Source organism: Ranitomeya imitator, chromosome 2 (assembly GCF_032444005.1).
Source record: "Ranitomeya imitator isolate aRanImi1 chromosome 2, aRanImi1.pri, whole genome shotgun sequence".
Taxonomy (NCBI): Eukaryota; Metazoa; Chordata; class Amphibia; order Anura; family Dendrobatidae; genus Ranitomeya; species Ranitomeya imitator.
Window position 1 is genome coordinate 392,699,131 of NC_091283.1, and position 107,963 is coordinate 392,807,093.

The 107,963-nt window shown below is 47.3% G+C and overlaps 2 protein-coding genes and 1 long non-coding RNA gene across 3 annotated transcripts; 1 reads left to right on the forward strand and 2 right to left on the reverse strand.

Moving 5' to 3' along the window:
- Positions 1-23,736: 23,736 nt before the first annotated feature.
- Positions 23,737-37,080, reverse strand: LOC138667025 (uncharacterized). Its single transcript, XM_069755271.1, has 7 exons — positions 37,049-37,080; positions 36,277-36,338; positions 32,118-32,174; positions 31,947-32,033; positions 31,584-31,779; positions 31,277-31,436; positions 23,737-24,832 (listed from the first exon to the last, which is right to left on the reverse strand). Exons 3-7 carry the CDS (start codon positions 32,157-32,159, stop codon positions 23,761-23,763), a joined length of 1,557 nt encoding a protein of 518 aa, XP_069611372.1. The 5' UTR covers positions 32,160-32,174; positions 36,277-36,338; positions 37,049-37,080; the 3' UTR covers positions 23,737-23,760.
- Positions 37,081-44,316: 7,236 nt separating this feature from the next.
- On the reverse strand, positions 44,317-51,624 carry LOC138667054 (uncharacterized). Its single transcript, XR_011318589.1, has 2 exons — positions 51,529-51,624; positions 44,317-45,499 (listed from the first exon to the last, which is right to left on the reverse strand). It is a non-coding gene; the product is annotated as an uncharacterized lncRNA (long non-coding RNA).
- A 92-nt stretch (positions 51,625-51,716) lies between these two features.
- LOC138666995 (zinc finger protein 568-like) lies at positions 51,717-106,132 on the forward strand. The gene is made up of 11 exons (XM_069755208.1): positions 51,717-51,834; positions 62,709-62,858; positions 62,987-63,166; positions 63,249-63,372; positions 63,456-63,553; positions 67,584-67,733; positions 67,863-68,042; positions 68,125-68,248; positions 68,332-68,429; positions 72,890-72,980; positions 101,384-106,132. Exons 2-11 carry the CDS (start codon positions 62,781-62,783, stop codon positions 102,754-102,756), a joined length of 2,496 nt encoding a protein of 831 aa, XP_069611309.1. The 5' UTR covers positions 51,717-51,834; positions 62,709-62,780; the 3' UTR covers positions 102,757-106,132.
- The last annotated feature ends 1,831 nt before the right edge of the window (positions 106,133-107,963 follow it).

Sequence of the window (107,963 nt, forward strand, 5' to 3'; positions counted from 1 at the left end):
TTTACTCAACTCGTCCAGTTTAGTCATCGAAAAAGCACAAGATTCTGTTCCCTGTACTGTCCCTCACTCCTACAGGAATATCCACCGATGCCGCAGCTTCCTGACTGGTCAGACTAACTCGCTTCAGGAGTTCCCCGCCCGCTCCCCTCTCCGAAGGTGAAGGTGAATGGCTCTTCTAATCCTTACTAGGCCGTAGGCTTTGGACGTTAAGCTGCTACCACCTTTATGCTGCCCTGATATTCCTCCGCTACTGTGTGACTGTCAGCTCTTAGGCCCTGGACCGCTGGACTCTTCTGCTTGAACATTCCCCTGGACACGACTGTCCTCTCCCTGCTCCTGCTCACACACACTAACTCCAGGAAGCTCCCCAACTACTCTTCCTAGCTTCTCCTAATCAGACAAAATCCTATTGGTTTAACTAATCCCTATTCTATTCTACTGTGCTCCCCCTACTTGTCTAAGTCCTACACTATCCCTATATCTTTACAACACATGAACATAAATACAATGCAATACACAATATGTAAACATTGCATGATATATGAAATATACCAGGGATGTATGTAAGTAGTGCAGGGCATTACACTGGCCCCCCACATCCCTTACACTGACGTAGCTGGAACAGGGCCCACACAGGAGTGGAGTATAGCTGCTATAATTTTACTTTGTGGAAACCGTCAATCAGTGATTAGGAACTGCAGTTGCTTACCTGATTCCTCAAACTAGGGGCATTCTAGTCTATCCCTGTCCCCCAGAAGGTGGAGATAACGGGGTCACGTACCTTGCTATGCTCCTATCTTAGCACATATCTGTTCCCTTCCCCACCCAAGGAGGTGTGAGGCTGAAGTGTATAGGATAACACTAACCAGACAGACAAGGTAAGACAGACAGGGATAAAAGAAAACTAATCCTACAAATACACCCCCAAAACAACAGAGTGGAACACAGGGACGAGATATGTAGGAGAAACCAAATTGGTGATGATAAAGATAAACACTCAAACCAACTTCACGCAGCAATCTTTAGAACAACTCTCTAAACACCTACTCTAAACACGAACTACTCCTCCAACACCAAACCAGGGAGAATGAACTACCACTGTCAAGGTCAGAAGCAAGGAGGAAGGTTCTTATACCCGCTGGGAGTAGTGAACTCAGAACAGCTGATATCACCCAAGACAGAGAATTCCAGGGGTCCAACTAAGAATTTTAACCCTTGCAGTGTAATGCCGCTGGGTTTATACCTTGTTTCTTCGGTGTTACTTTTGCATGTCTCTGCTTTAACCCTTGCTCCTTTCCCCCTAACTTGCAGGGATACTGTAGTCTGTTACCTGTATGGATGCGGCTCAGTTCCCTGTGCTGCTGCATAGCTGTACATGTGCTGTGATGTCTTTGCTCTGCTGCATGACCACTCGCATGTGTGGTCCCTGGCTGCCGCTGTGGAAGCTATCCGCGACTTGCAAGTGCAGCGCCCCAGAGATCTGGTCGTTGCAGTATGACACTCTGCCGCTAAGGGGAGTGATGGTACGTCTGATGGCACTGAAGGAATTCTACTGACCAGGTATCACCAGCACACATTACACTTCATAAAAATAACATAAATAGAAGGATGGTGTGCACTCAGGTCAGGGACAATGAGGTGCTGGTAAACTGACCATATGGTCAAGTCAATCACAGAAAAAATTACCGCACACTCGATACTGGTATGATGCAAAAAAGGTATGCCAATTTTATTCAATACAAAAATAGTAGTTGCCACATTGGAAAAAGTAGGCAATGAACCCGACGTTTCGACCCTCCCGGGTCTTATTCATGGGGTTACTGGAAAAGCAAAGAAACCGTATAAATAACAGTTTGTCATATATACAAACGGCATAGTTACACACATATATACAAACTACATCACCAACGGAAAAAAGAAAAAAAGGGGGGAAAAAAGATATGTACAAAGCAACACAAAAATCAACACAAAAATCACGATGGTCATACAATTAGGAACGGCGGAACATAATTGCCACTTGAAAATCATGATTGTAGACTGTACAAAGTTTACCTCTAGTCATTTGAAATCTATGCATATAGGTGGCAGTAGTAGGGGAAGAGCAAGCGATCCCTTTAGTTTAGGGCATAACCTGTCACAGTGACAAGATGGCAATGTTACTACATAAACCGAGACAAAGTGTACGATAAAGAATCTACAAAGAATCTAATATTAGGGAACGGGTGCCAGACATGTGAATCCCTGGTGGTGTAGTATGTGAGACCGAACTGGTGGTACAGGACAATAATAACTGGCATAGTGGTAGATGATATGAGGGCTATACGAATAGATGTATGTATATGGGATACAATGGGGCCTGAGTACCATAATGGTACTGAGATGGTATGGTGCTGTGCAGAGGTCTCAATGGGGCTGCCCACATAAATACAAGGTGATCACAGAAACAAGAAAACCCATATTGGTATGTAGGTACACAGGGTATATATACCTGATGGTGGGGCCAGTAAGGGCTGCTGTCCCAGGTAGAAGGAAACCTAATTTAGGAAGGGCAGTAGTGTTTCCAGTGGGCCTGCAGATAAGGTAAAGAAAATAGAGTGGTAGCCCAGTTAATACTGCCCGGAAAGGACCGGCAGGGCAGGGGAGAGGTGGCGCCGCAAGTGTACCTGTAAGTGGTCCTGTGGGGGGTCCTGTGGGGGATCAGCGGCGCATCCCGCACCTTGCTGCGCTATCCTGGAAGGAGGCTTGAGGAGTGATTGTAGGAGGGATTGTCGCCCTGAAATAGTGCCGGACCGGAAGTACCGGACCGGAAGTGACGCCTTAGGGACCCGCACATGGCTCTTCATGCAAGTGTGGGCAAAAGTCTGCCCGGGAGTGGGAGTATAGTAGCGCTAATGAGAGCGCTGGGAAAGAGACACAGGAGGGAGGTAGTTAACCCGTACGTATGTAGCTGGCTGGTGCCAGCCAGGTAAAATATAAATAGACCCTGTGGAATAAAATAAGGTGGAAATAAGGTTAGATGATGTACGGATGTAAAAGTGAGTTGGATATACACAGAGGACACTGCCGGGGGGATGTAAGAGGTATTGGAATAAAAGGCGGTGATGGGTGGAACAAAATAACCCAGTATGGTGTGGTAAACGCTATGGAAACGATAAGTGGACTGAAATGAAATGGAATATAATATGAACTGAGGGGGCAAAAAAAGGTAAACAATGAGAAATTGAAAAAACATGATAAAAACCATGATGAAAAAAACCATGAGGAAAGAAATAGAAAATAAAGCATGAATAAATGAAAAATTAAAATAAGCAAAATAAAAATAAGAATAAAAATATAATTAAATAAATAAAAGAAATGAAATAAATAGTAAAAATTGAAACAAGGGAAAATTAAAATAAAAATAGAAAAATAACGGGGGAAAAAAAGAAAATAAACGATAAATCTGAAAATTATGAAAAAATAAAATAATAAAAATGAAAAGAATGAGTAAACTATAAATGGCAAAACGGAGGACTCACCTAGTGAGAAGTGGACTCAACGTGTCTGGAAGGTAAAGAATTGAAGGGTTAGTAAAGCATTACAGTAACCAATCGATATCCCTGTTGAGACCCTTGGAGCTTAGGGTCTCTAATTTTTGGATCCAAAATGTCTCCCTCATTTTAAGTTGTCTAATGTGGTTCCCCCCTCTCCTGGGTCTAGGGACCTGTTCGATAACTTGGTATTTAAGCTGCGCCACCGTGTGCCTGTATTTGATAAAGTGCTCCGGGATGGGTAGCCACGTTGTACTACAACGAATAGTGGATTTGTGGCTAGCTATACGATCTTTCACATGCTGGGTTGTCTCACCTACGTATAAAAGGCCACATGGGCATTTTATTACGTAGACCACGAAGTTTGAATTGCATGTGTGGTAGCTACGGATCGGATAGGTTTTACCCGTCCTAGGATGTGTTACGCTGTCTGACTTAATCACATTTGAACAGGAGGCGCAATTGAGACACGGAAATGTCCCTGAGCGGTGTGGGGTCAGTGTAGTTTGACTTGTAGTGGGGCGTAGACTGAAAATGTCTGCCCGAACCAATTTGTCCCTGATGTTAGGGGCTCTCCTATTGCACATGAGAGGCGGTGCAGAGAAGCTCGTAATGTTAGGGTAGGCTTTCCTAAGGAGAGGCCAATGTTTATTGATCACTCTCTCAACTTTAGGCATAAAAGGGTGAAACGTATGGACAAATGGGACTCTGTTCTCATTGGTGTTACTCAGGGTTATAGATGGTGGTTGAAGGACCCGTGTTTTTTCTTGGTGACGTAAGCGTTGTGGGTATTGCCTCTCCCTGAATTTTTGGGACATGTCCTCTAGGCGTGTAGGAAGTATGTCTGGATCAGAGACAATTCTAGCTACTCTGGCACATTACACTTCACACTCCAGCCACTAGGGGGAGAAAAAGGCTTTATTTATTGGGCCACTCCTCACACTGGTAAAACTAGGGGTTGGATAGGAAGTTAGTCAGAAGCTGACTGGGTTGGATGCAGGCAACATCTCGTGGCAGGGAGAAGATTCAGGGGGGTGCCTGTCAGTCGTGGGAACCTGGCAGGTACCTAGCGAACAGAACAGAACGTTACGGAACCGCGCCTGCACTACCTTGCCGCAGTATCCTAAGAAAGAGACACGAAGCGAAGGATATTGTGGAACAGTGAGAAACGAGATCAAGCACAAAGGAGAGCCAGTAGGAGTCGTGCCCCGAGAACGGCAACATCCTACTGAGGCGCGTAGCCGGTGGCCGGAACACCGAGGAAGTAACTGACTATGCCTTACTTCAAACTCCGCAGGACAGTTAATTATAGGTTGGCTGTCTACCTTAAATTTCCTACGAAGACATAGGGGGCAACGCGTGGAGAGGGGCGTCTCTAGGGTCCCGGAAGAGCTCCGAGCCTTCACGTCATACGGGTGTGTCCTAGCTATAACATACCTGGGGGACGAGAAACTAGTAACATCTGGAACGAAATAGAAATAAAGAGAAAGAACTAGAAAGAACGAACGAACTAGAACAGAAGTTGTGAGGACTATACCGAATGCTCAGCAGGGTAGCACTACAACACACAGGCGCTATTGGTAGGCAACGATTTCCACCTGCAAAGGGAACTCTGGATGTGCCATCGGCCCGGCCGGTCTCAGACAGCCCTGTTAACTGTTCTCTGGATTGCGGCTCCTGAAGTCTTCAGTAAAGAGGTAAAGAGACTGCAACCTTGTGTCCTCGTTATTGTCTGCACCTCACACCATCGCTATCTACATCACTGGGAAGCCCTGGGGACATACTTCACCTGTGGGAAGGTATACTATCAAGTTGCCATTCCATCACCCCAGCGGACCCCAAGCAGCATCGGTCATCCTGACCGAACACCACAGGTGGCGTCACGAAACCTTGACAGACTCCTATCACCTTTTATTGGACGCCCCTTAGCAGGGTCATGGACCGGGTCCAGCCACCGTGACTACCCCAGAACTGAGACAGAAAGGACCGGTACCGAGTAACCTGTGGCCCTGTGTCTGAGGGCGATCCACAAGGTCCTCTGCAGCTGGTGCACGACTTCCCATGTGTGTTCCGGCTAGCAGCCACTACCAGGTGCCCTAAGCCACAGTTCCTGTGCTGTCTGTGCTGTAATGGTTTCTGTTTGTGCTTAGGATGCGCGCGGCCACACCTACCCTGCTTTTATTAGGGTTTGAGTGTGCACCTGTGTTGCTTCCTCTGCCTATTGCAGAGGGGCAGCTCCTATATAAACTTCCTCTTTCCTGTTGGGCGTTGCCAGAGCATTGCATTGTGTTTCTGTGGCTTGCTTTGTGAGTTAGGTATCCAGCTCCTGTTCTGTCTGCAGTATGTTCTGGGAGAGTTGATACCTGTCTTCCACCTGTTCTGGGGGCAGAGTACCCAGATCCGCCTATCCTGGAGGCTGCATATCCAGTACCTGACCCTGTCTGAACTGTGTCCTCTGCTATGTCCTGATGTCCTTCCGATGTCCTGATGCCCTGGGCTGCCATGCCAGTGTCCCAGCCGATGACCTGGGCTGCCACGCCAGTGTCCCAGTTGTCTATCCGTATTCCTGATGTCTTGATGCCCTGCCTATGTCCTTTCTGCGTCCAATGTCCTGATGTCCTGGGCTGCCACGCCAGTGTCCCAGATGTCTATCCTGATGTCCAGCCTGTGTCCTGATGTCCAGTCTGTGTCCTGATGCCCAGTCTGTGTCCGATGTCCTGATGTCCAACCTGTGTCTGATGTCCTGCCTGTGACCCGATGTTCCACCAGTTCCCTGGGGTCCTCCCTGTGATGACGTCTGTTCTGGGTCAGTGTCTGATGTTCTCCTGCTGAGCCTGTGCTATGCTATGCCTACATGCATTTGCATATTTCCCATAAGGGATGGGGGCAGTGTTCTGGATCACTGCGTTGAGAAACACGTGATTGTGTCTCCGCGGTGTTGGATGTTTTGATCTCCCCGAAGTCATTCATCCTTATGTTTATAGTCCTTTTACTAGGCATTGCTCTTAATAGCCAGTTTCCTACTCCACACTGATGAGGGGCAAATACCCCGAAACAGCTGTCTGTGGATGGATACCATGTTTTGGCATAGGTGGTTTTCCTTTTTGGATGCTGCCCTTCCCGTGGTTGTTCCTTCCCAGTGAAAGGCCTGGCTATTTATTGCTTGCGTTGAGAAACACGTGATGGCATCTCCGTGGCTTTTCTACATGCATGTGCTATGCCTGAGAGAGGCTGTCCTAGTAAGCCCGTGCCAGATGACCCTGGACTGCATCAATCCGTGAAGACCCCTGCAATCGTCTGACATCTGTCCAAGGTCGGTGTCTGATGTTCTCCCGCTGAGCCTGTGCTGCGCCTGAGGCCTGAGAGAGAGGCCGTCCTAGCATGCCCGTGTCAGATAACCCTGGACTTCATCAACTCGTGATGTCCTCCTGCCTTCGTCTGTTATCCTGAGATGTGTACCCTACTCTGATATGTGGAATCGGGATCCTGACATCATTATGTTTTGCTATGTACTGTGTTTTCATTTAAGTAAACTTTGTATCTTCATACCTGAAGTTGTGCGGTGTAATCTTGTTCTGCATATTTCCATCTTGTTCACATGCTCAGCTGCCACAGACCCTGCTCGCTGCCTTTCACTATTCTGGGTAGGTCCAGGTTACTCTATGTGGTCCAGTGGGTCCACATCGCATTCCCATTTGGGACGCTCGCCCACGTCGTCAGGGATTGGTGACGTGGGGGCATCGGCTCGGCCGCGTTTATGGTCGCAGCCATGGGGCTGTGGCACCATCTCCTGAGCTCTGGTAAGACCCTGCTATAACGTTTGCTGCAAGTACAGACGTGTGTTTTCCTGCTGTTCATTATATCTTTGTGCATGACAACTTTGACACGCCATCATGGCTATATACTGTGGCCTGTAGCTGTGTATACTTTGTGGGTTGCTGTGATCCCCCTTGCAGGAAGTCCCGTCTCATATAGCAATATAACACATTATTATGGTTTACTAGGTCTTGCCAGATCAGCTGCTCAGTAGTGGTGCCACTTATGTTTTTTTGGCTCATCAACCCGTGGGTACTACTTTTAGATATGTGTTTGTCTGTTTTTATTCTAATAAAGATTGTTATACATTGTTCAAAATACGCTTCAGTTTCTATATGATTCTATCATACCTGAAGTTGTGCGGTGTAATCTTGTTCTGCATATTGCCATCTTGTTCACATGCTCAGCTGCCACAGACCCTGCTCGCTGTCCTTCCCTAGTCTGGGTAGGTCCAGGTTACTCTATGTGGTCCAGTGGGTCCACATCGCATTCCCATTTGGGACGCTCGCCCACGTCGTCATGGTTTGGCGACGTGGGGGCATCGGCTCGGCCGCATTTATGGTCGCAGCCGTAACATGCAGCACCAGAGAAAAGAAAGCCAGAACTGCTAATAGGTGAAGATGTTCTAACTACCACAGGTGTATTGGTCATCATCGTCTGACCCCACTTTGTCGTGGTATCGCTGTGATAGAAACATAGAGATTGAGAAGTGGTTGCACAAGTAGTGGACAACCCCTTTAAAGATAATCTCTTCTGTAGATCTTTCACATAGTCTTAAACCAAGAAAAATATGAGGAGAGGCCGAGTAATATACAGCAATATGGATGAGATTCTTGGTTTAAAGAAGCTGAATGAATTGCTGAAATGTGACCTTGCATATTGCTTTCTGGATATAGCATATTTTAGAAAGTGTCTTTAATTGTTACAAAACATTACAATTTTTTTTTCCCAGCTAGTGGTTTTAGCAAAGTAAATGCAAAGAAATTGTTTCACATCACAAGATCTCAACTGAGAATTTGCTTCTTGTAAGTTGTCTGAAGAACATAAAGGAGGATCAAATTTGGCTAAAGTTGCAGAGATCTAGTTGGAGTGATTTTCTCTGTGATGACCTCATTTTTTCTCAATTCTGTGGTTATTACAAATTTTACAAGCAAAATAAACTGTAAAAGCAATAAGCTTTGAGTTATATATTCACTGAAAAGTACAATTGGAAAATAGCAGAAATATAACCAACAAGAAACGTAGCCAAGGTCCGGATTGTCCGCTCCTCTCTCTGCTGTAGGGTTGGGAGCGAAGAGAGGAGGGAGGAGAAGTAGAATGTATTCTGGCATTTTACATTAGATACATAACATTTCATAAAGAGCAATAATTTGTAATTCATTTTCTTCAGAAAATATGTTTTTACAGAAGTAGTGGACACCTGACCATATACTGTATTGATTAGACCATTTCTCTCATGTTATCAGATATATTGTTTCATGTTCAGCTTTTGGCATACCATCTTACATCCTTTTCATGATTGAATAGCTATTACTTGCTGTTATGTTTTTGTATATTCTTGTGTTGGAAATGGAGTTGGGAGAATCTATTCCCAGAACTCTAGATCATCTGCCAGGTTAGTAATCTGTGACCACTGAATGGGAGACCTGTGAATTTCCTGACTTTCCGGCTCCTTTTTTGATTGGCTCAGTTGGTGCAACATCATTATTGCAGTGTGATATAAACACAATATTGCACTAATCAAAAGAAGACCACGTATGCCAGGAGATAAGGATATTTGCAGGGCTCCCATCCTGTGGTCACAGATTAGTGACCCAGCAGATGGAGTGGAGTACTGTGAATCGATCCTCCCATCTCTATTTAGTACTGCTTTACTGTTCCCTTGTGCCTCTGCCTTGCTATTCACAATTTTACTCATGATCATTCTTTAAATGTATATGATTTTACTAATCTGATAATCAATTATTTCCCACACAGTAAAGAAGTATATTTCTGTGTTTCACTTGCTTTTCATATTCATATAGGTCAGGTTATTTTGTAGGAATTTGATCTACATGATGTTATCCTGCAGTTAGTTTTTTTTATTATTCATGCTTTAATATTAGGTGGTATCTTCCGTCTTGTTATCAAGGTAGGTTGTATCATTTCTCAACATTGACATTGCAAAATAATAAAAGAATAAGCCGTAAGGTAGCAGGTGTCTCAGAGATCTGAAAATTATCACATTTTCAATCACCTGTTCAATAAACTAGGGACTCAATGCAGGGATGGCATGGGGGACAGTTGTACTATACTAGGCACTCAATGCAGGGTTGGCAGTGGGATGCCATCGGGCTGCCTAATGTGGCGGTCCAAGGTGTCTTCCAGGCGGCTGCATTTTGCTGCTCTCCGTAGTGGGTTCGACTGACCTCTAAGCCAGTTGTCAACCTCACAGCCGGTTCAAAGAAGGAGTGACATGCCTGCCGCCAGCAATGAATTGTACTTGAGTCTTTTAGGAGCAAATACTATTAAAGTCCTGACTGCTGGCAGATTTGGGTCAGGGTGACATCACCAGTGGGTTTCAGTCATCTGATGACGCAGCTAGTGTCACTCTCCAGCACAACAGACGCATAAAGAATGTAAGTCTGGTAAGCGTCTCCTGGATCTGAAGAAACCAAAGATTTAATGTATTTGGGGGGCCGAAACAATATGATGAGCAGGAGGGGGGTGAGAGAAAGACTGTAAAAACAATGTTGGGAGGGATAGCTGTGGAACCAGTACAGGAAGTGGCGGTGAATAACTGTGGAAACAATACGGGGAGTGGAACGATTGGTTGTGGAAACAATATGGGGAGCAGGGGGGAATGGTTGTGCAAAGAGAAAAACAGTATGGAAAAGGGGAAATGGCTTTAGAAACAGTATGCATGGAGGGGAAATGTATGAGAACACAGTCTAGAAACAGCATGGGAGGATAGGTGTGGACACAGTGTAGGGGGATGTATGAGGAGACGGTATGGAGAGTGAGGGGGAATGTATGAAGAGACAGTATGGAGGACAGGGAATATGCGAGGAGACAGTATAGAGTGTGTGGAATGTGAGAGGAACCAGTATGAGGAGCAAGGAGGGAATGCATACAGAAACAGTATGAGGGTATGTATGAGGTGACAGTATGGAGAGTGAGGGGGAGTAATGCATGAGGAAACAGTATGGTGAACGGGGGATTGGAAAATGTGTGAGAAGATAATATGTGGATGGAGTAGGAAGTAACAGTAGGAGGAGCAATGGGGAAACTGGGTGCAGAAACAATATGGGGAGTGCAAAGGATTTGTGAAGATACAGTATGGAGAGCGATGAGGTAAATATGTGAAGAGACACACATGGGAAAGAAAAGTGTGAGGAGCACAGAATAGAGACTGTATTGTATATGGTAGGGCTATAAAGAGGGGACAGTATGCCAGTGAGGCGGAGTTTAATGAGGGGGCACAGTATAGAGACTGGGCAGTATAGGCAGACTACAGTATGAGAGGACTGTGTGAAGAGGGGGTCCAGTATGGAAAGGAGAGGGAAGTCTTGAGGGTATGTATCATAAAAGGGACAATGTGTGGGTCATATTTAGTGTGGAGGGCACAGCCAAGAGCAATTATGTATTCAGTAGCACAATGTAGGGAAGATATTTTTATTCAGGATCATTATAATTGCACTGCTATTTTTAAGGGTGTCAGGATGTGCTGCAGAAGGACAGAGAAGATGGAAGTCTGCAGAGACAAACTGTGGATGTGAAAAATCACCAAGGCATCTGTACAAGATGAAGAAAAGAAAGAGGATGACTCTAATCAGAAATGTCATCTATAAGCTACCTGAATGTAAATGTTTATTTGTGATACTGACTACCCATCAATACTGTGGTTCCTGAAAGGTCTGTAGTCGGAAGATGGCTGATAATAACAACTCCCAGTATCTCCGTACTGTTATGGAGATACTGGGAGTTGTAGGTTCATGCAATACAACTGTATATAGGGATGAACTGATATTTCAACAGATGTACCATATACTAATGGTAGTTCTGGTGCTTAATTCATGTACTGATGGTGGTTCAGGTGATATATTTATGTTCTGATGATGGTTATGGTGACGTATTCCTGTACTGCTGGTGATTCTGGTTATGTATCTCTGCACTGATGGTGGTTTTGGTGATGTATTTCTGTACCAATAGAGGTTCTTGTAGAAAATGCAAAAATAAGTCAGCTCAACAATAAAAGAATCCAAAGACAGGAAAACCAGCAGTGTGGCAGGAATACGATATGGGTATACCTTGACGTTTGGTAGAGCGGCTTAATATACATTTTTTGCAAAAAACGTATCAACCAAATACCCTGTTTTTTCCATCTTTTTACTAGCACTTGCTGTCCACTGTGATTTTTTTGCAACAGTGTGTTTTTGGTTTTACTGTGCTTTTTTGTGTTTTCAAGTCTCTTGGTGGTGTGAACATGTCTCTACGGGCTTGTTCACTGTGCGCGCAGCTCATGTGTTCTGGTTTCATATAATTGTTTTCTTGTGTCCACAAGACTGGGGAGGCCTCCACCCCTCTTTTTTGAGCTGTGCGCACAGGAGCCGTTCTGTCCAGCGTGTCCACATGGACATTCCTTTTCTGAATCCTGCTCATACAGGTATTGTACATATGACCAGGTTTTAAATACATCAGATAGGGATTACATACATTAGTTAGGACTGCTCTGATATGGGTATACCTTGACGTTTGGTAGAGCGGCTTAATATACATTTTTTGCAAAAAACGTATCAACCAAATACCCTGTTTTTTCCATCTTTTTACTAGCACTTGCTGTCCACTGTGATTTTTTTGCAACAGTGTGTTTTTGGTTTTACTGTGCTTTTTTGTGTTTTCAAGTCTCTTGGTGGTGTGAACATGTCTCTACGGGCTTGTTCACTGTGCGCGCAGCTCATGTGTTCTGGTTTCATATAATTGTTTTCTTGTGTCCACAAGACTGGGGAGGCCTCCACCCCTCTTTTTTGAGCTGTGCGCACAGGAGCCGTTCTGTCCAGCGTGTCCACATGGACATTCCTTTTCTGAATCCTGCTCATACAGGTATTGTACATATGACCAGGTTTTAAATACATCAGATAGGGATTACATACATTAGTTAGGACTGCTCTGATATGGGTATACCTTGACGTTTGGTAGAGCGGCTTAATATACATTTTTTGCAAAAAACGTATCAACCAAATACCCTGTTTTTTCCATCTTTTTACTAGCACTTGCTGTCCACTGTGATTTTTTTGCAACAGTGTGTTTTTGGTTTTACTGTGCTTTTTTGTGTTTTCAAGTCTCTTGGTGGTGTGAACATGTCTCTACGGGCTTGTTCACTGTGCGCGCAGCTCATGTGTTCTGGTTTCATATAATTGTTTTCTTGTGTCCACAAGACTGGGGAGGCCTCCACCCCTCTTTTTTGAGCTGTGCGCACAGGAGCCGTTCTGTCCAGCGTGTCCACATGGACATTCCTTTTCTGAATCCTGCTCATACAGGTATTGTACATATGACCAGGTTTTAAATACATCAGATAGGGATTACATACATTAGTTAGGACTGCTCTGATATGGGTATACCTTGACGTTTGGTAGAGCGGCTTAATATACATTTTTTGCAAAAAACGTATCAACCAAATACCCTGTTTTTTCCATCTTTTTACTAGCACTTGCTGTCCACTGTGATTTTTTTGCAACAGTGTGTTTTTGGTTTTACTGTGCTTTTTTGTGTTTTCAAGTCTCTTGGTGGTGTGAACATGTCTCTACGGGCTTGTTCACTGTGCGCGCAGCTCATGTGTTCTGGTTTCATATAATTGTTTTCTTGTGTCCACAAGACTGGGGAGGCCTCCACCCCTCTTTTTTGAGCTGTGCGCACAGGAGCCGTTCTGTCCAGCGTGTCCACATGGACATTCCTTTTCTGAATCCTGCTCATACAGGTATTGTACATATGACCAGGTTTTAAATACATCAGATAGGGATTACATACATTAGTTAGGACTGCTCTGATATGGGTATACCTTGACGTTTGGTAGAGCGGCTTAATATACATTTTTTGCAAAAAACGTATCAACCAAATACCCTGTTTTTTCCATCTTTTTACTAGCACTTGCTGTCCACTGTGATTTTTTTTCAACAGTGTGTTTTTGGTTTTACTGTGCTTTTTTGTGTTTTCAAGTCTCTTGGTGGTGTGAACATGTCTCTACGGGCTTGTTCACTGTGCGCGCAGCTCATGTGTTCTGGTTTCATATAATTGTTTTCTTGTGTCCACAAGACTGGGGAGGCCTCCACCCCTCTTTTTTGAGCTGTGCGCACAGGAGCCGTTCTGTCCAGCGTGTCCACATGGACATTCCTTTTCTGAATCCTGCTCATACAGGTATTGTACATATGACCAGGTTTTAAATACATCAGATAGGGATTACATACATTAGTTAGGACTGCTCTGATATGGGTATACCTTGACGTTTGGTAGAGCGGCTTAATATACATTTTTTGCAAAAAACGTATCAACCAAATACCCTGTTTTTTCCATCTTTTTACTAGCACTTGCTGTCCACTGTGATTTTTTTGCAACAGTGTGTTTTTGGTTTTACTGTGCTTTTTTGTGTTTTCAAGTCTCTTGGTGGTGTGAACATGTCTCTACGGGCTTGTTCACTGTGCGCGCAGCTCATGTGTTCTGGTTTCATATAATTGTTTTCTTGTGTCCACAAGACTGGGGAGGCCTCCACCCCTCTTTTTTGAGCTGTGCGCACAGGAGCCGTTCTGTCCAGCGTGTCCACATGGACATTCCTTTTCTGAATCCTGCTCATACAGGTATTGTACATATGACCAGGTTTTAAATACATCAGATAGGGATTACATACATTAGTTAGGACTGCTCTGATATGGGTATACCTTGACGTTTGGTAGAGCGGCTTAATATACATTTTTTGCAAAAAACGTATCAACCAAATACCCTGTTTTTTCCATCTTTTTACTAGCACTTGCTGTCCACTGTGATTTTTTTGCAACAGTGTGTTTTTGGTTTTACTGTGCTTTTTTGTGTTTTCAAGTCTCTTGGTGGTGTGAACATGTCTCTACGGGCTTGTTCACTGTGCGCGCAGCTCATGTGTTCTGGTTTCATATAATTGTTTTCTTGTGTCCACAAGACTGGGGAGGCCTCCACCCCTCTTTTTTGAGCTGTGCGCACAGGAGCCGTTCTGTCCAGCGTGTCCACATGGACATTCCTTTTCTGAATCCTGCTCATACAGGTATTGTACATATGACCAGGTTTTAAATACATCAGATAGGGATTACATACATTAGTTAGGACTGCTCTGATATGGGTATACCTTGACGTTTGGTAGAGCGGCTTAATATACATTTTTTGCAAAAAACGTATCAACCAAATACCCTGTTTTTTCCATCTTTTTACTAGCACTTGCTGTCCACTGTGATTTTTTTGCAACAGTGTGTTTTTGGTTTTACTGTGCTTTTTTGTGTTTTCAAGTCTCTTGGTGGTGTGAACATGTCTCTACGGGCTTGTTCACTGTGCGCGCAGCTCATGTGTTCTGGTTTCATATAATTGTTTTCTTGTGTCCACAAGACTGGGGAGGCCTCCACCCCTCTTTTTTGAGCTGTGCGCACAGGAGCCGTTCTGTCCAGCGTGTCCACATGGACATTCCTTTTCTGAATCCTGCTCATACAGGTATTGTACATATGACCAGGTTTTAAATACATCAGATAGGGATTACATACATTAGTTAGGACTGCTCTGATATGGGTATACCTTGACGTTTGGTAGAGCGGCTTAATATACATTTTTTGCAAAAAACGTATCAACCAAATACCCTGTTTTTTCCATCTTTTTACTAGCACTTGCTGTCCACTGTGATTTTTTTGCAACAGTGTGTTTTTGGTTTTACTGTGCTTTTTTGTGTTTTCAAGTCTCTTGGTGGTGTGAACATGTCTCTACGGGCTTGTTCACTGTGCGCGCAGCTCATGTGTTCTGGTTTCATATAATTGTTTTCTTGTGTCCACAAGACTGGGGAGGCCTCCACCCCTCTTTTTTGAGCTGTGCGCACAGGAGCCGTTCTGTCCAGCGTGTCCACATGGACATTCCTTTTCTGAATCCTGCTCATACAGGTATTGTACATATGACCAGGTTTTAAATACATCAGATAGGGATTACATACATTAGTTAGGACTGCTCTGATATGGGTATACCTTGACGTTTGGTAGAGCGGCTTAATATACATTTTTTGCAAAAAACGTATCAACCAAATACCCTGTTTTTTCCATCTTTTTACTAGCACTTGCTGTCCACTGTGATTTTTTTGCAACAGTGTGTTTTTGGTTTTACTGTGCTTTTTTGTGTTTTCAAGTCTCTTGGTGGTGTGAACATGTCTCTACGGGCTTGTTCACTGTGCGCGCAGCTCATGTGTTCTGGTTTCATATAATTGTTTTCTTGTGTCCACAAGACTGGGGAGGCCTCCACCCCTCTTTTTTGAGCTGTGCGCACAGGAGCCGTTCTGTCCAGCGTGTCCACATGGACATTCCTTTTCTGAATCCTGCTCATACAGGTATTGTACATATGACCAGGTTTTAAATACATCAGATAGGGATTACATACATTAGTTAGGACTGCTCTGATATGGGTATACCTTGACGTTTGGTAGAGCGGCTTAATATACATTTTTTGCAAAAAACGTATCAACCAAATACCCTGTTTTTTCCATCTTTTTACTAGCACTTGCTGTCCACTGTGATTTTTTTGCAACAGTGTGTTTTTGGTTTTACTGTGCTTTTTTGTGTTTTCAAGTCTCTTGGTGGTGTGAACATGTCTCTACGGGCTTGTTCACTGTGCGCGCAGCTCATGTGTTCTGGTTTCATATAATTGTTTTCTTGTGTCCACAAGACTGGGGAGGCCTCCACCCCTCTTTTTTGAGCTGTGCGCACAGGAGCCGTTCTGTCCAGCGTGTCCACATGGACATTCCTTTTCTGAATCCTGCTCATACAGGTATTGTACATATGACCAGGTTTTAAATACATCAGATAGGGATTACATACATTAGTTAGGACTGCTCTGATATGGGTATACCTTGACGTTTGGTAGAGCGGCTTAATATACATTTTTTGCAAAAAACGTATCAACCAAATACCCTGTTTTTTCCATCTTTTTACTAGCACTTGCTGTCCACTGTGATTTTTTTTCAACAGTGTGTTTTTGGTTTTACTGTGCTTTTTTGTGTTTTCAAGTCTCTTGGTGGTGTGAACATGTCTCTACGGGCTTGTTCACTGTGCGCGCAGCTCATGTGTTCTGGTTTCATATAATTGTTTTCTTGTGTCCACAAGACTGGGGAGGCCTCCACCCCTCTTTTTTGAGCTGTGCGCACAGGAGCCGTTCTGTCCAGCGTGTCCACATGGACATTCCTTTTCTGAATCCTGCTCATACAGGTATTGTACATATGACCAGGTTTTAAATACATCAGATAGGGATTACATACATTAGTTAGGACTGCTCTGATATGGGTATACCTTGACGTTTGGTAGAGCGGCTTAATATACATTTTTTGCAAAAAACGTATCAACCAAATACCCTGTTTTTTCCATCTTTTTACTAGCACTTGCTGTCCACTGTGATTTTTTTGCAACAGTGTGTTTTTGGTTTTACTGTGCTTTTTTGTGTTTTCAAGTCTCTTGGTGGTGTGAACATGTCTCTACGGGCTTGTTCACTGTGCGCGCAGCTCATGTGTTCTGGTTTCATATAATTGTTTTCTTGTGTCCACAAGACTGGGGAGGCCTCCACCCCTCTTTTTTGAGCTGTGCGCACAGGAGCCGTTCTGTCCAGCGTGTCCACATGGACATTCCTTTTCTGAATCCTGCTCATACAGGTATTGTACATATGACCAGGTTTTAAATACATCAGATAGGGATTACATACATTAGTTAGGACTGCTCTGATATGGGTATACCTTGACGTTTGGTAGAGCGGCTTAATATACATTTTTTGCAAAAAACGTATCAACCAAATACCCTGTTTTTTCCATCTTTTTACTAGCACTTGCTGTCCACTGTGATTTTTTTGCAACAGTGTGTTTTTGGTTTTACTGTGCTTTTTTGTGTTTTCAAGTCTCTTGGTGGTGTGAACATGTCTCTACGGGCTTGTTCACTGTGCGCGCAGCTCATGTGTTCTGGTTTCATATAATTGTTTTCTTGTGTCCACAAGACTGGGGAGGCCTCCACCCCTCTTTTTTGAGCTGTGCGCACAGGAGCCGTTCTGTCCAGCGTGTCCACATGGACATTCCTTTTCTGAATCCTGCTCATACAGGTATTGTACATATGACCAGGTTTTAAATACATCAGATAGGGATTACATACATTAGTTAGGACTGCTCTGATATGGGTATACCTTGACGTTTGGTAGAGCGGCTTAATATACATTTTTTGCAAAAAACGTATCAACCAAATACCCTGTTTTTTCCATCTTTTTACTAGCACTTGCTGTCCACTGTGATTTTTTTGCAACAGTGTGTTTTTGGTTTTACTGTGCTTTTTTGTGTTTTCAAGTCTCTTGGTGGTGTGAACATGTCTCTACGGGCTTGTTCACTGTGCGCGCAGCTCATGTGTTCTGGTTTCATATAACTGTATATAGGGATGAACTGATATTTCAACAGATGTACCATATACTAATGGTAGTTCTGGTGCTTAATTCATGTACTGATGGTGGTTCAGGTGATATATTTATGTTCTGATGATGGTTATGGTGACGTATTCCTGTACTGCTGGTGATTCTGGTTATGTATCTCTGCACTGATGGTGGTTTTGGTGATGTATTTCTGTACCAATAGAGGTTCTTGTAGAAAATGCAAAAATAAGTCAGCTCAACAATAAAAGAATCCAAAGACAGGAAAACCAGCAGTGTGGCAGGAATACGAATCGAAGGCAAAAAATAAATCTGGCTTTAAGGATCCTATAAAAACTGAAGTTTATTGTAAAAATATTAAAAATAGTATAACTGTCACAACCCCATGGAGCGGGGAGAATAGTCTAGCAGACCCGTTACAGACCGCAGGGTCCTTAGTAATTAGCATTTATACTATTGTTAACTATTTTGAATATTTTTACTACGAACTTCAGTTTTTACAGGATCCTTGAAGCCAGATTTTTTTTTTTTGCATTGGATTCGTATTCCTGCTACACTGCTGGTAGCACCACCATCAGTGCAGAAATACAGGTCCTTCTCAAAAAATTAGCATATAGTGTTAAATTTCATTATTTACCATAATGTAATGATTACAATTAAACTTTCATATATTATAGATTCATTATCCACCAACTGAAATTTGTCAGGTCTTTTATTGTTTTAATACTGATGATTTTGGCATACAACTCCTGATAACCCAAAATACCTGTCTCAATAAATTAGCATATTTCACCCATCCAATCAAATAAAAGTGTTTTTTAATAACAAACAAAAAAACCAACAAATAATAATGTTCAGTTATGCACTCAATACTTGGTCGGGAATCCTTTGGCAGAAATGACTGCTTCAATGCGGCGTGGCATGGAGGCAATCAGCCTGTGACACTGCTGAGATGTTATGGAGGCCCAGGATGCTTCAATAGCGGCCTTAAGCTCATCCAGAGTGTTGGGTCTTGCGTCTCTCAACTTTCTCTTCACAATATCCCACAGATTCTCTATGGGGTTCAGGTCAGGAGAGTTGGCAGGCCAATTGAGCACAGTAATACCATGGTCAGTAAACCATTTACCAGTGGTTTTGGCACTGTGAGCAGGTGCCAGGTCGTGCTGAAAAATGAAATCTTCATCTCCATAAAGCATTTCAGCCGATGGAAGCATGAAGTGCTCCAAAATCTCCTGATAGCTAGCTGCATTGACCCTGCCCTTGATGAAACACAGTGGACCAACACCAGCAGCTGACATGGCACCCCACACCATCACTGACTGTGGGTACTTGACACTGGACTTCAGGCATTTTGGCATTTCCTTCTCCCCAGTCTTCCTCCAGACTCTGGCACCTTGATTTCCGAATGACATGCAAAATTTGCTTTCATCAGAAAAAAAGTACTTGGGACCACTTAGCAACAGTCCAGTGCTGCTTCTCTGTAGCTCAAAAGTGGCTTTACCTGGGGAATGCGGCACCTGTAGCCCATTTCCTGCACACGCCTGTGCACGGTGGCTCTGGATGTTTCCACACCAGACTCAGTCCACTGCTTCCTCAGGTTCCCCAAGGTCTGGAATCGGTCCTTCTCCACAATCTTCCTCAGGGTCCGGTCTCCTCTTCTCGTTGTACAGCGTTTTCTGCCACATTGTTTCCTTCCAACAGACTTACCATTGAGGTGCCTTAATACAGCACTCTGGGAACAGCCCATTTGTTGAGAAATTTCTTTCTGGGTCTTACCCTCTTGCTTGAGGGTGTCAATGATGGCCTTCTTGACATCTGTCAGGTCGCTAGTCTTACCCATGATGGGGGTTTTGAGTAATGAACCAGGCAGGGAGTTTATAAAAGCCTCAGGTATCTTTTGCATGTGTTTAGAGTTAATTAGTTGATTCAGAAGATTAGGGTAATAGGTCGTTTAGAGAACCTTTTCTTGATATGCTAATTTATTGAGACAGGTTTTTTGGATTATCAGGAGTTGTTTGCCAAAATCATCAGTATTAAAACAATAAAAGACCTGACAAATTTCAGTTGGTGGATAATGAATCTATAATATATGAAAGTTTAATTGTAATCATTACATTATGGTAAATAATGAAATTTAACACTATATGCTAATTTTTTGAGAAGGACCTGTACATAACCAGAATCACCAGCAGTACAGGAATACGTCACCATAACCATCATTTTTTTTCTGCATTCAATAGGGGTTCTTGTGATGTGTTTCTGTACTAATGGTGGTTCTGGTGATGTATTTCTGGTGGTTATGTTGATGTATTACTGTGCTGTTATTAGTAGAGTTCAATATTTTGAACTCTATATTAAATCAGCCATCACATGCGGGGAAAGATGAGGGCACAGCGACACGGCACAAATTGATTTACATGTATGTCAAAAGTCGTAAAGGGGTTAAACTGCAAAAAACTGCAGCAAAAATGCAATAGAGAAAATTGTTATTACGTAGTTGGGTGCGGATCCTGCAGAAAACAAAACATTATTTCTGCACCGTGTGAACACGGCCTTAGGCTACGTTCACATTAGCGTCATGCGACGCTGTGTCGCCGACGCAACGCACGACGGATCGGAAACGCACGCAAAAACGCACCTTTTTTGACGCAAGCGTCGGACGGATGCGTCGTAAAACGCAGCGTTTTTTGTGCGTTTTTGTTGCGTTTTTACAAAAAACGCAGCGTTTTACGACGCATGCGTTGTCAAACAATGATTATATCTTTACACACAATTTAGTGTCTAGACACTAGATAACACCACCAATGAATAGAAGAGGGTGGGTCTAGTGTCTAGACAATAGATAATGCCACCAATGGGTAGATGAGGGTGGGTATTAATGTAATAGTGGTATATATACCCCGGCATAGATTATTTCCAACCATACAGCATCAAGATGGATCGTCCCATGGAGAGTATCTACCTCAATTTTGAGCTGGAATTAGCCCTTGCTATTGCTTATGCTATTGCCTGTCATGAACAGAGGAAAAGAGACAAACTACGGAGAAGGAGTCGTCGGCGTTTTTGGCTACACCCTATAGTGGAAGTCCGAGAGAGTCGTGGAGCCTACCATTGTCTGTTTGGCGAATTAAATGAGAACCAGGAGAAATACTTTGAATACACCAGGATGTCACAAAACAGCTTCCGATATCTGCTGCGTCTGGTGGAAGGAACCATTGCCAGGCAGGACACGCAGCTCCGTAAATCGATTTCCCCCGAGGAACGTCTGCTGGTGACTCTACGGTACGTAATGCAATGTGAAGGAGTTATATGTTCTTGCCATTTTTTCAAGTAACTAACGTGTTTTGGTTTTGTGGGGTGGGGGATTGTAATTAAGAATGAAAAATTATTTCATAACAATTTAATTAATTTCATTTATTTATTTTTCTTCTTGTCAGTTTCCTTGCTACTGGAGAGACCTTGAGATCACTGCATTTCCAGTTTCGGATTGGAGTCTCCACACTGTCTGGTATTATTGCCGACACATGCCGCGCATTGTGGGACAACCTCCGGGAGGAATTTTTACCTATCCCAACAACAGAATTATGGCAGGCCAATGCCCAAAAATTCGAACAAGTGTGTTCTTTCCCTAACTGTATTGGAGCCGTGGATGGGAAGCACATTAGGATTACCAAGCCTTCAAGAAGTGGATCTCTGTTTTTTAATTATAAAAAATACTTTTCCACCGTGCTGATGGCAATTGCAGGTGCGGACTGCAGGTTTCTCGCTGTGGACATTGGAGCGTTTGGCCGTGCAAATGATTCACGGACATTTAAGGAGTCTGATATGGGCCGAAGATTGTACGATAACAATTTTAATTTCCCCCATCCACGACCTCTTCCCAACACCGAAGGCCCGGCCCTGCCATTTGTTGTTGTTGGGGATGAGGCTTTTCAAATGAGTGGCAACCTACTTAAACCGTACTCCAGTCGGGGGTTGGACCGCACCAAAAGTATATTTAATTATAGACTGTCCAGGGCCAGAAGAACTGTGGAGTGCGCCTTTAGAAACCTTGTCTCCAAATGGCGTATCTTAGGATCCGCTATAAATTTGAAAATTGAGACAGTGGATGAGGTGGTGAAGGCGTGTGTGGTTCTCCACAATTTTATTATTGATAAAGAGTCAACGTGGAACTCGATGAACCCATACCAAATCCATTGCCTGATTATCAAGATCATCCTCTGCGGACAACTGTGGAGATTGCTCATATGAGGGACCAATTTGCTGCATACTTTGTTTCAGATGTTGGCCGTGTTTCATGGCAAGATCAAATGGTTTAATTCATCTTGTTATTATGATGTCATGTAAACACTGTGGAGTCCATGTCATTTAACCATCCTATGTAAGGTTATTGTTATAATGTCCCCTGATTTTCTAATGCGTTGTGTTTTGAAATAAAGTTCTTGTGCCTTTCCGTTTTCACAAAAAAAATCTCCCATATGTTTTTCCATAGTAATCAAATTGTAAAATCCAATGTTATGTAAAGTAATGTGTGTCCCACAAAATTTATGTGAGCACCAGTACACAAATGGACTGTGACAAAACAAAAAAATATTTCAGCCGTGTGTTCCATAGTTTTGACGTATAACATAATCGGCTCCCACCTTGTCAACCATTTTTAATCCTGCAGACTATTTGCATATGGAACCTGGCTTGACAAGGAGGGAGACGATCATGTTTGCAAAACTCTACAGAGTTAACACTATTGCACTCAGGATGCTGGAATACGTCCAGAGTCAAATAGTGGCGACACTGTGAACATTGCTTCCACCTCACCTGACCAATAATCTTAAGGTACATTAATAAAACTATTACCCAACGATACCGACCAGTGATACGACCGGACCGTGACCGTTGTTTAGTTGTCGCGTGGTTGCTGGAGAGCTGTCACACAGACCGCTCTCCAGCGACCAAAAAAGAGCAAGTCCCCGTGTAATCTGGGTAATGTTATGAAGCGCATGGCCGCACTCACGATGTTTTCCCTGTTTACCATTGTAAATGTAATATAAAAAAATAAAAAAAAAACTTTCATTCCGGTGTGTGACACGTCCATCGCCGTCAGCTTTCCGTACTGTGCCAGCCCTAAAGCAAAGCACAGCGTTTAAGTCAACGGTGTGCTGTGCTTTACGGGCGGGAAACAGTGTCAGTGACTGCGGAAAGATGACGGCGAGGGACGTGGTTGACACCTTTATTTTTTTTGGGGGGTATTGTTCACTTATTTGAGTGTTTAAAACACTGCGCTAGTAACCCAATATTCCCTTGTTTAAAACAAAGACATTGCTGGATCGGTGTCAAACACGCCGATCCAACAATGACAGCGTGTGATCAGTTACCCCAAGAAATTCCTAATCATTCGCTGACACCAAAAATCTCACAGCAGGGGCCTAATCGTTGTACGATTTCAGAAAAGATAACGTTGGTTACACACAAAAACCAACTATATCGTTACTGAAATCGTTGTGTGATGGTACATTTTAAACTTGACATATTGAGCAATGCTGTTTGTGTTTGTAACATCTCATAGTACAATGAACGACAGCCCTATAAAAAAATGAAAAAAAAAATGTATAAAATATTGTCAGACATTGCACATCAGTTGTTACAAAGACAAGATTTGTGTATACGGCGCACGGTGTGATTTGGTGCAAACTTTATTTGAGACAATAAAAAATATTTTTTTTTTTTTTAAAATAACAATTTTATTAGGGACACAAAAAAAAAGAAATGGGAAATGTTAGGGGGTAGCGATATCAGCAATTAAGGGGGATTGATATCCCCCACTTTTGGGGGGTGTTGAGGAGACCGAGGAGGAGGACGAGGGGGAGGAAGCAGCATAGTCTATGACACTAGACGGGATGCCGACATCAATCCAGCCAGTTGACGGTGGCGATCCTGCCAAAGCAGGAGGTGAGAGAGGAGGAGGGACGACCAGTGTCCTTGGCTGGCTACTCCGGCTCCGGGTAGACCCAGGCTGTGTACTCGGTGTACTCCTTGTAGACCCAGGCTGGGTACTGGGTGTACTTCGTGTAGACCCAGGCTGGGTACTTGGAGTGCTCCGGGTCGACCCAGGCTGTGTAGTGGTGGTTGTTTTGGGAGCAGCCATAGCCAAGGTTGTAGTGCTTGTCGTCGTCGTCTTCTTCTTTTTTTTCCTCCTCTCTCCCTCTGGGTGTGGGTCGGCTTCCCGTCTGTGTGCCCTTGAAGGCCTGGCATGATCAGAACTTTGGGGCTCTGTTCTGTGGTGGCGGTGGCCCTCGGCACGCGGAGCTCTGTGGTGGTGCTCTGCAGCAGGAGTCGGAGTCATGGCAGCCAGCGATGGTACTGCGGGCACATTTGTCGCTGACTGCATGACCCAAGCCTGCTGCACAGCAGTGACATATGCGTTGTTGCAGCCCTGCATGACCGAAATCTGGAGTTCCGGCGTAAGATGTTCAACCATGCCCTTGTGAATGGCACTAAAAAAATGTTTGGCCGGCCTCGAGAGCTCCGATTCGATGTTTTCAAGACGCCGGTCGATATTGGACATTTTATCGCACAGCGCCTTGAAGCCATTCTGAAATACGGTGCTCAAATGTAAAAATTCGGGCATGACCGCCCTGTCCGAGGCCCGCTGACGCTGTCGGGAAGACCCGAAGGAAGGAGCGCCAGAGGCCTCGGCCAGGGGAACATCTGATGGACCGGCTGCCGGTTCGCCAGATTGTGGTGGTGCAGACCTGCTCTCGCTGTGGGATGGCTGCGACGGTTCAGATGGCGCTTCACAAAGGACCGCTCCAGAGGGTCGGACAGTCTCGCGGGTGCTGCTGTGTGTTCTGTGAAAACATAAGGAAACCATTAGTATACTAAATATAACATTTCACATGCGTCATTAATTAACTTTACCGCCGGTATCCATTTCCGCCGTTAATATTAACCTATTTTTAATATTGACACTGCATATGCCCCATCAATATTAACCCCTTCCCGACCTTTGACGCATACGCTGCGTCATGAAAGTCGGTGCCATTCCGACCCATGACGCAGCATATGCGTCATGGAAAGATCGCGTCCCTGCAGGCCGGGTGAAAGGGTTAACTCCCATTTCACCCGATCTGCAGGGACAGGGGGAGTGGTAGTTTAGCCCAGGGGGGGTGGCTTCACCCCCTCGTGGCTACGATCGCTCTGATTGGCTGTTGAAAGTGAAACTGCCAATCAGAGCGATTTGTAATATTTCACCTAAAAAACTGGTGAAATATTACAATCCAGCCATGGCCGATGCTGCAATATCATCGGCCATGGCTGGAAACACTTATGTGCACCCACCCCACCCCTCCGATCGCCCCCCCAGCCCCCCGATCTGTGGTCCGCTCCCCTCCGTCCTGTGCTCCGCTCCCCCGTCCTCCTGTCCGCTTCCCCGTGCACCAATCACACCCCCCGCGCTCCAATCAAACCCCCCCGCACTCCGATCCCCCCCCGCACACAGCGACCCCCCCGTGCTCCGATCCACCCCCCCCGCACAGCGATCCCTCACCCCGTGCTCCAATCCTTCCCCGTGCTCCAATCCTCCCTCCCGTGTTCCGATCCACCCCCCCCATGATCCGATCCACCCCCCCGTGCTCCGACGCCCCCCCCGTGCCCTGATCTCCCCCCCCTTATACTCACCTGGCCGCCCGAGGTCCGTCCGTCTTCTTTCCTGGGCGCCGCCATCTTCCAAAATGGCGGGCGCATGTGCAGTGCGCCCGCCGAATCTGCCGGCCGGCAGATTCGTTCCAGAGTGAATTTTGATCACTGAGATATAACCTATCTCAGTGATCAAAATAAAAAAATAGTAAATGACCCCCCCCCTTTGTCACCCCCATAGATAGGGACAATAAAAAAATAAAGAATTTTTTTTTTTTTCACTAAGGTTGGGGTAAGAACTAGGGGTAGGGTTAGGGGTTGGGGTAAGAACTAGGGGTAGGGTTAGGGTTAGGGGTAGGGTTAGGGGTAGGGTTAGGGGTAGGGTTAGGGGTAGGGTTAGGGGTAGGGTTAGGGCTAGGGTTAGGGTTTCGGTATGTGCACACGTATTCTGGTCCTATGCGGATTTTTCCGCAGCGGATTTGAAAAATCCACAGTGCTAAACCGCTGCCGATTTTTCGTGGATTTACCGCGGTTTTTCTGCGCATTTCACTGCGGTTTTACAACTGCGATTTTCTATTGGAGCAGTTGTAAAACCGCTGCGGAATCCGCAGAAAGAAGTGACATGCTGCGGAATGTAAACCGCTGCGTTTCCGTGCAGTTTTTCCGCAGCATGTGTACAGCGATTTTTGGTTCCCATAGGTTCACATTGAACTGTAAACTCATGGGAAACTGCTGCAGATCCGCAGCGTTTTCCGCAACGTGTGCACAGCCTAATTCTAAAGGTATATGTGCACACGGTGCGGATTGGCCGCTGCGGATCCGCAGCAGTGTTCCATCAGGTTTACAGTACCATGTAAACATATGGAAAACCAAATCCGCTGTGCCCATGGTGCAGAAAATACCGCGCGGGAACGCTGCGTTGTATTTTCCGCAGCATGCCAATTCTTTGTGCGGATTCCGCAGCGTTTTACACCTGTTCCTCAATAGGAATCCACAGGTGAAATCCGCACAAAAAACACTGGAAATCCACGGTAAATCCACAGGTAAAACGCAGTGCCTTTTACCCGCGGATTTTTCAAAAATGATGCTGAAAAATCTCATACGAATCCGCAACGTTGGCACATAGCCTTAGAGTTGGGTTGGAATTAGGGTTGTGGTTAGGGTTAGGGGTGTGTTGGGGTTAGGGTTGTGGTTAGGGGTGTGTTGGGGTTAGGGTTGTGATTAGGGTTACGGCTACAGTTGGGATAAGGGTTAGGGGTGTGTTGGAGGTAGAATTGAGGGGTTTCCACTGTTTAGGCACTTCAGGGGGTCTCCAAACGCAACATGGCGCCACCATTGATTCCAGCCAATCTTGTATTCAAAAATTCAAATGGTGCTCCCTCACTTCCGAACCCCGACGTGTGCCCAAACAGTGGTTTACCCCCACATATGGGGTACCAGCATACTCAGGACAAACTGCGCAACAATTACTGGGGTCCAATTTCTCCTGTTACCCTTGAGAAAATAAAAAATTGCTTGCTAAAACATCATTTTTGAGGAAAGAAAAATGATTTTTTATTTTCACGGCTCTGCGTTGTAAACGTCTGTGAAGCACTTGGGGGTTCAAAGTGCTCACCACATATCTAGATAAGTTCCTTGGGGGGTCTAGTTTCCAAAATGGGGTCACTTGTGGGGGGTTTCTACTGTTTAGGCACACCAGGGGCTCTGCAAACGCAACGTGACGCCCGCAGACCATTCCATCAAAGTCTGCATTTCAAAAGTCACTACTTCCCTTCTGAGCCCCCACGTGTGCCCAAACAGTGGTTTACCCCCACACATGGGGCATCAGCGTACTCAGGAGAAACTGGACAACAACTTTTGTGGTCCAATTTCTCCTGTAACCCTTGGGAAAATAAAAAATTCTGGGCTAAAAAATTATTTTTGAGGAAAGAAAACGTATTTATTATTTTCACGGCTCTGCGTTATAAACTTCTGTAAAGCACTTGGGGGTTGAAAGTGCTCACCACACATCTAGATAAGTTCCTTTGGGGGTCTAGTTTCCAAAATGGGGTCACTTGTGGGGGGTTTCTACTGTTTAGGCACACCAGGGGCTCTGCAAACGCAATGTGACGCCCGCAGACCATTCCATCAAAGTCTGCATTTCAAAAGTCACTACTTCCCTTCTGAGCCCCCACGTGTGCCCAAACAGTGGTTTACCCCCACACATGGGGTATCAGCGTACTCAGGAGAAACTGGACAACAACTTTTGTGGTCCAATTTCTCCTGTAACCCTTGGGAAAATAAAAAATTCTGGGCTAAAAAATTATTTTTGAGGAAAGAAAACGTATTTATTATTTTCACTGCTCTGTGTTATGAACTTCTGTGAAGCACTTGGGGGTTCAAAGTGCTCACCTCACATCTAGATAAGTTCCTTTCGGGGTCTGGTTTCCAAAATGGGGTCACTTGTGGGGGGTTTCTACTGTTTAGCCACATCAGGGGCTCTGCAAACGCAACGTGACGCCCACAGAGCATTCCATCAAAGTCTGCATTTCAAAACGTCACTACTTCACTTCCGAGCCCCAGCATGTGCCTAAACAGTGGTTTACCCCCACATATGGGGTATCAGCGTACTCAGGAGAAACTGGACAACAACTTTTGGGGTCAAATTTCTCCTGTTACCCTTGGGAAAATAAAAAATTGCGGGCTAAAATTCATTTTTGAGAAAATATTTTTTTTTTTTATTTTCATGGCTTTGCGTTATAAACTTCTGTGAAGCACTTGAGGGTTCAAAGTGCTCACTACACATCTAGATTAGTTCCTTTGGGGGTCTAGTTTCCAAAATGGGGTAATTTGTGGGGGATCTCCAATGTTTAGGCACACAGGGGCTCTCCAAACGCGACATGGTGTCCGCTAATGATTGGAGATAATTTTCCATTTAAAAAGCCAAATGGCGTGCCTTCCCTTCTGAGCCCTGCCGTGCGCCCAAACAGTGGTTTACCCCCACATATGGGTTATCTGCATACTCAGGATAAACTGGACAACAACATTTGTGGTCCAATTGGCAAAATAGGAAATTTCAGGCTAAAAAATCATTTTTGAGAAAAGAAAAATTATTTTTTATTTTCATGGCTCTGCATTATAAACTTCTGTGAAGCACCTGGGGGTTTAAAGTGCTCAGTATGCATCTAGATAAGTTCCTTGGGGGGTCTAGTTTCCAAAATGGGGTCACTTGTGGGGGAGCTCCATTGCATAGGCACACAGGGGCTCTCCAAATGCGACATGGTGTCCGCTAACAATTGGAGCTAATTTTCCATTCAAAAAGTTAAAAGGCGCGCCTTCCCTTCCGAGCCCTGCCGTGTGCCCAAACAGTGGTTTACCCCCATATATGAGGTATCGGCGTACTCGGGAGAAATTGCTCAACAAATTTTAGGATCCATTTTATCCTATTGCCCATGTGAAAATGAAAAAATTGAGGCGAAAATAAATTTTTTGTGAAAAAAAAGTACTTTTTCATTTTTACGGATCAATTTGTGAAGCACCTGAGGGTTTAAAGTGCTCACTAGGCATCTAGATAAGTTCCTTGGGGGGTCCAGTTTCCAAAATGGGGTCACTTGTGGGGGAGCTCCAATGTTTAAGCACACAGGGTCTCTCCAAACGCGACATGGTGTCCGCTAACGATGGAGATAATTTTTCATTCAAAAAGTCAAATGGCGCTCCTTCCCTTCCGAGCCTTACCATGTGCCCAAACAGTGGTTTACCCCCACATGTGAAGTATCGGTGTACTCAGGAGAAATTGCCAAACAAATTTTAGGATCCATTTTATCCTGTTGTCCATGTGAAAATGAAAAAATTGAGGCTAAAAGAATTTTTTTGTGAAAAAAAAGTACTTTTTCATTTTTACGGATCAATTTGTGAAGCACCTGGGGGTTTAAAGGGCTCACTATGCATCTAGATAAGTTCCTTGGGGCGTCTAGTTTCCAAAATGGGGTCACTTGTGGGGGAGCTCCAATTTTTAGGCACACGGGGGCTCTCCAAATGTGACATGGTGTCCGCTAAAGAGTGCAGCCAATTTTTCATTCAAAAAGTCAAATGGCGCTCCTTCCCTTCCAAGCCCTGCCGTGCGCCCAAACAGTGGTTTACCCCCACATATGAGGTATCAGCGTACTCAGGACAAATTGGACAACAACGTACGTGGTTCAGTTTCTCCTTTTACCATTGGGAAAATAAAAAAATTGTTGCTGAAAAATCATTTTTGTGACTAAAAAGTTAAATGTTCATTTTTTCCTTCCATGTTGCTTCTGCTGCTGTGAAGCACCTGAAGGGTTAATAAACTTCTTGAATGTGGTTTTGTGCACCTTGAGGGGTGCAGTTTTTAGAATGGTGTCACTTTTGGGTATTTTCAGCCATATAGACCCCTCAAACTGACTTCAAATGTGAGGTGGTCCCTAAAAAAAATGGTTTTGTAATTTTCGTTGTAAAAATGAGAAATCGCTGGTCAAATTTTAACCCTTATAACTTCCTAGCAAAAAAAAATTTTGTTTCCAAAATTGTGCTGATGTAAAGTAGACGTGTGGGAAATGTTATTTATTAACTATTTTGTGTCACATAACTCTCTGGTTTAACAGAATAAAAATTCAAAATGTGAAAATTGCGAAATTTTCAAAATTTTCGCCAAATTTCCGTTTTTATCACAAATAAACACAGAATTTATTGACCTAAATTTACCACTAACATGAAGCCCAATATGTCATGAAAAAACAATCTCATAACCGCTAGGATCCATTGAAGCGTTCCTGAGTTATTACCTCATGAAGGGACACTGGTCAGAATTGCAAAAAACGGCAAGGTCTTTAAGGTCAAAATAGGCTGGGTCATGAAGGGGTTAAAAAAAATGCATTTATTTAATTCAAAATAGTCACCCATGGTTGCGGTTTGTAACGCCAGACAATTATGCTTACGTTGGAACTGCCATGACGTCACGGTCATGTGACCGAGACGTCATCACAGGTCCTGCGAGCTGAGCAACCATGGGAACATAACCTGCCTTGCAGTAGAAGGTATGGCGTGTCTATTATATTTTAATTTTTTGTGTATAAAAAAACTGGGATACACCTGGATGGGCACTATACTACTCCACTATGAAATATTGCCCGGGCATGGCCAATCTACTATCTTTCTGTGTTCTGTATACTTCTGATTTCAGGGAAATAACTAGTAAGTCAAGCTCACCATTGTAGTAATCCCAGAAGGCTCAGAGCACGGAGCCGCTGTGTCAAGCGTGAGAAGACCAGAAATGAATAAAAAATACGAGGTCAACGAGGCGTGAAAAGTAAAAACTAAATACTTTATTCACTTCAATCAGAAGCAGAGGATGAAACATCTGCACAATACAATAAAAACACTATCTACGCGTTTCAGGTCTGATGTTCCCTGTCACCTGAAACGCGTAGATAGTGTCTATTGTATTGTGCTGATGTTTCATCCTCTGCTTATGATTGAAGAGGATAAAAGTATGTATTTTTTACTTTTCACGCCTCGGTGAGCTTGCATTTTTTTCTTCATTTCTATACTTCGTACTTGCCAAAATAAATGGCTGGGCAATAAGCTACGTGGCTGGAATATAGTAGGTGAATATGCATGTTGTAAAAACTAGGTGTGTGCATAGGTACTATACTTACTCTCTGCTTTCAAGGACCGGTCGCAAGAACTGCAATATACGGTTGTATTTGTACACAGAGGTCCTTGAAGCTGCAGCACCACTACGGGTCTGTCCCTCCTTTTTCAGGCCCCTCCTGAAACGGTCCTTCATGGAGCGCCATCTGGTCTTCAATTGTTTAACTGTGTATAAATTAAAAAAAATAAAAAAGGTTTTAGAGAATATATTGAAAACGATTACGCAACCGTGTGCAATCCCAATAGAAGACATCACAGACGGTTGTGTAATCCTGGCATGATGGGTCACAGCAGCATTTTGGAAATACTTACGAAAACTAGCTTTGCCCTTGGGGGAAGCGCTGTCGAAGCCATCCCACAGCGATTGTGCCACCTCTATCCACAAACGGCGCAATATGCCCTGGTCCGCGTGCCGGGGGTCACGGCTGTCCCACAACGGGCCCCGTTCTTCTATGAATGCCACCATCATATCGATATCCAGTGGGTCATCATGGGCCCGTTGTGAAACCTAGAATAAATGGAAAATATTAATGTTTGCAAGATAAAAAAATGTTGTCCCTACCTCCTCCACCGACACCTACCACACACACCACCACCCCCTCCCACCACCCCCCATACCCGCAAAAACAAAAAAATTAACGAAAAAAAAGGAATAGGTTTGAAATAAAAACTTACTCTCCGTCCTGCAACCACAGCTTGGCCCCGTGGTCTCTGCTCCTGCTCCCTCTGTTCCTCCTGATTCTCCTCCTCACTTGAAGAAGCCTGCAAAATAGTTCACCAAAAAGTTGAGTGACCCATCTACAAATGACAGTGAATATAGTAAGCAATAGTAGATCATGTACTCACCGGACTCCTCAGCGGTGGGGTGTTGCTGGAATCGCTGGCCATAATGCAATTCTGATTCTGAAAAAAATAACAAAATAACATTGATCCTATGCTCCTATGCACAATCCAGCAATATAAAAAAAAAAAAAACATTTTCATTTCAACCACAAAGAACATTGCACTCCAACTGAACTAACGCTGAGCAAACAACACTGCCACATTGATTAAAATAAACAATGGCAGAGACAACCCAATGCCAGAGTAAACAAAAGCCTAAAGATAAGAAAACTAATCTACAACAGACCCTATGTAGTAATCCCAAAAGAGAGTTTTGTTTTTTTTAAAAGTACAGTATGCATGGAGCAACCCAAAAACCACAATAGATTTTTGAAAGGAAAAAATTAACAAAAATTAAGGGCAGAAACGGCAATAACACACCATACTTTACAATAAAACCGACAGGGACGGATACAAAAAAGGCCATACAACGCCATACATCACAACCAGAAACATACAACAATGTCTTTACATAACCACAGTGCAGAACATAATACACAACTTGCAATCTAAATTATTACATTTAATAAAAGGGCGCAGAATCATTCTATACTACCATACTTTACAATAAAACCGACAGGGCCGGAGACTATTAAACGCCATCATATAACGCAAGAATAAAACATCACAACTGAATACAAAAAACACCACCAAACCAAAAAATGGAAAAGAAAAATCTATCCTGGAAAGAACAATAATCAAGGCTGCAGACAATGAAACGCCATTCTATACATAGTAACATAGTAACATAGTTAGTAAGGCCGAAAAAAGACATTTGTCCATCCAGTTCAGCCTATATTCCATCATAATAAATCCCCAGATCTACGTCCTTCTACAGAACCTAATAATTGTATGATACAATATTGTTCTGCTCCAGGAAGACATCCAGGCCTCTCTTGAACCCCTCGACTGAGTTCGCCATCACCACCTCCTCAGGCAAGCAATTCCAGATTCTCACTGCCCTAACAGTAAAGAATCCTCTTCTATGTTGGTGGAAAAACCTTCTCTCCTCCAGACGCAAAGAATGCCCCCTTGTGCCCGTCACCTTCCTTGGTATAAACAGATCCTCAGCGAGATATTTGTATTGTCCCCTTATATACTTATACATGGTTATTAGATCGCCCCTCAGTCGTCTTTTTTCTAGACTAAATAATCCTAATTTCGCTAATCTATCTGGGTATTGTAGTTCTCCCATCCCCTTTATTAATTTTGTTGCCCTCCTTTGTACTCTCTCTAGTTCCATTATATCCTTCCTGAGCACCGGTGCCCAAAACTGGACACAGTACTCCACGTGCGGTCTAACTAGGGATTTGTACAGAGGCAGTATAATGCTCTCATCATGTGTATCCAGACCTCTTTTAATGCACCCCATGATCCTGTTTGCCTTGGCAGCTGCTGCCTGGCACTGGCTGCTCCAGGTAAGTTTATCATTAACTAGGATCCCCAAGTCCTTCTCCCTGTCAGATTTACCCAGTGGTTTCCCGTTCAGTGTGTAATGGTGATATTGATTCCCTCTTCCCATGTGTATAACCTTACATTTATCATTGTTAAACCTCATCTGCCACCTTTCAGCCCAAGTTTCCAACTTATCCAGATCCATCTGTAGCAGAATACTATCTTCTCTTGTATTAACTGCTTTACATAGTTTTGTATCATCTGCAAATATCGATATTTTACTGTGTAAACCTTCTACCAGATCATTAATGAATATGTTGAAGAGAACAGGTCCCAATACTGACCCCTGCGGTACCCCACTGGTCACAGCGACCCAGTTAGAGACTATACCATTTATAACCACCCTCTGCTTTCTATCACTAAGCCAGTTACTAACCCATTTACACACATTTTCCCCCAGACCAAGCATTCTCATTTTGTGTACCAACCTCTTGTGCGGCACGGTATCAAACGCTTTGGAAAAATCGAGATATACCACGTCCAATGACTCACCGTGGTCCAGTCTATAGCTTACCTCTTCATAAAAACTGATTAGATTGGTTTGACAGGAGCGATTTCTCATAAACCCATGCTGATATGGAGTTAAACAGTTATTCTCATTGAGATAATCCAGAATAACATCCCTCAGAAACCCTTCAAATATTTTACCAACAATAGAGGTTAGACTTACTGGCCTATAATTTCCAGGTTCACTTTTAGAGCCCTTTTTGAATATTGGCACCACATTTGCTATGCGCCAGTCCTGCGGAACAGACCCTGTCGCTATAGAGTCACTAAAAATAAGAAATAGTGGTTTATCTATTACATTACTTAGTTCTCTTAGTACTCGTGGGTGTATGCCATCCGGACCCGGAGATTTATCTATTTTAATCTTATTTAGCCGGTTTCGCACCTCTTCTTGGGTTAGATTGGTGACTCTTAATATAGGGTTTTCATTGTTTCTTGGGATTTCACCTAGCATTTCATTTTCCACCGTGAATACCGTGGAGAAGAAGGTGTTTAATATGTTAGCTTTTTCCTCGTCATCTACAACCATTCTTTCCTCACTATTTTTTAAGGGGCCTACATTTTCAGTTTTTATTCTTTTACTATTGATATAGTTGAAGAACAGTTTGGGATTAGTTTTACTCTCCTTAGCAATGTGCTTCTCTGTTTCCTTTTTGGCAGCTTTAATTAGTTTTTTAGATAAAGTATTTTTCTCCCTATAGTTTTTTAGAGCTTCAATGGTGCCATCCTGCTTTAGTAGTGCAAATGCTTTCTTTTTACTGTTAATTGCCTGTCTTACTTCTTTGTTTAGCCACATTGGGTTTTTCCTATTTCTAGTCCTTTTATTCCCACAAGGTATAAACCGCTTACACTGCCTATTTAGGATGTTCTTAAACATTTCCCATTTATTATCTGTATTCTCATTTCTGAGGATATTGTCCCAGTCTACCAGATTAAGGGCATCTCTAAGCTGTTCAAACTTTGCCTTCCTAAAGTTCAATGTTTTTGTGACTCCCTGACAAGTCCCCCTAGTGAAAGACAGGTGAAACTGCACAATATTGTGGTCGCTATTTCCTAAATGCCCAACCACCTGCAGATTTGTTATTCTGTCAGGTCTATTAGATAGTATTAGGTCTAAAAGTGCTGCTCCTCTGGTTGGATTCTGCACCAATTGTGAAAGATAATTTTTCTTGGTTATTAGCAGAAACCTGTTGCCTTTATGGGTTTCACAGGTTTCTGTTTCCCAGTTAATATCCGGGTAGTTAAAGTCCCCCATAACCAGGACCTCATTATGGGTTGCAGCTTCATCTATCTGCTTTAGAAGTAGACTTTCCATGCTTTCTGTTATATTTGGGGGTTTGTAACAGACCCCAATAAGAATTTTGTTACCATTTTTCCCTCCATGAATTTCAACCCATATGGACTCGACATCCTCATTCCCTTCGCTAATATCCTCCCTTAAAGTGGACTTTAGACAAGACTTTACATAGAGACAAACCCCTCCTCCTCTCCGATTTTTACGATCCTTTCTAAACAGACTGTAACCCTGTAAGTTAACTGCCCAGTCATAGCTTTCATCTAACCATGTCTCGGTTATTCCCACTATGTCAAAGTTACCTGTAGATATTTCTGCTTCTAGTTCTTCCATCTTGTTTGTCAGGCTTCTGGCGTTTGCGAGCATGCAGTTTAGAGGATTTTGTTTTGTTCCAATCTCCTCACTGTGGATTGTTTTAGAAATGTTCTTACCTCCCTTCTGAGTATGTTTTCCTGGGTCGTCTTTGTTCGAGTCTAATGTTTTTCTTCCCGTCCCCTCTTCTTCTAGTTTAACGCCCTCCTGATGAGTGTAGCGAGTCTTCTGGCGAATGTGTGTTTCCCAGGTTTGTTGAGGTGTAGTCCGTCTCTGGCGAGGAGTCCATCATACCAGTAATTCACACCGTGGTCCAGGAATCCAAATCCTTGTTGTCTGCACCATCGTCTTAGCCAGTTGTTTGCATCAAGGATCCTGTTCCATCTCCTGGTGCCATGCCCATCTACTGGAAGGATAGATACAACGCCATACATCACAACCAGACTAAAAATACAAAAATATCTTTAAACAACCACAGTGCAGAATATAATACACAACTTGCAAAAACAATTTTAAAAAACATGTAGAAAATGCACAGAATCATTCTATACTTACATCTCTGGACAGCGGATGAATAAAAGTAGAAGTCGTCTGGTGTGATGTCTTGCCTCTAGATGCTGCAGCAGAAGTGACAAACAATCCAACATTTTCTTTTTATATGGGGGATGTTTTTCTCACTGTTTGCACTGTCTAGACACTGTCTAGACACTTTTTGGTTTAATTTTATCTAACGACGCACGCGTCGCACAACGCACGCACGACGCATACACGCGACGCAAGTGCGTTGTCAATAGGTTTTAATGGGAAATTGTAACGCAATGACGACGCAAGTGCGACGCGTGCGTTTTTTTGACGCTTCAAAAATGCAACATGTAGCGTCTCCGACGCCACCCAGGTGCGGTGAAACGACGCATGCGTCGTGCGTTTTACCGAAAACGCACAACGCAACGCATGCGTCCCCAATGATAAAGATAGGGGCGCATGACGCATGCGTTCTCGTGCGTCGACGACGCAGCGTCGCATGACGCTAATGTGAATGTAGCCTTACAGACACAGAAAGCCAGATGTCGTATAGAGAAGATTCTGGAACACGAGAAAGTTCTATCTGCTCCGACTGTGAATGATGAACACAAATAACTCCATAGGTCCCAACCGTCCCAGATACAGTGGACAGTCCTGGATTTGGGTCTCTGCCCTGCAGTCTCGGGGGTCTGCTGAATGCCCCTCACTGCCCTCATGTCCCCTCCGACATCTCCTCCTGGCGGGGCAGAAACAAGTGGGAAATGTCTGTGACCACAGGGGGCGCTAGAGGGGAAGAAACATTTACCGGGTGGTGAGCAGAGATTCTCCCTCTCTCTATTCTGGGGTTGAGCCTAGAGTGTATGGGCTCCTTCCAGGTCCTGACTGCAGCCCATACACTCTAGCCGGCTCACTGGTGAAGATGCTAGACTGTATGGGCTCCTTCCTGGTTTCCTGACTGCAGCCCATACACTCTAGCCGGCTCAGTACTGAAGACGCTAGAGTGTATGGGCTCTTTCCAGGTCACCTGACTGCAGCCCATACAGTCTAGCCGGCTCACTGTGAAGATGCTAGAGTGTATGGGCTGCAGTCAGGTATATATTCTTGAAAATAGCAGACTTTAGCAGACTTTATGGGCGGCTGCCTGGCCCTGACTGCAGCCTATACATGACACTAGAATGTATGTGCTCCTTCAAGGTATAAATTATTAAAACCAGCAGAATATATGGGCTCCTGCCAGGTCCTGACTGCAGCCCATACAGTCTAGTCAGCTCACTGGTGAAGACACTAGACTGTATGGGCTCCTGTCAGGTATATAGTATTGTAGATACAGACTGTATGGGCTCCTGTCAGGTCTATAGTATGGTAGATACAGACTGTACGGGCTCCTGTCAGGTATATATTATTGTAGATACAGACTGTATGGACTCCTGTCAGGTCTATAGTATGGTAGATACAGACTGTACGGGCTCCTGTCAGGTATATATTATTGTAGATACAGACTGTACGGGCTCCTGTCAGGTCTATAGTATGGTAGATACAGACTGTACGGGCTCCTGTCAGGTATATATTATTGTAGATACAGACTGTATGGACTCCTGTCAGGTCTATAGTATGGTAGATACAGACTGTACGGGCTCCTGTCAGGTATATATTATTGTAGATACAGACTGTACGGGCTCCTGTCAGGTCTATAGTATGGTAGATACAGACTGTACGGGCTCCTGTCAGGTATATAGTATTGTAGATACAGACTGTACGGGCTCCTGTCAGGTATATATTATTGTAGATACAGACTGTACGGGCTCCTGTCAGGTATATAGTATGGTAGATACAGACTGTACGGGCTCCTGTCAGGTCTATAGTATGGTAGATACAGACTGTACGGGCTCCTGTCAGGTATATAGTATGGTAGATACAGACTGTACGGGCTCCTGTCAGGTCTATAGTATGGTAGATACAGACTGTACGGGCTCCTGTCAGGTATATAGTATTGTAGATACAGACTGTACGGGCTCCTGTCAGGTCTATAGTATTGTAGATACAGACTGTACGGGCTCCTGTCAGGTATATAGTATGGTAGATACAGACTGTACGGGCTCCTGTCAGGTATATAGTATGGTAGATACAGACTGTACGGGCTCCTGTCAGGTCTATAGTATGGTAGATACAGACTGTACGGGCTCCTGTCAGGTATATAGTATTGTAGATACAGACTGTACGGGCTCCTGTCAGGTATATAGTATTGTAGATACAGACTGTACGGGCTCCTGTCAGGTCTATAGTATGGTAGATACAGACTGTACGGGCTCCTGTCAGGTATATAGTATTGTAGATATAGACTGTATGGGCTCCTGTCAGGTCTATAGTATGGTAGATACAGACTGTACGGGCTCCTGTCAGGTATATATTATTGTAGATACAGACTGTACGGGCTCCTGTCAGGTCTATAGTATGGTAGATACAGACTGTACGGGCTCCTGTCAGGTATATAGTATTGTAGATACAGACTGTACGGGCTCCTGTCAGGTATATATTATTGTAGATACAGACTGTACGGGCTCCTGTCAGGTATATATTATTGTAGATACAGACTGTACGGGCTCCTGTCAGGTCTATAGTATGGTAGATACAGACTGTACGGGCTCCTGTCAGGTATATAGTATTGTAGATACAGACTGTACGGGCTCCTGTCAGGTATATAGTATTGGAGATACAGACTGTACGGGCTCCTGTCAGGTCTATAGTATTGTAGATACAGACTGTACGGGCTCCTGTCAGGTATATATTATTGTAGATATAGACTGTACGGGCGCCTGTCAGGTATATATTATTGTAGATATAGACTGTATGGGCTCCTGTCAGGTATATATTAATGATGTCAGAATGTATGGGCCTCTGTCAGGTATATATTATTGTAGATACAGACTGTACGGGCTCCTGTCAGGTCTATAGTATGGTAGATACAGACTGTACGGGCTCCTGTCAGGTATATAGTATTGTAGATACAGACTGTACGGGCTCCTGTCAGGTATATATTATTGTAGATACAGACTGTACGGGCTCCTGTCAGGTCTATAGTATGGTAGATACAGACTGTACGGGCTCCTGTCAGGTATATAGTATTGTAGATACAGACTGTACGGGCTCCTGTCAGGTCTATAGTATGGTAGATACAGACTGTACGGGCGCCTGTCAGGTATATATTATTGTAGATATAGACTGTACGGGCGCCTGTCAGGTATATATTATTGTAGATATAGACTGTATGGGCTCCTGTCAGGTATATATTAATGATGTCAGAATGTATGGGCCTCTGTCAGGTATATATTATTGTAGATACAGACTGTACGGGCTCCTGTCAGGTATATAGTATGGTAGATACAGACTGTACGGACTCCTGTCAGGTATATATTAGTGATGATATCAGAATGTATGGGCCCCTGTCAGGTATATATTATTATTGATATCAGAATGTACGGGTCCCTGTCAGGTATATATTACTGATGATATCAGAATGTATGGGCCCCTGTCAGGTATATATTATTGATGATATCAGAATGTATGGGCTCCTGTCATGTATATATTATTATTGATATCAGAATGTATGGGCTCCTGTCAGGTATATATTATTATTGATATCAGAATGTATGGGCTCCTGTCAGGTATATATTAGTGATAATATCAGAATGTATGGGCCCCTGTCAGGTATATATTATTGATATCAGAATGTATGGGCCCCTGTCAGGTGTATATTAGTGATGATATCAGAATGTATGGGCCCCTGTCAGGTATATATTAGTGATGATATCAGAATGTATGGGCCCCTGTCAGGTATATATTATTGATGATATCAGAATGTACGGGCCCCTGTCAGGTGTATATTAGTGATGATATCAGAATGTATGGGCCCCTGTCAGGTATATATGCTGCGATTGTTCTCGTATGCCGATTCGGCATGAAAAAATAATCACAGATGTGATCTGCCCCATAGATTAACACTGGTCCGAGTGCCATGCGATGTTTTCTCACATAGCGCTCGTCCGTATTCTACGCTAGTGTGACCCCGGCCTTAAACTTATGAAGAGACACAGACCACCTGCAGTTCAACCTTCATCAATATTTAAATTACAAGTTTTTCACCATACCAAAAATGCTATTTTTTACCTAGTTCCATAGGTTTCTTAAAGGGAACCTGTCACCAGGTTTTCCCCATATATAGTACCACCAGAACCTATACGCCCTTATACACACCCTTCTACAGTGCTGTACCGTACATACCGTATATACTCGAGTATAAGCCGAGATTTTCAGCCCACTTTTTTGGGCTGAAAGTGACCCTCTCGGCTTATACTCAAGTCATTGTCGGCGGGGGAGGGGGAGCGGCGGCTGTCACATACTCGCTGCCGACTCCCGGAGACCATCTGACAGTGAGAAGCTGCCAGGGACCGCGTCAGGAGCAGGTGAGTATGACGGGGGAGGTGAGCATTGCGCGATATTCATCTCTCCCCTTTCCACCGCTGCGGGCCGCTCTGTCCTCTGGCTGTGACTGTTTAGGTCAGAGGGCACGATGACGTAGTTAGTGTGCGCGCCGCCCTCTGCCTGAACAGTCAGTGCAGAGGATGGAAGACAGAGCAGCGCGCAGCAGTGGAAAGTGCCGGGGGCCTGAGCGAAGAGAGGCGAGTATGTGTTTTTTTTTTATTTTATTCGCAGCAACAGCAAATGGGGCATAATGTGTGGAGCATCTCATGGAGTAAAATCTATGGAGCATCTTATGGGCCATCAACCTTTATGCAGCATTGTATGGGGCAAAAGTTTCTATGAAGCATCTTATGGGGCAATTATTAACATTTGTGCAGCATTATATGGGGCATATTTTAATATGGAGCATCTTATGGGGCCATCATAAACTTTATGGAGCATTTTATGGGGCTCCTCATTCAATATGGATATTCAAAAACACTTAACCTACTGATGTCTCAATTAATTTTACTTTTATTGGTATCTATTTTTATTTTTGACATTTACCAGTAGCTGCTGCATTTTCCACCCTAAGGCTTATACTCGAGTCATTAAGTTTTCCCAGTTTTTTGTGGCAAAATTAGGTAGGGGGGGGTGGTCTATTTCTACTCGAGTATATACGGTATGTCCCTAAGCCAACGTGCATAATGTAAATAACTTCTTATACTCACCTACGGGGCGGTCCGGTGTCATGTTTGGCGCTGGTCTTCATCCGGCACAGTCCTTCCCGTGGATGATGTGTTCTACATCATCCACACAACCTCCCTCATCACGCTTCTGTGCAGGAACACTTCTCTGCCGAGCACAAAGCAAAGTACTGCAACGGGCAGAAAGAAGTGCGATGCACAGGAGCATGATGGAAGACACCGTGTGGATGACATAGGACGCGTCATTGACTCAAAGAAAGAAGGACGGTGATAGAAGAGGAGAAGGCCCCGGATTAAGACTAGCAAAGCCCATTGTATGGGGCTAGGCAAGTCTTAAGGGCATACAGATAGTGGTTGTGCTTTATAAAATGCTGTATATAAGGGTATACAGGCAGTGGGCCTACTATATATACACAGCATTCTAGAATGCTGTATATAAAGGCATATAGATAGTGGTCGTACTTTATGTGGGGGGGACAGAAACAATAATTGAATACCCTGTAGTAAGTAAACGGCTACAGTGCAAGAAAATAAAGGGTACTTAGTTAACACTTTTTTGGGGGCCTGAGAAAGGAGTCAGAAAAGAGCATCGGGGCGGACGCGCTGCTGTGAATGTCAGTGTCTATATCTAGCACGGCATAATTTTCATAACCAGCAGAGGGAAAGCTGACAGCTGATGTTAATATTCTGGAAAGGAGCCAATAACCATAAAGGTTCCCAGGCTATTAATATCAGCTCACAGCTGTTTGCTTAGCCTTTACTGGCTATTTTACAGTGGGACACAAAATATTGACATGGGGTCCCCCTATAAAAGCTGTAGGCTGATATTAATAGTCTGTGAAGAGGCCATGGATATTGGCAGCCCCAGAGGCTAAAAACCATCAGCTCTCAGCCATCCCAGAAATGGCGCATCTTATAGATCTGCCAATTCTGGTACTTAGCCTCGCTCTTCCCACTTGCCTTGTAGCAGTGGGGCTCAGATTTGTGGGGTTGATGTCACCATTTTATTGTCAAGTAACATCAAGCCAACAGGTTAGTAATGGAGAGGCATCTATCAGACACCTCTCCATTAGTAAGCTGGCCTACTGTCACCTTACAATACAAAGGTGACATTACCCCTTATTACCCCATATGCCACCGCTACAGTGCAGTGAGAACAGAGGCTGAGTGCCAGAATTGGCGCATCTTACAGATGCACCTTTTCTGGGGTGGCAATAACCATGGTCCCTCTCTAGGCTATAATATCTGTCCTCAGTCACTGACTTTCCCTCTGTGGCACAGAAAATTGTGTGGGAGCCCACGCCAGTTTTTTCAGTGAAAACATTTTTATACAGGTCCCAAATTTTACACACACATACTACTCACCGTATTAGTCACTGACCTACATAAATCTAACCGTTCTGCAATGGTTTACTGTATGTAAACCATGTCTCCTATCCTGCAATGATTTGACAGAAGTCGACAAAGTAACTATTTGTAAATATTGTAAGCTGTCAGTGTGATTTTACTGTACATTGCACCTGAACCTTTCAAAGGACACCGTTGCGTATTTCTCGCAAGTCACACTGATGGCCCGTGTGATGAGTTTTTCTTGCATAAACAGACTTTCATTGGGGATTCTCGGCTGATATACGGTGCAAATCGCAGCATAGTGCAATTTCACTCGCACATATAATACGGCCGTGAAAAAAAAAAAAAAAACATTGGTCCGAGTGCTATGCAATTTTTTTTTTCTCGCATAGCACTCGTCCGTATTCCTCTCTAGTGTGACTCCGGCCTTAAAGGGAAAAATCATTCAAAATTTGAAAATTTCTATTTTTTAAAATTTCTGATATTTTTACAAAATAAAGCAAAACATATTAACCCAAGTTTATCATTAGCCCAAGTTTACCATTATCATACAGTCTAATATGTCAGGAAAAAAAACAACCTCAAAATCAATGGAATATGTTGAAGCATTCCAGAGTTATTACTACATAAAGTGACACTGGTCAGATTTTAAAAAATTGGCCCCGTCACTGAGGGGTTAAATGCTTGTACAAGTGAACATTGTTTCAAAAGTGGTTTACCTGTCTAAGACTGGTTTCACACCAGCGTTCGGCAGCCTTCTTCCTCCGTTAAGCCCCACCCACTGCTACACCTCTTCTTTCAGCTCCGCCTACGTCTGCATGCATCCCCTATCTTTAACATTGGGTACACAGGCACGTGTCGTTTTGATGATGCGCTGAACTGCGTCGAACGCAACATGTTGCATTTTGTTGCGGTCGGCGCAGCGTTAAAACAACGCATGCAGCGGCATCTGCTTGGCCTGCGTACCCAATGTTAAAGATAGGGTATGCAGGACGCATGCAGATGCAGGACGCATGCAGACGTAGGCGGAACTGAAGGAAGAGGTGCAGCATTGGGCGGGGCTTAACGGAGGAAGAAGGCTGCCATCCGCAGCCCTGCCGAATGCTGGTGTGAAACCAGCCCAAGGCTGTTATTATAGCACCTTACGTCTTACGCTAGGTTCACATTGCGTTAGTGCAATCCGTTAAGCGCATAGCGCTAACGCAATGTTTCTAGAGGGTCGGCGTTCACCCTCCCCGATAGCGCAGATCCCCGATCTGCGGTAGCGAGGAACAGGCCTCGGACGCTGCAAGCAGCGTCCAAGGTCCGTCACAAAAGAACGGCACATCGCTAGCGCGTGCCGAAAATGGCATGCGCTAGTGATGCGCTTCAGCTAAAAGTAACATTGCTGTCAATGGGTGCGCTAACGGACCCGTTGCACGGCGTTAATTTCGACATTTTCGCCGTGCAACGCATTCCGTTAGCGTTAACCCATTAACGCAATGTGAACCTAGCTTTACACAGATACATCATGGGCTTGTCCTGCCCTACGCATGAAATGAAAGACAAATACAATGTGGAGACTTAATCAGAGCAATGTTTTATTTACATTCAGAACTGGTTTAAGAGGTAAACAATTACCGTTTCTCACAGAAATCTCAGACTTTTACTTATAGAAATACTGGATAAATATCATTTTAACATTAGATATAGAAATATTTCTAATTTTATAAAACTGCCTTTTTTTGCATAGAAAAACTTTATGCCTTTCCTTGTTTCACTTTATGCCTTTGCTTGTTTCATTTTATGCCTTTCTAAAGTATTGTAAAAATGTAATATGCTGTTGGTGCATGCGGGCAGGACTGTCGGTAGGGTATACGGCTCTGAAGCCCCCCCCCGGGCCTGCCTCCGGTGTCTGAGGTTTCGGTGTCCCGGGCCAGAGATCATAATAACGGCCTTGAATTGTGAAGGACACGGCAGCCGATCCTGAGAAACATCCAAAGTGGGAATGCCCCATCATGTCGAAGAGAGTCTGCTAGATCCAGGCCTAGCAGACCAGTGCTGGTGGGTTCATGGATGCCAGGAGGGAGCTGGCCTAAAGGAAGGTCTCGTCTTTTCCTGGCGGGTCAGAGAGTTGTCCCGTCGTTTGTTTTTTTTGGACAGAACATTTCCAAAACAACCAAATTTTAACAGATCTCTTGGGAGGCAGACTTTAGTCCTCTGTTGCAGAAGCGAAGTACTCTTAAACTGATAGGCGCAGAGTAGGACGCACTAGAAAGTTGGCGTGCATGATTGTTCAGGGCGCTGGCGGTGTGGACCGGCCACCAGAGAAGGCCTAGACCAAAGTCTGGATATTTTAAGAGCAAGGTCACAGGAGCCTCTGGAAACGTGGAGGCTGCATGAATAGGAAGGTTTCCTCAGGAGACGTCCACATTGCTCAGGGGAAAACTAGGACATATTTGTCCTGTGTTTTTTTTTTTTTTTTTTTTTTTAAAGTAGCCCCCTTACTGCCTCGTAGGATATACCAGTCCTTAAGATCAGAAATCCTTTTACGCAGAGCGATGATGAAGATGGGCATGGAATAACCTGGACGCAGAGAGGCGAGAGGGTAGGGCGATTCGTGGCATGAACGGTCCTCCGGGGAACCCCAAACACTCTTGATGTGTTAGGGCCTTGCCTCGTAGACCACAGATGATATGGTAGTGACAATTCTAGGTGGGAGATTAGAGTGACAATTCCACTGTCGCCCTCAAAAGCCATATCTGGGAAGAAAAAAAAAAAAATTAAAAAGAAAAATCGTTAATAAAAAAACCTCCCAAAACCTAAGGCCTAAACTGGGCTGGGCGGTCCAGACCCATGTCTTCCTCCTACTGACATTAAGTTAAAACGGATTAGCTTCGTGCTAGTTGGTGGTGTACCCTCCTCTACAGGAAATACCTAAATTTTTTTTTTTTGCATAGCATAAGCAGCATACACCCATTTTTTTGTGTACCCCAACATTAGCTCCCCCACATCAACCAGAAGGCCACACAGCATAACCTCGCTCCCCCAGTCAGAAACCCCCACCTCACATTATCCAGCGGACCCCACAGGATAAACCCAAAGCCCACCAGACATTCCCTCCCACAAGCGTAAATCCCCATGACGCCCCCTGCCCCCAACCATAAATCCCATCAGACACCCCCCCCCCCCAATCGGATGCCACCCCAGCTTAACCCCCCAGCATAAACCCCCATCGGACGTCCACCCCTCCTCCAAGCATTACTCCCATCGTACACCACGCCCACCCAATAATAAACCCCCACCGGACGGCCAAACCCCCACAGGACGTGGACCCCCCCATCCAGCACACACCCCCATCAGACGCGGACACCCCACCCAGCACAAACCCCCCATCGGACGTCCACCCCCGACCCAGCCTAAACTCTTATCGGACGTCCACTTCACCCAGCCTAAGCCCTCATCAGCCCCCCAAACCCAACCCATAAGCAGGTCGCCCCCCAATAAAGGGGATCCCTCCGTAAGCGGCAGGTCGCCTCCCCACGTCCCACCACAGGCAGGTCGCCTCCCCACGTCCCACCACAGGCAGGTCGCCTCCCCACGTCCCACCACAGGCAGGTCGCCTCCCCACGTCCCACCACAGGCAGGTCGCCTCCCCACGTCCCACCACAGGCAGGTCGCCTCCCCACGTCCCACCACAGGCAGGTCGCCTCCCCACGTCCCACCACAGGCAGGTCGCCTCCCCACGTCCCACCACAGGCAGGTCGCCTCCCCACGTCCCACCACAGGCAGGTCGCCTCCCCACGTCCCACCACAGGCAGGTCGCCTCCCCACGTCCCACCACAGGCAGGTCGCCTCCCCACGTCCCACCACAGGCAGGTCGCCTCCCCACGTCCCACCACAGGCAGGTCGCCTCCCCACATCCCACCACATGGGTCCCCCAATAGCCTGCAGCAGGTCTCCCCCCACATCCCACAAGCAGATAGCCCTCAAATCCCACAACAGGGGTCCCCCCCAATAGACAGGTCACACCCCCCCAAACCGAACCACAAGCATGTCACCCTCAAACCCCACCACAGGTCTCCCCCACTAAAAGGGGTCCACCCCGTAAGCAGGTCACCTCCAAACCCCACCACAGGGGTCCCCCCCAACAGCCAGCAGGTGCCCCCCAAAATCCAACTACAGGGGTCCCCCACAATAGTCAGCAGCAGCAGGTGCCCCCCAAAATCCCACCACAATAGCCAGCAGCAGCAGTAGGTGCCCCCCACAACAGTCCACCACAGGGGGTCCCCCACAACAGCCAGCAGCAGTAGGTGCCCCCCCCAAATCCCACCACAGGGGTCCCCCACAATAGCCAGCAGCAGGTCCCCCCAAAATCTCACCACAGGGGTCCCCCACAACAGCCAGCAGCAGGTCCCCCCAAAATCTCACCACAGGGGTCCCCCACAACAGCCAGCAGCAGCGGTGCCCCCCAAAAAGCCCACCACGGGGGTCCCCCACAACAGCCAGCAGCAGCGCCCCCCAAGAGCCCACCACAGGGATCCCCCACAACAGCAGCGGTGCCACCCCCCAAAAAGCCCACCACAGGGGTTCCCCACAGCAGCAGCGGTGCCCCCCAAAAGCCCACCACGGGGGTCCCCCACAGCAGCAGCGGTGCCCCCCCAGAAAGCCCACCACGGGGGTCCCCACAACAGCCAGCAGCAGCGGTGCCCACCCAAAAAGCCCACCACATGGGTCCCCCACAACAGCCAGCAGCAGCGGTCCCCCCCAAGAAGCCTACCACAGGGGTCCCCCACAACATCCAGCAGCAGTGGTGCCCCCCAAAAGCCCACCACGGGGGTTCCCCACAACAGCCAGCAGCAGCGCTGCCCCCCCAAAAAGCTCACCATGGGTGTCTCCCACAACAGCCAGCAGCAGCGGTGCCCCCCAAAAAGCCCACCACGGGGGTCCCCCACAACAGCAGCGGTGCCCCCCCTAAAAGCCCACCACGGGGGTCCCCCACAACCGCAGCGGTCCCCCCCAAAAGCCCAACACAGGGGTCCCCCACAACAGCCAGCAGCAGCGGTGCCCCCCCCCAAAAGCCCACCACGGGGGTCCCCCACAACAGCCAGCAGCAGCGGTGCCCCCCTCAAAATGCCCACCACGGGGGTCCCCCACAACAGCCAGCAGCAGCGGTGCCCCCCCAAAAAAAAGCCCACCACAGGGGTCCCCCACAACAAGAGCGGTGACCCCCCCCCACAAAGCCCACCACGGGGGTCCCCCACAGCAGCAGCGGTGCCCCCCCCACAAAGCCCACCACGGGGGTCCCCCACAGCAGCAGCGGTGCCCCCCCCCCCACAAAGCCCACCACGGGGGTCCCCCACAGCAGCAGCGGTGCCCCCCCCACAAAGCCCACCACGGGGGTCCCCCACAGCAGCAGCGGTCCCCCCCCCCACAAAGCCCACAACGGGGGTCCCCCACGGTGGTCCCCCACAGCAGCAGCGGTGCCCGCCCCCACAAAGCCCACAACGGGGGTCCCCCACAGCAGCAGCGGTGCCCCCCCCCCCCCCACAAAGCCTACCACGGGGGTCCCCCACAGCAGCAGCGGTGCCCCCCCCCACAAAGCCCACCACGGGGGTCCCCCACAGCAGCAGCAGCGGTGCCCCCCCCCACAAAGCCCACCACGGGGGTCCCCCACAGCAGCAGCGGTGCCCCCCCCCACAAAGCCCACCACGGGGGTCCCCCACAGCAGCAGCGGTGCCCCCCCCACAAAGCCCACCACAGGGGTCCCCCACAGCAGCAGCGGTGCCCCCCCCACAAAGCCCACCACGGGGGTCCCCCACAGCAGCAGCGGTGCCCCCCCCACAAAGCCCACCACGGGGGTCCCCCACAGCAGCAGCGGTGCCCCCCCCACAAAGCCCACCACGGGGGTCCCCCACAGCAGCAGCGGTGCCCCCCCCACAAAGCCCACCACGGGGGTCCCCCACAGCAGCAGCGGTGCCCCCCCCACAAAGCCCACAACGGGGGTCCCCCACGGTGGTCCCCCACAGCAGCAGCGGTGCCCGCCCCCACAAAGCCCACAACGGGGGTCCCCCACAGCAGCAGCGGTGCCCCCCCCCCCCCACAAAGCCCACCACAGGGGTCCCCCACAGCAGCAGCGGTGCCCCCCCCACAAAGCCCACCACAGGGGTCCCCCACAGCAGCAGCGGTGCCCCCCCACAAAGCCCACCACAGGGGTCCCCCACAGCAGCAGCGGTGCCCCCCCCAAAAAGCCCACCACGGGGGTCCCCCACAACAGCCAGCAGCAGCGGTGCCCCCCCTAAAAGCCCACCACGGGGGTCCCCCACAACCGCAGCGGTCCCCCCCAAAAGCCCAACACGGGGGTCCCCCACAACAGCCAGCAGCAGCGGTGCCCCCCCCAAAAAGCCCACCACGGGGGTCCCCCACAACAGCCAGCAGCAGCGGTGCCCCCCTCAAAATGCCCACCACGGGGGTCCCCCACAACAGCCAGCAGCAGCGGTGCCCCCCCCCAAAAAAAAGCCCACCACAGGGGTCCCCCACAACAAGAGCGGTGACCCCCCCCACAAAGCCCACCACGGGGGTCCCCCACAGCAGCAGCGGTGCCCCCCCCCCACAAAGCCCACCACGGGGGTCCCCCACAGCAGCAGCGGTGCCCCCCCCCACAAAGCCCACCACGGGGGTCCCCCACAGCAGCAGCGGTGCCCCCCCACAAAGCCCACAACGGGGGTCCCCCACGGTGGTCCCCCACAGCAGCAGCGGTGCCCGCCCCCACAAAGCCCACAACGGGGGTCCCCCACAGCAGCAGCGGTGCCCCCCCCACAAAGCCCACCACGGGGGTCCCCCACAGCAGCAGCGGTGCCCCCCCCACAAAGCCCACCACGGGGGTCCCCCACAGCAGCAGCGGTGCCCCCCCCACAAAGCCCACCACGGGGGTCCCCCACAGCAGCAGCGGTGCCCCCCCCACAAAGCCCACCACGGGGGTCCCCCACAGCAGCAGCGGTGCCCCCCCCCACAAAGCCCACCACGGGGGTCCCCCACAGCAGCAGCGGTGCCCCCCCCCACAAAGCCCACCACGGGGGTCCCCCACAGCAGCAGCGGTGCCCCCCCCACAAAGCCCACCACGGGGGTCCCCCACAGCAGCAGCGGTGCCCCCCCCACAAAGCCCACCACGGGGGTCCCCCACAGCAGCAGCGGTGCCCCCCCCACAAAGCCCACCACGGGGGTCCCCCACAGCAGCAGCGGTGCCCCCCCCACAAAGCCCACCACGGGGGTCCCCCACAGCAGCAGCGGTGCCCCCCCCACAAAGCCCACCACGGGGGTCCCCCACAGCAGCAGCGGTGCCCCCCCCACAAAGCCCACCACGGGGGTCCCCCACAGCAGCAGCGGTGCCCCCCCCACAAAGCCCACCACGGGGGTCCCCCACAGCAGCAGCGGTGCCCCCCCCACAAAGCCCACCACGGGGGTCCCCCACAGCAGCAGCGGTGCCCCCCCCACAAAGCCCACCACGGGGGTCCCCCACAGCAGCAGCGGTGCCCCCCCCACAAAGCCCACCACGGGGGTCCCCCACAGCAGCAGCGGTGCCCCCCCCCACAAAGCCCACCACGGGGGTCCCCCACAGCAGCAGCGGTGCCCCCCCCACAAAGCCCACCACGGGGGTCCCCCACAGCAGCAGCGGTGCCCCCCCCACAAAGCCCACCACGGGGGTCCCCCACAGCAGCAGCGGTGCCCCCCCCCACAAAGCCCACCACGGGGGTCCCCCACAGCAGCAGCGGTGCCCCCCCCCACAAAGCCCACCACGGGGGTCCCCCACAGCAGCAGCGGTGCCCCCCCCACAAAGCCCACAACGGGGGTCCCCCACGGTGGTCCCCCACAGCAGCAGCGGTGCCCGCCCCCACAAAGCCCACAACGGGGGTCCCCCACAGCAGCAGCGGTGCCCCCCCCCCCACAAAGCCTACCACAGGGGTCCCCCACAGCAGCAGCGGTGCCCCCCCCCACAAAGCCCACCACAGGGGTCCCCCACAGCAGCAGCGGTGCCCCCCCACAAAGCCCACCACAGGGGTCCCCCACAGCAGCAGCGGTGCCCCCCCCAAATAGCCCACCACGGGGGTCCCCCACAACAGCCAGCAGCAGCGGTGCCCCCCCTAAAAGCCCACCACGGGGGTCCCCCACAACCGCAGCGGTCCCCCCCAAAAGCCCAACACGGGGGTCCCCCACAACAGCCAGCAGCAGCGGTGCCCCCCCCAAAAAGCCCACCACGGGGGTCCCCCACAACAGCCAGCAGCAGCGGTGCCCCCCTCAAAATGCCCACCACGGGGGTCCCCCACAACAGCCAGCAGCAGCGGTGCCCCCCCCCAAAAAAAGCCCACCACAGGGGTCCCCCACAACAAGAGCGGTGACCCCCCCCACAAAGCCCACCACGGGGGTCCCCCACAGCAGCAGCGGTGCCCCCCCCCACAAAGCCCACCACGGGGGTCCCCCACAGCAGCAGCGGTGCCCCCCCCACAAAGCCCACCACGGGGGTCCCCCACAGCAGCAGCGGTGCCCCCCCCACAAAGCCCACAACGGGGGTCCCCCACGGTGGTCCCCCACAGCAGCAGCGGTGCCCGCCCCCACAAAGCCCACAACGGGGGTCCCCCACAGCAGCAGCGGTGCCCCCCCCCCCACAAAGCCCACCACAGGGGTCCCCCACAGCAGCAGCGGTGCCCCCCACACAGACAAGCAGGTCGCCCACCACAGAGCCTCCCCCAATAGCGAGCAGCAAGTAGCATTTTTTCACCCTGAAACCACTAACCTCCATGTGCCATGCCGTCCACAAGCTATAATCATGCTGCTTTGCTTTGCCGCCTTCATGAGGTGACTGAAAACACGCCCCCTCCCGATAGGACACGCCCCCGGAAATGACGTCACACCTGGAAGGAGCCCATACACTCTAGCATTTACCCTATTCTGGAGCTCTGCTTCCAGGACCTGTGATGATGTCACAGTCATGTGATCAGTCACATGGAGGAGGAGCAGGATGGAGCTTGTAGGAAGTGAAGGGATTTCTGTGTAGGAAGCAGCAACAAAGAGCTGAGGGGACGGGGAGAAGTCTGCACTGGTGAGCGGTAATGGGGGAGCAGGGACTGTGTGATAGAGGGGACAGGACTCAGTCCTGGGGGGCACCGGGACTCTGCACATTAGGGTACAGCCGGCTCCACATGTAAGAGCTGAAGGGAGAAGTCTGCACTGGTGAGCGGTAATGGGGGAGCAGGGACTGTGTGATAGAGGGGACAGGACTCACTCCTGGGGGGCACCGGGACTCTGCACATTAGGGTACAGCCGGCTCCACATGTAAGAGCTGAAGGGAGAAGTCTGCACTGGTGAGCGGTAATGGGGGAGCAGGGACTGTGTGATAGAGGGGACAGGACTCAGTCCTGGGGGGCACCGGGACTCTGCACATTAGGGTACAGCCGGCTCCACATGTAAGAGCTGAGGGGAGAAGTCTGCACTGGTGAGCGGTAATGGGGGAGCAGGGACTGTGTGATAGAGGGGACAGGACTCAGTCCTGGGGGGCACCGGGACTCTGCACATTAGGGTACAGCCGGCTCCACATGTAAGAGCTGAAGGGAGAAGTCTGCACTGGTGAGCGGTAATGGGGGGGCAGGGACTGTGTGATAGAGGGGACAGGACTCAGTCCTGGGGGGCATCGGGACTCTGCACATTAGGGTACAGCCGGCTCCACATGTAAGAGCTGAAGGGAGAAGTCTGCACTGGTGAGCGGTAATGGGGGGCAGGGACTGTGTGATAGAGGGGACAGGACTCAGTCCTGGGGGGCACCGGGACTCTGCACATTAGGGTACAGCCGGCTCCACATGTAAGAGCTGAAGGGAGAAGTCTGCACTGGTGAGCGGTAATGGGGAGCAGGGACTGTGTGATAGAGGGGACAGGACTCAGTCCTGGGGGGCACCGGGACTCTGCACATTAGGGTACAGCCGGCTCCACATGTAAGAGCTGAAGGGAGAAGTCTGCACTGGTGAGCGGTAATGGGGGGCAGGGACTGTGTGATAGAGGGGACAGGACTCAGTCCTGGGGGGCACCGGGACTCTGCACATTAGGGTACAGCCGGCTCCACATGTAAGAGCTGAAGGGAGAAGTCTGCACTGGTGAGCGGTAATGGGGAGCAGGGACTGTGTGATAGAGGGGACAGGACTCAGTCCTGGGGGGCACCGGGACTCTGCACATTAGGGTACAGCCGGCTCCACATGTAAGAGCTGAAGGGAGAAGTCTGCACTGGTGAGCGGTAATGGGGGAGCAGGGACTGTGTGATAGAGGGGACAGGACTCAGTCCTGGGGGGCACCGGGACTCTGCACATTAGGGTACAGCCGGCTCCACATGTAAGAGCTGAAGGGAGAAGTCTGCACTGGTGAGCGGTAATGGGGGAGCAGGGACTGTGTGATAGAGGGGACAGGACTCAGTCCTGGGGGGCACCGGGACTCTGCACATTAGGGTACAGCCGGCTCCACATGTAAGAGCTGAAGGGAGAAGTCTGCACTGGTGAGCGGTAATGGGGGGCAGGGACTGTGTGATAGGGGGGACAGGACTCAGTCCTGGGGGGCACCGGGACTCTGCACATTAGGGTACAGCCGGCTCCACATGTAAGAGCTGAAGGGAGAAGTCTGCACTGGTGAGCGGTAATGGGGGAGCAGGACTGTGTGATAGAGGGGACAGGACTCAGTCCTGGGGGGCACCGGGACTCTGCACATTAGGGTACAGCCGGCTCCACATGTAAGAGCTGAAGGGAGAAGTCTGCACTGGTGAGCGGTAATGGGGGAGCAGGGACTGTGTGATAGAGGGGACAGGACTCAGTCCTGGGGGGCACCGGGACTCTGCACATTAGGGTACAGCCGGCTCCACATGTAAGAGCTGAGGGGAGAAGTCTGCACTGGTGAGCGGTAATGGGGGAGCAGGGACTGTGTGATAGAGGGGACAGGACTCAGTCCTGGGGGGCACCGGGACTCTGCACATTAGGGTACAGCTGGCTCCACATGTAAGAGCTGAAGGGAGAAGTCTGCACTGGTGAGCGGTAATGGGGGAGCAGGGACTGTGTGATAGGGGGGACAGGACTCAGTCCTGGGGGGCACCGGGACTCTGCACATTAGGGTACAGCCGGCTCCACATGTAAGAGCTGAAGGGAGAAGTCTGCACTGGTGAGCGGTAATGGGGGAGCAGGGACTGTGTGATAGAGGGGACAGGACTCAGTCCTGGGGGGCACCGGGACTCTGCACATTAGGGTACAGCCGGCTCCACATGTAAGAGCTGAGGGGAGAAGTCTGCACTGGTGAGCGGTAATGGGGAGCAGGGACTGTGTGATAGTGGGGACAGGACTCAGTCCTGGGGGGCACCGGGACTCTGCACATTAGGGTACAGCCGGCTCCACATGTAAGAGCTGAAGGGAGAAGTCTGCACTGGTGAGCGGTAATGGGGGGCAGGGACTGTGTGATAGAGGGGACAGGACTCAGTCCTGGGGGGCACCGGGACTCTGCACATTAGGGTACAGCCGGCTCCACATGTAAGAGCTGAAGGGAGAAGTCTGCACTGGTGAGCGGTAATGGGGGAGCAGGGACTGTGTGATAGAGGGGACAGGACTCAGTCCTGGGGGCACCGGGACTCTGCACATTAGGGTACAGCCGGCTCCACATGTAAGAGCTGAGGGGAGAAGTCTGCACTGGTGAGCGGTAATGGGGAGCAGGGACTGTGTGATAGTGGGGACAGGACTCAGTCCTGGGGGGCACCGGGACTCTGCACATTAGGGTACAGCCAGCTCCACATGTAAGAGCTGAAGGGAGAAGTCTGTACTGGTGAGCGGTAATGGGGAGCAGGGACTGTGTGATAGTGGGGACAGGACTCAGTCCTGGGGGGCACCGGGACTCTGCACATTAGGGTACAGCCGGCTCCACATGTAAGAGCTGAAGGGAGAAGTCTGCACTGGTGAGCGGTAATGGGGGGCAGGGACTGTGTGATAGAGGGGATAGGACTCAGTCCTGGGGGGCACCGGGACTCTGCACATTAGGGTACAGCCGGCTCCACATGTAAGAGCTGAAGGGAGAAGTCTGCACTGGTGAGCGGTAATGGGGGAGCAGGGGCTGTGTGATAGAGGGGACAGGACTCAGTCCTGGGGGGCACCGGGACTCTGCACATTAGGGTACAGCCGGCTCCACATGTAAGAGCTGAAGGGAGAAGTCTGCACTGGTGAGCGGTAATGGGGGAGCAGGGACTGTGTAATAGAGGGGAAAGGACTCAGTCCTGGGGGGCACCGGGACTCTGCACATTAGGGTACAGCCGGCTCCACATGTAAGAGCTGAAGGGAGAAGTCTGCACTGGTGAGCGGTAATGGGGGGCAGGGACTGTGTGATAGAGGGGACAGGACTCAGTCCTGGGGGGCACCGGGACTCTGCACATTAGGGTACAGCCGGCTCCACATGTAAGAGCTGAAGGGAGAAGTCTGCACTGGTGAGCGGTAATGGGGGAGCAGGGACTGTGTGATAGAGGGGACAGGACTCAGTCCTGGGGGGCAGCGGGACTCTGCACATTAGGGTACAGCCGGCTCCACATGTAAGAGCTGAAGGGAGAAGTCTGCACTGGTGAGCGGTAATGGGGGAGCAGGGACTGTGTGATAGAGGGGACAGGACTCAGTCCTGGGGGGCACCGGGACTCTGCACATTAGGGTACAGCCGGCTCCACATGTAAGAGCTGAAGGGAGAAGTCTGCACTGGTGAGCGATAATGGGGGAGCAGGGACTGTGTGATAGAGGGGACAGGACTCAGTCCTGGGGGGCACCAGGACTCTGCACATTAGGGTACAGCCGGCCCCACATGTAAGAGCTGAAGGGAGAAGTCTGCACTGGTGAGCGGTAATAGGGGAGCAGGGACTGTGTGATAGAGGGGACAGGACTCACTCCTGGGGGGCACCGGGACTCTGCACATTAGGGTACAGCCGGCTCCACATGTAAGAGCTGAAGGGAGAAGTCTGCACTGGTGAGCGATAATGGGGGAGCAGGGACTGTGTGATAGAGGGGACAGGACTCAGTCCTGGGGGGCACCAGGACTCTGCACATTAGGGTACAGCCGGCCCCACATGTAAGAGCTGAAGGGAGAAGTCTGCACTGGTGAGCGGTAATGGGGGAGCAGTGACTGTGTGATAGAGGGGACAGGACTCAGTCCTGGGGGGCACCGGGACTCTGCACATTAGGGTACAGCCGGCCCCACATGTAAGAGCTGAAGGGAGAAGTCTGTACTGGTGAGCGATAATGGGGGAGCAGGGACTGTGTGATAGAGGGGACAGGACTCAGTCCTGGGGGGCACCGGGACTCTGCACATTAGGGTACAGCCGGCCCCACATGTAAGAGCTGAAGGGAGAAGTCTGCACTGTTGAGCGGTAATGGGGGAGCAGGGACTGTGTGATAGAGGGGACAGGACTCAGTCCTGGGGGGGCACCGGGACTCTGCACATTAGGGTACAGCCGGCTCCACATTTAAGAGCTGAAGGGAGAAGTCTGCACTGGTGAGCGGTAATGGAGGAGCAGGGACTGTGTGATAGAGGGGACAGGACTCAGTCCTGGGGGGCACCGGGACTCTGCACATTAGGGTACAGCCGGCTCCACATGTAAGAGCTGAAGGGAGAAGTCTGCACTGGTGAGCGATAATGGGGGAGCAGGGACTGTGTGATAGAGGGGACAGGACTCAGTCCTGGGGGGCATCGGGACTCTGCACATTAGGGTACAGCCGGCTCCACATGTAAGAGCTGAGGGGAGAAGTCTGCACTGGTGAGCGGTAATGGGGGAGCAGGGACTGTGTGATAGAGGGGACAGGGCTCAGTCCTGGGGGCACCGGGACTCTGCACATTAGGGTACAGCCGGCTCCACATGTAAGAGCTGAAGGGAGAAGTCTGCACTGGTGAGCGGTAATGGGGGGCAGGGACTGTGTGATAGAGGGGACAGGACTCAGTCCTGGGGGGCACCGGGACTCTGCACATTAGGGTACAGCCGGCTCCACATGTAAGAGCTGAAGGGAGAAGTCTGCACTGGTGAGCGGTAATGGGGGGCAGGGACTGTGTGATAGAGGGGACAGGACTCAGTCCTGGGGGGCACCGGGACTCTGCACATTAGGGTACAGCCGGCTCCACATGTAAGAGCTGAAGGGAGAAGTCTGCACTGGTGAGCGGTAATGGGGGAGCAGGGACTGTGTGATAGAGGGGACAGGACTCAGTCCTGGGGGGGGCACCGGGACTCTGCACATTAGGGTACAGCCGGCTCCACATGTAAGAGCTGAGGGGAGAAGTCTGCACTGGTGAGCGGTAATGGGGAGCAGGGACTGTGTGATAGTGGGGACAGGACTCAGTCCTGGGGGGCACCGGGACTCTGCACATTAGGGTACAGCCGGCTCCACATGTAAGAGCTGAAGGGAGAAGTCTGCACTGGTGAGCGGTAATGGGGGGCAGGGACTGTGTGATAGAGGGGATAGGACTCAGTCCTGGGGGGCACCGGGACTCTGCACATTAGGGTACAGCCGGCTCCACATGTAAGAGCTGAAGGGAGAAGTCTGCACTGGTGAGCGGTAATGGGGGGCAGGGACTGTGTGATAGAGGGGACAGGACTCAGTCCTGGGGGGCACCGGGACTCTGCACATTAGGGTACTGCCGGCTCCACATGTAAGAGCTGAAGGGAGAAGTCTGCACTGGTGAGCGGTAATGGGGGAGCAGGGACTGTGTAATAGAGGGGAAAGGACTCAGTCCTGGGGGGCACCGGGACTCTGCACATTAGGGTACAGCCGGCTCCACATGTAAGAGCTGAAGGGAGAAGTCTGCACTGGAGAGCGGTAATGGGGGAGCAGGGGCTGTGTGATAGAGGGGACAGGACTCAGTCCTGGGGGGCACCGGGACTCTGCACATTAGGGTACAGCCGGCTCCACATGTAAGAGCTGAAGGGAGAAGTCTGCACTGGTGAGCGGTAATGGGGGAGCAGGGACTGTGTAATAGAGGGGAAAGGACTCAGTCCTGGGGGGCACCGGGACTCTGCACATTAGGGTACAGCCGGCTCCACATGTAAGAGCTGAAGGGAGAAGTCTGCACTGGTGAGCGGTAATGGGGGAGCAGGGACTGTGTGATAGAGGGGACAGGACTCAGTCCTGGGGGGCACCGGGACTCTGCACATTAGGGTACAGCCGGCTCCACATGTAAGAGCTGAAGGGAGAAGTCTGCACTGGTGAGCGGTAATGGTGGAGCAGGGACTGTGTGATAGGGGGGACAGGACTCAGTCCTGGGGGGCACCGGGACTCCGCACATTAGGGTACAGCCGGCTCCACATGTAAGAGCTGAAGGGAGAAGTCTGCACTGGTGAGCGGTAATGGGGGAGCAGGGACTGTGTGATAGAGGGGACAGGACTCAGTCCTGGGGGGCACCGGGACTCTGCACATTAGGGTACAGCCGGCTCCACATGTAAGAGCTGAAGGGAGAAGTCTGCACTGGTGAGCGGTAATGGGGGAGCAGGGACTGTGTGATAGAGGGGACAGGACTCACTCCTGGGGGGCACCGGGACTCTGCACATTAGGGTACAGCCGGCTCCACATGTAAGAGCTGAAGGGAGAAGTCTGCACTGGTGAGCGGTAATGGGGGAGCAGGGACTGTGTGATAGAGGGGACAGGACTCAGTCCTGGGGGGCACCGGACTCTGCACATTAGGGTACAGCCGGCCCCACATGTAAGAGCTGAAGGGAGAAGTCTGCACTGGTGAGCGGTAATGGGGGAGCAGGAACTGTGTGATAGAGGGGACAGGACTCAGTCCTGGGGGGGCACCGGACTCTGCACATTAGGGTACAGCCGGCTCCACATGTAAGAGCTGAAGGGAGAAGTCTGCACTGGTGAGCGGTAATGGGGGAGCAGTGACTGTGTGATAGAGGGGACAGGACTCAGTCCTGGGGGGCACCGGGACTCTGCACATTAGGGTACAGCCGGCCCCACATGTAAGAGCTGAAGGGAGAAGTCTGTACTGGTGAGCGATAATGGGGGAGCAGGGACTGTGTGATAGAGGGGACAGGACTCAGTCCTGGGGGGCACCGGGACTCTGCACATTAGGGTACAGCCGGCCCCACATGTAAGAGCTGAAGGGAGAAGTCTGCACTGTTGAGCGGTAATGGGGGAGCAGGGACTGTGTGATAGAGGGGACAGGACTCAGACCTGGGGGGGGCACCGGGACTCTGCACATTAGGGTACAGCCGGCTCCACATGTAAGAGCTGAAGGGAGAAGTCTGCACTGGTGAGCGATAATGGGGGAGCAGGGACTGTGTGATAGAGGGGACAGGACTCAGTCCTGGGGGGCACCGGGACTCTGCACATTAGGGTACAGCCGGCTCCACATGTAAGAGCTGAAGGGAGAAGTCTGCACTGTTGAGCGGTAATGGGGGAGCAGGGACTGTGTGATAGAGGGGACAGGACTCAGACCTGGGGGGGGCACCGGGACTCTGCACATTAGGGTACAGCCGGCTCCACATGTAAGAGCTGAAGGGAGAAGTCTGCACTGGTGAGCGATAATGGGGGAGCAGGGACTGTGTGATAGAGGGGACAGGACTCAGTCCTGGGGGGCACCGGGACTCTGCACATTAGGGTACAGCCGGCTCCACATGTAAGAGCTGAAGGGAGAAGTCTGCACTGGTGAGCGGTAATGGGGGAGCAGGGGCTGTGTGATAGAGGGGACAGGACTCAGTCCTGGGGGGCACCGGGACTCTGCACATTAGGGTACAGCCGGCTCCACATGTAAGAGCTGAAGGGAGAAGTCTGCACTGGTGAGCGGTAATGGGGGAGCAGGGACTGTGTGATAGAGGGGACAGGACTCAGTCCTGGGGGGGGCACCGGGACTCTGCACATTAGGGTACAGCCGGCTCCACATGTAAGAGCTGAGGGGAGAAGTCTGCACTGGTGAGCGGTAATGGGGAGCAGGGACTGTGTGATAGTGGGGACAGGACTCAGTCCTGGGGGGCACCGGGACTCTGCACATTAGGGTACAGCCGGCTCCACATGTAAGAGCTGAAGGGAGAAGTCTGCACTGGTGAGCGGTAATGGGGGGCAGGGACTGTGTGATAGAGGGGATAGGACTCAGTCCTGGGGGGCACCGGGACTCTGCACATTAGGGTACAGCCGGCTCCACATGTAAGAGCTGAAGGGAGAAGTCTGCACTGGTGAGCGGTAATGGGGGGCAGGGACTGTGTGATAGAGGGGACAGGACTCAGTCCTGGGGGGCACCGGGACTCTGCACATTAGGGTACTGCCGGTTCCACATGTAAGAGCTGAAGGGAGAAGTCTGCACTGGTGAGCGGTAATGGGGGAGCAGGGACTGTGTAATAGAGGGGAAAGGACTCAGTCCTGGGGGGCACCGGGACTCTGCACATTAGGGTACAGCCGGCTCCACATGTAAGAGCTGAAGGGAGAAGTCTGCACTGGAGAGCGGTAATGGGGGAGCAGGGGCTGTGTGATAGAGGGGACAGGACTCAGTCCTGGGGGGCACCGGGACTCTGCACATTAGGGTACAGCCGGCTCCACATGTAAGAGCTGAAGGGAGAAGTCTGCACTGGTGAGCGGTAATGGGGGAGCAGGGACTGTGTAATAGAGGGGAAAGGACTCAGTCCTGGGGGGCACTGGGACTCTGCACATTAGGGTACAGCCGGCTCCACATGTAAGAGCTGAAGGGAGAAGTCTGCACTGGTGAGCGGTAATGGGGGAGCAGGGACTGTGTGATAGAGGGGACAGGACTCACTCCTGGGGGGCACCGGGACTCTGCACATTAGGGTACAGCCGGCTCCACATGTAAGAGCTGAAGGGAGAAGTCTGCACTGGTGAGCGGTAATGGGGGAGCAGGGACTGTGTGATAGAGGGGACAGGACTCAGTCCTGGGGGGCACCGGACTCTGCACATTAGGGTACAGCCGGCCCCACATGTAAGAGCTGAAGGGAGAAGTCTGCACTGGTGAGCGGTAATGGGGGAGCAGGAACTGTGTGATAGAGGGGACAGGACTCAGTCCTGGGGGGGCACCGGACTCTGCACATTAGGGTACAGCCGGCTCCACATGTAAGAGCTGAAGGGAGAAGTCTGCACTGGTGAGCGGTAATGGGGGAGCAGTGACTGTGTGATAGAGGGGACAGGACTCAGTCCTGGGGGGCACCGGGACTCTGCACATTAGGGTACAGCCGGCCCCACATGTAAGAGCTGAAGGGAGAAGTCTGTACTGGTGAGCGATAATGGGGGAGCAGGGACTGTGTGATAGAGGGGACAGGACTCAGTCCTGGGGGGCACCGGGACTCTGCACATTAGGGTACAGCCGGCCCCACATGTAAGAGCTGAAGGGAGAAGTCTGCACTGGTGAGCGGTAATGGGGGAGCAGGGACTGTGTAATAGAGGGGAAAGGACTCAGTCCTGGGGGGCACCGGGACTCTGCACATTAGGGTACAGCCGGCTCCACATGTAAGAGCTGAAGGGAGAAGTCTGCACTGGTGAGCGGTAATGGGGGAGCAGGGACTGTGTGATAGAGGGGACAGGACTCAGTCCTGGGGGGCACCGGGACTCTGCACATTAGGGTACAGCCGGCTCCACATGTAAGAGCTGAAGGGAGAAGTCTGCACTGGTGAGCGGTAATGGGGGAGCAGGGACTGTGTGATAGAGGGGACAGGACTCAGTCCTGGGGGGCACCGGGACTCTGCACATTAGGGTACAGCCGGCTCCACATGTAAGAGCTGAAGGGAGAAGTCTGCACTGGTGAGCGGTAATGGGGGAGCAGGGACTGTGTGATAGAGGGGACAGGACTCACTCCTGGGGGGCACCGGGACTCTGCACATTAGGGTACAGCCGGCTCCACATGTAAGAGCTGAAGGGAGAAGTCTGCACTGGTGAGCGGTAATGGGGGAGCAGGGACTGTGTGATAGAGGGGACAGGACTCAGTCCTGGGGGGCACCGGACTCTGCACATTAGGGTACAGCCGGCCCCACATGTAAGAGCTGAAGGGAGAAGTCTGCACTGGTGAGCGGTAATGGGGGAGCAGGAACTGTGTGATAGAGGGGACAGGACTCAGTCCTGGGGGGGCACCGGACTCTGCACATTAGGGTACAGCCGGCTCCACATGTAAGAGCTGAAGGGAGAAGTCTGCACTGGTGAGCGGTAATGGGGGAGCAGTGACTGTGTGATAGAGGGGACAGGACTCAGTCCTGGGGGGCACCGGGACTCTGCACATTAGGGTACAGCCGGCCCCACATGTAAGAGCTGAAGGGAGAAGTCTGTACTGGTGAGCGATAATGGGGGAGCAGGGACTGTGTGATAGAGGGGACAGGACTCAGTCCTGGGGGGCACCGGGACTCTGCACATTAGGGTACAGCCGGCCCCACATGTAAGAGCTGAAGGGAGAAGTCTGCACTGTTGAGCGGTAATGGGGGAGCAGGGACTGTGTGATAGAGGGGACAGGACTCAGACCTGGGGGGGGCACCGGGACTCTGCACATTAGGGTACAGCCGGCTCCACATGTAAGAGCTGAAGGGAGAAGTCTGCACTGGTGAGCGATAATGGGGGAGCAGGGACTGTGTGATAGAGGGGACAGGACTCAGTCCTGGGGGGCACCGGGACTCTGCACATTAGGGTACAGCCGGCTCCACATGTAAGAGCTGAAGGGAGAAGTCTGCACTGGTGAGCGGTAATGGGGGAGCAGGGGCTGTGTGATAGAGGGGACAGGACTCAGTCCTGGGGGGCACCGGGACTCTGCACATTAGGGTACAGCCGGCTCCACATGTAAGAGCTGAAGGGAGAAGTCTGCACTGGTGAGCGGTAATGGGGGAGCAGGACTGTGTGATAGAGGGGACAGGACTCAGTCCTGGGGGAGTGATCATGTGATGCCGGTAACAGCTCCGGAGGTTTCTTATATGGGATCTTTATGATGTTACATCGTTATCTTCTCCCCATTCAGGTCCCTACAATATCGGATCCTCTCAGTGGAGATCTTCTATATAAGGGAATTCTCCTGAGTGACCCTACAAGGATGGATAGGGACAGGGACAATATGGAGGAGAGGATATTACCCCTCACCCTAGAGATCCTCTTCCGGCTTACTGGAGAGGTGAGAGATTCTGATGACGTCACATTACATCATTCTTATCTATGGGAATAACAGATGGACAGAACTGGAGAGGTGAGGACTCTGGAAATGTCTGTAGTGAGATTTATTAATGTGTCTCTCCATAACAGGATTACACAGTAGTGAAGAAGACCTCTAGTGAGCGCTGTCAGGCCCCTGTGTCTGAGGGATGGGGAAGACCCCTGAGCCCAATCACGGGGCCTCCACCTCACCCCCTGATACATGAGGACATCAATGACCAGAAGATCCTAGAACTCACCTACAAGATGATTGAGCTGCTGACTGGAGAGGTGACACTGCTGGGAATGCTGGGACATTATACAGTAACGCTATGGAGGGATCGGGGGATGACGGTATCATTGTATGTGTCAGGTTCCTATAAGGTGTCAGGATGTCACCATCTATTTCTCCATGGAGGAGTGGGAGTACTTAGAAGGACACAAAGATCTGTACAAGGACGTCATGATGGAGCTTCCCCAGCCCCTCACATCACCAGGTAATAGACAGCACTAAATACACACGGCCTATAATTATCTGTATGTAAAGAATGAATTCAGTCCCTGTATGTGTTTCCTCCAGTTCTATCCAGTGAGAGGACAATACCAGAGAGATGTCCCCGTCCTCTTCTTCCACAGGACTGTAAACAAGAAGATCCCAATGTTCCTCAGGATCATCAGGTAGATGGAGAGAAGGTGTCATGAGATCTCTATGATGTGTAGAAGGCTGTGAAGGTCTTTTGTTCTGTCTGGTTTTATCTACCAGTATTATGCACTGAATGGCCAATTAAATAGAGACATTTTCACACTTCCATCTGAAACTTAGTAGACATTAATCTGTATGATTATACTTCAGAATGGGAAGATTGAGAAATCTGAATGATGTTAAACGACTTCTTTCTTCTACTCTCAATCTACATCTAAACTCTATCAACACCCAAGGGTATATTTGTAGATTAAAGCTCTCTATTTATTCCAGATTTTTCTGCACACCTAATATATTTCCTCAAGTTCTAAGAATCTGCAGTACATGGTGCCAAACCCTCAGCCTACAGAGCTCCACATAGGAGATATGCACTAGCATTACAGATACATATTGGTTGATTGGCTCACTCGGCTGCTCACAGAGGTAGACACAGGAACTTTTCTCATGTTCCACTGGTCTATTTAAAAAGGTACAGCATAAATCAGTGTAAAAGTAACATAGGACAGTGGAGCGGCACCGGGTCCAGTCTCTCTTAAGGGGGATGTCACAGCGGCTGCGACCCGATCTGTGGCCCTGGGCGCCCAATAAAAGGGGAACGGTCTTTAAAGGGATATTGTAAATGAGTGTTGTGACGCCACCTGTGGTGTTTGGTCAATAGTAGGACCGACGCTGCTTTAAAGGGGTCCTCTTGGGGATGTTGTTGCAGCAAAGATGGTTACGCTTCCCACAGGTGAAACGGGGTCCCCAGGGGGTCCTATAGTGTAAGGCGATGATGGTGTATGCCGGGCAATAAGTAAAGGACATAAGTTGTAAAGTCTTTACCTGGTTTACTGTAGTTGGCAGTCTACAGTCCAGGGTACCAGGCTCGGATGGTGATGCGGCCCGGCTGGCTCGGAGGCAATGGGAGAATCCCTTTTCCAGTTGAGGTCCGTGAGCCTTTCCAACTAGCGCCATTCTATGTGAGGTCCCTGCTGCCTGACGCTTCCTGGCAAAGTCCTCTTTTCCCCTGTCCTGAGACAGGTACCTGCATGATGGGCAGCTTGAGCCGTTTTATCATGCCCCGGGCTCCTCAGGTGCTGCTGTATCTCAGGTGTGGTGCGGATCGTTCACTTAAAGTTCTGAGCCCTCCGGTTTAGCCAAGTGTCCTACAGTTCCACTATAGCCTCGGGCTCACGGTACCCAGTACTGCGCTTCGGCTCTGAGGGTGCCCGGTTACAGTTAACCTCCGAGCCCTGTTCCTCCCCTCTGCTCCTTTACTCTGAAACTCCACCACATACAACCCTTCGGGTCTTTATCCTTCCTGAGGTTGCAGCTCCCATGTAGCTGCTGGGCCTCTCTGTCTGCTCTCTCAGACTTCCTTCTCCTTCTGTGTCTCTATCAGACTGGCTAACTCCTCCTTCAGACCAGGACCTATATCCATATTTGAGGGAAGCCCCCCTGATTCCGGATCCTGAGCTCCCCCTCCTGGTCTGGATTTGGAATTTTTTGCATGTGAGTGCCTTACCTGATAAAGGGAATTCCATTGCCTCTGAGCATGATATCGCCCTCCCCGAAAGGAAGGCAACATCACTGTAACACCTGGCTACATGGGGTGTTGCAACAGTCTATTTAGCATACGGGGATCCGCCCACTCAGGGTAAACAGCACGGTTCAGCTCTCTATACTATAAAACACAGCTCTGGAGCTCTCGTCTCCAGGCACACCGAACACTGAATTACCTTCTAACCCCCCTGGGGTGGAGATATGGTTAACAGTCTCACACCTACTTTTCAACTGTTCACATAGAAAAACAACCCGCAAAACGGCTGATTAACCGCTCTCAGCACTTAGAATGCTTTAGCATTTTCCCCAGGTTCATATCAGTAAGGCTAACATGCTCAGTAATACAGATCTCCCCTCCAGTACTTTACCAGTGACCTTGTCACTAATATATACAGTGAAGATCAAAAGGGTAGTAGCGTTTTGAATTTTTTACTTCCATGCTCCATATTACATTATCCACTTCTGCTTTGAATGTGAGACTACCATCATTTTATAGAGAATCATCTTGGCTATCTCATACTTAAATTTGACTGGCAACTATTTAGCATATGATAAGTTATGCAGATTCTTGTCATGTCACTGCATTGTTACTGTTTAGCTCCTGAATATCTAAATGTAAATTTTTATAATTTTTTTTAGTATTTTGAAAATCCACCTTTTGCTTTCATCACTGACTGAATCCTTCTGGTTAACTCTCAGTCAGATTCAAACATGTGTTCACCAAATTTGATTTCAGTTTTCTCTACACGTTGCCAAAGTTGGTGCATACTGGATGACTCACTTGGGTATGTATACAGTATTTTCTTCAATTCTACCGACACGTGTTCGATTGGGTTCAGGTCTGGGGATCGTGGGGGCCATTCCAGCACCTCTTCTTCACTTTCATTGAACTATTTCTTCACCAATCTTGACGTATGCTTCGTGTTGCGGTCCTGTTCGAACACTATGTTATCCTGTTCGAACACTATGTTGTCTTTTTCATACTTATAGTACTCGAGTGTTCAAAGTAACTCATCTTTTTGGATACTCACATATAGGTCAGTATTGAGATCACCATCAATCCTGGTCAATTATCTAATGCATTTGACAGTGAAATAACCCCATATCATCAGGCTTCCTTCAAGGAACTTGACATTTTCTTCAATTTCTCGATCCGTTATCCCCTTTTTCCCCTCACTTTTTTCAGACCCATTTGCACCCATCAGAGCCTAGTCTATTAACATTTGTGTCATTGCTCCAAACGCCTGTTTCAAATCTCTATAAGTCCACTAGTGATTAGCGAGTATGCTCGTTACTTGAGATTTCAGAGCATGCTCAGGTGTTCTCAGAGTATCTTGGGCATGATCGTAGATTGTTTGTGTCCCCGCAGCTGCATGATTTGCGGCTGTTAGACAACATGAACACATGCAGAGAATCTCCACATGTATTCAGGCTGTCTAGCAGCTGCAAATCATGCAGCTGCGGCGACACAAACAATCTACGAGAACACCAAAATACTCCGAGGACATCCGAGCATGCTCGGAAATCTCAAGTAATGTGCACACTCGCTCATCACTAATGTCTTCTTTTCGTACTTGTTTGCAAACTTGAACTGACTCTTCTTATGACAATACTGAAGATGAGGTGTCTTCCCTTTTTTTTCGGGCCACCATTCCAGACTTGTGTAATGTGCATCGCACGCAGCTTGCATCAATGTCTGTGATCTCACTATTATGAAGCATACGAGCCACCTCCACTGCAGTGTTTGTTGCACTGAAGCCTCTAACTCTTGAGATAAGCCGACTTGTTGACTCGGAAATTTTGCCTGGATATCCACCTTTTGACTTTTGAACGGATGGACGGATTTTATTTTGCATTTTTCCGATTGTCATGTCACTCATGACATGATGCAGTTTGGCAATTTTGGCCAAGAGACCGCTATCAATGAGCTGGATGATGCTGTTTCTTTTTTCTTGGGAAATCGTCTTCGTGGTTGCTCTTCATTTCGAACCAATGACTTTTCTCTTGGAAATCAACATAATAATACACTGAGCTATTAGGTAATGTGAGAACAGGTTGTATTTTGTAGTATTCAGGAACAAAAATATTTTTCCACCAGTAGGAGCAAAACAGTAGCAGTGCAGTGACCTGAGAAGAATCTGCATAACAAATCTCATGCCAAATAGTGCAAGTGAAATTTATGTATGAGATAGCCAAGATGATTGTCTATAAAATGATGGTAGTGTCACAAAGCAGTAGTGGATGGTGAGATATGGAGCCTGAAAGTCAAAAGTTCAAAACATTGTTACCCTTTTGCTCTTCACTGTATATACAGTATAATTTACTATAATTGGATTGTGTGTTATACCGGGGGCAGGACGGGGCCATGACTGGATGTAGTGATCATATGACGTCGGTAACAGCTCCGGAGATTTCTTACATGGGATCTTTATGATGTTACATCATCATCTTCTCCCCATTCAGGTCCCTACAATATTGGATCCTCTCAGTGGAGATCTTCTATGTAAGAGAATTCTCCTGAGTGACCCTACAAGGATGGATAGGGACAGGGACAAGATGGCGGAGAGGATATTACACCTCACCCTAGAGATCATCTTCAGGCTTACTGGAGAGGTGAGAGATTCTGATGACGTCACATTACATCATTCTTATCTATGGGAATAACAGATGGACAGAACTGGAGAGGTGAGGACTCTGGAAATGTCTGTATTGAGGTTTATTAATGTGTCTCTCCATAACCAGGATTACACAGTAGTGAAGAAGACCTCTAGTGGGCACTGTCAGGCCCCTGTGTCTGAGGGACTGGGAAGACCCCTGAGCCCTATCACGGGGCCTCCACCTCACCCCCTGATACATGAGGACCTCAATAACCAGAAGATCCTAGAACTCGCCTACAAGATGATTGAGCTGCTGACTGGAGAGGTGACACTGCTGGGAATGCTGGGACATTATACAGTAACGCTATGGAGGGATCGGGGGATGACAGTATCATTGTATGTGTCAGGTTCCTATAAGGTGTCAGGATGTCACCGTCTATTTCTCCATGGAGGAGTGGGAGTATTTAGAAGGATACAAAGATCTGTACAAGGACGTCATGATGGAGGTTCCCCAGCCCCTCACATCACCAGGTAATACACAGGACTAACTACACACGGCCTATAATTATCTGTATATAAAGAATGAATTCAGTCCCTGTATTTGTTTCCTCCAGTTCTATCCAGTGAGAGGACAACACCAGAGAGATGTCCCCGTCCTCTTCTTCCACAGGACTGTAAACAAGAAGATCCCAATGTTCCTCAGGATCATCAGGTAGATGGAGAAAAGGTGTCATGAGATCTCCACTATGATGTGTAGAAGGCTGTGAAGGTCTTGTGTTCAGTCTTGTTTTATCCACCAGCATAATAAATGGAACGGCAATTTATTTCACACTCCCACTTGAAACTTATTAGACACATGATCGCAGAGTGCTGCATAAATTGGAGTAACCAGTTTTCAAAATGGGAACATTGAGCAATCTGAATTACTTTGGACTACTTTTTTCTTCAACTGTCAACAACTGAACTGTAACAGCACCCAGGGGTCTAATTATAGAGTAAACCTCTCCCTTTTCCCAGATTTTTCTTCATACCTAACATCATGTCTCAAGAGCTAACACTTAGCAGTAGATGCTGCACAACCTTAAGGTACCGTCACACATAACGATATCGTTACCGATATCGTTGCTTTTTGTGACGTAGCAACGATATCGTTAAGGAAATCGTTATGTGTGACAGCGACCAACGATCAGGCCCCTGCTGGGAGATCGTTGGTCGCTGGGGAAAGTCCAGCACTTTATTTCGTCGCTGGCTCTCCCGCTGACATCGCTGGATCGGCGTGTGTGACACCGATCCAGCGATGTCTTCACTGGTAACCAGGGTAAACATCGGGTTACTAAGCGCAGGGCCGCGCTTAGTAACCCGATGTTTACCCTGGTTACCAGCGTAAAAGTAAAAAAAACAAACACTACATACTTACCTTCAGCTGTCTGTCCCCGGCGCTCTGCTTCCTGCACTGGGTGTGAGCGTCGGTCAGCCGGAAAGCAGAGCGGTGACGTCACCGCTCTGCTTTCCGGCAGCTGTGCTCACAGCCAGTGCAGGAGGAGTGCAGAGAAGCAGAGCGCCGGGGACAGACAGCGGTAGGTAAGTATGTAGTGTTTGTTTTTTTTACTTTTACGCTGGTAACCAGGGTAAACATCGGGTTACTAAGCGCGGCCCTGCGCTTAGTAACCCGTTGTTTACCCTGGTTACCCGGGGACTTCGGGATCGTTGGTCGCTGGAGAGTTGTCTGTGTGACAGCTCTCCAGCGACCACACAGCGACGCTGCAGCGATCGACATCGTTGTCGGTATCGCTGCAGCGTCGCTGAGTGTGAAGGTACCTTTACTCTACAGAGCCCCGAAAACAAAGTTATTGTTTATTGTATGTACAGTGAGCCACTTAGAAACATCTCCGCTATCTGCAGGGCTGACCCTCTGTAACTCTCTCCTGCCCAGCTGCTGGGCTGACCCTCTGTAACTCTCTCCTGCCCAGCTGCAGGGCTGACCCTCTGTAACTCTTCCATGCCCAGCTGCAGGGCTGACCCTCTATAACTCTCCCCGCCCAGCTGCAGGGCTGACCCTCTATAACTCTCCCCTGCCCAGCTGCAGGGCTGAAACTCTCTGTAACTCTCCCCTGCCCAGCTGCAGGCCTGACCCTCTGTAACTCTCCCATGCCCAGCTTCAGGGCTGACCCTCTGTAACTCTACCCTGCCCAGCTGCAGGGCTGACCCTCTGTAACCCTGACCCTCTGTAACTCTTCCCTGCCCAGCTGTCTACACTCCAAAACTTAATATAATAATTTAATTGACTACAATATATCATAGTATTAACCATATAATCACAGAACTTTGCATCAGTGTCCTGCAAGTACAGTATATTCTGCAGCACCACATGTAAAGCTTTGTCATACAGCAATTCATTTCATGGGGTTCCACTATTTTGCACATCTTTGGTTATTCAGAGTATCAGCATCTGCCGTATTTTTCAGATTATAAAGCATACTTCTTTCCCCCAAATTTGGGGAAAAAATGGGGGTGCATCTTATAATGCGGATATACCTTACCGGCCACTGTGGAGCAGTGTCCCAGGGTCGCGGCTGGATGAGGAAAGAGTGGAGCGTTGCTGCAGCCACAGGGGATGTTTGGATGTGTGGCATGCCGCTGCGGGTTGTGTCCGGTGCTTAAGGTGGTGTCTGGTGCTGCGGGTGGTGTCCAGTGCTGCGGGTGGTGTCCGGTGCTGCAGGTGGTGTCCAGTGCTGCGGGTGGTGTCCAGTGCTGCGGGTGGTGTCCAGTGCTGCGTGGATTATAAGAAGCATCACCATTTTATTAAAAAAAGAGTTTTTTTTCCCTATTTTTCTCCTCAAAAATTAATGTGTGTCTTTATAATCCGGAGCATTTTATAATCCCAAAAATACGGTAATTTGCAGCAACTACAAGAACCTTTCCTGTTGGCATGAGCCAGTATCAATCTCAGCACCTAGTGGAATCTGTGGTACAATGAATTGCCTCAATTCTGAAGGCCAATGGAGGTCCAATGTGCGACTATATGTGTGTCTCTAGTAATGTGGCCATTCAGTGTATGTTTTATATCTGGTGGAGATGACAGGGTAAAGCTGATCATAGACATTAGATGTTAGATGTTGCCTGGATCTTCTCACAATTTTCTGGTTATGGAGACTGGTGGTTAGAATTGGAAGACTAGGAGCGAGAGTATGCTCACACTGGTGTATAACATGGTGGAGTGCTGAGCCATGTTATATCAGATGGCACTCGGCCCAGTGTTATACTATGGCGCAGTCCAGATTTGTGGAGCGCCTCCATGGGGCCGCAGGGTACTTGGTACCGGTCCTTCGGTTCACAGGGGGATGTCACGGTTGCTGACCCGGTCCATGGCCCTGGGACGTCCGTGTAAAAGGGAAAGGTCTTTAAAGGGATAGAGTTTGTGTTCGTGACGCCACCTGTGGTATTCGGTAAGGGTGTCTGACGCTGCTTTAAAGGGTCCGCTGGGGTGATGTTATGGCAGCTAGATGGTATACCTTCCCACAGGTGAAGTATGTCCCCAGGGCTTCCCCGTGTGTAGATGGTGGTATGGTGAGAGGCGCAGAGAAGAACGAGGACACAAGGTTGCAGTCTCTTTACCTTTACTGAAGACTTCAGCATCCACAGTCCAGAACACCAGATCACAAGGCAAGCAGAGTCCGGCCGGTTTGGAGGCAAGTCCAGAGTCTCTTTTTCCAGGTGGAAATCAGTAGCCTTCCCTTGCGCTGCAGTGGTGTACTCTTACTGCCTATGGCTTCACATAAGGGTCTCACAGATGTAATGTCTTTCTCTCTGACCCTCGTAGTTGGATAGGACAAAACCCATATGACTGGTGGCTTGAGGCTTTTTATAGGGACTCTAGCACGCCCGGCCTCCATGGGTTTCCACCATGCCTCCTGGGTGTAGGGCGGACAGGTAGCTTGCAATTAGCTGTCCTGCCTGTCTCTGGAGCAAGGCATAAAGGTCCTTACTCCCTCGGTGTTCCGGTTACCGGTGTTTTGCGCCTCAGAAGGAGGCAGCCTGTTCGGGGCAGGTCCCCTTCTGGTATCCTCTCCTTCGCTTCGACTTCCTTCACTCTCTCTGCAATACAGTTCTGCCTTTCAATGTCTCTTCCCAGGAGCTGCAGCTCTGAGGGCATGCACAGCTCCTTGGACCCTCTGTCCACCTCAGACTACTGTCTGGAACTCACTAACTTTCCCTACAGACTACCAGTTATATGTGGGGAGTGACCTAATAAATAGGAGTAGAAGCTTCCCTTGGTGGCCTGGAGTGTGAATGTGTTGCATGTTTATGATACCTGGATGCAGTTATCCTTCTTTGCCTCCAAACGTAGCATCATTTTCCCAGAGAGGAAAGCAATACCACTGCGACAACCAGGACCCTGGAGCATCACACTTGCAATTATTTTTCCATGCCAATTCAACATGAGAAAACAATTGCAGCATGTTGCAGGTGCATCCGATGATCAGATAACACTCGCCCATTCAATTCTTTTGGTGCGTGTGAAACATTGGACTGCACTCCAATGTCATTCGAGTGCAGTCGGATGTATGCTTACGAAGACAATGGAGAAATTAAAGGGAACCTGTCACCTGAATTTGGCGGGACTGGTTTTGGGTCATATGGGCGGAGTTTTCGGGTGTTTGATTCACCCTTTCCTTACCCACTGGCTGCATGCTGGCTGTAATATTGGATTGAAGTTCATTCTATGTCCTCCGTAGTACACGCTTGCACAAGGCAAGATTGCTTTGCGCAGGCGTGTACTATGAAGGACAGAGAATGAACTTCAATCCAATATTGCAGCCAGCATGCAGCCAGCGGGTTAGGAAAGGGTGAATCAAACACTCGAAAACTCCGCCCATATGACCCAAAACCAGTCCCGCCAAATTCAGGTGACAGAGTCCCTTTAAGTTCCCCATCTTTCCCCCACCTGTGCTGCAATTCTATCATGTGAGAGAATTTGAACACACCAAGATGACACTCTGATCAAGCTCAAAGTTTGAGCCAAATGTTAGCATAAGCGGCCCAATTCTCTTGCATGAGAGACTATACACCAATGTGAGTAAACCGTTAGATTTTGCTTGAACATTGTTGTTTTTCAAAACCATGTCACCAAACATTTTTATCTGTCTGTAACTTTTACAACATCTCTTTCAGGGTGAAGATCTGCCCCATATTAATGCTACGGAGACATATGTGAGGGGCAATGAGAGATGTAAAGAGGAGATTCCTACAGATAACTGCACAGGTGAGTAGTGACCACTAAATGCAGAGGAGTCACAGGTTCTAATCAGTCACTGGCTTGTGGAGTAACTTTACAGTGGCTTGCGAAAGCATTCAACCCCTTCGTTTTTTTTCCATAATTTGCTACCTCACATCCCAGAGTTTTACTGATTTTTTTTTTTCAAGGGTTTGCATCAGTTCATGTAAAGATCATGTCTACAACTATGATCACTTGGCTTTCTTTGTTTTTTTGAATCAAAAAACAAATAGGACAAAATAGCATGCATAACTATTCACCCCCCTGAAGTCAGTACTTTGTACAGCCACCTTTCTTGGAAATTACAGCTGCAAGTCTCTTTGGAGAAGTCTCTCAGTTTTCCACATCTTGTCAGTGGGTTTTTTGCCCATTCCTCAAGGCAAAACTGCTCCAGCTTCTTCAAGTTAGATGGTTTCCTCTGATGAACAGCAATCTTCAAGTCTGACCACAGATTCTCAATTGCATTAAGATCTGGGCTATGACTAGACCACTCCTAGACATTTACACGTTTCCCCTTAAAACACTCAAGTGTTGCTTAAGCAGTATGTTTTGCGTGATTGTCTTGTTTGAAGGTGAACCTCGGTCCCAATCTTAAATCACTGACAGAATGAAACAGGTTTTACTTAAGAATATCCATATATTTCACACTATCCAGCTTCCCCTCAACTCGGACCATTTTTCCTCTCCCTGCTGCCGAAAAACATCCCCACAGCCTGATGCTGCCACCACCATGTTTCACTGTGGAGATGGTGTTCTTGGGGTGATGAGCCGTGTTGGTTTGACATCAGACATAGCGTTTACCTTGATGGCCCAAAAGTTAAATTTTGGTCTCATCTGACCACAGCACTTTCCTCCATACGTATTTTAGCCAACTCAAACAAGCCCTAAATTTTTTGTGTAAGTAAAGGCTTCTTCTAGGACATGCCTCCTGACAGCACCATCAGGAGGTACTCCTTCACATCCTTGATAGGGACAGGAACACTCAAGAGGTTAAAGGGCCACTCCCTCCACCACCCACCAATGTTTTTCCTGTCCCTATCAGGGAAAGATGCATAGGAGGAGCGCTAGTGGTGCAGAAGAATTTACCTGTTAGTTGAGCAGGAGCTCCTGATTGCCGGAATCTTGGGGGCCCTCCCTCTCCTTCTTCCTGCAACATGGTTTGTAGGGCAACACGTCTCTGATTAAGAAGTTCCTCAACCTTCCAGTAGAGCTGGAGTTCCTGATTCAGGTGCTTCCTTCTCAGGGGAGCTTTTGTCTTCCTTCCATCCATTCCCTGGTCATGCGGTAGTAAGTTCACCACCAAGAACACCGACATACTGAGAGCATTTTTGGTTTACAGGAGAGTGATGCATAAGCCTCTAGTACCTGATGTGCATTCCAGCATAGATGGCACTTTTGGTGCAGGTATACATGGCCTACTCAACCCCATCCTGGTGTACATGGTCCCCTCATCCCGACCCAGATATACATGGTCCCCTCATCCCCATTCTGATATACATGGTCCCCTCATCCCCATCTTGGTATGCATGGTCCCCTCATCCCCATCTTGGTATGCATGGCCCCCTCATCCCCATTCTGGTATACATGGTCCCCTCATCCCCATCTTGGTATGCATGGCCCCCTCATCTACATCCTGGTTTACATGATCCCCTCATCCACATCCTGGTATGCATGGCCTCCTCATTCCTATCCTGTTATGCATGACCCTTTCAATCCTAACCTGGTATGCATGGATCCCTCATCACCATCTTGGTATACATGGCCCCCTTAAAAAAACATAAACCATTTTACTTACCTTCCTTGGGCTCACTCGCAGCGTCCTGTTCTGATGCCGGCAGCGGATTTGTTCTTATAAGCAGTGCTTAGCAGTGACGTCATGTGCTGCTTACAAACTGAAGACAGCTGCTGGAATACTAACCGCTCTCCACACACAGGAATATGGGCGTGTGGAGCAGTGAATATTCATTTTCTTTAATAGCAAGCATACTGTTAGCCGCAGCCTCTGGCTTTCTGCAGCAGCCAAGCGATCACGTGTTCCCGCTACTAAAGAGAATGAATATTCACTGCTCTCCTCTCCCATGGGCATGGGGAGCAGTGAATATTCATTCTCTGTAATAGCGGGTACACGTGATCGCCCAGCCATTGCAGGAACCGGCGGCTGCTGCAAGCACAGTGCCCTCCATTACAGAGAATGAATAATCACTGCTCCACATGCCCATAGTCCCTCCCACCTCAGAGCATAGAAGTGGGAGGAACTATGGGTGTGTGAGCAGTGGACATTCATTTCTCTTTAACAGCGGGTACAGGGGTCAGCCACAGCAGCAACTCCTGCTTCTTGTGACCCGCTTCCCCACCTCCCCATCCACAGCCACAGCAGGTACATCCGGTCTATAATTTTTGGAGAAAAAAGTGCGTCTAATAGTCCGAAAAATACTGTACTTGTTTCCATCTAGCATCTACAGCTAGCTATGCATCACTTTACATACATGTGCAGTTTTGGACATGTCCGCTTAGCTCATTTGGCTATGACAGTTATATTTGTTCTTTGCCAACCACTGTTGGTTCATATATATCCAATTAGTGAGCATTCTCTGAGCTACAATCTCAATGGAGATAGTATGTCCATATACAACCACTGTTGACCCATGTGAATTTGTGTATCCATGAGTATAATTGGATTTGTTGTCCGTGTTGCAGATCGCACCCTGTACTGTCTATCTATTAAGAATTCTACTATGCTCTTTTTTTGTCTGTTTTGGTCTCATATTTTAGACGTATTTAAGAAAAATTGCTTTTAATAATTATCACATACCCGCTGTGACATTGCTGATAGGAAAGCGAGGAGACTTCAGGAAAATCATTGTCTCTATTGTGGCAAATCTGACCACTTTCTCATTACTTTTCCTACACTTCATAAAACAGTAGCAGTGGTAGCGAAATCTAACTTTTCCGATGAAGAATCTTCTACTGCATCCAACATGAAAAAAAACAAAACAAGGCTTCTCATTGCTTCATTCCTATCAGGTTGCAATGGATTTCCATACCTGCCATGGTTGATTCAGGAGCAAACAGAAATTTTATGGACATTACTTTTGCTAAAAACCACGGGATATAAATTCAATACAGACTTTCATCTATTCTTATGGAAACTGCTGATGGATCTCTACTGAGCTCTGGACAAGTTAAAAAAAGAGACTGAACCCATGGAGATAGTCATGGAACCTAATCACACCATAAGGTCTAATCCTTCTTGTTTGTCTCATCTCCACATTTTCCAATTATACTAGAATTGCAATGGCTACAAACTGAAAATCTCACAATTAACTGAGACACCAAAAAAGTGTCTTATCCATCTGTTGTCCACTCCCCACAGACTTCACCAATTGAGTAGGTTGTAGAGGATCCTGAACAGTCGTGCAAGCTACTACATGTATATCAAGAATTTGCTGATGTATGTGACGAGAGAAAAAACGCAAACTTCCTCCTCATTGGCCGTATGATTATCCAATTGATCTATTACCCGAAGTAGCTATAGCCTTTGGAAGCATTTACCCACTGGCAGAGCAGGAATTACAAGCTCTCAAAGAATACATTAATGAAACTTTATAGCCAAAGGGTTTATTCGTCCATCCTCCTCCCCAGCAGGTGTGCCAATATTTTTTATGAAAAATGAAAGATGGTTCCTTGAGACCTTGCATTAAATTAAAACCAACCAAAATTAAACATTTCTGTAAAAAATCATTACCCTCTGCCTTTGATCCCTTGGTTGCTGGAAAGAGTTTGTCATGAAAATATATTCACAAAACTGGATCTTCGAGGGACATACAACTTGGTTTGTGTTAGACCAGGTGACAAATGGAAACCGGCATTTACATCACATTATGGACATTATGATGAACATTTTCAGCATTTTGTTAATGACATTTTCAGAGACTTACAAGATCAATTTATGGTCATTTATTTGGATGATATACTAATCTTTTCTAATTTTGCAGAAGAGCATCTGAATCATGTGAAAACTGTGGTGGAGTGTCTGATGAAATTCACATTTCTCTAGCTTATGATCAGAGATCCAGAAGCATAAATCCAGTTTTGGGCTACATAATCTCTACTCAAGGGTTACAAATGGATTCTAACAAGATTCAAGCTATCATTGAATGGCCAACACCAAAAACACGAAAGGGGTTCAACGATTTGAGTGCTTTGCTAATTTTTACAGATGTTTTATTAAGAATTTTTCAGGTATGATTGCACCAATCACCAAATTAATACAGTTTGTTGGTCTCCTTTAGCACAAGGCTACGTTTTCTACAGCTCCTAGGTAGATTCATCCCAATCCTGAAAATGTATTTTTTATAGTTGATGATTCAAACAGTGTTGTTGGGGCTATTTTATCACAAAGAACGTGAATTATGACGGGAATTATGAAGTTTGACCGTGTCAGAAAGAAACTATGATGTGGAGAACAAGGAACTCCTAGCTATCATTGCTACTTGCAAGTAATGGAGACATATAAAAGGAGCAGCTCAACAAATTTTTGATCTAACTGACCATCGCAACCTTTAATTTGTACAATCTGCCAAGTGTTTGTCTCCTCGCTAAGCTCAATGTAGTCATTTCTTATAATCGATTTTAACTTTTATTGACCAGGTTTCTGTAATTGTAAGGCTGATACTTTATGTAGGATGTATTTCAAAGATTCATTTTGAACAGCACCTCCATCAACTATACTATCTGAGTCCAACATCCTAGGTGTGATTCATAACAAAGTCTTGCTTTAAGATATTCAGGTAGCATATGAGACTGACCAAATTCTTCTGCACCTGCCTGATGATATGTCTCTTACCTTTCAAAATAGAGTATGGACTCATAATCAATGCATCTATGTCCCAGAAACTGTGAGACTACAGGTATTAAAACTGATCCATGCCTCCAAGTTAGCAGAGTACAAGGGAATTCAGGAAATACAAAAAATTTGTCTCGCTTCTTCTGGTGGCCCAATTGTGATGCTGAGTCACTTCTCATGAATGAGCCATGATACAAATAAGTCAAGGAGTCTGCGGTCAGATTCTAAGAGCACGTCAAAGGCAAAAGGGTAAAACAAGCGAATGGTCAAAATGCAAATTCTGAGGTCAGACAACAAAGATCCGAATAGCTAAACACAGAGCACAAGGCACACACACAGCACCAAGTAAAGTTATGACTGGCAATAGTCTAACCATTGTCAGTCAGTGAAATAGCCAGGTAATCAACCAGAATGCATGACACCTAGAGGAAACTGAGCAAACCCGGCGAGATTAGGTAGTTGGGTTGTCACTCAGAATACTGACAGCCCAGCACACCCTAGGACACAGTGAATTGTGGAATCGTAACAGTACCCCCTATTCTAGGGGGGCCACCGGACCCCTAGATTTCCTAGGAATGAATGAGTTTGTGGTCCAACTTCTCCAATGGTACCTTAAGTTTGATCATTTTGGATGACAACCGAACCTTATAACCAACTTTAAAGACAGGACCAACCGAATGTTTTATATCGACCTTCCATCTTTGGCGGATTTAAGCAACCCCGATATTCTTTTGAACCTCCCTCCAGACATCTCTGAATTTCTTTCTGGTAACCTCCACCCCAAGACACTCAGAACTTACCCTAGAGAATTCACCAAAATGGGGATGAAATCCATAATTTAAAAAAGGTGAGGTTCCAGTAGACTGCTTGATCCAATTGTTAAATGCAAACTCAGCCAGAAGTAGGAATGAGGACCAATCCGACTGCTCAAAAGCAACAAAACACCTTCAAATTTGTTGCAAACATTTATTTGTTTTTTTCTGTCTGACCATTGTTTTCAGGGTGTTAGGCAGGGCAAAATGACAAGTCTATCCCAGTTTCTTACCAAAAATTCAACAGAATGTGGAGGCAAATTGCACTATTCTCTCAGACACAATGTTAAGAGGAATTCCATGCAATCTTACAAAATCACAAATAAACAACCTAGAGAGTGTCTCTGCATTAGGTAAGCCTGACAAATGGAATAAAATTAGCCTGTTTACTGAATTGGTAAACCACCACCCAAATAAGTTTTCCCACCAAACATACAAATCCGTGATTAAATCCATGGACAGATGAGTCTACAGTCTTTCTGGAATTGGCAATGGAGCCAATTCACCAGCAGAAGGTGACTGGACTTTACGAGTGAACTACTGGACTTTACGTATCTCTGCTTCCAAATCTGAAGATACCACAGAAATCAAAATGTCGTGAGATAGAATTGCGGTTCTGGAGAAGAAACTGAATTAAGACTGCGCAATAATGCGCCAGCCTTCACATTTTGGACCCTGACCTGAATGTCATAGAGAGATGGAATAAAGAGAAAAAAAGGCCATCTGACCTGTCTAGGCGTTAGCCATTTAGCTGATTCAATGTAAGCTAAATTATTATGGTTAGTGACCACAGTGATTTGATGAACTGCTCCCCCCAAAAATGTCCCCATTCCTCAAACTCTAACTTAACAGGAAGAGCTCACTATTTTCAACATCATAATATCTTTCAGCAGGAAAAAATTTTTTCAAGAAAAATGCAATTTCTGCTAAGTTTACCAGAGTTTTGGAACCCTGAGATAATACGGTGGCTGCCCCAACCTCCAATGCATCCACCTCCACAATAAATGTTTCCTGGAGATTGGGTTGGATTAGAACAGAAGCAAAGATAAAACACTTTCAAATTTTCAAAAGTCCTTATAGCCTCCTGTGACCAAAGCTTGAGATCTGCTCCCTTACACGAGAGGACAGTAAGGGTAGGTGCAAAAGGTCAGTAAACTCTGCGTGTTGGAAGTTGCGTACTTGCGCAGGATCCAACCTGCAGTGTCCATATGTTACAGCATAGTGGATGGGATTTCAAGAAATCCCATGCCCACAATGCGTGCACAGATGCCTGCAGCTTACCCAGGGAGACGGATATTCGGCGCGTCTTTCCAGACCGCCGCATGTTTATTTATCTTGCGGAGATGTGAGTCTACGCAAGATAAATTTCATCTGTACAATGTATTGGACAAGGTGAATCTATACGGTTCAGTGAAAACGTTCAGATTCACCTGCATTCAATAGCCGGCAGTGCTTTTGACACAGCGGACATGTGCTGCGTCCAAAGTGCTGCCAATTACTGAACGTGTGCACCTACCCTAAAAGGTTTACCAATCTGAGAAAAAACCCTAATTAATTTTATTTAATAGTTTGCAAATCCTAGAAAATGTTGCAACACTCTAAGGTCCTTAAGTTTAGCCCAATCTATTATGGCTTCCACCTTCCCAGGATCCATCTTAAACCCATCAGCCGGTAAGATGAACCCCAGAAATGACATTTCTTGAACAGAAAAATACATTTCTCCAATTTAATAAACAAAGAATTCTACCTCACCCTTTGTAATACGTGTTCCTGGTAAGAAACACGTCCTTACCAGGACGTGTTCCTGGTAAGAATCAAAATCAGGCTAAAAACATAAAATATCATCAAGGTAAATCACAATAAATCTCCCAATACAGTGAGAAAAAATGCAACTAATAAGCTTTTGAAATACTGCTTGTGCATTGGTTAACCTAAATGACACGACAAGATTTTCAAATAAACCCTCAGACTTTAAAAACTCTGTTTTCCAGTCATCACCTTTTAGGATGCATAGAAAACCACTTTGTCTCCATAAACTGATTATAAAGATCGGGGATGAGTGGAAGCAGGTAGGTATTCTTTACTGTGATTGTGTTCAGTTCTCGTATGTCGCGGCAAGAAAGAGGCCACCATCTTTATTTTTAACAAAAAAATCAAGCAACTACAGGGCAGGAGGAAGGACATATATGACCCTTCTGTAAACGTTCATCTTTTTATGGCGGTACGTTTAGGCCCAGACAAATTGTAAAGATGAACTTTAGGTATTTTGGCATTAGAGATAGGATTAATATTATAATCATAGGGATGATAGGGAGACGGTATCTCTGGCTTTTTTTCCAAAAACACATCTCCAAAGTCTTTTAGGTATTCTGGCAGACCCTCCAGACTAGCTTAGCATATTTGTACTGAATCTAGCCATTTCTTATGACAATTGGGGCCCCAAGTAACAATCTTCTTCTGAAACCAATAAATCACAGGACTGTGAATAGGCAACCATGGAAGCCCCAGTACCACCCTAGCAGGTGCATTATCGAAAACAAAACAGTAAACAAATTCAGAGTGAAGTACACCCACTTGGAGTATGAATTCATCTGTTACTCATTTGACAAAATGCTGAAGTAGCAGTGTCTTGTCAATAGCAATAATTTTACTGGGTTTATCTTATCCATACTAACTGTCCCTAATCCTAATTTCAGAACCAGTCCCGAATCAATAAAGTTATCTGCAGACTCACAGTCAATAAAAGACAATGCTGGTAATACCTATATGTTGAAAGTTTAAACAGTATTAAGCAGTACTTTTTCGCTGGAGAAAAAGGGTTCCTGGAAGTCTGGGTGACCCCCACAACAATCACCTTGACTTAGTCGCTTCCTGACAGCTTCCTTAAGCAAGCAAGTTGGAGAGTCGTTTAAAAAATGTCCTGTGAGGCCACGGTAGAGCAGAGTCCAAGATTGTGTCTACAATTACTCTCCACAGCACGAGAATTGACAGCCTCCATCTCCTTAACCTCAGGTAAACGGACATGCAGTATAAAAGGCACCCTGCTGCTCTCCATGTCTTTCATGAATTCTGCAGTCCATCCATATGGCCTGTGTCATATCCTGCTCCAAAGAACAAGGGGGAGCATGAAAAGCCAGAGCATCCTTAAGAGATTCGGAAGGTTTCCATGCAATTGTCACCTCAGGGCCACATCTTTCCACTAAACTTCAGTGGTCCATTATCAGATTTTGGTACTGTAGTCCTCAGCTGTACAGCTCCTCTGTGTCAGCTTCATGATCTTGGCCACAGTGACCTGGATTCTGTCAGGTTCATCATAAATTAAACCTAAAGTCTCAAAGAAGGTGTCAACAGAAATCTGTTCTGGGGCTTGTGGGGGATAATGAAAATGCCCACGTCTGAGGACCCTCTCACAGGAGGGACATAATTATGCTTACCCACTGGGGCTCATCCCCTGAGGACTAAGGTCGAAGGGTAAAAATTACTTTCAGCTCTCCTTGAATACTCTAAACTGATTTTTCTCTCCTGAAAACTTATCAAGAAGGGCCACTACAGGTCCAGAAGAGGTAAACTACAAGTCTGAAGGCTTTCATAAAGGTAGACAACTAGCCCCTCAGCTGGAGCTGCAATGATTCAAAGTTCTGATGCTCTTTAGACAGATCTTGAATCATTTGGGTCAGATTCGCGACCTGATCACAAATCAGGATCCATAGTGGCAAAAAAAATTGTATATGACCAGCTGTAATATGACACTGAGTCACTTCTCATAGACAAGCCGTGAAACAAGAAAGTCAAGAAGTGAGTCCTAGGTCAAATACCAGGAGAGTATGTCAAAGGCAAAAGGTTAAGGCAAAAGAATGGTAAAAGGCAAAATCTGAGGTAAGGCAACAAAGATCTAAATAGCTGAATGCAAAGCACAAGGCACACACACACAACCGAGCTGATCTCATAATTCAGAATGTGTTTTGTCCTCATGGCATTCCAGATGAAGTTGCCTTTGATCGACAGACACCATTCTTTGCAAATTTGGGTTATTATCAAAGTATTCTTCCCAATTTTCCCAGAGAAACTTCTATTTCTGCGGCCGCTGACACAATACAATCACTCCAACAGAATCTGGAAGTGCTAAAAGACACGGTAAGAATTGCAAGGTAGAATAAAAGGAGGCAGCGGACAACTCTCACAGACATTCTCAAAGCTTCCAAGTGAAGGATGAAATGTTGCTTTCTACAAAGAATTTGAAACTTCATATTCCTTCACCAAAACTGCGTAAAAAATGTGCCTGTCTTTTCAAAATTAGTAGACAAGTTAGCTCAGTAGCTTTCCATCTACAACTTCTCAAAACAATGAAGATGCATCCAATGTTCCATGTTTACTTACTGAAGCTATTTGTTCCAAATCCTTTTCCAGGACGCAGTCTACCTCCTCCTGATCCTATTAAAATGGATGGACAAGAACATTATACTGTCAAAAAAATTCTGGACTCCAAAATATTTAGAAACAGGTTGCAGTAGTTATAAATAAAATGGCAAGGATATGGCCCTGAGGATAATTCCTGGGAACCTGTAGAAAATATGAATGCTCCCCACTGCTTAAAGAGTTTGACCATAGATGGGGGAATATTGTCAGGATTCTGTTGTACTTCTACCAAATAACCACTAGTGTCTGCTATTATTCACTTTGCAAATTTATGCTGCAGTTATACTCCTTATAAGTGGAGGCTGTTATTGTGTTTTTGCAATTGCATTTTAACATCATGTCAGTTTCTGAACCTGTGGAAGCCATCTTGTTTCCTGTTTGGGCCTACTTAAAGCCACATGGAACACTCATTCATTGCTTGAGAATTGTGTCAAGCTGTTGTCTAGTTCGAGCCTACTGCTCCTGAATTGTCTAACTTAGATTGTTCTTACTCATCTCTGGATTTTTTCTACAACTCCCATTGCTGTACCCTCCTCAGTTATTTCACCAGTATTGTAAAACAGTGTGCGTTGTACAATTGCAACAGTGAAATAAGGTTAGTGCGGTATTCTGGAAATAATACAGAGATTCAGTTGACTGGCAGAGAAAGACAGAAGAGAGGTGCCAGCAGTAGAGCCAGAGCTAGTCACATTGATCAGGGATATAGTATACCTGGGCTGACATCTTTTTTTTGCTTATTTTGAATATTTTTTTTTTTTTTTTTTTTTTATTAAATAGATTTTTATTGAAAGCGAATATGAACAATACAATTTATGCATTTTCCAGTATATTACAAAATTTTTACATTTTCCAAACCCCCAACAATCCCAACAAAACCCAAACCTCCCCCTCCCCTGACAGCTCATACCCAGTTATACTTTGTTACCAGTATTGATGGCTCTTTGAGCCATTTGAATCACTTATGTCCGCTTGTTCTTTAGCACTCTCTTCCTTTCAGAGGCCCTCATCCTCCCATTTCCCATACCTACTATCCCAGCTCGAGCCACGGAGACCACATTTTATCAAACGTTTCTATTTTCCCACGTCTTTTGTATACCCCCCTTTCCAAATTGAGACCATGTTTAACATATTTCAGGAATTCACCCCTTGTAGGCGGCTCATCCTTGATCCAGTTCCTTGCTATTACCTTCCTTGCCATATATAATAGCCTAGCTATTGCTATCTTCCAGGTGTTGTCCACTCTAATTTCCTCTACATGTCCCAGTATACACACTATCGGATCTCTCGGCACTCTGCATTTATACGCCCCTTCCACACGGCTCATTACCACCAACCAGAAAGCAACCAGTCTTGGACATGTCCACATCATGTGGTATATTCCTGCATTCTCAGTCTTACATCTCGGGCATTCAGAGTCCGCACGCAACCCCGCTCTGTGCAACACTTCCGGTGATTTATAGACTCTGTGCAAGATGTACAGCTGCGATAGTCTATACGGCTCGCTCAGTGACACTCGTGGAACCCACTCCAACACCGACTCCCAGGTTTCATCCTCCATTGGGCCTAAATCTCTTTCCCATTTCGCTCTCGCTTTTAGAGGGAAGTCTAGTAAATATGCATGTAGAAGGTCCTTATAAAGGGTGGTAATGACTCCCCTTGTGGACCCTTCCCCACATACGTATTCCAGAACTATGTCCTCCTGGATCTCAATACCACCGCCCTTGTTTTGCGCTTTAAAGGCATGTTTCATCTGAGCATATTGATACTCCCCAGTCGGTCTCAATCCAAACTCTCCCTGCAGCTGCGAAAAGGACTTTAATCCTTGTTGTTGAATTATCTGAGCCACCAAGTGGATTCCTTTGGCCTGCCACTCCACCAGCACTCCAAGAGCCGCAAACTCAACCAAATTATTATTAAGCCATATCGGTGTAAATTTAGTCAGCCCCGTAACCCCCCGAATATGTCGCAGTCTGGTCCATAATTTATGTATCAAAAACATAGTTGGGTATAATTTCCCCAATACTCCCAAGGAGCCATCCTCCAGACACTGCGCCACCGGTCTTCGGTTTGTCACCCTCTCCATCAAGTGTTGTACCGCACTGGTAGACGCTCCCCGCGCCCAGCCCTTCAAATGCTGGCTCTGGGCTGCAAGAAAATATAACTCAGGATTGGGTAAAGCCAATCCTCCATCTTCCTTGGGTCGCTGAAGCGTCTCCAGGCGGATACGTGGGTACCGCCTCCCCCATATCAGGCTTCTAAAAAGAGCATTAATCTGCCGGAATTTCCCACGTGGAATCCAAACTGGCGCATTATGTAGGACGTAAAGTAATTTGGGCATCAGAACCATTTTAATGAGATTAACCCTACCCACCACCGATAGGTGTAATTTATTCCACGCATCCACTTTTGCTTTAAGGGCGCCCATGAGAGGAGTCAAATTCCTATACAAAAACTCTGTAACTGGCATCGAGATCCATATTCCCAGGTATTTGAAAAGGGATGCCACCTTAAGCCGCCCCTCTCCCAATGGCTCACTTCTGCTCTCCTCCACCCCATCCACCTCGAAGAGGACCGATTTATCCCAATTTATCCTCAATCCCGACAAGGCTCCAAATTTCCCAATGATCTCGATAGCCCCATTCAAGGCTTCATCCGGGTCCGCCAGGAACAGTAAAATGTCATCTGCATATAACGCGATCTTCTCCTCAACACTCCCATATCTGAACCCAGGAACCTCATCCGATTGTCGGATCTTAGCGGCCAGTGGCTCCACAGCTAAGGCAAACAGAAGGGGCGACAGTGGGCAACCCTGCCTCGTACCTCTGGCCAACTTTATAGGCTGAGAAAGTTCCCCATTCACTCTAATTCTAGCTGTTGGTAGTGAATATAACAGTTGAGTCCATGCCACAAATTGCGGACCAATACCCATACACTTCAACACCCGCCAGAGATATCCCCACTCCACACTGTCAAACGCCTTATGGGCATCCAAGGATGCAATAACCCTTCGGCCACAGTTGTCAGACTTCAGCTGTAGGTTCATATGCAGCCTCCGCAGATTAACCGCTGTAGACCTGTCAGGCATAAAACCAGACTGATCCGGATGTACAAGGCTAGCAATGACGCTGGACAAACGGGTAGCTAACACCTTGGCCAAGAGTTTGACATCGATGGTTAACAGAGAGATTGGTCGATACGACTCAGGCTTCCCCAGATCCTTATCCTCCTTCGGAATAACCACTATAATAGCCTCCCTCATAGATGCTGGGAGATACCCTTGGCATCCAGCCTCCTCCAGTACTAACTTTAATCTGGGAATCAGCACTTCCTCCAAACTTTTATAGATTTCGGCTGGTAACCCATCAACCCCAGGTGCCTTCCCATTAGCCATAGACTTCAGCGCCCGACTCAGTTCCTCCTCGGTGATAGGGGCATCGAGGCTCACCCCATCCTCCTCACTCAATTTCGGAAGACCCAGACTCTCAAGGAAAGTCTCCGTATCTCCGGCTGACTCATTGACCCTGGAGGAATATAAGTCCGCGTAAAAGTCCGCAAAGACCTTTATAATTTCAGGTGTTTCAGATACCCTGCTCCCCCCATCTGAAACCAACGAATGTACATACGAGGTACCACGCTGAGCCGCGGCTACCACCGATAGCATGTGTCCCACTGTTTCTCCCTCCTGAAAATAAGCCACCCTCTGAAACTCCCGCTTCCTTTCAGCTTTTCCCAGCAGAATCTTTTCCATACAATTTTGCGCTGTTCTCAACCTTTTCTCTGCCTCAGAAGTCCCCAGCACTACCATCTCGTCCTCTGCGGCTTTCAGCTCCTCCAACGCCACTCTCTCCGCTTCCCTCGTCTTCCTCTTACACCTACTAATGTCTCTAAATAGTAACCCTCTCAGGTACGCTTTCATTGCATCCCAAACAGTTAGAGCATCTGTACTCCCATCATTTAAAGCAAAGAATTCCGTCACCTCCTTCCCTATACCGTCCAAATCAATACTCTGTAACCAGTTAGGATGGATCTTCCATTCTCTCCCACTTGCGGTCCGTGTCCCCAACAACCTAACCTCCACCTCAATTGGACTGTGATCCGAAAGGGCCCTCGGCAGATAACGCACCTCTCCCACCATTGTGTCCAACAGGCGGTTACCCAGCGCCATATCAATTCTGGATAGCGTAGCATGAGCCGGCGAGTAGCACGAGTACCCTCTCTCCCCAACATGTCTAACTCTCCATAGATCAATCATGCCTATTTCACGCACATAGGTACCAAATGTTGTAGTGTGCCCCTCCGACCTGTTCTGGGTGTTCTTATTTTTATCCCAAAAGTCATCACAGATATTGTTCAAATCCCCAATAATTAAGAGTGGTAGTGGTTCCCATCGTTGCACCCTCTCCAACACCTCCCTGATCTTCTTACTTGAATATGGAGGTGGAATATACATTGCCGCCACACACAATCTCACTCCATACAATATACATTGTATCACCACATACTGACCCTCAGCATCCACACATACTTTCACCTCTTCATACTGCACTCCCACCGGCACCAACACTGACACACCTCTTGAGTACGTCGAAAAGGTAGAATGATACCCTTTCTGTATCCAACGTCTATTCAGTACATCCACTTTCTCCTGTATCAAGTGCGTCTCTAGCAAGCATATCATAGAAGCCCGCTGATCCTTCGCATACTGCAAGCTCGCAGCTCTCCTAGATTTATCCGCCAGACCTCTCACATTCCAACTCAAAATCTTAAAGCGGTCCCCTATTATGTGACTCATCATCTTTAGTTATGTCTTTACTTCCCGTTCTGAGCTGTCTAACTTCCCTCCCCACCCTTACCCCTACCCCCCCTCCCCCACACCCCCCAATACTATACATTCTGCCTCTTATCAAGAGTGGGGCACCATCACCCATTGCGAACACTCTTGTTAACGTAACCTTCTCCTTCCGCCTCCCGCTACCGTTTATAACAGAATTCGGCGCAATTCTTAGAAGAACAATATAATTCAACCTGTATTAAATTACAACTGCAAGAAACTAAATAAACTTTTAGTACGCTGCACACCCTTCCTCCCTCGTACTTCTCCGCCGCATCAGCACACCCAGTACATTCCCTGAATAATACCCAGCTCCACCCTCCAACCTTCACATTTCAATTACCAGTGTACTGTCAGTCCATCTCTTTTTCCCCTTTTTGAAAGAATTAAAATACCTCCCGACTAACCCACCCCACATTTTCAATCTCCTTTCCCTTTAAGCTTTTTAGCATTAAGATCTATCCACTGGGTAGCGTCCTCCGGCGTCTGGAAAAAATGAATCTTATCCAGCGCTACCACTCTCAGTCGTGCCGGAAACATCATGGAGTATTGCACTCCCAGTTCTCTCAGCCGTCTCTTGATACCCGTGAACATCATCCGTTGTTTCTGTACCAGGGCGGAATAGTCAGGGTAAATAGCAACTCTTTGACCTCCAATTGTCAGATCCGTCATGTCTCTAGCTTTCCTCAGGATAATGTCTCTGTCTCTGTAGTTTAGGATTTTGGCAAGCATGGTACGGGGATTTGCTCCAGGGACAGGTGGTTTCGGTGGGACCCTGTGGGCTCTTTCTACCGCAAATACTTTTGTCAGTGCTGCATCACCAAAGGTCTCAAGGAGCCAGCTTTCAATATACTCCGTGGGATTCCTCCCCTCAATTTTTTCAGGGACACCCACTATACGAATGTTATTTCTTCTGGACCTGTTCTCCAGATCCTCATTTTTTGCAGCCAGCTCCGATATTGCCTGAGTAAACTTCCTCTCCGCTTTCTGCAGCTGCACTATATGGTCTTCTGCCGTGCTCACTCTTTCCTCCACAGCCCCCACACGTTTGTCAATCTTCTGCAGGGCTGCATTTATCTGGGCTGTATCCCCCTTGACCTCCTGTAGCTGCTGGGTGAGGGATTGTTTGCATGATGATACCAGTGCAAAGACATCTCTAAGGGTGGGCTCTGCTCCTGACTCCTTATCTTCAGATCCCCCTACTACCACCGCCATGTCACCATCCCTGCTCCCCTGTTGTACCTCCTGCTCCTCTGCTGGGCTTTCCTCCTCTCCTTCTGTGTCTGTGTCTGCTCCGGCATCCTCCTCTGCTTTTCCTGTGTTCCCTGCGGCCTCCACTCTAGCAAACTGCTGGAGCTTTGCCGCCGCCGACATTCTCTTCTGGCATGCCGCGTTGTCCTTCTCCGCCTTCTCTCTGGCGTCGGCGCCATCTTGGCTGATCCCAGCCTCGCCGGCTCCTGCATCTCTTTGCCTCCTCCTGGTCATATTTGTTGACCTCGAGGCCGCCTCTATTCACCGCCGCACTCCCGGGACTTTCCTGCAGCCGGTAAGCGCCTTGAATCGCCGCTCAGCTGCGGCTTATAAGGATAAATTGTGCGTTAGCAGCGGGAGCGCTCTGTCACACGTCCGCTCACATGGACGTTCAGGCCACGCCCCTTGAATATTTTTTTACTAAATTCTTCATGCACTATAAAGATATATATATATTATATATATATATATATATATATATATATATATATATATATATATATATATATATATATATATATATATATATAGCCAATACAATATTTGTCAAAGAAAATGAAATCTGAATTTGGTGTCAGTCAAGGACAAAGTGCTTGTTACAAGCAAATTTTTCAATTTCTTGTATATTAATTTTTGTAAAGGGGGGACAATTGCATTTTAAACAATACTCACTAAAATGAACCAAAATCAAGACATTTAACTGTGACTGTGGATTGCCCCCCAAGGGCCGTGGGGTACTTGGTACCGGGTCCTGCAGTTCACAGTGGGATGTCACGGTGGCTGACTCGGTCCGTGGCCCTGGGACGTCCGTATAGAAGGGGAAAGGTCTTTAACCCTTTCACGACATGCGCCGTACTATTACTGCGCATGCCGTGCCACCCCCTTTGATGTGGGCTCCGGCGGTGAGCCCACATCAAAGTCGCGACTTGTCAGCTGTTTTGTACAGCTGACATGTGCGCGCAATAGCGGCGGGTGAAATCGCTATTCACCCGCCGCTATTAACCTGTTAAATGCCGCTGTCAATCGCAGACAGTGGCATTTAACCGGCGCTTCCGTCACATGATCGGGGTCGGCGATGCATCAGGAAGGTAACCATGCATCAGGAAGGTAACCATAGAGGTCCTTGAGACCTCTATGGTTACTGATGCCGGCCTGCTGTGAGCGCCCCCCTGTGGTCGGCTCTCACAGCACACCTGCATTTCAGCTACATAGCAGCGATCTGATGATCGCTCCTATGTAGCAGAGCCGATCAGGCTATGCCAGCTTCTAGCCTCCCATGGAGGCTATTGAAGCATGGCACAAGTAAAAAAAAAAGTTTTTAAAAATATGAAAAAAATATAAAAGTTTAAATCACCCCGCTTTCGCCCCATCCTAAATAAAACAATTAAAAAAAAAAACCATACACGTATTTGGTATCGCCGCGTTCAGAATCGCCCACTCTATCAATAAAAAAGCATTAACCTGATCGCTAAACAGCGTAGCGAGAAAAAAATCCGAAACGTCAGAATTACATTTTTTTGGTCGCCGTGACATTGCATTAAAATGCAATAACGGGCGATCAAAAGAACGTATCTGCACCAAAATGGTATCATTAAAAAACGTCAGCTCGGCACGCAAAAAATAAGCCCTCACCCGACCCCAGATCACGAAAAATGGAGACGCTTCGGGTTTCGGAAAATGGCACTTTTTTTTTTTTTTAAGCAAAGTTTTGAATTTTTTTTCACCACTTGGATAAAAAATAACCTAGACATGTTATATGTCTATGAACTCGTAATGACCTAGAGTATCACAAGGGCAGGTTAGTTTTAGCATTTAATGAACCTAGCAAAAAAGTCAAGCAAAAAACAAGTGTGGGATTGCACTTTTTTTGCAATTTCACCGCACTTGGAATTTTTTTCCCGTTTTCTAGTAAAAGACATGGTAAAACCAATGGTGTCGTTCAAAAGTACAACTCGTCCCGCAAAAAATAAGCCCTCACATGACCATATTGACGGAAAAATAAAAAAGTTATGGCTCTGGGAAGGAGGGAAGTGAAAAATGAAAACGCAAAAACGAAAAAGGGCCGCGACTTGAAGGGGTTAAATGGATATAGTTTGTATTTGTGACGCCACCTGTGGTATTCGGTCAGGATGACCGATGCTGCTTTAAGGGGTCCGCTGGGGTGATGTTATGGCAGCTAGATGGTATACCTTCCCACAGATGAAGTATGTCCCCAGGGCTTCCCAGTGTGTAGATGGTGGTATGGTGAGAGGCACAGGTTGCAGTCTCTTTACCTTTACTGAAGACTTCAGCATCCACAGTCCAGGACACCAGATCACAGGGCAGGCAGAGTCCGGCCGGTTTGGAGGCAAGTCCAGAGTCTCCTTGTCTAGGTGGAAATCAGTAGCCTTCCCTTGTGCTGCAGGGGTGTAGTCCCTTACTGCCTATGGCTTCACATAAGGGTCTCACAGATGTGGTGTCTCTCTCTATAATATAACGCTGGGAGCGTCACTCTGTCCGAAGCCTTTATAGACTGCGCAGGCGCAAGCGCCGGCGCAGTCTGGCCCCCACAGAGTGACGCTCCCAGGAGATCGCGGTATGCGTAAACACTGAACGCATACCGCGATCTCCACCGGAGAGTCAGGGACTGCCAGGAGGGTAAGTATATTCACCTTTCCCCGTTCCAGCGCTGCGTGCGGCTCCGTCTCCCGGCTCCTCTGCTGTGACAGTTCAGAGGGCGCGATGACACGCTTAATGCGCGCCGGCGCCGCCCTCTGACTTACCAGTCACAGGCAGAGGAGCCGGAGTGTGTCTTCAAGAAAATGGCGCAGGAAAACCGCGGACTGCGCAGGCGCTTTCCGGCGCCATTTTCTTGAAGACACGCTCCGGCTCCACTGCAGGTGTGTCTTCAAGAAAATGGCGCCGGAAAGCGCGGACTGCGCAGGCGCCGATTCCTGCTGCCGGAATCGGAGCCTGCACAGTCCGCGCTTTCCGGCGCCATTTTCTTGAAGACACACCTGCAGTGGAGCCGGGCGATAGGTGAGTATGGTATTTTTTTTTTTCTATATGGCAGCAGCATACGGGGGCATACACACTGGAGCGTCTTATGGGGGGCATATCATACAATGGTGGCGCAGGATGGGAGCAGCACATGACAGAACGGGGGCAGGATGGCAGCAGCACTTGACAGAACGGGCGCAGGATGGCAGCTGCACATGACAGAACGGGCGCAGGATGGCAGCAGCACATGACAGAACGGGCGCAGGATGGCAGCAGCACATGACAGAACAGGGGAGCAGGATGGGAGCAGCACATGACAGAACGGGCGCAGGATGGGAGCAGCACATGACAGAACGGGCGCAGGATGGCAGCAGCACATGACAGAACGGGCGCAGGATGGGAGCAGCACATGACAGAACGGGCGCAGGATGGCAGCAGCACATGACAGAACGGGCGCAGGATGGGAGCAGCACATGACAGAACGGGGGTGCAGGATGGGAGCAGCACATGACAGAACGGGGGCGCAGGATGGGAGCAGCACATGACAGGATGGGGATGCAGGATGGAGCAGCACATGACAGAATGGGGGCGCAGGATGGAGCAGCACATGACAGAATGGGGGCGCAGGATGGAGCAGCACATGACAGGATGGATACGCAGGATGGAGCAGCACATGTCAGGATGGGGATGCAGGATGGAGCAGCACATGACAGGATTGGGGCGCAGGATGGGAGCAGCACATGACAGGATGGGGACGCAGGATGGAGCAGCACATACCAGGATGGAGACCATATACCAATATAAATGCTCGCCACCCGGGCGTAGAACGGGTTCAATAGCTAGTATATATATATGGGGACTGACCTAATAAATAGGAGCAGAAGCTCCCCCTGGTGACCTGGAGTGTGAAATTTGTTGCATGTTTGTGATACCTGGATGCAGTTATCCTTTTTTGCCTCCAAACGTAGCATCACTCTCCCCGACAGGAAATCAATACCACTGCGATGACCAGGACCCTGGGGCGCCGCAACTGTCTACCTCACTAAGTGTGGTGTTTGTGTGATACATTTTTTTTTAAATTGACAACTGTTTTATTAGTAAAAAAATCACATATCTATATTCCATACCAATACTCCTGATTTTGTTGACTTTTCAAACATGTAACTAACCCCAAAATTCTTTTTATGGGAAGGTAATTTTAGTTTAAAGAAAAATAACAAATTAATAAAAAGAATCTAAACATTTAACTGCGCATATCTGCTTTTGTATGCCTGTATATTCGTTTATATTGATACCCCTACATGCTAATAAAGTAGCATTTTAAAGTTTCTGTCTTTTTGGACATGTACCCACCTACCCATTATGTCGTCTTTTGTCATTTGTCATTTTTGAGAAAGTAGAACAATTTAGATTGAAAAGATGAACTTTTGTCAAATATAGGGTTGAAAAAATGTGTGGTAAAATAAATAATGGCAATGAACATGGTAGTGTAAAAGACTAAAATGCATATCATAGCTAAGAATGTAGGAACTGCAGAAGCACTACCATCACTGGTACCAGCCAACTGGGCAGTAGTACGCCCAAAAGCAGGTCACAATATGCTCCCTTTGCCTCCAGAAAGCATGCGAGTTGGGAGAATGCAGAGGACATTATTACATTTTATGGCACATCACTCGCCTCAGTCACAGGAGTATGATATTACCTTTCACAGTGACACCTGTTCTGATAGGCAATGCAGTAACACAATGTACATAGCGATCAGAGCACATACAGTGATCTGACAATAACCCAAAATAATAGAACGAGCTCTGAGACGTGGAAACTCTGTAGACCGCAATTCCTGATCCTCTCCAAACACAACTAGAGGCAGCTGTGGATTGCGCCTAACGCTCCCTATGCAACTCGGCACAGCCTGAGAAACTAACTAGCCTGAAGATAGAAAAATAAGCCTACCTTGCCTCAGAGAAATACCCCAAAGGAAAAGACTGTGAGTAAGATGAAAAGACAAACGTAGGGATGAAATAGATTCAGCAAAGTGAGGCCCGATATTCTAGACAGAACGAGGATAGGAAAGATAACTTTGCGGTCTACACAAAACCCTAAAGAAAACCACGCAAAGGGGGCAGAAAGACCCTCCGTACCGAACTAACGGCACGGAGGTACACCCTTTGCATCCCAGAGCTTCCAGCAAAACAAATAGACAAGCTGAACAGAAAAAATAGCAACAAATAGCAAAGAAGCACTTAGCTATGCAGAGCAGCAGGCCACAGGAATGATCCAGAGAAACACAAGTCCAACACTGGAACATTGACAGGAAGCATGGATCAAAGCATCAGGTGGAGTTAAGTAGAGAAGCAGCCAACGACCTCACCAGATCACCTGAGGGAGGAAACTCAGAAGCTGCAGTACCACTTTCCTCCACAAACGGAAGCTCCCAGAGAGAATCAGCCGAAGTACCACTTGTGACCACAGGAGTGAACTCTGCCACAGAATTCACAACAGTACCCCCCCCCCTTGAGGAGGGGTCACCGAACCCTCACCAGAGCCCCCAGGCCGACCAGGATGAGCCACATGAAAGGCACGAACAAGATCGGGAGCATGGACATCAGAGGCAAAAACCCAGGAATTATCTTCCTGAGCATAACCCTTCCATTTAACCAGATACTGGAGTTTCCGTCTTGAAACACGAGAATCCAAAATCTTCTCCACAATATACTCCAATTCCCCCTCCACCAAAACCGGGGCAGGAGGCTCAACAGATGGGACCATAGGTGCCACGTATCTCCGCAACAACGACCTATGGAATACATTATGTATGGAAAAATAATCTGGAAGGGTCAGACGAAAAGACACAGGATTAAGAACCTCAGAAATCCTATACGGACCAATAAAACGAGGTTTAAACTTAGGAGAGGAAACCTTCATAGGAATATGACGAGAAGATAACCAAACCAGATCCCCAACACGAAGTCGGGGACCCACACGGCGTCTGCGATTAGCGAAAAGTTGAGCCTTCTCCTGGGACAAGGTCAAATTGTCCACTACCTGAGTCCAAATCTGCTGCAACCTGTCCACCACAGTATCCACACCAGGACAGTCCGAAGACTCAACCTGTCCTGAAGAGAAACGAGGATGGAACCCAGAATTGCAGAAAAACGGCGAAACCAAGGTAGCCGAGCTGGCCCGATTATTAAGGGCGAACTCAGCCAAAGGCAAAAAGGACACCCAGTCATCCTGATCGGCAGAAACAAAGCATCTCAGATAGGTTTCCAAGGTCTGATTGGTTCACTCGGTCTGGCCATTAGTCTGAGGATGGAAAGCCGAGGAAAAAGACAAGTCAATGCCCATCCTACCACAAAAGGCTTGCCAAAACCTCGAAACAAACTGGGAACCTCTGTCAGAAACAATATTCTCTGGAATGCCATGCAAACGAACCACATGCTGGAAGAACAAAGGCAGCAAATCAGAGGAGGAAGGCAATTTAGACAAGGGTACCAGATGGACCATCTTAGAAAAGCGATCACTGACCACCCAAATGACTGACATCTTTTGAGAAACGGGAAGGTCAGAAATAAAATCCATAGAGATATGTGTCCAAGGCCTCTTCGGGACCGGCAAGGGCAAAAGCAACCCACTGGCACGAGAACAGCAGGGCTTAGCCCGAGCACAAATCCCACAGGACTGCACAAAAGTACGCACATCCCGCGACAGAGAGGGCCACCAAAAGGATCTAGCCACTAACTCTCTGGTACCAAAGATTCCAGGATGACCAGCCAACACCGAACAATGAAGTTCAGAGATAACTCTATTCGTCCACCTATCAGGGACAAACAGTTTCTCCGCTGGGCAACGATCAGGTTTATTAGCCTGAAATTTTTGCAGCACCCGCCGCAAATCAGGGGAGATGGCAGACACAATTACTCCTTCCTTGAGGATACCCGCCGGCTCAGATAAACCCGGAGAGTCGGGCACAAAACTCCTAGACAGAGCATCCGCCTTCACATTTTTAGAGCCCGGAAGGTACGAAATCACAAAGTCAAAACGGGCAAAAAACAACGACCAACGAGCTTGTCTAGGATTCAAGCGCTTGGCAGACTCGAGATAAGTCAAGTTCTTATGATCAGTCAACACCACCACGCGATGCCTAGCTCCTTCAAGCCAATGACGCCACTCCTCGAATGCCCACTTCATGGCCAGCAACTCTCGGTTGCCCACATCATAATTTCGCTCAGCAGGCGAAAACTTCCTGGAAAAGAAAGCGCATGGTTTCATCACTGAGCAACCAGAACCTCTCTGTGACAAAACAGCCCCTGCTCCAATCTCAGAAGCATCAACCTCGACCTGGAACGGAAGAGAAACATCTGGTTGACACAACACAAGGGCAGAAGAAAAACGACGCTTCAACTCTTGAAAAGCTTCCACAGCAGCAGAAGACCAATTGACCAAATCAGCACCCTTCTTGGTCAAATCGGTCAATGGTTTGGCAACACTAGAAAAATTGCAGATGAAGCTACGATAAAAATTAGCAAAGCCCAGGAACTTTTGCAGACTTTTCAGAGATGTCGGCTGAGTCCAATCATGGATGGCTTGGACCTTAACCGGATCCATCTCGATAGTAGAAGGGGAAAAGATGAACCCCAAAAATGAAACCTTCTGCACACCAAAGAGACACTTTGATCCCTTCACAAACAAAGAATTAGCACGCAGGACCTGAAAAACCGTTCTGACCTGCTTCACATGAGACTCCCAATCATCCGAGAAGATCAAAATGTCATCCAAGTACACAATCAGGAATTTATCCAGGTACTCACGGAAGATGTCATGCATAAAGGATTGAAACACTGATGGAGCATTGGCAAGTCCGAACGGCATCACTAGATACTCAAAATGACCCTCGGGCGTATTAAATGCAGTTTTCCATTCATCGCCTTGCCTGATTCTCACCAGATTATACGCACCACGAAGATCTATCTTAGTGAACCAACTAGCCCCCTTAATCCGAGCAAACAAATCAGATAACAATGGCAAGGGGTACTGAAATTTAACCGTGATCTTATTAAGAAGGCGGTAATCTATACACGGTCTCAGCGAACCATCCTTCTTGGCTACAAAAAAGAACCCTGCTCCTAATGGCGACGATGACGGGCGAATATGCCCCTTCTCCAGGGATTCCTTCACATAACTACGCATAGCGGTGTGCTCAGGCACGGATAAATTAAACAGTCGACCTTTTGGGAATTTACTACCAGGAATCAAATTGATAGCACAATCACAATCCCTATGCGGAGGCAGGGCATCGGACTTGGGCTCATCAAATACATCCCGCTAATCAGACAAGAACTCTGGAACCTCAGAAGGGGTGGATGACGAAATTGACAGAAATGGAACATCACCATGTACCCCCTGACAACCCCAGCTGGACACCAACATGGAATTCCAATCCAATACTGGATTATGGGCTTGTAGCCATGGCAACCCCAACACGACCACATCATGCAGATTATGCAACACCAGAAAGCGAATAACCTCCTGATGTGCAGGAGCCATGCACATGGTCAGCTGGGTCCAGTATTGAGGCTTATTCTTGGCCAAAGGTGTAGCATCAATTCCTCTCAATGGAATAGGACACTGCAAGGGCTCCAATAAAAACCCACAACGTTTAGCATAATCCAAGTCCATCAAATTCAGGGCAGCGCCTGAATCCACAAACGCCATGACAGAATACGACGACAAGGAGCATATCAAGGTAACAGACAGAAGAAATTTTGACTGTACAGTACCAATGGCGGCAGACCTAGCGAACCGCTTAGTGCGCTTAGGACAATCAGAGATAGCATGAGTGGAATCACCACAGTAGAAACACAGCCCATTCAGACGTCTGTGTTCTTGCCGTTCAACTCTGGTCATAGTCCTATCGCACTGCATAGGCTCAGGTTTAATCTCAGGTAATACCGCCAAATGGTACACAGATTTACGCTCACGCGAGCGTCGACCGATCTGAATGGCCAAAGACATAGACTCATTCAAACCAGCGGGCATAGGAAATCCCACCATGACATCCTTAATGGCTTCAGAGAGACCCTTTCTGAAAATGGCTGCAAGCGCAGATTCATTCCATTGAGTGAGCACGGACCATTTTCTAAATTTCTGGCAATATAGCTCTATATCATCCTGAGAATGACAAAGAGCCAGCAAATTTTTTTCTGCCTGATCCACTGAATTAGGCTCATCGTACAGCAATCCAAGCGCCAGGAAAAACGCATCGATATCACTCAATGCAGGATCTCCTGACGCAAGAGAAAATGCCCAGTCCTGAGGGTCGCCACGCAAAAAAGAAATGACTATCCTAACCTGTTGCGCTGGGTCACCAGAGGAGCGAGGTTTCAAAGCCAGAAACAGTTTACAATTATTCTTGAAACTCAGAAATTTAGTTCTATCTCCAAAAAACAAATCTGGAATAGGAATTCTCGGTTCTAACAAAGAATTCTGAACCACAAAATTTTGAATATCTTGAACTCTTGCCGTGAGCTGATCTACACATGAAGACAGACCTTTAATGTCCATTGTAACACCTGTGTCCTGAACCACCCAAATGTCTAGGGGAAAAAAAAGACAAATCACAGTGCAAAGGAAAAAAAATGGTCTCAGAACTTCTTTTTTCCCTCTATTGAGAATCATTAGTACTTTTGGCTTCCTGTACTGTTCTGATAGGCAATTCAGTAACACAATGTACATAGCGATCAGAGCACATACAGTGACCTGACAATAACCCAAAATAATAGAACGAGCTCTGAGACGTGGAAACTCTGTAGACCGCAATTCCTGATCCTCTCCAAACACAACTAGAGGCAGCTGTGGATTGCGCCTAACGCAACTCGGCACAGCCTGAGAAACTAACTAGCCTGAAGATAGAAAAATAAGCCTACCTTGCCTCAGAGAAACACCCCAAAGGAAAAGGCAGCCCCCACATATAATGACTGTGAGTAAGATGAAAAGACAAACGTAGGGATGAAATAGATTCAGCAAAGTGAGGCCCGATATTCTAGACAGAACGAGGATAGGAAAGATAACTTTGCGGTCTACACAAAACCCTAAAGAAAACCACGCAAAGGGGGCAAAAAGACCCTCCGTACCGAACTAACGGCAAGGAGGTACACCCTTTGCGTCCCAGAGCTTCCAGCAAAACAAATAGACAAGCTGGACAGAAAAAATAGCAACAAATAGCAAAGAAGCACTTAGCTATGCAGAGCAGCAGGCCACAGGAATGATCCAGAGAAACACAAGTCCAACACTGGAACATTGACAGGAAGCATGGATCAAAGCATCAGCTGGAGTTAAGTAGAGAAGCAGCTAACGACCTCACCAGATCACCTGAGGGAGGAAACTCAGAAGCTGCAGTACCACTTTCCTCCACAAACGGAAGCTCCCAGAGAGAATCAGCCGAAGTACCACTTGTGACCACAGGAGTGAACTCTGCCACAGAATTCACAACAGACACCGTTTGAGTCCGTGTTCTGCACAGTCCCCAGTCACCATAACAGGTAATCTTTTACAATGCGGATGACATTTCAGTTTGTTCTGACCCCTAGTCCCCTAAGCCATAGCACTCCAGGTCTAAAGAATGCGTTTCACAACACTGGCACATGATTTATTCTTTCCAAAGACCATACTGAGGACTAGGGGCCACTCATTACAGGTGGAAGAAAGGAGATTCCGGCAGCTACAGTAAATAGGAAAGGGTTCTTTACAGTTAGAGCAGTCACTGTGGAATACCGACCACAAAAGGTAGTAATGGCAGACACTTTAGCAGCTTTTAAAAAAGGGCTGGATGATTTCCTTACTACACATAACATTGCAGGTTATACACACAAATCTATGAAAATGAACAAATGAAAGTCAGACATTTCTTTTCAACCATGCTCCCGCAGAATAAAAATAAATAAAATGAAACTCATGAAATAGGCCTGGACAGAAATGATGGTACCCTTAACTTAATATTTTGTTGCACAACCTTTTGAGGCAATCACTGCAATCAAACGATTCCTGTAACTGTCAATGAGACTTCTGCACCTCTTGACAGGTATTTTAGTCTACTCCTCAAGAGCAAACTGCTCCAGTTGTCTCCAGTTTGAAGGTTGCCTTTTCCAGACGGCATGTTTCAGCTCTTTCCAAAGATGCTCAATAGATTTAATTCAGGGCTCATAGAAGGCCACTTCAGAATAGTCCAATGTTTTCCTCTTAGCCATTCTTGAGTGTTTTTAGCTCTGTGTTTTGGGTCATTATCCTGTTGCAAGACCCATGACTTGCGACTGAGGCCAAGCTTTCTGACACTGGGCAGCACATTTCTCTCTAGAATCCCCTGAGGATTCTAGAGAGAAATGTGGACACAACTGTTTATCACTCTCACATAATGGTAGTTCTGCTTCAAGTCACTTGTCTTATCTATGGCATTATTTCTGGGCTGTATTGTGCATAAGTAGGTAATTCATCAGAATTTATATTAGTCTAAGCCTGATGAAGGGACCGAAGTAGTCTTGATAGCTTGCAATTTGTTGCCATCTTTTCAGTTAGCCATTAAAAAGTATCAACCACTGAGGACTCTCAATTCTAAATGTACTCAGCCTGGCTAATAGCTGTAAATCATTCAGCTGCCGCTATGAAAATCTCCAAACACTAACAAATACTCGGAGGTCACCCGAGCGTGCTCGGGAAAACCCGAGCAACGAGTACACTCGCTCATCACTAGTCCCTAATTCTTTTAGTTCACTGTTTAAACACCTGCCTGTGGATAGCTATATGGACAGTATGTAAAGTCCAAAATGGGGGAGCCACACCCCTGTATGTACAATGTGCAAAAAAACTAAAGCAAAACCCCAAAAATTAGCCAGCACCCATGTTGGCATAAGTGCAGTGTGTAGGTGCACATTCTATGTTCACAACAGCTGACATGTCCCGGCTTTGATGTGGGCTCACCGCCGGAGCCCACATTAAAGGAAGAGATGCGACCTCTGCAGTACAAGTACGGCAGATGTCGCGAAGGGGTTAATAGAAAAGTGAAAATTTGAGAGGACAGATCCTGGTGGCCTAACACTACAATCTGTTAGTCCCTCTTCTGTAGTTTATTGTCTTAATCTGTCAATAATTGAATTGTATTACAGTTTGCATGGAAATGCTATAAAGTATAGAATAAAATAAACAGTAATATAATTTCAATGTAATGTTACTGAAAAAATAAAATAATTTGTATTCTTGGCAGATGACTGTACCAGGAGCTCAGAGGGACGTCAAATATTCTCAGAATTTGCAGCTGATAATGTTTGTATCACACCAGATACTTGTGAAAACCATGACATTGTACCAGATACACCTCAAGACCTTCTCAGAAAATATCTGTCATCTGATGTTTTTCAACAGGTCCTTTTTTCTGCTTCATCAAAGAAAAATACGCAAAAGAAAAATCACAGAAGGACAGTTGAACATAAAATAGCTCACATAGGGGAAAAACCATTTTCTTGTTCAGAATGTGAGAAATGTTTTAATAGAAAAACAAATTTTGTTAGACATCTGAGAATCCACACAGGGGAGAAGCCATTTTCATGTTCAGAATGTGGGAAAGGTTTCAATACTAAATCAGTACTTGTAACACATCAGAGGTGTCACACAGGGGAGAAGCCATTTTCTTGCTCAGAATGTGGGAAATGTTTTACTGGGAAATCAAATCTGGTTACACATCAGATAATTCACTCGTGCAAAAAGGCATTTTCATGCTCCGAATGTGGGAAGTCTTTTAAACGAAAATCATGTTTAATTGTGCATCAAAGAATTCACACAGGGCAGAAGCCATATTCATGTTCAGAATGTTGGAAATGTTTTACAGTAAAACATCACCTTGTTCAACATCAAAGAACTCACACCGGGAAGAAGCCATTTTCATGTGTCAAATGTGGAAAATGTTTTTCACAGAAGCCATATTCATGTTCAAATTGTGGGAAATGTTATTCCGATAATTCAGCTACTAGAGATCGGAAAATTCACACTGGGGAGAAGCCATTTTCGTGTTCAGAATGTGAGAAATGTTTTGCAGGGAAATCCAAACTTGTTCTACATCAGAGATGTCACACGGGGGAGAAGCCATTTTCGTGTTCAGAATGTGGGAATTGCTTTAATCGAAAAACAAATCTTGTTAGACATCTGAGGATTCACACAGGGGAGAAGCCATTTTCATGTTCAGAATGTGGGAAATGTTTTACAGTAAAACATCACCTTGTTCACCATCAAAAAACTCACACAGGAAAGAAGCCATTTTCATGTATCAAATGTGGAAAATATTTTTCAGAGAAGCCATATTCATGTTCAAATTGTGGGAAATGTTTTTCTGATAATTCAGATACTAGAGATTGGAAAATTCACACAGGGGAGAAGACATTTTCGTGTTCAGAATGTGGGAAATGTTTTGCAGAGAAATCCAAACTTGTTCTACACCAGAGAAGTCACACAGTGGAGCAGCCATTTTCATGTTCAAATTGTGGGAAATGTTTTTCTAAAAATTCAGATCTTATTAGACACTGGAGAACTCATATGGGGGTGAAGCCCCCCATGTTCAAATTGAGGGAAATGTTTTTCCAGTAATTCAGCTCTTATTATACCTCGGATAACTCACACAGGGGAGAAACCATTTTTTGTGTTCAAATTGTGGGAAATAATTTAATCGGAATAAACCTTAGACATCTGATAACTGGTTCCCTGAAAAATCCCAACAGGAAAATTGCCCACAGGAAAAATGCCGACACGGAAAATTGCCCACATTGAAAATTGCCCACACAGAAAATTGCAGCATCACAGAGTTTCAGAATTATGATATTTGAGGTGCAAGGTGAGGATGTTCCCATGATATGTGATCAACTTGTGGCTTACAGTTGACCTAGTGCAAAACTACACAAATGATGAAGATCTGTGGTTTGTAGCAGTCTGTCATTATCAGCAATAGATAGATATAGTGTGCTCTCATCTCTCACTGATTCTGCCTTACTCCCCCCACCAGCCCAGAATAGCAGCACATGCAGAATCAGCAGCAGTGTAATCCAGAGGAGCCATCACTGCTATCATTACTTAGAAAAGCATCACTGTATTATCTGTGGAGTTACATGGAACTGCAGGTCACATCTAATACATTATCATCTCAGTGGGAGCCCACCAAAAGCAAGGTGCTACTGGCAGAGATAGTTGGTCCTCTAAGCCCAGAAGGCACAGCAGAAAAGTAAGATTCTGTCACTTGTTCCACCTTGTGTTTTTGCTGAGACTATATGATATGTTTTTGCAGTGGTGTAACTGGAGTCTGATGGGCCCTAGTGCGAAATTTGGACCTGACCCCCACACACACATTAGTAAGATGTATGGGCCCCTGTAGTGTTCTAAATTCTATAAAGACTTATGAATAGCCCCCTCCCCCTTCATTATGTAGTAATGTCCCCCATCCTGGTATATATGCCCATCATCCTGGTGAATATGTCTGCATCCTGGTATGTCCCAATGCTGGTATATATGGTCCCCATCCTGGTATGCATGGTCCACATGGTCTCCATCCTGGTATATATGCCCCCTTCCTGGTATATATGTCCCCATCCGGGTTTACATGGTCCCCAATCCTAGTGTATGTGTTTTTGTTTTTAATTATGCATTAGGGGCAGAACGGGGCCTAATACATAAATAAAAACAAAATCCTACTCACCTTTCCTCTGCTCCACGTTGCCCAGTGTCTTTTGTAGTCACCGGCACAGCCGGCAGTGTGTACCACTGTCATGCGCCGCGCCCTCTGGCTGCACCTCCGACGTCAGCTCACAGCCACTGTGTCAGCAGCTTGTAACGCAGTGCAGGGACCCGACAGGTCTCTGCAACATGATGCATGTCATACTTAAGGAGAATAGCTAATTTGCAGTAAAATGGCTAATTTGCAGGTATGCAATGATTGTTTACTAAATCGGAGCTATTGTTGTTATTAGACCTCCTTAATAAACTGTTCTTAATAAACTTGTGGTTAATTTTCTGTGTGGGCAATTTTCGCCGACATTCTTCTGTCCTGAAGAGCATCTCACCTATAACTCTACACTATTCTCCTGCCCGGCAGAGCATCTCACCTATAACTCTATGCTATTCTCCTGCCCAGCAGAGCATCTCACCTATAACTCTATGCTATTCTCCTGCCCAGCAGAGCATCTCACCTATAACTCTATACTATTCTCCTGCCCAGCAGAGCATCTCACCTATAACTCTATACTATTCTCCTGCCCGGCAGAGCATCTCACCTATAGGGTAGAGGCACACTAGTGTATGCGTTATTGGAGCGATTTTGATGTATGACAGTCACGCGAGTGCTTTCCGTATGGTTATGCCAGTGTGATGAGATTTTGCTTTTTTTTCTCAGCTAACATCCGTGTGACATCTGTGTGGTGTCCGTGTGTAATTAGTTTTTAACATGGTCTTTCCCATGCTGTATAAAGTTCGAAAAGAGAAGACAGACAGATAGGATAGATAGACTGAATAGAATAGACAGAGAGATAAAAGTAGATCGGGCTTACCAGTCTCCACCCATTAAGCCTCATGCATATTCACTGCATTGACTGGCATATTATTCTCTTGCCCTGCAGAGCATCTCGCCTATAATTCTATACTATTCTTCTGTCCTGCAGAGCATCTCACCTATAATTCTATATTATTCTGTCCTGCAGAGCATCTCACGTATACCTGTATACTATCCCCCTGTCCTGCAGAGCAATTTAAATATAATTTTATACTATTCTCTGTCCTGCAGAACATCTCATGTATACCTGCATACTATCCCCTGTCCTGCAGAGCATTTAGCCTATAATTCTATACTATTCTCTGCCCAGCAGAGCATCTCACCTATAAATCTATATTCTTCTGCCCTGAAGAACATTTCACCTGTACCTGTATACTATCCCCCTGTCCTGCAGAGCATTTAACCTATAATTCTATATTAGTCTCCTGTCCTGAAGAGCATCTTGCCTATACCTGTATACTATCCCCCTGTCCTGCAGAGCATTTAACCTATAATTCTATTCTCTGTCCTGCAGAGCATCTCGCCTATAATTCTATATTATTCTGTCCTGCGGAGCATCTCACATATACCTGCACACTATCCCCGTCATGCAGAGCATTTAACCTATAATTCTATACTATTCCCTGTCCTGCAGAGCATCTCACCTATAATTCTGTATTATTCTGTCCTGCAGAGCATCTCACGTATACCTACATACTATCCCCCTGTCATGCAGAGCATTTAACCTACAATTCTATACTATTCTGTCCTGCAGAGCATCTCGCCTATAATTCTATATTATTCTGTCCTGCAGAGCATCTCGCATATACCTGCATACTATCCCCCTGTCCTGCAGAGCAATTAACCTATAATGCTATACTATTCTCTGTCCTGCAGAGCATCTCACCTATAACTACTGTTTTCCTTTGGGTATTCATATCTGTAGGCATTTTTCACATGTCATGTGAACATCCTCACCTTGCACCTCAAATATCATAGATCTGAAACTTTGTGATGCTGAAATTGGCAATTTTTCTGTGGGCATAGAGCTATTTTCTTTTATATTTTAATATTAATAATAATCTTTATTTTTATATAACGCTAACATATTCTGCAGCGCTTTACAGTTTTACATACATTATCATCACTGTCCCCGATGGGGCTCACAATCTAAATTTCCTATCAGTATGTCTTTGGAATGTGGGAGGAAACCGGAGAACCCGGAGGAAACCCACACAAACACGGAGAGAACATGCAAACTCCTTGCAGATGTTGTCCAAGGTGGGATTAGAACCCAGGACCCCAGCGCTGCAAGGCTGCTGTGCTAACCACTGAGCCACCGTAGTAACGTCGACAAAGGGAAACAATTTAGAGTGTAAATAATCATTAGAAAATGTACACAATTAGCATTGATCAATTGTTATTAAAAACTAATTAGTATCCAAATAATACACATGTAGATTTATTGTATTTTTCGGATTATAAGACGCATGTGCAGATTGAGGTCTCGTCTCCCGGTGTGTCTTATGGTCCGGTGCATCTTACAGTACGCAAAATACATATATATGAATGTGTATAATATATTTTACATTTCTATAACTTAAATAGGTTGTCCAGTAATGCTTTTTACCATCTTATTTGACATCGACAATGGAGAGATTCTGCTATACATGATCAGGACAGTTGCTAAGATAAACGTCCAATGCCCAACTTGTTCTATTTAATTAACTTATTGGAACATCCCAATAAGTTTGCTAAGTTGGCAGATGAGGGGGGTGCCAGTACAGGGGTAGCACTGCTGCAGCCAGGCATGTCCTCTGAAAGCCGGAGGAGTGACTGCTCCAGTAAGGAGGGAAATAGGAGAGCAGGGCAGGCCAGACAGGTGCTGGTAGTGGGGGACTCAATTATTAGGGGAACAGATAGGGCAATCTGTCACAAAGAAAGGGATCGTCGAACGGTGTGCTGCCTGGCGCTCGAGTCCGACACATCACTGATCGGGTGGACAGATTACTGGGAGGGGCTGGTGAGGACCCAGCGGTCATGGTGCACATTGGCACAAATGACAAAGTTAGAGGTAGGTGGAAGGTCCTTAAAGATGATTTCAGGGAATTAGGCTGCAAGCTGAAAGCAAGGACCTCCTACGTGGTATTTTCCAAAATACTGCCTGTACCACGTGCCACTCCAGAGAGGCAACTGGAAATTAGGGAGGTTAATAAGTGGCTCAAGAATTGGTGTAGGAAGGAGGGGTTTGGGTTCCTGCAGAACTGGGCCGACTTCTCAGTTGGCTACAGGCTCTACGCTAGGGACGGGCTGCACCTCAATGGGGAAGTGGCAGCTGTGCTGGGGGAAAAAATGGCTAGAAGGTTGGAGGAGTGTTTAAACTAGGGATTGGGGGGAGGGTATTCAATTTATAGGAGGGTAAGATAGTGCAGACAGAGACCTGGGCACAAATAAGGAAGTTGGGGGTGGCGGTGGCATGGGGGTGGGGTTAGAACAGTTAATAATTTAAGAAATAGAGGTACAGAGAGAAACATCAAGTGCATGTATACTAATGCCAGAAGGCTCGCCAACAAAATGGACGAATTAGAACTAATGTTGTTGGAGCATAATTATAACATGGTGGGGATATCTGAAACGTGGCTGGATGAGAGCCATGACTGGGCTGTTAACTTGCAGGGCTACAGCCTGTTCAGAAATGACCGTACAGATAAGCGAGGGGGTGGGGTGTGTCTATATGTAAAATCGTCCTTAAATCCCATCCTGCATGATAATATAGGTGAATTTAATGAAAATGTAGAATCCCTGTGGGTGGAGATAAGGGGAGGGGGAAAAAATAATAAATTACTGATAGGGGTTTGTTATAAATCTCCAAAAATAATAGAAGCAATGGAGAATATCCTCGTAAAGCAAATAGATGAAGTTGCGACTCAAGGAGAAGTCATTATTATGGGGGACTTCGACTACCTTGAAATAGATTGGGGAACAGAAACCTGCAGTTCCAGCAAAGGTAATCGGTTTTTGACAACTATGAGAGACAATTACCTTTCACAACTGGTTCAGGACCCAACAAGATGGGGGGCACTGCTAGACCTAAAATTAACCAACAGGCCAGACCGCATAGCAAATATAAGGGTTGGGGATCACTGGGGAAATAGCGATCACAAAATAATAAGTTTTCATGTATCCTTTAAAAAGATGTGTAATAGAGGGGTTACAAGGACACTAAACTTCAGGAGGGCAAATTTCCAACGGATGAGCGAGGATCTTGGTGCAATTAACT

What these genes read in the sequence shown, in the direction of transcription:
- LOC138666995 (XM_069755208.1), top strand. Translation starts at nt 62,781, where the DNA reads ATGGATAGGGACAGGGACAATATGGAGGAGAGGATATTACCCCTCACC. An exon ending in TCTTCCGGCTTACTGGAGAG is followed by an intron (nt 62,859 to 62,986) that starts GTGAGAGATTCT and finishes TCTCCATAACAG; the next exon opens with GATTACACAGTAGTGAAGAA. An exon ending in ATGTTCCTCAGGATCATCAG is followed by an intron (nt 68,430 to 72,889) that starts GTAGATGGAGAA and finishes CATCTCTTTCAG; the next exon opens with GGTGAAGATCTGCCCCATAT.
- LOC138667025 (XM_069755271.1), bottom strand. Translation starts at nt 32,159, where the DNA reads ATGGCCAGCGATTCCAGCAACACCCCACCGCTGAGGAGTCCG. An exon ending in CCCCACCGCTGAGGAGTCCG is followed by an intron (nt 32,034 to 32,117) that starts GTGAGTACATGA and finishes ACTATTTTGCAG; the next exon opens with GCTTCTTCAAGTGAGGAGGA. An exon ending in CTGTGGTTGCAGGACGGAGA is followed by an intron (nt 31,780 to 31,946) that starts GTAAGTTTTTAT and finishes CATTTATTCTAG; the next exon opens with GTTTCACAACGGGCCCATGA.